Source organism: Chiloscyllium punctatum, chromosome 9 (genome assembly GCF_047496795.1).
Source record: "Chiloscyllium punctatum isolate Juve2018m chromosome 9, sChiPun1.3, whole genome shotgun sequence".
Taxonomy (NCBI): Eukaryota; Metazoa; Chordata; class Chondrichthyes; order Orectolobiformes; family Hemiscylliidae; genus Chiloscyllium; species Chiloscyllium punctatum.
Window position 1 is genome coordinate 34,505,442 of NC_092747.1, and position 144,179 is coordinate 34,649,620.

Sequence of the window (144,179 nt, forward strand, 5' to 3'; positions counted from 1 at the left end):
TTCAATGATAATTTAATAAAATAACTTCTTTTGTAGAACTCACCCTTTCCAATGTGCACATTGTCAACTTCCATCCCTAAATGTAATCTCATAGCCCAAGCTTCTGTCTTATTCTTGGTCAGGTCACGACTCAGCCTGCGCTTATTTGGCAGTTCCTTCATGGAATCACGCCACCACATTATGGAACATCATGCCACTGCTGTTCATCATTGGCTTTCGCTCCTATTAAAGTCAACATCAGCTCCTGATTTACATGTATATACAGAGGAAGTTCTTTGCATTCAGCCGTTGGTATTGACCTATATGCTGAAAACACATGTAACGCAACTCCACAATCATCTATGCCATTGTTTCTCTGCAAGAGATACATATGCTTTAGTTTTAACTTTCAACTAAGAATGACTTACAAATAAATATTTGCATACCATTGGGTTATTGTCCTGAAAGTCATAAAAGTTTCATTAAATCACAAGAGTTTACAATTCAAAGAGATGGTGCTTGCCAGCTGCTGAAAGAAGATTCAGATCCTACAATGGACAGCATTGAACAACCAACTTCAGCACCTGACATGGTACTATTGTCAGAAACCTGAGGAAAGATTCTCGGAAAGATTGTAATGTCAAATTAAAAGCCCCATTACAATCAGAATCAAGTTTGAAAGAGATTTCTTCTTATCTGTGCAGTCTGAAACACTTGCATTTATCTGGTTCATTACTGTCTGTGTAAAACACTTAGTGAATCATAGAACTTATCCAAGAACCACCTGAAATCAGCAGATCTTTCTGCTATCCCACACTTGCATTCTTCTTGCTGTCCACCATTTCTTGCAACTTCAGATTAGTGTTATCACGTGATGGACTTATGTAATAAATTGTCATATGCTCTATGGGTACAGTGCAAGGTTTTGCTTCTTGTCTGTGAATTTTGCTGTCTAAGGGACTAATGTGGATCTTAAGTTGCTATCCAACAGAATGTGCTGATGAGCAGTCCATTGTGGAATAAAGCATTATCAACAATGCCTCATCATTGACTCACACACTGTCCCAGGAAAATCCAAGGCCATCTGCCCTGTTTACTTTAAGATAGCAGTTGCAACTGCCTGCTGGTTGCAGATTTCTACCTGGTACAGTTCAAGTTTTAAGTCTAAACATGGGTACAGTTCTGTTTCATTCTTTGAGTTCTCATTTGCTCTGCCATTGAAAACTGCAGCCATGGCTGCCCACTATCTGATTTTATTTTGTCTGCCTTTTGTTTTTAGCTCCTGGAGCTCCTGTTGCCTTCTTGTAACCAAAGCTGTGTGCTTCTGAAGTGGCCAATATTTTGTACCCAGCTATAAAACTCACACATGTGCATGGCAGGCTTCCTTCTGAAATTTTCTGGGTTTTTTTCTGGAAGATCTGTCAAGAATACGGATGGCACGGTGGCTCAGTGGTTAGCACTGCTGCCTCACAGCGCAAGGGACCCGGGTTCGAGTCCAGCCTTGGGTGACAGTCTGTGTGAGTTTGTACATTCTCCTCGCGTCTGCGTGGGTTTTCTCCGGGTGCTCCAGTTTCCACCCACAGTCCAAAGATGTGCAAATCAGGTGAATTGGCCATGCTAAATTTCCCATAGTGTTAGGTGCATTAGTCAGAGGGCAAGTGGGTCTGGGTGGGTTACTCTTTGGAGGGTTGGTGTGGACTTGTTGGGCTGAAGGGTCTGTTTCCACCACTGTAAGGAATCGAATCGAATACACGCACAATCTCTGACACAGCGGTTTATAGCATGGATATCTCTTGCTCAAGGTGTTTTATTTTCTCAGTCAGGTTCTTTATCTATTGCTATGCATATTTGTATGAGTCAGTCACTCTAATCCCATCTACTTATAACTTGATGGGCAGTGACCCCTGTATAGATGTCTGAGTAAAATTAATGAACCATATCAGGATTTATGGTTCATGGAGCCGTTCATGGAGCCTGGACAGGAGTCACAAAAATGGTAATGGAGGAGTTGGAATTCGGTACATGACTTGATGTTGGCCTCCACTATCAACAGTATGGACCATAACCATTGTCTCAGAGAGGGGACACCATCTGTCCCTAGGAGGCTGGAGGAGTCAAACTGAACTCTGGTTGGCTCACTGGGAATTTTATGTTGGTGCTGCAGCGAACTGCCAAGCCCTCTGTTCAATCCTCATTGCTTGTAATGCTGTCTCCATTCTCTCTAGATACTGTTCCATCAGGTCAACACTCATCTATATGGGAAAAGGAGGAGGTGAGAAGTTGGACTTGCTCTCATTTTCAGTATCCTTCCTTCTGTCGGTGTACTAACCCAGCTGATTACAATGGAAACAGATATACCCTTTCTTTTCACAGGATTTTTAAGGGGACCAGACTTTTGATGGGTGATGGGCCTTTGACAGCTGTTACCTCAGCCTTTGAGGATGTTTGGATAAATTCGTTAAGAATCTGACACCTAGGTTATGTCACCATAAAGGTCATCGCAATTCATTGTTTTATTTCTGTAAACATCCCCTGTGCTGCAGACTGATGGCTGGAACCCTTTCAGAAAGAGGCTCTTGAAACTTGGCAAGTCACACGACTCACTGTTATTTGGGTCCTCGGGACATAGAAACGGGAGTCAGCCATTCAACTTCTTGAATCTGTTCCATCTGCCGTTCAATGAGATCATGGCTGATCTGAGGCTTAACTCCTTATACATGCCTTTGTCTCATATCCCTTAATACTTCTGCTTAGTAAAAATGATTTAAAATTCACAATTGATCTAGCAGCAGCAGCTGCCATTTGTGGGAGAGAGTTCCAAACCTCTGCTACCCTTTGTGTGTACAAATGCTTCCTAACATCTCTCCTAAACAGTCTGTCCCTAATTTCTAGACTATGCCCCTCCTCACTCTGTTCTAACTGAGTCTTTTGGTCCCAGCCATGAAGCGTCTCTGCAAATGCACCAGGGCTTTCAAAGGGAAACTGTTTGCTCCTAGCTGTTATCAGGTGAAAATCAATGCTACCTTTTCCCAGTTCTTTACTTAGATCACCTACCGGTTCCTTAAGCAAACCTTTGGCTTCACTTGGTTTGGATCTCTTTTCAAGTTTAGGGTCTGGGTTTTTGATATCAACCTATTCAGTTTTGATATAAAGAGAATGAGATCAGAACTCATTTCATTGTAATGTCCAGGTCTTCCCTTAGGCTCCTAATCTTGCCAAAAGAAAGATATCTGCTTGTAATGGTAACCTTAATTGAAACTCGTTCTTTACTCCCCTATGCCTTTTTTTGCCCTGGCTCATTTGTCAACACGTACTGGTTTGGTTTTGCTTCACTGCACAGGAGACATAGGTCAAAGGAGTGCTTGCTTTCACTATGCTATCCCAAAAGAGCCCAAACTCACCAGGGAAATTGCTTGCACAACAAATGTCCCAGCATGTATCAAGGTTACATATGCCAACAGCTATCACTGTTCAGTGTTATCCAATTTGCGTGTGGAATTGTCTGATTTTGATCATACAACAGGTGTGGTCAGCTTCGGGGGTGGGGGGGGGGGGGGGGGGGCGGGGATCACTGTTTTGTTGCCAAATTAAATCTTTCAAAGCTGACTTTGCACCTTTTAAGTCTCACCTCAAACTACCATTCACTGCTCACAAATCAGTGTTTTGTTCCAGTATGTTTGCCATGTTTCTTTTTATAGCATACCTTATCACAAGCCCTATCTCCCTTGTTAATATACTGTCACTTTCCCTTTGTTACTTGTTAAGTTCTTCTTTGCACTCCTTGGAATTCTTATTCAGCTGTAAGATGTACATGTGGATGCCTTGAAATTAAGATCATCTCATTATATCTTTTATGCCTTTCACAAGCAGCATGGTGAGATTCTAGTTAGGCAGTGATGAGATGCCAATTGACATGAATTAGCACTTGTTAGATACTTTGTAAACACCACAACCTGTCCCAATAATATTCTGCCTTCCATCCTGCCAAATTTGCCAAATGAGCTATAAGTCAGCAAAAGTCAACAGGAAGCCAGAGCATGTATCCAATGGATTCAGCTTGCTGCTTGCTCTGAATGACCTCCATGTTGGATATTGGACACCAGTACTCAGGGCATACACCACAAGCATCAGTCACAAACACCTAATATTTATTTACAGTGACATCTGGCATATTCCAACCCATTTCAAAAAACATGGTACCTCCCTGATACACTGCCAGGTCTTTGTTGAGGCATGGATGTGCACTGCAGGGCATAGCAGTACCTAGCATTGTGAAGGCACTTTGTGTGGACCCAGGCAACTTAGCTCACAGAATGAACCAGGCTGCATCTCAGGGCTGCTTCTTTGCTCTTTTAGCATTCAATCATTCTTGGTCGACCTTCTTGTTTGCATAATCCATGCCTCACTTTGCCTTTCCATACTGCTCCACGCCCATTTGTGCATTAGCAGTTAAGCTGGAGCCAAAGGCTGTCATCATGCCATTCTTAAGAGCTTAGTAGTGTCATGCTTATCAGTACTGGACTATCTTGGGGAATATGGGCATCTAGCTATAAGGCACACCAAGATGCTAATGTAACACTTCCAGGTTAACATGTCATTTGACCACTGGAAATGGTAAAAACTATTGAGCACTGGACCTCAGTCAAATCAGGGGGTGTATCACTCTCTGTCAGGAGATGCTGGCACTATCAATCATAAGGAGAGCCTATACATAGTCCTTTGGCTCTATCATGGTCTGACATCCATTTGGGATGCTCACAGTTCAGCGATCTGTTCCAATATAGTTTGAGAGATGTACTGTGGCCAGTCTTGCAGGGTCAGTGCAAGCATTAAGGAAAATGGCATAGTGTTAGCCGAAGAGTTGAAAATATAGCAGTCAGGGGTATGGTCAGTCAGGCCGAAGGGTTGATCATTGAAGTTGGTCTCAGGCCATGGAAGATTATAGTTCTGAGCATCTGTCCATCAATGTTTCTGAAAAGTTGAGGGGAGTGGAGAGGAGTTTGGGACTGTTGGAGGAATCAATGATTGAAGGGATGCAAGAGTCAAGGATGGAGGGGGTTTTGCAAATGCATTTATAATTTAGAGATGAGGATGGTAATGGGTCCAATAGGATGATTTAGGAACAGCATCAGAGGGCATGATAGAATATGCAAGGGGCGGTTAGTGACTGCGACCGTCATTATGGAGAAACATTGAGAAGCAGAGTTGGCATCAACAAGGTGTATTTCTGGGATTCAAAGGGCATGAAAGACAGTTCTCAATGAAGTTCTATATGGGGGTGTCCACATTGCAGGGATGGGTTGAAATCTATTGTTGGGGGTTGTGCAAAGTCATAGGGAACCTGGAGATTCAGAGGGGGTATCTGACAACTAGGCAGGGCCCAGTGATGATGGTTTTCACTCTGAATTGTGCTCCTTGCCACCACTTTCCCTTCTTTAGAGGAGAAATCCTATTAGAGAAAGGTTGGAACAGCACTCAATGTGGACAGAGTAAGTGTCTGTTTGATGTCTGAAACATGCTGTATTTGCAGCATCCAGCTCCATTGGATTTGCATTAGTTCTATCACCTGTTCCATAAGGATTAGCTTTGAGGGTGTTTAGGGATCAAATACTGAACAAAAGTGATTAGGTACAAGCAGTTGGGGTAGAATGATGTAATGAATCACTCGATCCAGGTTCAAAGTGTTTGTTGTTTTATACTAACGGTGAGAGAGCCTCTGGGCAGGCTTCTCCATCAAACAATGAAAAACTTGCAATTTAAGTTATCAATTAGTACATCTCATTTAGCTATCATCTAACTACTCATCCAATTACCTGGAATTCTTAACATCATGTGAACATGTGATCATGTTCTCAATTACACCCTGTATATTGAAGGAATTAATAATGGAAGTTTCAGTATTGACGCCTGTTGGAGCCTTGATAGTGATGTTTGTATCCTCTTTAGGCTCAGCTGAGATCCCAGAATAACCAGTTCCTTTGTTTAAGTAGAGCAACAGCGATAATCTAGGAAATTATAGTCTGGTGAACCTTACATCAGAGTTAAGGAAATTAATGGAGAAGATTCTTAGGGACAGGATTTACTTGCATTTGGAAAAGAATGGACTTGTTAGGTATGGTCAGCATAGCTTTAATACAGGGGAGGTCTTGACTCACTAACTTGATTGAGGAAGTGACAAAGATGATTGACGAGGGAAAGGGGAGTGGATGTTGTCTACATGGATTTACTAAAACTTTTGGCAAGATCCTCATGGTAGGCTGGTGCAGAAGATTAAGTTGCTTGGGATCCATGGTAAGTTAACAAATTGGATACAAAATTGGCTTGGTCATAGGAGAGAGACAGTCGTTGTGGCGGGGTGTTTTTCTGACTGGAATTCAGTCATCAGTGGTGTTCTGCAAGGATTAGTGCTGCGACTGCTGTTGTTTGTAACATATATAAATGACTTAGGTGGTCTGACTAACAAGTTTGCAGACAACACAAGAATTGGTGAAGCTATGGCCAATGAAGAAAGATATTGAAGTATACAGCAGAACATAGATCAGTTAGAAAGTTGGGACAAAGAACTGCCAGGGGGAGTTTCAGTTCAGACAAGTATGAGGTGATGCATTATGGGAGGTCAGATGCAAATTGAAAGTACAGAATTAATGGCAGAAACCTTCGGGATATTGATATACAGGAGGATCTTGGGGTCCACGTCCATAGCTCCCTGAAGGGGCAACACAAATGAATAAGATGGTAAAGAGGATGCACGGCATGCTTGCCTTCACTGGTTGGGGCATTGAGTATAAAAGTTGGCAAGTCATGTGCAACTGCATAAGACTTTAGTTAGACCACATTAGGAGTCATGGTGTGCAGTTCTGATCAGCACACTACAGGAAGAATGTGGAGAGAGTACAAAAGAGGTTTATCAGGACGTTGCCTGATTTGAGTATATTAACTATCATACCCTCCTCTGCCTCGCCGAACTAGTCCTCATCCTTAATAACTTTAACTCCTCCATTTCCAGGGGGAGGCCACAGGCACTTGGATAGGCCCCAGCTACACCTGCCTCTTTGTCGGCTATGTTGAAAAGTTCCTCTTCAGTACCTCCACAGGCACTATACCCCAAATCTTCCACCATTGCATCGATGACTGCATCAGGGCAGTGTCCTGCACTCAGGCTGAAATGGAACAGTTCATCGACTTTGCCCACAACTTCCACCCTGTCCTCAAATTCACCTGGTCCATTTCAGACATCTCCCTCCCCTTTCTCGACCTCTCCACTTCCATCTCCGGTGACCGTCTCCAGACAGCTGTTCACTGTAAACCCACAGACTCTCACAACTATCTCCCACCCAGTATCCTGCAAGAACTCCATCCCATTTTCCAAATTCCTCAGCCTCCGCTCCATCTGCTCGGACAAGGAGACATTCTACTCTCAAGCAACCCAAATGTCCACCTATTTTGAATAACGTGCTTTTCCTCCCTCTGTCATCCACGTAGCCCACCACCACATTACATCCCCTCCCCGTTCCACTGTACTAACCTACTCCTCCCAAATGCAATAAAAACAGGGTCCCCTTGTCCTCAGCTACCACCCCACTAATCTCTGCATCCAACACATCATCCTTAAACACTTCCGCCAACTCCAATTAGACCCCACCACCAAGAACATCTTCCCCTCCCCACCCCTCGTGCCTTCCCTTTGCCAATCCTAGTTTGTGCCACTCTCTGGACCAAAGCCCCAGAACCCCCAGGTACCTTCCCCTGCAACTGGAAAAGATGCAAATCCTGTTGGCACACCAGCCTCCCTCACCTCCCTCCAGGGCCCCAAGCAGTCCTTCCAGGTGAGACAGAGGTTCACCTGCCTCTCCTCCAACCTAGTTTACTGTATCTGGTGCTCCTTATGTGGTCGTCTCTACATCAGGGAAACCAAACGTAAACTTAGGGAATGGCTCACCAAGCATCTCAGCCAGGCCTGCAGAGACCACCCTGACCTCCCAATCACCTCCCATTTTAATTCCCCTTCCCACTCCCTTTCTGACATGATCATCCATGGTCTCCTCCATTGCTACAATGAACCAAACCGCAAAATGAAGTAAGAACACATCATCTTCCGGCTGGGCAGCCTACAGCCCAAGGACTCAACCTTGAGTTCTCCAGTTTCAAATAACCTCTCTTCCCATTACCTGACTCCTTTCCCAGCCCCTCCCCCTTCCTTCCATTCCTCTCATCAACCCTTCCTCCCAGCCACCAACCGGATTCATTCCTCCCATTGACCAACCAGGTCATACCCTCTACCTGTGTGCACCTATCCTCACCTCACCACCTTGCCCCCCCCCATCTCCTTTATCTGCAGCTCCCATAACACCCACCCCCTGTCCTGAAGAGGGATTGCACCCGAAATGTTGACTTCTCCAACTCCTGATGCTACCTGACTTGCTGTGGTCTTCCAGCCTCCTGCTTGTCTATAATGAGGGGCTGGACAAACTTAGATTGTTTTTGTTAGAGTATTGGAGACAGGTAGGGGCAGATAAAATTATGAGAGGCATGGATATGATGAATAGTTGGAGTCTTTTCTTGAGGGTAAAAACGTCAAATACTAGGGGATGTAGCTTCAAGGTGAGAGGAGAAACGTTTAAAGGGGATGTGCAAGAAAGGCTTTTAACACAGAGGATGGTAGGTGCCTGAATATGCTATTAGGGAAGGTAGTAGAAGCAGATATGTTAGTAAAGTTTAAGAGGCATTTAGACAAATTGCTGTCTGTCCTCATAGGTAGGGGATAGAGGAATTCTAGAATCCCTACAGTGTGGAAACAGGCCATTTAGCTTCACAAATCCACAATGACCCTCCATAGATAACTCAATCAGACTCATTCCCCTACCATGTTACTTTACATTTAACTAATGCAGCTTAACCTACACATCCTTGGACACTATGGGCAATTTAGCATGGCCAATTCACCTAACCTGCACGTCTTTGGATTATGGGAGGAAACCAGAGCACCTGGAGGAAACCCACGTAGACATAGGGAGAATGTGCAAACTCCACACAGACAGTTCCCCAAGGCTGGAATCAAACCTGGGTCCCTGGTGCTGTAATGCAGCAGTGCTAACCACTGAGACACCGTGTCACCCATATGGATTTGGATCATGAGCAGGTCGATGGGATAAGTTTAGAATGGTGGCAACATGGGTGGCACAGATGTGCAGAGCCTGTTCCTGTGCTTTATTTTTATGTTCTATATGTTGTATGTACAATGTTATTTAATATCTCCTTTTGTGTCTATGTAAGTTATTGTATCCCCTAAATCTAGTGAGGCCTGTGGCATCTGCAGCTTGTCGTACATATCACATATATCAAACATATCTTTTGACTGTGTGGAGTAACACTCCAGTATTTGAATGGCTGAGATATTCATCAGCACAGGTATACTTTCATGCTTGACATTATTGTACAATACCTCTGCCTCAATCAGCAGATGATTCCAGTAATCTGTTCCTCTATTAGTCTGGGCATGCCAATTCTTTTGGAGTTCTGAGAAAGAGAGAGGAGAGGATGTGGTGTGATTGAGGCAGAGGAAAACACATGTATAGTGATAATAATGGCTCTCTCATATCCTCATAATACCCACAATCTGTTACTTTCCCCCTTGCATATTCTGGAGTTCACTTGTCCAGAGGGAGAGGCACAAAGGACTCTAAGAGCATCCATTTTGTCTTTCTCAATTAGCATTTAGTAGGCATGTCTTTAGAGCACTATATATACACTACATCTTTGCCCAGATACACTATATCTTTGCCCAGATATATTACGAGCCATGCATTAGAATGTGTTCCATCACTACTCCAGCCTTTGTTCCTTGGTATGCACATTATACTGTGCCCCATAATCCATAAAGTTTCTTACATCGCTTCTGTCAATCGGTTGTACTTCCTCATTCTTTTTTTCCAGCAGTTGTCCTAAACTCCCAGATAGTAAAGCCACGCTCCACAGCCAGTTTAGCCGTTCAATCTCATTTATTTTCCTGGTGGATATCAGTAATTCAAGCAGAAAAAGAGACTTAGTGGTCACCAACCACAAATCTATGTTGGTTGTTGTTCATTCCCCCAGACTGTTGAATGGGTCATTTCCCATATGGGCAAGATACATCCTGAGTAATCCAGGGATTATAGTGCATTCCCTTATCATTTCTTTATCCTCTGTGTTATTTCATTTTCCCTCTGTATCTGAGCTTCATTACTAATTCCCATGGCCTGCTAGGAAGCCATCTGAAAATGTTCCATATTCCTTTAATGCTAATATTATTCCCAAGGCTTTGAACAGTCTTTTTTCCAATTTATTCTTCCATTCTTGGCATAACACTGTGTACCAGGTGGTGTTTATTGCATTTCTATCTTAGGGTCTGTCAGTTGTTGTTTTTATGTAACTAAATTCAGACCAATGTTTCCATTGCCTTTGCCTTTCATATCTATACATGCATGTGTCATGATTATGTTATATGAAGCGTGTGTGCTGTTCTGAATTAATTTGAAGGGGCACTCCAGATCTGGGAATTACTTTGTAAGCTAATATCCTCACTACCATGAAGGCACTGCAGTCCCTTAATGGGAAGGCTTTGATCCACCAGGTAAATTGGCCTATGATTACTAAATGAAATTTCATTCTCCTGCCGTTGGGAAGAGGCCCAGTGAAATCTATCTGAAGGTACTCCCAAGGTACTTTGGGGTGTGTTTAGTGTGCCATCCAGATCTTTACTGGATTGCCTGGGTTGTGCTGTGTACATATACTCCAACGTTGTCGATGTTTGGCCACATCTCTCCCAATGCCAGGCCATTAAGAAGGTGGCCCAGCATGCCATTGTGACTGGTATAGTCGAGCTTGTGATAAGTTTTCAGGAAGAGTTCTGGATACATTCAGGTGTAACAACTAAAAATCCTTTCTTACATATTTCCTTTTCATCTCATTTTACTCCATTCTGTCCCCTACTTAGTATTTCCTCCATACTTGTTTCTGCCTGCAATTTTAGAATATTCATCTCTTCTGGTCCAATGGCTGGCATGTGCATAGCCCTTGGGATTGCTGTCTCTACCCTCTCTGGCTGCTATGTCTTCTTGCCTATTCCTACATTGTGTTCTCCATTTTTCTCTGTGCCTTTATCTATATAACTACTGCTTCTGTAGAGTATTGAGTTACCTCTACTAATTCTCGGATTATGTTCTCATGTTTTATGTGACTACCCCTTGAGGTGATGTACCCTCTCTAGTTCCATGGCTTCACATAGTCATGTACTACACTGTAGTGACGGGTGTCTGCGTAGTTGCTAATTCTATTTCCCTGTACTAGTTTTAAAGTTACTGCCAGTAGTATCAATTCAGCTACTTGGGCTGAAAGAGTTTCCTTGCAGCCCCATTTTGCTGTTGTCTCCCACTGATGGTCTACAACAGCCCAGTTAATCCAAAACTGTCCATTAACGAATTGACGATCTACATGTATAGTCAGATCTGTATCATTTAGGGGTTCATTTGCAATTCCCTCTGTAGGGTCCTAATCCATCTCTGTCTGACAGTGATGAGGTTCCCCCTCTGTTAGTACTTTCTTTTGCAAGACTGTACTCATCTCGGACTATCCTAACTGATTTCTGAAAGGAAAAAAACTGAAAGAATGCTAGAAATCAGAAACAGAAACCAAAAACTGAAATTGCTGGAAAAGAACTCAGCAGGTCTGGGAGCATCCATGGAAAGAAATCAGACCTACCTTTTGAGTCCAGTGACTCTTCTTCAGAACTCACCCAGAACCCAGTTTGCAAGATGGGTCATTGTTCCCGAAATGTAAACTCTGATTTCTCTCCACAAATGCTACCAGACCTGCTGAGTTTTTGAGCAATTTCTGCTTTTGGTTTTTCTGACTGATTTATTCTTTGGTTGTAGTAATGCCTCGAGCATCATTCTTGTAGATTCAGATGCAGTTTCTGGTATTGAATAGTTCCACTAGGGTGTGTCTGGTGTGTAACACATTTAGTCCTGACACATGCTCGGTAAAAACAATGACTGCAGATGCTGGAAACCAGATTCTGGATTAGTGGTGCTGGAAAAGCACAACAGTTCAGGCAGCATCCGAGGAGCAGTAAAATCGATGTTTTGGGCAAAAGCCCTTCATCAGGAATAAAGGCAGAAAGCCTGAAGGGTGGAGAGATAAGCTAGAGGAGGGTGGGGGTGGGGAGAAAGTGGCATAGAGTACAATAGGTGAGTGGGGTAGGGGATGAAGGTGATAGGTCAAGGAGGAGGGTGGAGTGGATAGGTGGAAAAGAAGATAGGCAGGTAGGACAAGTCATGGGGACAGTGCTGAGCTGGAAATTTGGAACTAGGATGAGGTGGGGTAAGGGGAAATGAGGAAACTGTTGAAGTCCACATTGATGCCCTGGGGTTGAAGTGTCCTGAGGCGGAAGATGAGGCGTTCTTCCTCCAGGCGTCTGGTGGTGAGGGAGCGGCATTCTCGGATGATGTCACTTCCTATTGATTTCTACTAATGCTCCCATTTATGGGCGGCACGGTGGCAGAGTGGTTAGCACTGTTGCCTCACAGTGCCAGAGACCCGGGTTCAATTCCCGCCTCAGGCGACTATCTGTGTGGAGTTTGCACGTTCTCCCCGTGTCTGCGTGGGTTTCCTCCGGGTGCTCCGGTTTCCTCCCACACTCCAAAGATGTGCAGGTCAGGTGAATTGGCCATGCTAAATTGCCCATAGTGTTAGGTAAGGGGTGGATGTAGGGGTATGGGTGGGTTGCGCTTCGGTGGGGCGGTGTGGACTTGTTGGGCCGAAGGGCCTGTTTCCACACTGTAAGTAATCTAATCTAATCTATTCCCTATACGGTACCCTCACAGTTACTACACACCCAAATGTGTGGGAATTATTAAGCTGTCTATCTCTAATACTTACATTTAGCTCTTATATGCTTGTTTTCCAGCCCTCAACACCTTCATCCAAATTTGATGTTTCATGAGTGGCAGATCCAAGGCCATAACTGACACTAACACTCCTATGTCTATTCATGCTTTGCACCTCTATCAATGCTGCTACCCATAGACAGGCATCAGGGAACCTCCAGGAGTTGCTGCTACCTACTGGGGGCTTTGGCTTTTGGATAACTGCTCAATAATACTCATCAGTTATTGATTCATCATTTTGCTGGGCTCCATCATAATCTTGTCTCTACCATCTCCCCTTCGGTGGCCTTGTCCTTTTCTTCTGCCCCCTTTAATTCTTACATCTCTTTCTGAAGTTACATTTGGGGCTTTACTTCCAGCACACAGTATCTTGGTCTGTCGCAATTGTAACATCACACTTTTCTATCGTTAATTGCCAAAATATAGTCCTCAATCTCAATCTCTATGGCTGTTATCTTTGTGCTTTGTATATTCTCCACCCTAGTTGCCCAATTTTCTAAGTCATTATAACTATTAACATGACCAGTCCTGTTTCAAGGATTGCCTGATGAGCAATGCTGAGGCCACCTTTGTACATTTGGAGAAAAGTCGGCTCATTTTGAAATGTATTTGGTATCCCACAATGGGCTTTGAAGTTTTGAAATTTCAAGTTTCCGTATTCAATGGTGCTCTTACCTTTTTGTTGAGAGATACTCACTTCTAAGTTCCAATTTACGGTGATTGCTCCCATAGTGTTAGTATTGCCTGCCTTAAATGCCTGATACGTTTGAACTTGTGCTTGAGTACTTGGTGCTAGATCAGCAAGCCAGGCACCATTTTGGTGAGGTTGTAACAGGCACATCCAGTATTTCTCTGGCATTTTAGTACAGACTGGACCTGCAATATCCCTGTTATGTAGATTGTGGAAAGTGCACAATGCCTTCAACTTTTACCAGAATATCTCATTATTATCTCATTATCTCCCTGACTCTCATACTTGCAAGATGTGTGTCCAGCTGCAGCTCTTGTTTGACTGCATGACAACTCTGGAGCTGCAGATGGACTCACTGCGGAGCATCCGCGATGCTGAGGAGGTCATGGATAGCATGTTTAGTGAACTGATCACACCGCAGGTTAGAATTGCTGAGGGAGACAGTGAATGGGTGACCAAAAGACACAGAAAGATTAGGAAGGTAGTGCAGGTTTCCCTTGCAGTCATCTCCCTCCAAAACAGGTATATCGTTTTGGATACTACTGGGGAGATGGCTCAACGGGGGAGGGCTGCAATTGTCAAGATCATGGCACCATGGCAAGCACTGTTGCTCAGAAGGGCAGGAAGAAGACTCATAGAGCCACAGTCATACGGGAATCTATTGTGGGGGGAGTAGATAGGTGGTTCTGTGGCCAAAAATGGGACTCCCGGATGGTATGTTGCCTCCCAGGTGCTCGGGTCAGGGGTGTCACCGATCGGCTGCAGAGCATTCTAAAAGGGGAGGGCAAACAGCCAGTTGTCTTAGTGCATACAGGCACCAACGATTTAAGTAGAAAAGGGGATGAGGTCCTGAAAGAAGAATTTAGGGAGCTAGCAGAGAAGTTAAAGAGGAGGACCTCAAAGGTAGTGATCTCGGGATTACTACCAGTGTCACATGCTAGCCAGTGTAGAAATGAAAAAATAGGCAGGATAAACACATGGCTTCAGAGATGGTGTAGGAGGGAGGGGTTCAGATTTGTTGGACATTGGGACTGGTTCTGGGGAAGGTGTACTAATACAAAATGGACGGTCTACGTCTGAACCAGACCAAAACCAATCACCTTGGGGGAGTTTTTGCTACTGCTGTTGGGGAGGTTTTAAACTAATGTGCCAAGGGACTGGGAACCAGAAGAGAAAACAAGTAGGCAGTGAGGTGGAGAATGGAGACTGTAAGAATTATAAAGATAGCATTAATAAATGGAAGAGTAGGCAGAGAGCGGATAAGCGCAAAAGAACTGGTGGCCTGAAATGCATCTACTTTAATGCAAGGACTCCAGTGTGTAAGGCAGATGGATTGGATTGGTGCCTGGGAATACGATGTTATTGCAATCACAGAGACTTGGTTGAAGGAAGGGCATGACGATTGGCAACTAAATGTTCCAGGATATAGATGTTTCAGACAGGACAGGGAGGGAAGTAAAAGAGGGGGTGGAGTTGCATTGCTGGTCAGGGATGATACCACAGCTGTGCTAAAGCAGGACACCATGGAGGTCGTGGGTAGTGAGGCATTATGAGTGGAGCTGAGAAATCAGAAGGGTGCAGTTCCAATGCTGGGGCTGTATTACAGTGAGCGTGAGGTAGAAGAGCAAATAAGTAAACAGATTATGAAAAGATGTAGAGGGACTAGGGTAGTGGTGACGGGAGATTTTAATTTTCCCAACATTGACTGTGATACACTTAATGTCAGAGGTCTGGATGGGGTAGAATTTGTAAGAAGCTTCCAGGAGAGTTTTCTAGAGCAGTATGTAAATAGTCCGACTAGGGAAGGGGCCATATTGGACCTTGTACTGGGGAATGAGCCAGGACAGGTGGTAGAAGTTGCGGTGGGGGATTTCTTTGGGAACAGTGACCACAATTCTATAAGTTTTAGAATACTTGCAGATAAAGATGTGAGTGGTCCTAAGGGAAGAGTACTAAACTGGGCCAAGGCCAATTATATCAAAATTAGGTAGGAGCTTGGAAATGTGGATTGGACACAGCTGTTTGAAGGGAAGACCACATTTGATATGTGGGAGGCTTTCAAAGATGGGTTAAAGATAGTGCAGGATAGGCATGTCCCATTAAAGGCAAAGGATAGGAAGGGCAAGATTCATGAACCGTGGATGACAGGAGAAATTGTACCAGATAAGAGTGGTGCTGGAAAAGAACAGCAGGTCAGGCAGCATCCGAGGAGCAGAAAAATCAATGTTTCGGGCAAAAGCCTTTCTTCAGGAAGTCAATTTTCCTGTTCCATGGATGCTGCCTGACTTGCTGTGCTTTTCCAACACCCTCTAATCTAGACTCTGGTGTCCAGTATCTGCAGTCCTTATTTTTACCTAAGAGAAATTATACAACTAGCCAAGAGGAAAAGGGAAGCGTACAGAAGGTCTAGGCAGCTAAGAACAGAACAGGCCCTGGAGAAATATCGGAAGAGTAGGACATGTCTTAAATGATGAATCAAGTGGGCTAAAAGGGGTCATGAAATAGCTTTAGCAAGCAGAATTAAGGACAATCCCAAAACATTTTATTCTTATATAAGAAGCAGGCGGTTAACGAGAGAAAGGATTGGTCCACTAGAGGATAATGAAGGAAGGCTTTGTGTCGAACCTGAGAGAATGGGTGAGATTCTGAATGATTACTTTGCATCAGTGTTCACTGAGGAGAGGAACATGAATCTTGAGAATAGAGATAGAAGTTTGATGAGTCTGGATCATGTTGGCATAAGTAGGGAAAATGTGTTGGATAGGCAAGAGGTTATTAAGGTGGACAAATCCCCAGGACCAGATAAGATCTATCCCAGGTTGCTGAGGGAGGTGAGAGAGGAAATAGCTGGGGCCCTAACAGATATCTTTGTGGCATCCTTAAATACAGGTGAGGTGCCGGACGACTGGAAGGTTGCTCATGTTGTTCCCCCTGTACAAGAAGGGTAGTAGGGATATTCCAGGTAACTACAGACCAGTGAGCCTGACGTCAGTGGTGGGAAAGTTGCTGGAGAGGGTACTGAGGGATAGGATCTATTTATATTTAGAAAAGATTGGGCATATCAGTGATAGGCAACATGGTTTTGTGTGGGGGAGATCGTGTCTTACCAATTTAATAGAGTTCTTCGAAGAAGTGGCCAAGTTGATAGATGAAGGACGGGCTGTTGATGTCATATACATGGACTTTCATAAGGCGTTTAATAACGTTCTCTATGGTAGACTAACGGAGAAAGTGAAGTCGCGTGATGTGCAGGGTGTTCTAACTAGGTGGATAAGGAACTGGTTGAGCAACAGGAGACAGAGAGTGGTAGTTGAAGGGAGTTTCTCGAAATGGAGGAAGGTGACCAGTGGTGTTCCACAGGAGTTAGTGTTGGGGTCACTGTTGTTTGTAATATACATAAATGATCTGGAAGAGGGCACTGTTGGTATGATCAGCAAATTTGCAGATGACATGAAGATTTGTGGAGTAGCAGAAAGCATAAGAGACTGTCAAAATATACGGGAGAATATAGATAGACTGGAGAGTTGGATGGAAAAGTGGCAGATGGATTTCAATCCAGACAAATGTGAGGTGATTCATTTGGGCAAGTCTAATTCTCGAGCAAATTATACAATGGATGGAAGAACCTTGGGAAAAGTTGATGGGCAGAGAGATCTGGGAGTGCGGGTCCATTGCACCCTGAAGGTTTCTGCACAGGTGGATAGAGTGGTCAAGAAGGCACATAGTATGCTTGCCTTCATTGGACGGGGTGTTGAGTATAAGAGCTGGCAAGTTATGTTAAAATTGTACAGGATGTTCGTTCGGCCACATTTGGAATACTGTGTACAATTCTGGCTGCCACACTACCAAAAGGATATGGACGCTTTGGAGAGGGTGCAGAGAAGGTTTACAAGGATGTTGCCTGGTGTGGAAGGTGCTAGCTATGAAGAGAGGTTGAACAGGTTAGGTTTATTTTCATTAGAAAAAAGGAGATTGAGGGGGACCTGATTGAGGTTTACAAAATCATGAAGGGTATAGACAGGGTGGATGCAGACAAGCTTTTTCCCAGGGTGAAGGATTCAATAATGAGAGGTCACGCCTTCAAGGTGAGAGGTGGAAAGTTTAAGGGGGATACATGCGGCAAGTACTTCACACAGAGGGTGGAGGGCATCTGGAATGCGTTACCAGCAGAGGTGGTAGAGGTGGGCACAGTAGATTCACTTAAGATGCGTCTGGACAGATGCATGAGTAGGTGGGGAGCAGAGGGATACAGATGCTTAGGAATTGGCCGACAGGTTTAGACAGTACATTTGGATCGGCTCAGGCTTGGATGGCCAAAGAGCCTGTTCCTAGGCTGTAATTTTTCCTTGTTCTTTGTTCTTCTTATTATATCCAGGCTTTAAAGTGGGTAGCTTGCCTAGTAACTTTTACATATCCCTAGGTGACATTATTACATAACTCATACACATCTGGGTGGGTTGGGCTAAAATAGCTGGAATTGTGGGTATTGACGGTATGTCTGGTATGGTCCCTTGCAGGCAATCCCACCAATCCAGGTGTTCCCCGTACCTCAGGGTTTGGGGAAATGTATTCCATTTTAACAGGAATGACAGGCATAAATGGTGGAGCCCCATCTCCTGGGCCACTATGATTCTTTCTCCAGTGTGCTCCAATCAATTCTGTGTCTGCCATTCCCTTGTGGAGACGGGGCTACTGGTATTGATTCAAGGGCCAGTGTAATTGGCATAGCCAGCATTACTTTGGCCATCCTTTGTCACTCTATTAAGTGATTTATGCATTTTATGAATTCTACATATTCCCAAAGCTCTAACGCTAAGGCCTATTATCTTCCTTGTCCTTCTTTTCTTTATCCTTCCATTCTTTGTGTGGTGGCTGGATTATTGGGGTTCCAATTAGTTTTAATTATTCAATCAATTAGCTTCTTATGTTTTCCTGTTTGGAATCATGTAATGGATACCTCTGGTCCCCATTGTAAATATTTCCCTTGACCGTTTGTGTGTTATCTTAATCTAGTTACATTGGATATACTACTATGAAGTTTATAGTTTATAGTTTAACTTCAAACAGCAGACTACAGAAGCTGCTTTTTCAGCCATTTTATATTGCTTCAGCCATGGGCAGCCCTAACACATTTGGTTGCAAACTGAACCTGGGCATATAAGCAAAGTTAAAGTCATCAAAAATAATGGCATAAAAGGCTGGTTCTCTCAGAAGACGCATCAACTTTTGAGCAACTTCCAAGGGTCATGTGTGAGCCACATAAGTTTGTGTCCTCCTCTGTCATGTCAGTGTCATAGTTGCGTGTGCTGAATGCAACACCAAGTTCAGCGATTGAAGTCGATATAGTATTGCACTCAAGTGGACCATTTTCATTACCTTTGGTGGTGAAGACCCAACGGCAAGGTACTACTTAAGCTGAGGTGGAATAGAACATAGAACATAGAACAATACAGCACAGAACAGGCCCTTCGGCCCACGATGTTGTGCCGAACTTCTATCCTAGATTAAGCACCCATCCATGTACCTATCCAAATGCCGCTTAAAGGTCGCCAATGAATCTGACTCTACCACTCCCTCGGGCAGCGCATTCCATGCCCCCACCACTCTCTGGGTAAAGAACCCACCCCTGACATCTCCCCTATACCTTCCACCCTTCACCTTAAATTTATGTCCCCTTGTAACACTCTGTTGTACCCGGGGAAAAAGTTTCTGACTGTCTACTCTATCTATTCCTCTGATCATCTTATAAACCTCTATCAAGTCACCCCTCATCCTTCGCCGTTCCAACGAGAAAAGGCCGAGAACTCTCAACCTATCCTCGTACGACCTACTCTCCATTCCAGGCAACATCCTGGTAAATCTTCTCTGCACCCTCTCCAAAGCTTCCACATCTTTCCTAAAGTGAGGCGACCAGAACTGCACACAGTACTCCAAATGTGGCCTAACCAAAGTCCTGTACAGCTGCAACATCACCTCACGACTCTTGAATTCAATCCCTCTGTTGCTGTCCAATGCAGGCATGTACCATTATCCATTACAAGCATATCTCAATGTATCCAGCACATCTCATCTGAGGGTTTGCCACCAATAACTGTTCTGACACTTAAAAAAACTCTTTCATTCCTCTCTGTCCAAATTAATCAAGAAATAGAATTAATGCTTCAAGTCCAGTTTGACTCTTCTTCAGAACTGGAGACTTGGGTACTACACAGCAAATACCGAAAAAATCAGCTTTAAAGACTGCAATTTCTAACAGAGTTCCCTTATGAAATCATGCCAGCACATATGCTTTAGTTTTACCTATCAATTAAGAATGACTTACAAATACATAGTATATTTCAAACCAGCAAGAGATTATTCTGAAGGTCACAAAAATTTAATTAATGCCACAAGAATTTACAATTTAAAGTGACAATGGCTGTCAAGGGCTGACAGCTGTGGCGTATCCTGTTCATCACTGTCTTCAACTACTGTCAAAATCAACATCAAATCCTGATTTGCATGTATGTACAAAGGACATTCATTGAATTCTGCTGTTGGGATTGAATGCAATGGTCAAACACCTGCAACACAACTTGACAATCACATATGCCATTTTTTCCCTGTAAGAGATACATATGCTTTAGTTTTACCTATCAATTAAGAATGACTTAAAGAATAAAACTTTATTTCAAAATGAGCCAGATCTTGTTCTGAAGGTCACAAAAGTTTCACTAATGCCACAAGAATTTACGATTTAAAAGACTGTTGAGTGCTGAGAGATGTGCCACCATTCTTCTCAGCTCAGATCCTATACTGGAGAGCAATAGACAAATCACTTCAACACATGACATGGTATTATTAGCATGTCAATAAACTTGAAGAAAGACTGTAGGAGTGCATATAGATATTAAAATCCCCATTACAATCACAATCAATTCTGAAAGAGATTTCTTCTTATCTGACCAGCCTAGACCACTTGGTTTATATGATTCATTCCTGCGATAAAGCACTTAATGGATATAGAACATTAATCTTCCACTTACGGCCAAGAGCCACCGCAAATCAACAGATCTTTCTGCTCCTCCACTCTTGCATTCTTTTTGCCACCTACTATTTTATGCTTTCCAATTAATGTTATTGTATGATCAACCTCTGTAATAACCTGACAAATGTTCCATGGGTGCAGTGCAGAGTTCTGCTTTCCTGATGCATTAATTGCAGCCTAAGGGATTAATTTGAATCTTAGGACGCTGTCAGTAGAGCATGCTGCTGGGCTGTTCATGCTGGAATGAAATGGCTCCTGTAATTTTTCAAGGCTCTAGCCTCAGTTATATTTTCCAAGTCAAGTGCAGTTCTTCAAGCAAATATTCTGATGCACCTCACTTGATCTGACAAAGGAAACAGAGAGTGAGCTGAGGAAAGTTTGAATGTAGCAGGTGGGCGAATACATGTAACAATTGTGGAGGGTGGGATTCCATGTTTTCATTGGACCAGATTATATCTGTGGGATCTGGGAGAGCATGTTGATACCCCCAAGAATTAATACTATCACCTATGGAACTGCTCAAAGCTAGTGCAATGCATACTTCAAACAGCTGCAATTTAGAATCAGTTTGAGTTCTATTTAGAAACAGGAAATCAGTTTCCATATTAGCTGGGACCTATTTCCCAGAAAAAGTCTTGAAATTAAAAGTTGGTAGTAGTACAAGTGACAATGAAGCTATTGGATTGTCATGAAAACCCACATGATTTCAGTAATATTTGGCAAAGATGTCAGCTCAGTCTGACACCAATATGATTAAGTCCTGTGTTGTGGGCAGTTACATCATCTCAAAGAGATGAGGATAAATGCAAATAGCAACCTATTGAATCATAGAGTCATAGAGACATACAGCATAGAAGCAGATCCTTCGATCCACCAGTACATGCTGACCATATTCCCAAACTAAACTAGTCCTACCTACCGGCACTTGGCCAATACCCCTCCAAACATTTCCTATTCATGAACTTATGCAAATATCTTTTAAACATTGCAACTGCACCTGCATCCATCACTTTCTCTGGCAGTTCATGCCACACACAAACTACTCTCTGTGGAAAAAAAAATGTGTTTGTATTACCAAAATGCAATACCTCATATTTATCCAAATTGTTATTCCGGTTTATATGCAGAGGCAAGAGGTGTGGTAAAGTGTTATTATCTACATAAGATACCACAAGAGAGAACGAACAGCTATAATATCAGGTGATGGATCATGCAACTTTTATCACCATATCTTATCTAGAACTCTCACCCTGAATGCACTGCCTGGTAGGTGGTGGAAACAGTTTCAGTTGTGAATTGGATTTAGAGCTGAAAAATGTAGATATGCATTGCAAAGAACAAATACGTGGGATTATTTGGATAGCTCTTTCAAGCAGCTGGCGAACTGGATTGAATTGTTTCCTGTTCACTGTAAGATTGTTTGCTTATGAAACAACATAGCTTTTTGATTCATCATGCGGAATATCACAAGAGAAATGGTTTATATATATACTGTTATGACAAGACTTGCAGCAAGGGCGGGTGGGGGGGGGGTGAAGGGTGGGGTGGTAGTTCTTGGGGTTTGAGGGTTTGCTGGAGACAGTGTGCAATGATTTATTACTAATCTCAATCCTCCACTAGGTCATTAACAGAGATTATATTTATCCAGGTTGGCGACCTGACCAATCATGTAACTCTCAGACTGTGTCACATTCAGTGTTAAGAACAAGTCTGTCAGGTTTTGTTAGTCAAGAACAAATAACTGGTTTATTGCCAAAACAATTTACTCAATCAAACCTTTAAATATTATTGACAAAAGAAGTTTAGATGTTGCAAAGATGGATATGACTTATATTCTAACAATCCAAATGTGACGAGGCCCATATGGGTAACAGACAAGTATTAATTGAGCATCCCACAGAGCATATCAAATAACAAAAGTTATCGATGCCATGAAATTCTCAGCACTCCCTGTCTCCCCCTCCTGACAAAGATAGTAGTGACATTATGGGTCATCATGTTTCATTAAACACTACAGGATTATGATTTTCACTTTTGACAACCTGACCTTGAAACTCCTTCAAAAACCCACTCCACTGTGAACTGCCTTAATGACTGCTCACATTCTTATAGTCCACATTTCCTTTGTGCCTAACTCTTCTGGATTCTTGAAAACTACCCTCTAGCACTTAGTCAGAAGTACAACTCCAGCTTGTCAGTGCTGCCCCGGATTTGTTTCTGAACTCCAACCTTTCTTAGTTGCACAAAACACACGTGCTGTTTATCGATTTTCAATACGACTGCCCATTCTCTGCTGCAGCAAGTTATTAATTGCACAATGCTGCTGCTGAACCCAAAAGCTTTCAGGACATTTCTGGTGCCCTGACCTCAACACTAAACTACCTACTATTTTCTAGAACTTTCCCCTGGTTCTAACAGCATCAAGATCATCCAACTGCTTGATGATTCACAGGACCCTTAATTGCATGGGAACCGTGTAGTCCAGTTGCCTTTTCAGCAGTGCAGCTTAACAGGTCTTTTGTGCATGGAGTTTATTTTTCTCTCTCTCACTCACCAAGGACTTCCCTGAACCCCAATAAATTAATATAAAATGTAATGAGTGGTAAGGATGCACAGAGGTGGACCTCTTTTGAAATGGCACAAACTGCATTAATATTGTATTAATGGCATTGGTCACACTGATGGCATCAATAGAGCAGCAAGGTTATTACCAGCCTATCAACACTTGCTGAATTGAATGATGGTAGTTCAGTTTGAGTGTATTTGCATTCATATTATCATGCAATGATTTATTTTCTAATTCAATCACTCAAGTTTTGGTCAGCATTTTTAAAAAAATTAACCTATTTCCTTGTTTTTCTTCCCGCATTACCATCAACATGTTCCACGCCATACAGCCCAAATCATCACTGCTGATTCTGACAAACTATTCTTTATTCCTTGCCCTGTAAGAAACATATTTCAGATAAAATTGTAATGGTTTTGAATATGATATGAAAAAGATCAACAAAATGTAATTTTCTAAAGAAGCCCAAATATAGATATTTGTTGTTAATAAGAAACTTATTTAGGCTTTATAGGTGGGAAGCTTGATTATTTTTGGAAAGTAGTTCACTTCATATTGTGGGCTTGGCTCACCATTTCTCAATTTTATTGAATTCATTCCAAAGTTACTAGTGCCATTATCATTTAGTAATTAATACTGACTGTCCTGAAAAAGTATTGCTCTTTAATCACTGTAGTTCATTTAATGAAGATATCCCCACATTGCATTTAGGCTGGAATTTCAATAGATAATGAAATAATGGCATAATATGTCCAAGTCAGAAAGGTGCATGATCTACAGCTTTGAGGGTTATGATAGTCATTTACACATACCCCCCTAGAACCTCTAACTGATAGAAGTTATGGGTTTGGGAGGTATTGCCTCCATAATTGTCTACTTCACCTACCTCTCATCATTTGGAAGATGGTGTCAATTAGGTTCTGTGTGGCTTTTACCACATGACATAGCTGACCTCTGTCATGAACAATGTCAGCTTCCTCATCGCCAACATCCTCCTTCCTTACAAGATGCCCCCTTTCCCCCAGTTCCTCAGCATCCAGCACATCACCTCATTGTCTGCTCTAATTGTGCAGTGCACAGCCTGCGAGGATGATAGGGCACACTCTGTCTGTCCAGGTTATACCGAAGGACTGGTCCAAGTAATGGAATTTCATCTTCAGCAGCCCTAACTCTGCTTCATCCCAGCTCTGGTTGAGGCATGGGGCAATATTAATTTCAGCGTTCAAACTTAATGTTGACCTCCTCTTTGTGAACCTTTTCCATGGCTATAACATTGTATGTTCTATTACCCTTCCGCACTTTGTATGTTATGATCTGTTTGTGCTGCATGCAAAACAAAACGTTCCACTATACCCAGGAATATGTGACAATAACAAATCAATCAAATCATTGTATCTGTGCTCTGCAACAGTCAGAGGACTATGCAATGGTATCATGAGCCATTGTCACAGTGGTTAGCCCTTGTCAGCTAGTAACCAGCCTTGTAAGGCACTTGGACCCTCACAAGCACGAGGTGCACAAGTGTGCTCCAGGATATATGGGTCATGGCAGCTGCCAGAGTGGCAGGCACAGACCTCCAGGAAGTGGAATGGCGAACCCAGATCACATGCATATTCGTTGACTGGAATCTATTCCGACTGATGAATTCCACAGCATTGTGCTGTGTCAGTGACTCCCTGTACCCGGGGTAAACAGCTATGTTTCTGAATCCATTCCTCGACATTAGGAAATAAAATTAACAGGTGTGGTTTTGCACAAATGGCATTGGTTACAGTCCTGATGCATTTTGGCACATGAAGAAATCACATGCAGGTTACCCATTGCTCTCTGGAAGGAGCCAGTAGCATAAATGTTCAGTCAGCTTCACAGTTATCAGGACAGGATAGCCTCCCATTCCTGCACCCCACAGATCTCATGCTATCATTGAGTAAAATACTGTTACCGTTTCCTGGGACATACAGAACGTGTATCAATGTAGCATCTCACCTTGGCCCAGAAAATGGAATTGGAGCTGAAAAAAGCTGAGCATCCTGTTCACCTCACCTCACACATCCTGAGGGGTCCAATGGTAGCATACTCACCTTGATATAAATGGTCCTCATCCTCCGCTATTTGCATGGACTGTATGGAGAAGTGTCGAAAAGTATGGCACTGGAAAAACACAGCAGCTCAGGCAGCGTCCCAGGAGCAGGAAAATCAACGTTTTGGGCATAAACCCTTCATCAGGAATGAAGGGCTTATGTCCGAAACATCGGCTCTCCTTCTCCTCGATGCTGCCTGACCTGCTGTGCTTTTCCAGTGTCACACTTTTTGACTCTGACTCTACACCATCTGCAGTGCTCACTTTCTCCTGGTGTACGGAGAAATGTGCTTATCTTCAGGGTATGCCACCAATGATTTTTGAGATTGAAGAAACTCCTTCTCTCTTTCTGCTACCACATTAGGTAATTTCCTAATGGGTCCTGATGCTGTTGGCATGTTGGTCTTGGTGGCTGCCTACCTTAGAAGGTGAAGGTGGATGCAGGAGGAAGGGTTGGACTGATATCCTCCAAAAGCAAGAACAACCTTCTTAATCTCACACTTTTACTCCACTACTGTCAATGTTTGTCAATGTTACTGTAATAATAATAGAGTTTTCATCTTCTCTTCAGATAAAGAATACTATCATGATGCTTACATTGATCCATAGCGAATTTTCAAAGGAATAATGTCTGAAGTGTATCAGACAAAACTAACTCAAGTATACCTTCTCATCAAACAGTCATTAGGAAGTTCACTGCCCTTGATCAGGGAAGGGTAAAATGCCTTAGGTTGGGTGACTCATCAAACTGTTAGACGTAAGCAATTTGGATTCTGTTAACATGCACACAACCTTGGAATCTGCATAACCTAATGAATAAATGAGTTAAACCGTTCCTACAAAATCTTCAACTAAGATGCCAAAATGAGAGAGAAATTAACTAATATTTCTTCACTGTTAGCATAAAGAATTTATTTGTAATTAATTCTTAAACATTAGAGTTTGTACAACAATTATGCAAATATAGTTAAATTACAGTTAATAATGGAGGTTGCAATTGTAGTTCACTTAGCCACATTAACTCATCCCTAACTGGCTCGGTGATTACAAATTGATATTAAACTTAATGTTTTAAACTGGTACAAATTGGTGAGGCAATTTTATAATTTATAATTAAAATAGCACAACTGACAAGTTACTAACATTAAAGAACAAGTCTTTTGGGCAAATGAAAATCTAATGGGTTTAGGTTGTTACTGATGTTGGCAACTTTAATGGACTTCAGGTCACAGTTTCCTCTGAGATGTCAGAGTGCAATTGGTTGCCTCAGTTTCCTCTCTGTGAATGGTAGTGTTCATCACTGGGAGGATGGAAGAATTAATTTCTGGCTGTAGTTGTTACCAACTCCTTCCTTCCTCCTTTCTCTGAAGATATTTGGATCAACTGATTGAAAGGTAATTAACAACAATAGAAACATGCATTATATTGCACATTTAACTAAAAGAAAAGTGCTGAGGTACTTCAAAGATGCAAAATCAGAAAGTCAGGTTTTACTGAGCCAAAAATGAATGGGCCTTATGAATGATTTCAAAGGAGATGAGGAAGTGGAGAAATATATGAAAGAAATCACAGAACTTGACCGAGAGTCATAGAGTCATACAGCATGGGAATAGCCCCTTCTGCCCATCCTGCCCATGCTGACCAGGTTTTCTAAAATTCCCATTTTCCTGCGTTTGGCCCATGTCCCTTCAAATCTTTCCTACCAATATACCTTTCCAAATGTCTTTTAAATTTTGTAATTGTATCCACCTCTATCACTTCCTCTGTTGGGGAAAGAGAGTGGTTGATATATAAAAGTAGAGAGTTAGAGGAAGTCTGTGTTTTCAGAGGGTTTTAGGACTGGCAGAGCATAGACAGTGGCAGAGAGTTAGGGAGAAATGATTTTAAATTTGAGATTTGAGGATTGGATACAATTATATCAGCAAGCAGAGGATGGACCATTAACGCTTCATGCAAGATAAAATGTAAGTTGCAAAGTTGTACATGAGCTGAAATTTATAGAGGGTGAGAAAAAGAGAAATTGACCAATACAGCACTGGAATAGTGGAATCTGTTGGTGGAAATGACTTAGCCATCAGTTGATGATTGGATATCTGAAGACTGGTGTGAAAATTGGTGGGATAATGGAGGTAGACCGAGGAGATCTTTGATTGGGGGAATAGGGAGTATGTAGCCAAGCTTAGGTTCAAATAGGATTCCCAGTCTCAAACAGCTTATTTGAACTTTTGGCAGTATTTGGGGAGTAGGATGAAATCAATGGTACAATTTACAGTTTTTGTGATAGGGTAAAGTTAATAGCTTTGAGTTTCTAGTGTTCAGCTGGTCAAAATGGTGAAACATCAGGAGGTTAGCAATAGAGTAGCAGGATGACAATACAGAAGCAATTAACATGGTGCAGAGATAAAGCTGAATGCCATCATGTACATTAGGAGTTAGATCACACATCTTTGAAGGACATGTCAAGAGGCTGCATGCGAGTTGGCAAAGGCAGAGTAAGGGATAGATCCATGGAAGACTCCAAAGTAACAGGTATGTAGTGTGTGGACAGCAGCTATTACTGGATATTTTGTGGTAACAATTGGATAGGTAAAAATGGACTTAAATAAAGACAATTCTAATGATTTGAGTGTGTAGTGCTGGAAAAGCACAGCAGGTCAGGCAGCATCCAAGGAGAAGAAGAATCGACATTTCGGGCATAAGCTCTTCAGCAGGAATGATGCTTGTGGGTTGGGGCTGAGAGATAAATGGGAGGAGAATGGGGTTTGGGGGAAGGTAGCTGAGAAAGCGATAGGTGCATTGAAGGTGAGGGAGAAGGTGATAGGTGAGGGGGGGAGTGATGGACAGGTCTGGAGGGGAGTGCTGAGGTGGAGGCTTGGGACTGGGATAATGTGAGGGAGGGGAAATGGGGAAGTTGTTGAAATCCACATTTATCCCTTGTAGTTGCAGGGTCCCAAGGCAAATTATGAGGCATTCCTCCTCCAGGCATCGGGTAGTAATAGTTTGGCGGTGGTGGAGGCCTAGGATCTGTATGTCCTTGATGGAGTGGGAGGGGGAGTTGAAGTGTTCAGCCACAGGGTGGTGAGGTTGGTGGGTGTGGATGTCCCAGAAATGTTCCCTGAAATGATCCGCAAGAAGGCGTCCTGTCTCCCCGATGTAGAGGAGACCACACCGGGTACAATGGATGCAGTAGATGATATTCTAATGAACTTGAAAATGGAAGAAAGGCACCAGAGGAGGATGGAGTTGTTGAATATTTTAACCTCAGTTATGAGATTGAATAGGTTGAGGAGAGTGCAATATAGCCACAGGGATTAGTTGCCCTTTGTGACTTTGATTGCATTCATGTTTAATCCATGATGCTGACAGATTTGCAACTGCGGCATTTTTGATTTTTATTTTCTTTAAAGCTTATTTAAAGGTTTAAAGTGATCTTTCTTGAAAGAATGTTGATATATTGAATGCAAGCTATATTTAAAACAAAAGGATTTATAAACGTTTTCTCAGCCAGCACAGGACAATACTAAAATTCACATCTTTGTGGACTCCAGAGTATAAAGAGATGTTCACCTTCTCTAGACAACAAAGTGCCAGCAGAGACAAGCATTAAGTTGTCATTTACTGTTTAAGTAAATGTCTACATGTTAACAAATACTCACCATTGTGTTACTTTGAGTTTTCTGCCTGCTTAGAATATCACAAATAGAAACCAGATGGATCACATGGCATTGACCAAGATAAAGGAAGGAAGTGAAAATGGCACATAATGGCTTGCAGACCATGCAAATGCCCTTCTCACCAACATCATTGGACTTATGCTAAAGTTGGGAAAGCTGTCCCACAGACTGGTCTGACACTATTATTCTCACAAAAACATACCCTATACACAATGTACCAGGCACAACTATCACTATTCCTCGGTGTGTCTTGTTCCATAAGTGGTGGAACAATTATATACAGTTGGGACAGAGCTCTAGAGTCCTTAATATTGACTTCATACCTTTTAAAGTCTTATAGTAAATTGTCAAATATGGGCAAGGAAACTCCTCATTACCACCAACTGCTGATGAATTGGTTCCCCTCCATGTTGAACAACACTTTGAAGATGCACAGAGGGTGGAAAGAGCACAGATTGTACTCTGGATAGGGATATCAACATTCATCACCAAGAGTAACTCAATACTGATCAAAATGTCCAAGCCCTAAGGGACACAGTTGCTAGACTAGGTGTGTATCAGTTGGTGAATAACTAATCAAGAATGAAAAATGTGCTTAACCTCATTCTTGCAACTCTATCTAGAGCAGATTCATCTGCTATGACAGTATCAGGAGGTTACAAACCTACACAGTCCTTGTAGAGAAAAAGCCCTGCCTTCAATTTGAGGATTCCCTTTAATGTGTCACTACTACTGTGCTGAATGGAATAGATTTTGAACACATTTCCTAACTCAAGACTAAATGTCCACCAGGTACAGTTGGCCATCAGTAATAGCAAAATGGTATTCAAGTTTAATCTGTAACATAAAGTCTTGTGATCAACCCTGGTTCAATAAAGAATGCAGGATGGCAAGCCAGAGGCATCAAGCATATCTAAAAATGAGGTGTCAACCCAGTGAAGCTACAGTACAAGACTACTTGCATTTGTGAAGGCTCCACGTATATCCCAATCCTCAATGATAGGGAAGCCCAGTACATCAGTGCAAAATATAAGGTTGAAGCACTTATAGCAATCTTTAGCTCGAAGTGCCAGTGGATGATCCATCTCAGTCTCCTCCTGAGGTCTTGAGCATCACAAATGCCATCTTCAATTCATTATGTTGACTCTACATAATATCAAGAAATGGTTAAGGGCACTGCATACTGCAAACACTGTGGACACTGACATCATTCCAACAGCAGTATTGAAGACTTGTGCTTCAGAACTCTGCATGCCTCTAGCCAAGCTGTTCTAGTATAGCAACAGCACTGGCGTCCATCTGCAATATGGAAAATTGCTTAGATATGCCCTATCCAAGAAAAGCAGGACAAATCCAACCTGACCAATTAACCATCCCTTAGTTACTCTTTAACTATCAGCATAGTGACAGATAGTGTGATATTGACAGTGCAATCAAGCGGAAGTTAATCAACAATAACTTGCTCTCTGATGCTCAGTTTGGGTTCCACCAGGGCCACACAGCTCTTGAACTCATTGCATTCTCCATTGAATGATGGACATAAAGCTGAATTCCAGAGGTGCTAGACTGCCCCTGATATCAAAGCAACATTTGACTGACTGTGGCTTCAAGGAGCAGTCAAAAAACTGAAATTAATGTAAATCAGGAGGAAAACTGTGCGCTGGTTGGAATCAAAAGTAGTTAGTTGTGGTTATTGGAAGTCAACATTTCAGTAAAATGCTTTTACATGTTCAGTGGTTATAAAAATAACTATATGAATGCAATTCTTCTTTTAATGTTCACATTCCACAATACCTATTGGCTTAAAGTTGGTATATGGGATCCATGCTCCATTGAAGAATTATTGAAAGACTTATTAAAGCATAGAGAATGTAGAAAAGTCTAATATAGTATTTGTAGTGACTCCTACACCATTTGATATTAGGAATTCAATTTTCAAAGTATCACATCTTGCCATTTACAGATTGATAGTCAATTTACTGCCCATATGGTATGTGATGCTGTAAAGTGACACATTCTTTTAATGTTTTGGAACACGCATTTTAATTTGTATTTGATAATTAAAATAATTTGCTGAGGATTCAAGATTTTTGTCCATTTTTTCATTGTGAGAACCCTCTGTATCCTTATTATTTACTGGTGTAATGCTTTCCTTGGGCTAGACTGCTCTGGCAGACAACAGGTTGCCACAAATACATCAGATCCATTTAGAGTCATAGAGTCATAGAGATATACAGCATGGAAACAGACCCTTCAGTCCAACCCGTCCATGCCGACCAGATATCCCAACCCAATCTAGTCCCACCTGCCAGCACCCGGCCCATATCCAAACGTTTCCTATCCATAAACCCATCCAAATGCCTCTTAAATGTTGCAATTGTACCAGCCTCCATCACTTTCTCTGGCAGCTCATTCCATACACGTACCACCCTCTGCGTGAAAAAGTTGCCCCTTAGGTCTCTTTTATATCTTTCCCTCCCCCACCCTAAACCTATGCCCTCTAGTTCTGGACTCAAAAACCCCAGGGTAAAGACTTTGTCTATTTACCCTATCCATGCCCCTCATAATTTTATAAACCTCTATAAGGTCACCCCTCAGCCTCCGATGCTCCAGGGAAAACAGCCCCAGCCTGTTCAGCCTCTCCCTATAGCTCAAATACTCCAACCCTGGCAACATCCTTGTAAATCTTTTCTGAACCCTTCAAGTTTCATAACATCTTTCCGATAGGAAGGAGACCAGAATTACATGCAATATTCCAACAGTGGCCTAACTAATGTCCTGTACAGCCGCAACATGACCTCCCAACTCCTGTACTCAATACTCTGACCAATAAAGGAAAGCATGCTAAACACCAATTTCACTATCCTATCTACCTGCGATTCCACTTTCAAGGAGCAATGAACCTGCACTCAAAGTCTCTTTGTTCAGCAACACTCCCTAGGATCTTACCATTAAGTGTACAAGCCCTGCTAAAATTTGCTTTCCCAAAATGCAGCACCTCGCATTTATCTGAATTAAACTCCATCTGCCACTTCTCAGCCCATTGGCACATCTGGTCAAGATCCTGTTGTAATCTGAGGTAACCTTCTTCGCTGTCCACTACACCTCCAATTTTGGTGTCATCTGCAAACTTATTAACTGTACCTCTTATGCTCACATCCAAATCATTTATGTTAATGACAAAAAGTAGAGGATGCAGCACCGATCCTTGTGGCACTCCACAGGCCTCCAGTCTGAAAAACATTCCTCCACCATCACCCTTTGTCTTCTACCTTTGAGCCAGTTCTGTATCCAAATGGCTAGTTCTCCCTATATTCTATGTGATCTAACCTTGTTAGCCAGTCTCCCATGGGAAACCTTGTTGAACGCCTTACTGAAATCCATATAGATCACATCTACTGCTCTGCCCTCATCATTCCCTTTGTTACTTCCTCAAAAAACTCAATCAAGTTTGTGAGACATGATTCCCCATGCACAAAGCCATGTTGACTATCCCTAATCAGGTCTTGCCTTTCCAAATACATGAACATCCTGTCCCTCAGGATTCCCTCCAACAACTTGCCCACTACTGACATCAGGCCAACTGGTCTATTGTTCCCTGGCTTGTCTTTACCACCCTTCCTAAAGAGTGACACCACATTAGCCAACCTCCAGTCTTCCGGCACCTCACCTGTGACTATCGATGATACAAATATCTCAGCAAGCGGCCCAGCAATCACTTCTCTAGGTTCCCACAGAGTTCATGGTACACATGATCAGGTCCTGGGGATTTATCCACCTTTATGTGTTTCAAGACATCCAGCACTTCCTCCTCTGTAATTTGGACATTTTGCAAGGTGTCACCATCTATTTCCCTTCAGACTATATCTTCCATATCCTTTTCCACAGTAGTGCTGTATTTCAGGAGTGCTGGATTGAATCACGGAATGATGTAGTGCCAGAAGGGGCCATTAGGCCCATTGTACAGGTGCTAGAACTGCAAAAGAGCTAACATATTAGTTCATATCCAATTCTTCTTCCATAAACATACATGTTTTCTCCTTTTAAATAATTATCCAATTCCCTGAAATTTAATATTGAATCTTCTTCCACTACCCTTTTTGGTAATGCATTCAAGATCTAGCTGTTGTCTAATTTTGTTTCCTCTTGTCATCTCTTTCTTTTGCCAATTACTTTAAGTCAGTGTCATTTCGTTACTCATCTCTTTGTAACTGAAAATAGCTTCCTTCCATTTTTTTCATCAAATCCTTCACAATTTAGAATTCTTCTATAAATATCCCATTTCCTTCTTTGCTCTGAAGGAACTAAAAGACTGCATTTATACAGCACCTTTCACAACATCAGAATGTCCCAAAGCTAATGAAGTACATTTTAATCTGTCTTTATTGTAATGTAGGAAATGTAGCAGTCAATTTGCATACAAGTGCTCGTAGACTTCTTCTGTAATCCGCATTATCTTTTGATAATGATGAAAAATCTGTTTTTGTGATGTTAATTGAGGGATTAAGATTGACCAGGACAACAGGATTTACTCCCCTGCTCTTTCAAATAGTGTTATGGGGTCTCTCCTATCCACCTGAGAGGGTGGACAGGGCTTCGATTTAGTATCTCATCCAAAAGCTAGAATCTCAAACAATACAACACTCCATCAATAGCTGGAGTAACACCCTACTTTCTGTGCTCAAGTTGCCAATAGCTAGTTGACTCAGAGGTGAGAGTGCTCCCAGTTGAGTCACAGCAATGTTAAGGTAAATAACCCCTTTGCATGACTAACAAAACCTATCTCCCAGTGAATGTACTCTGCATTTTCAAAAAGGCTTAAACTCTTTCCACTATGTGCTGCTCTTAATTGGCTACATATTCCAGGTGGGGACTAGCTAATGTTTTGGAAAAGGTTTTGATAAGTTCCTTCCTTTTGTATTATGTGCCTCTATTTATAAAGCCAAGGATCCTGTATGCCTTTGTAACAGACATTTCAACTTGTCTTGACATGTTTACATGTCTTCTTCTTCTAATCTAGTCTCTTGGGATAGAGATTATTTCTATTCCATTTGGTGGGTTCTGAGATGGCTGAAGTAGAGAGTCTACAGGCTGCAGACTCTGCCCTTGCAGGAGAGGTGATGCTTGAAGATTCCGGGGTATGTGTATTTGGAAGTTATGTGTCACTCTGATGTCTTGACTTTACCTTCTGATGTTCCTGATGAAGGGTTTAGTGCATTCCTGAAAGAAGTTCCCTATTTTGCTTGGTTAGAAATCAGGGACTCTCATTAGTTGATGGGGATGTTTAATCCAATCAGGAATGTTTTGAGGACTTCCTTCAAGTGTTTCCATGAGCCTTTTGGTATTTTTTGGTTGCAACTGAGTTCCAAGTAGAGCAATTACTTCAACCACCTTGTGTCAGGTATATGAACAACTTGCAGAGCTGATCTTGAATTGAACTATTTGCACCAGAATTCGAAGATCTGTGAAGGCACAAAATCTTGTGGTATTTTCCAGTGGTTTGAGTCATCTGTTGTAGTTTCTTCAAATCTCTGAGATACATTAGGAGCAAATTTCTTAATCAAACCCCCCACATTCAAGTCCAAGCCATTGATATTTACTAAAAAAAAGGAACTTGTAAGCCCTACACAACCCTACCAGAAGCAGCCTTCTACTCACAAAAGCACTCATCAGCAAACACATTTTCCTTTCTCCTGCACAGTTAATTTCAGATCCAACTTTCTGTTTTGCCTTGAAATCCATGAGTTTTTACTTTTGTGACTTGCCTGCCATATAGGACCAAATAAAAAGCTTTTCTAAACTCCATGTAGACTTCTTTGAATGTTTAACCTCATCAGCTGTCCTTATTACATCCTCAAAAATTATTATCATGTTAATTAGACATCTTTAACAAATCCATGCTAACGATTTTTGATTAATCCATATGTATCAAAATGAAAATTAATCCATCTCTTTTGAAATGAAAATTTTTATCCTTCTCAGAACTTTTTCCAATAGCTTTTCTGATACCAAGTTGGTTGGCCTGTAATTACTTAATCTATTATTTTCCTCCTTTTTAAGAAATGGTACATTTGCTCTCCTCTACTTCTCTGACACTACATCTCTAACCAGAAAGGGTTGGAAAATCTTGGCCACAGCCTCTGCCACTTTTCTCTCTCTAAAATGTCTGAGACGCATGTGATTCAAGGCCAAGAATTTGTCCACTTTACACCATGTTAAACCCCTTAATACTTCTCCTCTCATGATGTTGATCTCACCTAATATTCCACTCTCTTCTGCCCTGATTGCAATATTTATATTGTTTTTTAAACAGTTCGTATCTGAAAGTATTAACAGGATATAAAGTATTATCAGGATATAAAGGATTGTTCCTGGGAGGAACTAACCACTGTATGGTAGCTCACTTTTCAAATTAAGTATCACATAACACCAGATTATAGTACAATAGGTTTATTTCGAAGTACAAACCTTTCAGAGCAGTGCTTCTTTGTCATGTGTGCCGTGCTCCAAAAGCTTGTACTTCCAAATAAACCTATCGGACTATAACTTGCTTTTGTGTGATCTTTAACTTTGTCCACCCCAGTCCAACAATGGCACCTCCACATCATGGCTACAATTTTAATTAGCAATCCAGACTGTTGACCTGTCTTGATAACTCTGTGTTTGTTCCACTCTTTATTTCAGGGAGTGTACTGAACTGTCACTATCTTTTCCCTGTAATCCTTTCACTTACTGTCAAGCAGCTGGTCCAATTTATTTAACCAAATCCCACATCAGTTTAGAAAAATTTCACTAACTAATATTTTTCTTTCTTTGTCCATTTCCACAGTTACCCTAAAGTTAACTGAATTTGTGATGTGACAACATTGTAACATTTTAAAGGTTATTTTGTCCTTTTTTTTCAGAGGCGTTGAGCTGATAAGTTAAGACCACTTGAGTAAACAGCTTGGGAGACCTCAGTTTCTTTTAACGGCCTGCATGGGAGTGACCGGATCTCACAGATTGGGATCTGATTTGGGATCAGATCATTCATGCTGTCATTGTTTGGTGGAACAAATTGGAGGGGCCATAGATTTTCCTCCTGCTTCTTTCCTCCTGTGTTTTTTTAAGGGGAGGAAAGAACAGTTCCATGTAGGATTTGAGCAGAGAGCCAGAAATATTACTGGGTGAAAGTGAGGACTCAGCTGTTGGACATCAGAGCCGAGAGTGTGGTGCTGGAAAACTATAGCCAGTCAGGCAGTGTCCGAGGAGCAGGAAAATTGATCACGATCACGAAGAGCTTATGCTCAAGATGTTGATTCTCCTGCTCCTCACATGCTGCCTGACCAGCTGTGCTTTTCCAGCATCACATTCTCAATAGAAATATAACTGGCAACCTTTGCTGCAGGTGTGAGTTTAACCACAAACTGTTGTGCCAGGTCACATATCTGACAACAGCATGTACTTGCATCTTTAATTTTAGTTGATTTGCAGGTGTACAGCTGCAGATTTGTTAACCTGAGAAATTCTCTGAAATAGAATGCTGATAATTTACTTGACCTATAAATAGTCCTGTACCTCTGACAGTGACTAAGTGCTGTAAGGGGCTGTCTCAGGTTTGTACTTCTAAGTGAGTAATGTAATTTGGATTTAGATTCTCATGTTACTTGTTCACAGAAAATGGAAAGAATCCTTGATGAATAGAACCTCATGTCGGGATAACTTATCATGTTTGATATGAAGAAAAATTGCTAACACCAATACTGGAAGAAGTTGTCCTTAAATAGAGTGCTACATTGCAATTCACAAGACTTAGGAAGAAATTACAGCACAGAAATCAGTCATTCAGCCCAACTGGTCTGAATAGTACAGTGTAGGAACCTCAGCAGAAATTCACATCTTTTGTTTTTGAAAACCTCACACTGAGAGCAACATTTTTCCAAATATTTTCTGTGCAAAAAATGGAGAGAAACATTCTTAAATGTGACTCATTTGTTTTATGAGTGTTTTGGATCAATTTTTTAATCTTTGAAATCAGCATCTCACACAATTAATTAATTTATTAATTATAACATTATAAGATTTGTAGGTATCATGTTTACAAATTAGAGCTGAATATACAGGTTCAGGTTTGATCGGCTCTGTGGATAGTTCACAATCCCATTGTTTTTAAATTAAAAAGTCAGTCAGTTAAGTAATAAGATTAATGAATGCCGCACCTGCTGCCTGCCTGTGGACTTGAAACATATTGAATTCTCAAATAAGCTATAATTACTAAGATATTTGCAGGGCCTAATATTAATTCCATAATCATTCCTAATTGCTTGGTAAACACTTGAAATGATAGTGCTGATTTTTAAAAATTTCCATGTTATCAACCTTATTTGCATTTGCACTGTTTCTTGCTGGACGGCATTTAATTTTTTTTACTGTTGTGGCCAAACTCAGTATTCAATGCTTTCAGTGACAATAAAAGCATTAATTGATGTGTATGTACTGTCTCTGACATTTTCGGAAGAAGTCGACTTGGCATATTAATAACTTTTGTTTGCTAATTGTGTCAAAAACATGGATACTGAACATTTATTACAGTTAGCGATGTGATTTGACTTGTCATGTTTACATTGTATCTCAATGCATTGATTTGGAATTGCAGTACATAATTACTGTAAAAAACAATTTTCATTTTCACATTCACTCTAACTGCACTATTGCACTGACTTCCCACCAATACTGATGGTATATCACTGTCACTATTGCATGCATGATCTTCCCTTAGGACACCACTATTTTTCCTCTACATGCATCAGTGCTAACAGCTGTGCCAGCCTATCTTTTTTCATTCAATCTCTGCCTTTGTCTCATTTCAAGAGTTAGTGACCAATAGGGTTGAAAGAGCCAAGACAGATGGTATGATGCCTGACTTTTGACCCTGCACCACTTACAAGATGATGTTTCTTGCCATAATTGGAGATGACTGTAACCATTCATTTGGTGATTTGACTTGATTTATTATTGTCACATGTACCAAGGTACAGTGAAAAATATTGTTTTCCAGACAAATCACACTTTATGTATATCAAGGTAATAGAATAGAATGCAGAATATAGTGTTATAGCTACAGTGAAGGTGCAGAGAAAGATCAACTCTCATATATGAGAGGTCCATTCAAAAGTCTGATAACAGCAGGGAAGAAGCTGTTGGTATCTGTTTTCAAACCTTTGTACCTTCTAGCTGGTGTGTGAGGGACTGTATAGGGTAGCCCACAAACCCACCAACACACTAAAACAGCAGCTAATGAACTTTAAAGACCCTGTACAGACAATGAGCAAAACTAACGTCACTTACAAGGACATAACAAACACTACATTGGACAAACAGGCAGAAAACTAGCCACCACAATACATGAACATCAACTAGCCACAAAAAGACATGACCCTCTCTCACATTTGGAGGAGGAAGGACACTTCTTCGACTGGGACAACACATCCATCCTAGGACAAGTCAAACAAAGACACGCACGAGAATTTCTAGAAGCATGGCATTCCAACCGGAACACTATCAACAAACACATCGAGTCAGACCCCATCTACTACCCCCTAAGAAAAGAAACAGGAAGTGACTTCACCACAGGAAATGACATCACCCACCCAAAGAAACCCAAACATATAAATAGAAAGGAGGGGTTTCAGCATTGCTTTGCCTGAGGCCCACTGAAGATGTTACCTAATAGGTAACAAAATGTCTGGAAATGAACCTTCCAGCTCAGCAAGCAAACCTACATCCAAAACCTCAACCTGAGCTACAAACCTTCTCAAAACTCGCTATTCATTCAGCGTGAATGTTCAACATTTGAACAGTGTTCTTCAAACACTGGACCACAGAGGTCCCTCAACAAAGAGTGGTATGCTTCCACATGGACAATTCACATCCTTGCCCTGATTCAATTATCACTTGTTCAAGACTTTTGATGCATATGCAGTCACAGATTTAACGTGTGGCAACAATGAATAGGACCTCTTCACTGACCTCCAAACCCTGCAGCACCTAAGATAGGCAGTGTTATATATAGGATAATAGTGCAAATGCTTTATGTCCAGTTTGTGAAATGAGCATCATTTGTGGGGTTTTTTTGCTGGATATTGGACCTTGGAAAGTGATTGCTGTATTGTTTACTAAAGTGAGACGTTGCCTGTGTCTTACAATAATTAGTAGGATCGATCTGTAATGTTGCAATAAATGGTCAAAAATGTTTGTGGCCAGGATTTTCAATTGGCACAGTAGCTGAAGATACATACAAGAATTTATGATCACAGATGTCTTTTATTTGTGTTGAATGGGCATCCATCCAATGTTATTGCAAGGTCTCACAACAAATTCTGACACTCTTCCCTCAGAGAAAGAAATGATTACTCTGTCCACTTGAGGTGTGGCAGTCAATGTTTTCCATTTCCATTTGTGTTTTGGGTGAAGATGGAAGGCAACAGTGGTCATATTTGACAGAGCAAATCACAGGTTTAGGTTCACAGCCAAGGTGATCCTCCCCACTCCCAAATCGCCATTCCCTTCTTCCTTCCCCTCACTGTCAACCCCACTAGTTTTGATCTTGCTCATGTTCCCACCCAACCGGTTTATTTAATTCGTCATGTTCTCACTTTACCTCATACCCAGGCATGCAGCATAGTCATATTAGAATGCTGCCATTGCATTTGCCTTCCTAACTGCCAGCTGAACCTGCATGTTAACTATAACAGAATCAAAGGTATATTAAGCTCTTGCATAGCATTTGCCTTCCTAACTGCCAGCTGAACCTGCATGTTAACTATAACAGAATCAAAGGTATATTAAGCTCTTGCATAGCAGTCACCACCTTCTCAGGACACCCTCCATGGAACTCAAATGTACATAAATGTCTGTTGGATCTTTAGAGTGTGCTAAAGTGCTTTGCATCTCCTAAATACTCATAGGCATGATTCTCCATGACTGAACAGCAAGCCCCACTCTACTCCAAACTGCATTACCCCTTTCCCTCTCATGCATTGCTCCTGCTTATATGTTGAATTGCTCCTTTCATAGTTACTATTCTCTCAATATCCCAGCATACTGCCTCCAATCCCCACAATTGAGTTCCCCAGTTTCCCTACCACACCAGTATCCCCGGTAACCTCCCTTGACTTTCAGACAGATCCCAGGACAAACAATGGCCTATTTTACTGACCAGATGGGTGGAGTGGGAAGGTTGGGAAGGAGTTAAGAAGTTAGTGACTGCTGTACAAGATAGACAATTGGGGAACTAGCTGTTAGCTCTGACTTTCATATTAAGGATTATCTCCATTTCATTTTCTATCCAGCACTTGGGGGAATAGGAAAATGCAGATCAATTAAGTCATAGTTGCATGCTAATGAATTCAAATAGGCCTCTCCTATTCAGTAATAAAAAGTGTCTTGCCATTCCAAACTTAGTGCAGAATTGGACTGCTTTTGTTGACGTCAAGAATCTAAGTTCTGCCAATCTTGCCAGATTTTCCCAACTGACTTGCATTGTCAATATCATTCAAGGGTTGGGAAGATTCCAGCCCTTGTAATAGTCTTGAAGTGACCATCTATCAGTAAATATTGGCTCTTGTTTTACAATTGAGACTTAACTTAGATGATTGCTTTGGATTTATCATTCCCATTTTGCTTTTCAATTTGTTAGTCTTGGCTGAAATAACTCTGCTGCATCAGGGTTGCATTCAACAGTTATGGACTCAAGCCCTACTCCTTATAATCTAGGCTGGCACTTCAGCAGAGAGACTGCTTCAGCACTGAAGTTGCCACCTCTTGACTATAATGTTAATTTGAGACTCTTTTTACCTCTCACATGCAGCAGCGCCAGTGATATCATTTGAAGAAAAACAGTGTTCTTTTGACTCCCCTTCAATACAAATGTCTATAATTCAGAAGTCATAGCAGCTGTGAAGCACTTTAGAACACCCTTAAGATCCAACAGGTGTTTATGTACATTTGATTCCCATGGAGTGCGTCCTGAGAAGGTGGGGACTGCTGTACAAGATATTTGTGGACATTTGATTCTCTTACAGTTAACAAGCAGTTGGCAGTTAGGAAAGCTTCTGTTTCAAGAAGGCTAGAATAAAGAGCGGGGATGTACTGCTGAAGCTGTATAAGGATCCGTTCAGACCACATTTGGAATATTGTGAGACTCTTGGCCCCATATCTAAGGAAGGATGTGCTGGTGTAAAAAAATAAAAGCAAATTACTGCGGATGCTGGAATCTAAAACCAAAAGAGATCATGCTGGAAAATCTCAGCAGGTCTGGCAGCATCTGAGAAAAGAGTTGACATTTCAAGTCTAACTGACCCCTTGTCAAAGCTGGTGTGTTGAAGGCAGTCCAGAGAAGGTTTACAAGATGATTTTGGGGATGAAGGGCTTGTCATATGAGGAGCAGTTGAGGATTCATGAGTTGTAGTTGATGGAGTTTAAATGGTTGAAAGGAGGATCTCATTGAAACTTACAGAGTACTGAGAGGCCTCAGTAGAGTGGACATGGAGAAAATGTTTACACTAGTAGGAGAGACCAGAACCTGGGGGCACAAGCTCAGAGTGAAGGCACCACCCTTTAGAACTGACCTGAGGAGGAATTTCTTAAGACAGGGGGTGGTTAATCTGTGGAATTCATGGTTGCAGAAAGCTGTGGAGGCCAAATCATTGAATGTAGTAAGACAGAGTCATACAATCATAGAGATGTTCAGCTCGGAAACAGACCCATCAGTTCAACTTGTCCATGCTGACCGGGTATCCCAACCTAAACTAGTCCTATTTACTGGCACCCAGCCCATATCCTTTCAAACCCTTCTTACTCATATACCCATCCAGATGCCTTTTAAATGTTGCAATTATACCAGCCTCCACCACTTCCTCTGGCACCTCGTTCCATATAGGTACCACCCTCTGTGTGAAACAGTTGTCCCTTAGGTCTCTTTTATATCAGATTGATAAATTCTTTATTAGTAAAGGTTATAGAGAGAAGGAAGGAGAATGGGATTGAGAAACATATCAATCACTATCAAATGGACAGGTTGGCCTAATTCTGTTCTATTTCTCATAGTCTTATTGATATTTGTTCCTTTTTTTGCATACATCCTTTCTAGTAAGTGAACTGTTTCATTTATTGTCTTTCAAGGTGCAAGCATAATTTTCAGTATATTAATATTTCAAAGGGAATCCTGAAACTTTGTAGATATTTTCTAATCAACCAATTTGGAGATAATATCACACATCTCTGGAGCAGGTTGACCATGAACCTGACCTGATGGCTCAGAGATAGAGACACTACCACTGCATCACAAAAACTTTATACATTATTTTTCCTCAGACTCATTAAGTCTGCTCAACATTGTGTAAATAAAACATTGGTTGGTATTCTATAAAAATCATTGTCAATGCACCTCTTCACTCATTTGTTGAAAGGTGAGTTAATACAAACTTTCTAAGTTTCTCACCTTTTCTCTTTATGAGGTGCATTATTTTCGGACTCAGTACTTACTCAAAATGGGATGATTTATATATTTCATTCCCCAAAAATGGTTTAGGAAGAATTCTTAAAATGTAAGAACTTTCAATCACAAACCCAACCTGCCTCAAACTTCTCCATTTTTGGTTTTAGTGGAGATGGAATGGAAGGTAAGGGATCAGTCTGTTCTTTGAAGCCAACTCACTTATCGAACTATTTTACTGAAGCTGTGTTGAGATTTTTGTTAACTGGCTGAGTCTCCCAGGCTTTCTAGCATTATTAAGTAAAAGTGGCTGTCGCATGGAATAAAGTTGGAGTTGCCGGCCTTGTTCAAAATTAATCCCATATAAGGTCCTGAAGGAATTTGACCAGGTCTATATGGAAAGGACATTTCGTCTTGTGAGAGAATCTAGAACAAATGGTTATGGTTTCAAAATGGAGGGGCTGAGGAAACATTTTTCTTTTAAAGAGTTGTGAGTCTTTGGAATTCCTTTCCTCAAAAGGTAGTGGATGTAGAAAATATTTAAATATTTTAAAGGAGGAGATAGATGTATTCTTGATTACTAGGACATGAAAGGTGAAAACTACCTTTCTGAACTTCAGCAGTCAATTTGGTGTAGGTATACCACAACACTATTATGGAGAAATTTCCTGGATTTTGACCCAGTGACAGGAAGAAACAGTGATATATTTCCAGGATAGTCAATGCCTGAGAGAGGAACTTTCAGGTGGCGATGGTCCCATGTATCTGCTGTCCTTGTCCTTCTCGATGGTAGTGGTTGTGGACTTGAAAGGTACCGTCTATAGAGATTTGGTGAATTTCTGCTCTGCATGTTGTTGTCAACCCAAGTCTGGATATTGCGCAGGTCTGCTGCATTTGGACGCAGACTGCTTCAGATTCAGAGGAGTTGTGACTGCTGCTCCTGAGTTTCAGTGGTAGAGAGAGTGAGTGCTTGTGGATGTGGTGCCAATCTAATGGCTGCTTTGTCCTGGATGTTGCCAAGTTTATTGAGTATTATTGGAGCTGCATTCATCTAGACAAGTGAAGACTATTCCAGCACACCCTTGACTTGAGCCTTGTAGATGGTGGGCACCTTCTTGAGAAAGCAGGAGGTGAGTTACCACTCCAGGATTTTGAGCCTCTGAACTGCTCTTGTAGCCAACATATTTATATTTTAAAATAGCCAGTTTTGTATGCAGTCAATAAATGTTGATGGATGGGATTCAGAGATGGTAATGCTATTAAATATGAGGAAGCAATGATTAGATTCTGTCTTGATGGAGAGGTTAAAGGTCTGACAATTGTATGGCATAAATGTTACCTGACATGAAAGTTCCCTCTAAGCTGTGTGGCTTTATAAGTTCCACACACCTGATCAGTGTGTAGACTCGTTGGCTTCTATTTCCAGATACTGTTGCCACATAGAGACCTTGAGGCAATGGAAATAAAAAGAGAGGTAGCGTTCCTTGTCAGTTATCGACCCACGTCTGGATATTGCACAGATCCTGCTGTATTTGGAAATGTACTGCTTCAGTATTGGAAGGGCTATGAGTGTTGTGGAACACAATGTAATCATCAGTGAACATCCTCACTTCTAACCTTATGGTGGATGGAAGGTCATTGATGAAGCAACTGAAGATAGTTGGGCATAGGGAACTACCATGAGGAAACCCGGCAGATATATCTTGGATCTAAGAAGAGTAATCTCCAACAGCACAATCATCACTAGAAATCCTTGATGCCACACTCTATCAAATGCTGCCTTAGTGTCAAGACAGTTACTCTTACTTTAAATGTGGAACTCAGCTCTTTTGTCCGTGTTTGAACCAAGGCTTTAATGACGTCAGGATTTGAGTTGTCCTGGTAGAACCCCAATCAAGTGTGAATAAGTAGGTGTTGCTATGTAAGTGCGACTAGGTAACACTATTGATGACCCTTCCTATTATTTACTGATATTTGAAAGTAGACCAATGGCAATTGATGGATTGGAACTGTCCAGCATTTTGTGCATTCAGGATAACTGGGCAAATTTCCACATTGCTGTTAGATGATAGTGTTGTAGCTATATTGGAACACCATCGCTAGGGGTGTAACTAGTTCTGGAGATAAACTATTGCTGGAAAAGTGTCAGGACCCATTGCCCTTGCAGCATTCTGTGCCTTCAGTCATATCTTAATACCATGTGGAATGAATCAATTGGTTGAAAACTCACATCTGTGATGAAGGGGACCACTGGAGGAGGCTGAAGTGAAACATCCACTTGGCACTTCTGACTGAAGATTATTTTAATGTTTGCACTGACATGATCAGTCCCTCATTATTGAAGATTAGGATGCTGTGACGTCTCTTCATTTATTGAGTTGTTTAGTTGTGCAGCACCATTCATAACTGGATGTAGCAGAACTCCAGAGCTGAGATCGGTCTATTACTATAAACTGATGCTGTTTGGCAAGCAAGTGGTCCTGTTTGGTAGCTTCACCAGGCTGGCACTTTTAGCATTGTGTGTGTGCTGCTCCTGGCATGCCCTCCTGTACACCTCATTGAACCAGGCTTCATGGTAATGGTGGAGTGGAGGGGCATGTAAGGCCATGAGAATGCTGATTGTCTTTGAATACAGTTCAGCTACGCTTATGGTGGCCCACATTGTCTCATGGATGCCTAGTTTTGAAGTGCTAGATGTGTTCAAAATCAATCCCATTTCACACGCTGCTGGTGTCACCTAACATGCTGTAGAGTATCCTCAATGTGAAGATAGGATTTCATCTCAAAAAGACTCATATTGATTATTTCATGGACAAATGCATCTGTGGCAGGCAGGCCAATAGGGATGCGGTGAAGTATGTTTTTCCCTCTTGTTGGTTCCCTCACCACCTACTAGACTCAGTCTAGCAACAATGTCCTTAAGAATCAAAAAACTCTGTCAGAAATGGCTACTGTTGGTGATATACATTGATATTCCTATTCATGGTACATTCTGTGCCCTTTCCTTTGGCAGGACAGATTGAGCACAGTTGTATGCAGTCAAAGAGTTGCCCTGGGATGCTATAACATTGATTACAGACCCCATGAAGTCTCACGCTCAAACATTCCACCCTCAGTGCTTCCTCCAAATGACATTCAACATGGTGGAGTACTGATCATTAACTGAAAAGGAGAGGAAGTTAAGGGTGCAGTACTTCATACTAGTACTGTGGTACAGTCTTGCAGGCTTTTAAAATGATACCTGGACTTCGCGTGACTGGAAAAGAATTAAATTGATGCATTTAAGAAACTGATAATTCTTGCAACCAATTTAGGAACTTTGCCTGCATGAATATCTCACATACTGGCTCTAGCCTAATGGTGGCCTAATTTGAGACATTGTTTTCTGGTCACGACAAAGAAGGAGGCATAGGTGGGTATAGACAGCTGGGATTGAGTGAATCCCTAGAGGAGTATAAGGGCAGTATAGGAGTATTCTCAAGAGGGAAATCAAGAGGACAAAAAGAGGTCATGAGGTAGTTTTGGCAAATAGGGTCAAGGAGGATCCAAACAGATTCTACCATGGCATTCAGGACAAAAGGGGAACAAGGGAGGGAATAGAGCCCCTTAAAGATTAACAAGGCCGTCTATGTATGGAACTGCAGGAGATGAGTGAGATGCTAAATGATTATTACAAGTCAGAATTTACTGTGGAGAAGGATATGGAACTTGGAAAATAAACAGTGATATCTTGAAGTGTCCATATTACAGAGGAGGTTTTGCTGGCTGTCTTAAAACGCATAAACGTGGATAAATCCTCAGGAACTGATCAGGTGTATCCCAGAACTTTGTGGGAAGCTGGGAAATGATTGCTGGGGCCCTTGCGGAGATATTTGTATCATTGATAGTCATGGGTGGTGTCATAAGATTGGAGAATAGCTATTGTGGTGCCATTATTTAAGATAGGTGGTAAGGAAAAGCCAGAAAACTATAGACCAGTGAGCCTAACATCATTGGCGGATAATTACTGAGGGACAGGATCTACAGGTATTTGGAAAGGCAAGGACTGATTAGGGATAGTGTGGGAAATATTGTCTCACTAACTTGATTGAGGTTTTGAAAAAGTGACAAAGACGATTGATGAAGGCAGAGCAGTGGATATCGCCTGTATAGACTTCAGCAAGGTGTTCGACAAGGATCCACATGGTAGCCTAGTTAGCCAGGTTAGATCACATGGAATCCAGAGAGAAGTAGCTATTTGGATACAAAATTGGCTTTAAGATAGGAGGCAGAGGGTGGGGGTGGATGGTTGTTTTTTGGACTGGAGCCCAATGATAAGTGGTGTGCCATTAGGTTGTTGCTGGATCCACAATTTATTTTCATTTACATCAATGATTTGGATGTGATTATTGGAGGAATTATTAGTAAATTTGCAAATGACAGCAAAATAGGCAGTGTAGTGGACGGTGAAGGAGGCTATCTCAGAGTACAATGTGACCTTGATCAGATGGAGAGATAGGCGAATGGGTCGTGGAATGGCCCTTGGAATTTAATTTAGACTAATGTGAGGTGTTGCATTTTGGTAGGACAAATCAGAGCAGGACTAATACACCTATCTGTAGAGTCCTGGGGAGTGTTGCCAAACAAAGAAACCTTGGAGGGCAGATGCATAGTTCCTAGAAGGTGGAGTCACAGTTAAACAGGGTAGTTAAGAAGGCTTTTCGTACACTGGACTTTATTGGGCAGTGCATTGAGTACAGGAGTTGGGATGTCATGTTGTGGCTGTACAGGATGTTGGTTAGGCCACTTTTGGAATACTGCATGCAATTCTGGTCTCCCTGCTATAAAAATGATGTTGTTAAACTTGAAAGGGTGCAGGAAAGATTACAAGGATGCTGCCGGGTTTGGATGGTTTGAGCTATTGGGAGAGGCTGAATAGGTGTGGGTGATTTTCCCTGGAAATTGGAGGCCGAGGAGTGACCTTATAGAGTTTTATGAAATCATGAGGGGCATGGATATGGTGAAAAGCCAAGGTTTTTTTCCCAGGGTTGAGGAAAGTAAAACTAGAGAGTATCGGTTTCGGGTGAGAGGGGATAAGTATAAAAGGGACCTAAGGGCAACTTTTGGTGATGCATGTATGGAATGAGCTGCCAGAAGAATTGGTGGTGGCTGGTACAATTACACAATTTAAAAGGCATCTGGATGGGGACATGACTAGGAAAGGTTTAAAGGGAAATGGGTTAAATGCTGACAAATGGGACTAGATTAATTTTGGATATCTGGCATGGACGAGTTGGGTTGAAGAGTCTGTTCCCATACTGTAAAACTCTATGACTCTATCAAACATGCTGTGGAGATCTTTGATCTGGTTAGCTTTGAGTTGTGTGCTCATACTCATGAGACTTTTAGGCTTCTGTCTTTTGTGCTGGAAATGCTTTATGCTGAGTCCTTTTTTCATCAGTTATTGCATTGCAAATATTGAATGTGGTTTGCTGTTGTGCCCTGACTGTATCTTGTCCATTGGTGGTAAGAGAAGGAGAATCTGGAACAGCACAATATTTTGCCTTGTGACCCTGTTCCTGCCTTCACAATACACCAGTAATTTTTTTGTGACTCATTTGGCAATAAACTTTGGTTTCACAACAAAAACAAAATCAGCAGGAGATTTCCTTAACTTGTTTACCTATGTTTGCCCATCTACCTCTCTTCTGGATCTGCTAGTGGGACAGACCTTACTCAGCAATGATAATAGTGGTTACCAGTGGGTATAACTGTGTCAGGGTATTACTTGACTAGTAAGAGTTTAGCTCTCCCAATTTTAGAATTACCTCCCAGGGTCAACAAAGGTTTGTTACAGGTAACTATGTGGTCTATCCAGTTTCATTCCTTTTTAGGTTTTTTTAGCAGTTTGGTACAACTTAGCGTTTTGGAGAAAGTGAGGACTACAGATGTGGAAATCAGAGTCGAGAATGTGGTGCTGGAAAAGCACAACAGGTCAGGCAGCATCTGAGGAGCAGAAGAATCAAAGTTTCACGCAAAAGCCCTTCATCAGGAATGTGATCAACTTAGTGATTTGTTAGTCCTTTCCAGAGGACAAATAAGAGTCAATGATATTATGATAGATCTGGAATTACATGGAGGCCAGATCAGATAAGAATGCAAGATTTCCTCTCTAAAGGATATTAGTAAACCAGATGGATTTTTACAACACTTGGCAGTTGTTTCAAGGGCACAATTAGACTTTTAATTCCAGAGTTTCTAATTCAAGTTCTACCGTCTGTCACGGTGGGATAGATGCAACACCTTGCCTTTCATTGTGTCTGCTTGCATTGAAGGGATGTCACTGAGGTACTATTGTAAGGCAGTGTACATGATTACATTTTATTCTCTTTTTCCAGCATACATTCCCACCTCACTTTGTATTATCTGCAAACCCAGATACATGGCTGTTTGCAAACCGCAATGCAATAAAGTGGAAAAATAGATTAATTGGTTATACACAGCAACACCAATCGCTATCACTGGATAGTTAACAGGGGGAATTTTTCCTTCCTGAGCCACCCCAATTAGGCTTGTTGTAGTATCATTTGATTACCTTGCTGGGATAATCTAACTCAAAAGAGGCCAGAGAGGAGTTCTCATGTACCTGCCTGATTGTATTTCTAATGTTGATCGAGTTAAACCCCCACCAACATATACTTTAGATACAATTTATACATGAATGCACTTTGCAAAATAGCAACACACATTTCCTGACTGGAATAAAAAATGTCCATTTCACAAGAGAAATGATTTCAAAATATTAAATTATCTCTGTACAGTTCACCAGTGCCTTTGTCCCTCTCTCTCATCCAATCTAATTCCATCCGGTTATGTTTTAGAAATTGCATAATCAACAAGAAGGGATCTTATTTCATATTAATTAAATATCATTCAATTAAAATAAGTATTAAGTATTTATAATGTTCAATTTTCCAATTGCTGACAGTATCTAATTGGACAAAGTCATGTGCAGACTATACCATTAAATTTGGAAGAACATAGCTAAACCATTATTTTGATATTTTAGACAATATAAAGATTTTAAAATAAATAAAGTAATTATTGCAATTATTATGGAAAATCAGTTGGAGTATGACATTCTTTGACACACTTTATTAAAGTAATGAATGTAAAGAGAAGTGGAAGAACCCATGTTCATATAAATAGTTGAGCACTCTCCATTTTTGTATATGGTCATAATGGCTGGTTACTTTAAACCTGTCGATAGCTACAAGGATGAAATTACTTGTTCCATCTGTCTGCAGATATTCACATACCCGATAACTCTTACTTGTAACCATAGCTTCTGCCTCAGATGCATTCAAGATCACCTGAAGCACAAGTCACCAGAAGACAATTATATGTGTCCTGAATGTCAAATTGAATTTGCTGAAAAGCCACGGCTGCTTAAAAATAGCAAACTTGCTGAAGATGTTGAAAAATTGTCAAAATGCCAGGAAAGGAGAACTGTCTGTGATTATTGCTTTGAAGAAGATGTACCGGCTGCAATGAGCTGTATCCAGTGTGAGACTTTCTTCTGCGTAACACATCTTCGCCCACACAGTGAGAAACCATCACTCAAAGATCATGTCTTGGTTGACCCCACAGAAGCAAGACAGTTGCGAAAGTGTGAAGAGCACAAAGAAGCTCTCAAGCTCTATTGCAAACAGGATCATGCAAGTATTTGCAGTCTTTGCAGTATTATAGGGAAGCACAAAAAGCACTTGATATTGACCACAGAAGAAGCAAAATGTGAAATCCAGGTGAGAGTGAAATAAGCTAACTTGATACTTACAGGTAATAGGTTTGAACAGCTACATGGTCTGACATTAGATTAGGAGAAAGTGAGGACTGCAATTTACTGGAGAGTCAGAGTCAAAAATAATGGTGCTTGAAAAGCACAGCAGGTCAGGCAGCATCTGAGGAGCAGGAGAGTTGATGTTTCAGGCATAAGCCCTTCATCAGGAATTAGATTGTTCAGGCTGTTTGTGAGATGTTTTTTTTCCCCAGTTTTTGTCTGAGAAACAAAATGGGGTGACATAAGGTGGGATCATCTAATCATTTTCAGACAGTCGGTTTGAAGCTGAGACTGGGAGTGAAATGTAGGATCACCAGATCAGTTTGCTATTACCACATCCGGGTATCTTGTCAGAGGCAGGGTATCTATGGAAGCAGTGGTCTCTCACCAGCAATCATGAAAGCAAGTGAGGGAGGGATGGCTTTACTGGGGCTTGCTCCATGGAGCAACTCCATGGAGACTGCCTGTGGTCAGTTCCTGCAGAGGGGTTTCCTTTCAACCCTGGCGGCGGGGGTGGGGGATTGTGGTGAACATATATTTTAATCAACCCATTATGACAAACCTCTGGATTTGGTGAAGCTTAAACACAGACCTTTTGACCCAGAGTTAATGACACCACCACTGTGCCACAAGACTCTTAAGTTTTATATTTTATGTAAACGTCTGAGATGTCTTCATTTTGGGATGTTATCTTTTGGATGTTGGGATGATCCCATTTTTGCTTGAGCACAGCTAGGTTTTCCATAGCTGTAGACCCTCTGACTGTGTTGTGTTCAAGAAGATTGTGTGGGTGAATGGCGCTCACAGACTACTTCAAACAGAACTTGCAGTTGTCCTGAATGTAAGAATATTTTCAAAGGTATTAAGATTTTTCTCAGAGTTTGACATTTTGATGTTAATAGTGAATGGCATTGCTGATTGAAACAAAGGTGATATCTTCAGCAAATCTGTCTTTCACCAACTTCAGGAAATAGGAGGATGGAGGTAAAATATAAATAACAAATGGGTGGAGAAAAAGGAATAAAAATTTAATCTGTTAACTAGAGTCAAGATCAATAAATAATTTAACAGATATGTATGGTTTGGAAAAGCTTATATTTTTCAGCCTTAAAATGCAAACAGGGGTCAGGACCAAATTTCCCCTGTGACACCAAGTTGGTAGTGAAAATATAATCATAAGATTGAATGATCACAAGATTGCTCTCCATAGCTCCTGAGACAAGTTTTTTTTTGAATGCAATAGTGAGGAAAAAGAAACATTTATGTCATCTTGAGATTTCTAGGGATTTTGAGAAATGGAAGTGACTTATTTCATATCTAGTAGATTCAAGCAAACATTTTCCATGGAAATACGATGGGATTGGCATTAGCAACCCTTACATATTACTTTTCTCTCATGACTGAAGGAAATCCATTTTCTGGAGCATTGGAAGAAGTCACCAATGAGACTTGGATTGCCTTCAGATTGGAGGGTCTGATGGGGGAAAGCTGTAAATAAAGAGAAATGAGAATGATAAATACGATCTCCTTCTCTGAAGGTAATCTGGAGGTTTCTAATGATGAATCATGCTCACATCCTAACCCATCAAATTCACATTCTGTCGGCTTTGGATAGAAGCAATTTAACTTGAGTATCTGGCTCACACGTACCAAGGAAGGGGAAGGAATTTCTGATTAGTTGTTTGAAAATTTGACTTGCATTCAAAATGACAATAAATCACAGGATTTAAGACGTTCCAATTTTCTGAACATAAAGATCATGATGTTGCATATACTTGGTACATAAGTTGAATGTATTCCACTCCTTCAGTTTGTGCCCTACCTTGTAACTGAATGCAAGGGATTAAAGAGGCAATGCTGTTTGTGTTGTGGAGTTGCAAGGGAATTTGAGAAGTGCCCATTATTTATACTCAGTGCATAAACTGAATCTCATTTTTGGAGGGATACTTTGAGGCTTCAAAGCTTGGCTTATAGGAACATAGGAATTAAGAGCAGGACTGGGCCATTCAAACCCTCAAGCCTGCCCTGCCATTCAACTAGACCATGACTGATCTTCTACCTCAAAGCTACTTTCCTGCACTAATGTCATATCCCTTGATGCGTATAAAATCTAGAAAGTTACTAATTTCTGTCATGAGCATACTTGATAACTGAGCCTCCAAGGCATGTGAGGTAGAGATTTTCAAACGATTTGCTACCCTTTGATTGAATAAATTTCCTGGAATCTCCAAAATGGTCTACCCTTTATTCTGACACTGTGTCTCTGGTTGTAGACATCCCTGGTCTACCCGGTCAAGACCTATATGAATTATATATGTTTCAATACAATCACTTCTCATTCTTATAAACTCCAGGCAATACAGCCTCGGTCTCCTCATTGGACAGTCTGCCATTCAAAGAACCAAAGAGATGAATTCTTGTTGTTGCTGCTGTCCTTCTGTGGTAAATCCTTTTCTAGGCAAGGGGATCAAAATTGTACACAGTGCTCCAGGTGTGGCCTCACTGGAATTCTGTACAATTGAAATGAAGCATCATTACTACTCTAATCCTTTAGCAATGAAGATGAAATGTCATTTGCCTTCTTAATTGCTTACAGTATCTCAGTGTTCTACATCACTACCTATAGTAATTTTTCTTTGAGTCAGGAAGATCAGCCTCCGAAACCTAATAATCATAGTCCCAAAATTTTGAAATCAAATAGCTTTGAAGTAATTTCTTTTTGTTCATTCATTCATGGATGTCACCATCATTCGTGTGTATTGATCATCCCCAATTGCCTTTAACTGGCTTACAAAACCATTTTCGAGGGCATTTAAGAGTCAACCACATTATGGTGGGCTGTAATCACATTTGGCCAGTCCAGGGCAGGGTGTCAGAATTTCTTTGCCAAAATGTATAAATGAACCATGTGAGTCTTACAACATTCTAATAGTTACATAGTCAATATAACTTATAATAGCCTTTTATTCCAGATTTTCTAAATTAACTGAATGGAGATTTCCTGTAGAACAGTTGGTTAAAGAATTAAAATATTCAAAGAGATAATAATTTTAGGATTTAAAGGCCTGCACATGCATTTTTTGAACTGCTTGGAAATCACCAAGATAACCTAAAGAGTACTTTTTAAGTGAAACTAATTAGCTAGGAAACTTTCAGACTGGGAAAACTACAGCAGCATCTCTGTCTCAGTGAGAGGGTGGTAACCATAGTTTCTGCATCTAGAATATACTGCTTGGCACACAACCTACAACTTCATGGAATTGGATCACCTATCTTGGATTTCAGTCACTTTGATCTGCACATCCCTGATATCAATGTTCATTGCAGCATGGGCACAGCATTTGCTAATATGAGACAAGAGGACCATTGTTAACAACACCAGTAGCAGTACCAGTAGCAGCAGGAACAGTACCAACAGTTATTGCTTTTTCCTCAGCCACATGTCACTCCATGAATTTAACACAATGATGGTGGCCACGACGGCAGTTTGGAAGTCAGTGACAATTCTACCACTGCATATCAGGAATTCCTGATTCAGTTCTAGATCCATCAAATAACTGCACAGTGTTGAGACTCTATCCCTTAAAGGAGAACCTCCTATCTCCAAGAGTTGCTGAACATTCAAAGGGTTGGCAGCACAGCACAGCATCAAGTTTGACCACTGAAACTGTAGCAGTCACAAGCAGCAATCATGGAAGAGGTCCCAAAACCTAAGAAAGTCAGTTGAGTTAGCAAGGAGCTATTAAACAGGCTCTTTCAAGAGGGTGCAGTTGTTGTTGAGGGCAAGACTCAATTGGAGTGGTGCTTGCTACCTAGAGAATCATGGACAATAAAATGCCCAATCAGGGGGGTCCCACAAGTCCATGATCCCATGGCTTTACTGTCATCATGCCAGTGGCAGCAGGATGAGGCTCTTAATTGACCACTTAAAGGCCACAATTTACTTCTGGCTGCTAAGCCATTGTTGTGTGTAAATCACCATAAGTTATCTTTAACTTGCTACCTATGCAGAAATCTTACAGATACACAAATACCGAAATAATAATTTAAACTTTATCGCATGCAGCAATCAAAATAAGACCCCGCAAGTAAGCAAGTTAAACTTCACAACTCAACTTGGGTATTAACCAATGAATTTAGGTCCAATTCCAACCAACAGTGACTGTCTCTGAATGTGTCCAGGGTTCGATCCTTAGGCAGTGACGTCCTTTGAAATTTTGCTGTTGAATTGTTCTGGTGTTGGATTTTTACATGATTTCTCTCTTTCAAGTTTGTGGTGTGACATTATTGATAATCCTTTAGATTCTTACATCCCCACTTTTGGAGGTCTTGAGTCTATTTGCCTTCTTATCAGAGGTAGCTCCCCTGTTCCTTGCTACATTTAAAGCTAGTTGTTTGTTTGAAATAGCCTGTCCTGCAATTAACCCCTTTACTTCAGGACATTTCTTCTGCAATCAGTCATCATTGCTCATTTGGCATGAAGCAGCAGGTTATCGAGCTAGTGGTAGGCCGCATAAATGTTAGGAAAACTCAGATTAAAATATGAAAACATTCTTATTGGGCAGAATTGGTACTTTAGATCTGTCTTCACTGGGGAAGACACGAGCAATCTCCCAGATGTAATAGTAGCTGAAGGACCTGAACTGAAGGGAATTTATATTAGGCAGGAAATGGTGTTGGAGAGACTGTTAGGTCTGAAAGCTGATAAGTCTCTGGGACCTGATGGTCTGCATCCCATGATACTGAAGTAGGTGGCTCTAGAAATTGTAGATGCTTTGGTGATCATTTTCTAATGTTCTATAGATTCAGGATCAGTTCCTGCAGATTGGAGGGTAGCTAATGTTGTCTCACTTTTTAAGGAGGGAGAGAGAAAACAGAGAATTATAGACCAGTTAATCTGACCTCAGTGGTGGGAAAAATGCTGGAGTCAATTATAAAGGATGAAATTACAGCACATCTGGATAGCAATAACAGGATAGATCAAAGTCAGCATGGATTTATGAAGGGGAAATCATGCTCGACTAATCTTCTGGAATATTTTGAGGATGTAACTCTGAAGATAGACAAGGGAGATCCAGTGGATGTAGTATACCTGGACTTTCAGAAAGCTTTTGATAAAGTCCCACATAGGAGGTAGTGAGCAAATTAGGGCACATGGTATTAGGGGCAAAACACTGATATGGATCGAAAATTGGTTGGCTGACAGGAAACAAAGAGTTGTGATAAACGGCTCCTTTTCGGAATGGCAGGTGGTGACTAGTGGTGTGCCGCAGGGCTCAGTGCTGGGACCGCAGCTTTTTACAATGTACATTAATGATATAGATGAAGGTATTAAAAGTAATATTAGCAAATTTGCTGATGACACAAAGCTGAATGGCAGGGTGAAATGTGAGGAGGATGTTTAGGAGATTACAGGGTGACCTGGACAGGCTAGATGAGTGGATGGATGCATGTCAGATGCAGTTTAATGTGGATAAATGTGTGGTTATCCACTTTGGTGGCAAGAACAGGAAGGCAGATTACTACCTAAATGGAGTCAAGTTAGGTAAAGGGGAATTACAATGAGATCTAGGTGTTCTTGTACACCAGTCAATGAAAGCAAGCATGCAGGTACAGCAGGCAGTGAAGAAAGCTAATAGCATGCTGGCCTTCATAACAAGAGGAATTGAGTATAGAAGCAAAGAAGTCCTTCTGCAGCTCTACAGGGCCCTGGTGAGACCACACCTGGAGTATTGTGTGCGAGGTCAATTCCCGGAATGGCGGGACTATCTTACGCTGAAAGATTGGAGCGACTGGGCTTGTATACGCTTGAGTTTAGAAGGCTGAGAGGGAATCTGATTGAGACATATAAGATTATTAAAAGATTGGACACTCTGGAGGCAGGAAGCATGTTTTTGCTGATGGATGAGTCCCAAACCAGAGGACACAGTTTAAAAATAAGGGGTAGGCCACTTAGAATAGAGTTGAGGAGAAACTTCTTCACCCAGAGAGTGGTGGGTGGATGGAATGCACTGCCCCAGAAGGCTGTGGAGGCCAGGTCTCTGGATACTTTCAAGAAAGAGTTGGATAGAGCTCTTAAGGATAGTGGAATCAAGGGTCATGGATAAGGCAGGAACAGGATACTGATTGAGGATGATCAGCCATGATCATAATGAATTATCGTGCTGGCTCGAAGGGCAGAATGGCCTACTCCGGCACCTATTGTCTATTGTCTATTGATTACAAAGGGATGTGTTGAAAGTTTACCAGACGTGCCTTAAATGCCAGGAAGTGGGGAAACACCAATCATAAACTATCTAACTTCATTAATTTCCAATATCAACTTTTGATGAACAATTTTGCAGGATCTTAATAGATTATGTAGGAGCCCTCCCTAAATATCCAATTATAGATATTTCAATAAGATTTCCTGAGGCATCCCTTTAGGAAATGATGGGAAAAAAATGGAAATAACAAAATTAATCCAATATTTTACAAAATATGGATTGCTCAAAGAAATACTTTCAAACAGACCCAGGTTCAAACTTTATGTCAAAAGTATTTAAAAAATGAATCATTTGAGAATAAAACAATTTACAATTTAAGCTTATCATCCACAATCTCAAGGAGCACTGGAAAGATGGCATTAAAGATTAAAGACCATGATTAGAGTATATTATCAAAAATATCCTAATGATTAAACTAAAGGAATGTCCTTGATACTGTTTGCTGTTCAGGATTTCCTGGTGAGGATTGAACCCCTTTAATCTCATATGAGTCTGAGGTGAGAGGACTTTCCTCAGAGAAATTTTGTAACCTAAAGCCAGAGACAACATTTCAAATCTATGTTTCACGTTTCAGAGAAAAATTAGCAGAAGTTATGTGAATTGGTGAAAAAGAACTTTGAAAGTGCAAAACAGACTACAGCAGATAAAAAAGGCAAAATTTGCCAGCATTTACAAAGGCAGTGGGACTCAAAAAGTTAGCATTATCAACTATTGCTGTAGAACGGTTAAAAGAATGGTTCATTGGATCATATAAGATCAAAAATAAAATAATATGATTAACCTGGTGAGTACTGAAGACTGAAGGAAAAAAATCTCAGTGGCTATGTCATGATAATGTGTTAAAATGGTAGTATTGCAGAGAGGATAGTCACAATAGAAGTGCAGTTATTGTGATGAAAGCAATGTGGAGTGAAATAAAAATAACAGAACAATTTGAGAATGAATCAGAAATTTAAAATTCAAACATTGACTCTTCAGTCACCAAATTGGATAGTAGGGAGGTACTTAAAAAGTTAAATTAATTTTTATGCTATCTCAGAGAAAGCTACTGAAGTGACTTAAGGTAGGCCAGGAGTAATATATTTGCTGATACATATTGCTAATGTAGGGGATCAGTTACATCCTTTCAGAATCAACCCAGAGAAGTTAATTTGCGAGGGAAGAAGGTAAATTACTGATGGACAATGACGTAATTGAACTGAGTCCAAGAAACTGGAACTCATATATTGTAGTGGCACAAAAAAAAACAGATGGAACACAAATATTACGTATTAGTTATTACAAAGTCAAGTGTGGTAACAAAGATGGAGTTATGTCTAATTCGATGATTAAAGGGTTGTTTTATGAAGATTAGACAGGCATAGCTGGTTGCAAGAATTAACTTCTTAAAAAGAAATTGGCAAGCTTCGTTGACTGATAGAGCCAAAGAAATATGAGCCTTTGTAAACACCAGCTGGGTGTTATCAATGTAAAGTCACACCACTTGAAATGAAAAATGCACCAGTGACCTTTCAATGATTAACCAACAAGGTTATGCAACTGTATTATATGTGTTGAGTTTGCTTAGCTAAACTTTGAAAGAACATTCAGAACACTTGAACAAATTTTAACTGGTTACAAAAGTGGATTTAGTCATAATCTTATTTACAAAAAATTTATCAAAATAACTTATTGGACCACAGTGTGGGATGAAGTCAAGTAGTGTCCAAGAAGCAAAAAAAAGTGTTCTCTTGGATCTTTCTTGTTATTCATATTGACCTTCAGCACTTTAATGTCTCGTTTGACAAGCATGTTAAAGAAAATCATGAAATTTAAATGGACAAAAAAAGTGACAGACTGCCTTTGACAATTTGAAAGCTACGTTTCCTACTGCATGGGTCAATCAGCTCCAAAACAAGATAAGCCATTTGAACTAGCAATTGATCCCAACGACATCGATGTGGGTGCTCTTTTATTACAGGAAAACAAGATTCGGATCAAATGACCAGTCATCCTTTTTCATGCAAATTAAATGTGCATCAACATAAATATTTAACAGTAGAGAAAGAGACACTGAGCCTGATATTGGCTCTGCCATGACGAAACCTCTGAAGTCTACAAATCCAATATCTTGCTGAGAATTATTAATACAGATCACAATTCTGTAACCTCCCCGGAATGTTTAAATATGGCAAACTTTGTTTTAACTGGTGCTTTAATTAACTAACACTCTTGATGAACCAACATAAGTTGTTTACCTATAATTCTGTGTTTAACCATAGTCCATGTATTTATTCAGTAAGCGAAAGTATATCAGGGATGTGCATTATGTTTCTATTACTTACTGTGTTTTTTTACATTGATTTAAGGAGGTACAATGGTGTTTTTGGAAAGTATTTGAGGGATGTTGAGGTCTCAAAGCTTCGTTTGATGAGGGTTCACAACACTTATGCGTACCTCTTGTTTATTCAGAATATTTGACCAACCAGTACACTCCTGGTCCCATAGGTGCCGGTCAATCAAGAGTTTGATGAATAGTTTGCTGAGACTGTGTCATTGGAGTTTAATATTTCAGTTGGATAAATTGAAGATACTTCACACCACACGCGAAAGACAATTGGATACCTTGTCAAATGTAAATTTGGAAGAAAATTGTTGTGATCAAATGGACTTGAGTTTCATTTACACAACTTGCCTAACAACAATCTATTGACCACAAATCTTGAAAGCTCTAACTTATCCAGCATCCATGAGCTTTTGACAGAATGAGTTTCTGTTTTCCACTATCTTTTATATGCAATTGTTCTTCCTAACTGAGCTGGCATCAAATTTTAAATTTGTTGTCTGTACTTTGGTCACTTCAATCAGTTTCTAGGTAAACTTCTTTTTATGTGGGTACTGTACTTATGAAACAAACAAAATGGTCAGAGGCAACTTGCAATTCACGTAATTCTACTCGCAAAATACATTAAACATGCTGAATATTATCTATAATCCTGTTCTTTCAAAATTGCCAATTCTTACACTCTACTATGCAGAATGTTCTCTGGCTCTCAGCCAATCAATCTTCCAGATCAAGGTCACAGCATCCAATGGGATCCCTCATTCCATTAATAAATGACGCTAGGGCTTCCCTCGGCATCCATCTCCTGATCTGTCAAGAGCATGTCCCACTCTTCATCCATGGTCATGGCAGAAATCTGGGCTCTGATGAGTCTGCCTGTCATACTCCAATACAGAAATCAATCTTGCTTTCCAGGGCAGGTCCCAGGCTTGTCTTTGCCTGCCTTTGACTTGTGCAGATGCTTTGTTCTTGATTTGTCCTGAAAGTTCCACTGAGCCTGGCAGCTCAAAAATTGCCCATTCTGGTTTCGGGCCTAGCCGTTCAGGCCCTGGGCTATTTTGCCACAATTTCACCAACATGACTTTACTATGTTGATAAAAAGTTTGTTATTATCCAATAAAGTGTCTGAAACAGTAATTGCCCTTTGTGGTTGACTGGCATCCTGTCACCAAGTCACCCTTTATTTACATGTGCATAATAATTGACATTGTTTTAGCTTCCTCAGAGCCACCTCTCAGTGTGAACAGAGCCTCTGACATTTCTGTTTAGATCTGGCAGCCTTGGCTCCCTGATTGGACCAGGTTAACAGCCACAACCATGGACCTCATACTCTGAAGTTCACCTGCTGACCTTATTACAATCACTAAATCCCTCTCCCTCTACATCTGGGAATATAGGTCTGTTCTTTTTCTTGTAGCATCTCCATGGGCATTTTTACACTGAGTCTGGTCCTTACAGCCCAGCCTTGGATATAGGCGACGTGTACTGGATGGGAGTCTGTCTCTTGCACCTTGAGTTTCTCGGAGGAAATTCATCCTCCCCTTCAAGTGGTAAAGGTATTGAGGCTGCGACATCTGCCATGTCCATCTCAGAATCCAAGGTTTCTTCAATGTTTGACAGAGGAGAAGAACCCAGAGGTTCTGACAGCCTTTATGGCTGCTCTGAGGGCCAGGCATATTTTGTTCCTGCCCCATTTGCGTGTTTGTAGCTTGCATGTGATCCACATGCTTGTTCAGGACTGCCTTACTGACCTGAGCTTTATATGTCACAGGACCTTGTGTTGACCATGCCTCTTAGGTATGCAAGGCCATAGTTAATACCAAACTTCATATCCTGAAGTAAATTGTCACTCTTGCATAAAGGAGTCTTGTGGCCAGCCTTCTTAATGCTGTTTCATCTCTCCCCCACCCCCCAGGTCCAGGAAGATTAAATGTGGAGTCTTCTCCCCATGAGCAACTCTGCTGGAACTATCCCTGTAGTTGTATGAGGCACAGTCCAATAATCAAATTGGAACTGAACAGTTTCGTATTGAGTGAAGCTGTAGGCTACTTCGTTCAGTCTGCCTTCAAAGTTTGGACTGCTTTTTCTGCCAGACCACTGGATGATGGATGGTATGGAGCTCTCCTTATGTGCCAAATGCCATTCGATTTTAGAAAATATTCAAGGTCCCTGCTCGTAAATAATAGCCAATTGTCTGTGATGAACACTTCTAGGAGCCCATGTATTGCAAAAGATGTTTTTAGCTTCTCAATCATCATCCCCATGTTTGACTAATTAACTCTATGCATGACCAATCGGTTTTAATGGGCGTCTACAATGACTCAGAATGTTGAGTCCTCAGAAGGACCAGCATAGTCGACATATATCAGCAAGTCCAGGGTTTACCCGATGATTCTCATGAGTGTTGGGAGGGGCCACTGGCAGTAATTTTTGTCCTTTTTGCCACTGTGGGGTCTGCCCACCAAAGTACCTATGTCTGCTTCCAAACCTGGCCACCAGACATAACTTCTCACCAGTATCTTCATCTTGCTGGATGACCCAGTTGGAGATCAGCCTGTGTCTGGCGGCAACCTTTGCTTGGGACAAACACTCTTGCCCCTTATAATAAAATGTTGTCCTCTACTGTGACCATTTAACCCAATGTTTATTTTGATTGGTTTTGATTTGAACGCTACTGAGCAATTGAACTGTTCCAAGTCAGATGTAGATGGGCTTTCCAGGGTGTGCACTCTCCTGGATACCGGCCTAAGATTTTCCTTCCTCAATTCAGGCCCAGTTTGACTCTTGCTGATTCAAGTCTGCATACAGACAGCAACTACAATGGCCTGCTGCCCAGATCCGGAAGACAATGTTAACCATTTGTCTAAGGCTTGGTTTTTTTTAGGGGTTTCGCTGTGGGCTCACCCAGAGTCTCTCTGTTCAGGATGTGTCCTATGTGAGGTTATGCAATTGCCTTTACTTAAGTGGTGTTCCACAAGCTCAGCTAGCTTGGTGAGGATCTCCACTTCTATTGACATAGCCTGTAATTCATGGGCTCCACTTAGAGTCATAGAGTCATGGAGATGTACAGCATGGAAACAGACCCTTCAGTCCAACTCATCCATGCTGACCAGATAACCTAACCTAATCTAGTCCCATTTGTGAGCACTTGGATCATATCCCTCTAAACCCTTCCTGTTCATATACTCATCCAGATGCTTTTTAAATGCTGCAATTGCACCAGCTTCCACCACTTCCTCTGTTAGCTTATTCCATACACACACACCCCCTCTACGTGAAAACATTGCCATTAAGTTCTCTTTTTAATCTTTTCTCTCTCACCCTAAACCTATGCCGTCTATTTCTGGACTCCCCCACCCCAGGGAAAAGACCTTGTCTATTTGTCCTTTCCATGCCCCTCATGATTTTATAAACCTCTATAAGGTTACCCCTCAGCCACCGACACTCCAGGGAAAACAGCCCCAGCCTATTCAGCTTCCCCCTATAGCTCAAATCCTCCAACTCTGGCAACTTGCTACATTTTCTAATGACAAAGCCAGTTGTAATACCTGTTTGAAGTCCAGTTGGGCTTCAGCTAGTCGGCACTTTTGTATGGTTACATCATTAAACCCACATTCCAAATATTAAGGGTTAAACCAAAGTCTCATATCTCTGCCAGTCATCTTAATGTCATCAAAAATCTTGACCCGGATTCCTCAATTCTCAAACTGCTGAGTAAAACTGATAACATCTCAGAACTAAGGAGGTTCGGGGTCGTAATATTCCTGAACTGAATCCGTCAACTCTTGAAAGGTTTTAGTATCTGGTTTAGTTTTAGTAACTTAAGGAAACATCAAGCTCCTAATAACCAGAAAAGTTGCTAGTCCACAAGCTGTCAGGAGAATAACTTATTGCTTTATGTCTATCATATTTCCATTTGCCCAGAAAAAATAATTCAGCTGTCAGGAGAATAACTCTTTGCTTTTCATCTGTCCCAGTGTCATTTGCCTGGAAAAAAATGTGCATTCTTTCCACATAGTGGGCCCAGTCTCCGATGGTAGGATTGGACTTCTCAAATAACAGCACGATGCCAGAAATACTTACTTCAACTCAAAGATGACTGTTGCGAGCAAGTTTCTTCAGAAGCATATCTTTTTCACTTGTCACCACTGAAGTAACTCCACAGAGGCCAGTCACCATTTATCATCACCAAGTCACCATTTATTTGCACGTGCATAGTAGTTGACACTGGTCTGGCTTCCTCAGATCAGAGTGGTGCTGGAAAAGCACAGCAGATCAGGTAGCCTGACCTGCTGTGCTTTTCCAGCACCACTCTGATCTAAACTCTGGTTTCCAGCAATTGCAGTGCTCACTTTTGCCTGGCTTCCTCAGAGCCAGCTCTCAGAATGAACAGGATGTCTGACACTCTCGTTTATATCTGTCAGCTAGGTTAAAAGTCCCAGTCAGGGAGCTCATATTCTATGAGGTCCACCTGGCTGACCTCGTTACAATCACTACAGTGGTTTTATATACTTAAACAAATTAGTACATAAAAGTAGCTAGTGCACAGAATGTATTTATCACTGTTCGATGTTTCACCAAATCTATTCATAATTTTTAATGTTTTTTAATTTTCACATAGCAAACGATCAGAGATCTGTTGCGACTAAATAATTACTGATTGGCACAGATCAGCCTGACAGGTCCAGCAGTAAAACTAATAATTAACCTTTACTATTATATGTTTCATTTCAAAACAACTTCTGAATAATTACCAGCATCATGCTTTGCTGCAGAAATCCCTGAGGGCAGTTAGTCATTGTAACCTGCTGTAAGTTGCCCACATTAATTGTCAGGGTGACTGTTGAAAACAATCTTTTGAATCAATGGAATTAATTTTGATTTTGGGTGATCATGTAAACTTTGCCAAATCAATTGAGTTGCCCTTTTTTATTTCTGATTTTTCAAGTTTTAATTTCAGAAAATGGTCATGTATACTTTGGGCTAGTTTTGAATGTGGAAATGGTAAGCCAGGTGTCAAAGTTGGTTTAGTAGACTGGACTAAACCTCTGCCTATTTCACATACCAGCTCACAAAGTCAACATCATGGAATTGCCATTGATAAGAAATTTTAATGAACCAGCCAATGAATTACTATGACTACAAGAACAGGTCAGCAACTGGTGATTCAGTGGAGGGTGACTCACCACATAATTGAGACACAATCATAGAATCTCTGCAGTGCAGATAAACATTTACCATGGATAATCCATCTAGCCTGCATGTCCTTGGACACTACAGGTAATTTAGCATGGCCAATCAACATGACATGCACATCTGGTCTACGCAAGGAAATCAGAGCACCTGCAGAAAACCCATGCAGACACAGGGAGAACGTGCAAACTCCACACAGACTGTCACCCGAGGGGGGAAATCAAACCTGATCCCTAACACTGCAAGGCAGCAGTGCTGACCACTGTGCCACCATGTCACCCAAAGCCTGTCCGCAGTCTGCAAGATAGAGGTCAGGAGTGCAATAGGCTACTCTACATCTCTGGGTTCGTGTGAATCCAAGAACACTCAAGTTTGACACCATCTAGAACAAAGCAGCCTACTTGAGCAACATGCTGTTTGTCATCTTAAATATTCACTCCCTCCATACGTAATGGTTGCAGTATATACAGTATACAAGATACACAGTAGCGACTTAACAAGCTTCCTTCAACTGCCCTTTCTAAATCTGTGACCTCCAACCCCTGAAAGGCAGCAGATGCATGGGAACACCACCACCTGCAAGTTCCCACCTAGCCACACATTATCCTGACTTGGACAATATTGCTGTTCCTTCCTTGCCGTTGCGCAAAAATGCTGGAATTCTCTTCTTTACATCATTGTTGTGGCACATACACAAGGTGGACTGCAGCAGTTCAAGAAGGCAGCTCATTGTCATCTTCTCAAGGGCAATAGGAATGGGCAATGAATGCTAGAACAGCCAGGAACATTGACATCCTCTTAAAGAGTATGTCTAAAACCACAGTCAAGCCAATGTTTAAGATTTAGCAATGTAGGGCAGATGTCTGTGGCCAAGGCATCTGGTTAAAATTTGATTTTTAAAAAATAAATAACTAAATAGAAATTTTGAGACTATAGTAAATAACCTGACCAGCTTCCTTCAGGTAGAAACCTGGATTTTAATGACAAACTGAGTTTTTGATCGACTCTTCACTTTAGATATAACCACAGACTCGGCGTAATCTCTGAGTAGTTTGTGAACTAAGAATTTGCCTAGACTTGGATATAATTTTCTTCCGATTTTCAAGTGTCTCAATATGAAAATAATCAGGAGCATAGCTTAATGCTTTAATCAAGATGCGAGGTTAGTTCATTACAGACCTGTTGCTGAAAGCTACATATGAAAAAAGTGATAAAGCTTTTAGCTAAATACAGATTCAAAGGTTTAAAGTAAGATTAACGTTATGTATGCATATAACCATTAGTTTACTCATTTTTATCAGGCCTAGATTGTTTGAAAATTCCCATTCCAAAGAGATGAGTTGCAACTTAAGTCAGACCTTCTCTAGGCAGGGAAATTGAAGTGTTAGTAGGGAACACTTTGGCCTAGTGATCATACTTCTTTTGGTTTTAAAATAGTTATGGAAAAGGGTAAGACTTCCATAAAGTTAATGTCCTTAACTGGAATAAGGCAAATTTTAATGGTATGAGACAAGAATTTTTAAAAGTTGATTGGAGTAGACGGTTCACAGGTAAAGGGTCGACTGGCAAGTGGAAGGCTTTCAAAAGTGTGATAACAAGAGTTCAGAGGCATTATCTTGCTGTTAGAATAGGGTACAAAGGAGGAATAAAGGTATTGAGGTTCTAATCCAGAATAAAAAAGATTCATATGCTAGATATAGACAACAATGATCAAATTAAACTCTTGAAGATTATAAAGTGTGGAGAGGCATTCATAAAAGGGAAATCAGGAGGGTAAAGTGGGGATATGAGATGGCAGATAAGGTTAAGGATAATCCAAAGAGATTTTAAAATACATTAAGAGCAAAGGAGTAACTAGAGAGAGAATAGAACCTTGAAATATCAATGAAGTCATCTATGTGTTGAACTTTACGAGATAGGAGAGATAGTAATGAATATTTTGCATCAGTTTTTACTGTGGAGAAAGAAATGGAAGCTAGGGAATGCAGGGAAATAAATATTGGTGTTTGAAAAACAGTTTACATTACAGAAGAAGAAGTGCAGGAGGTCTTGAAAATATAAATGTAGATAAATCCCTGGGACCTGATCAAGTGCATCCCAGAATGTTGTGAGAAGTTGGGGAGAAAATTGCAGGGCCCCTAGCAGAAATATATATCATCTATAACCATGGGTGAGCTGCTGGATTGTAGGATGGCTAATGCTGTATCTTTATTTAAGAAAAACTTTAAGGAGAAGCCTGGGAACTATAAATCTGTAAACCTGACATCAGTAGTGGATACGTTGTTGGATATAATTCTGAAAGATAGGATTTGCATGCATTTGGAGAGGCAAGGACTGATATGGCTTTGTGCGAAGGAAATTATATTTGACAAACTTGATTGAGGTTTTTGAGGAAGTAAACATGAAATTTGTTCAAGCCTTTGATAAGATTCTGTATGGTAGACTGATTAGCAAAGTTTGGGGAGAAAGTGAGGACTGCAGATGCTGGAGATCAGAGCTGAAAATGTGTTGCTGGAAAAGCGCAGCAGGTCAGGCAGCATCCAAGGAACAGGAGAATCGACGTTTCGGGCATCAGCCCTTCTTCAGCCCTGAAGAAGGGCTGATGCCTGAAACATTGATTCTCCTGTTCCTTGGATGCTGCCTGACCTGCTGCGCTTTTCCAGCAACACATTTTCAGCTCTGATTAGTAAAGTTAGATCATTTGGGATTCAGGGAGAGCTTGTCAATTGGATACAAAATTGACTTAATGGTAGGAGACAGAGGTTGGTGGCGGAGGGTTGTTTTATGGATTGGAGGCCTATGACCAGTGGTTTTCCACAAGAATTTGTACTATGTCAACTTTTGTTTGTCATTTATACAAATGATTTGGATGAGAATATAGGAGGTGTGGTTAGTAAGCTTGTGGATGACACCTACATTGGGGTAGAGTGGACAGTAAGAAGGTTAAAAGATTACAAAGAGATCTTGATTAATTGGGTCGAGGAGTGGCAGATGAAGTTTAATTTGATTATTTGATTATTTAACACAAACAAGATCAGGACTTATACAATTAATGTTAGGGCCCTTGGTGAAATTATAGAACAGACAGAACCTAGAGATTCAGGTACACAATTCTTTGAAACTTGCATCACATGGTGACAGGATGGTTCAGAAGGCATTTTGCATGATTGCCTACAGTGATCAGACCTTTGAGTATGGGAGTTGGGATGTCATGTTGTGGTTGTACAGGCTGTTGGTGAGGCCTCTTCTAGAGTACTGTGTGCAGTTTTGGTTGCCTCACATATGAAGGATATTATTAAGCTTGAGAAGGTTCAGAAGATATTTACCAGGGTGTTGCTGGGAATAGTGGGTACTAGTTATAAAAATATACTGGATTGGCTGGGATGCATTTTTACTGGAAAGTAGGAGATTGAAGTGTGTTCTTAAATAGGTTTATAACATTACTTATGTGACTTCTGGGATCCATTTTGTAAGACTTCTTGTGTCTATTTTAAAAATAGAGCAGCCGATTTTCCAAAATATATAATTTTATAACTATATGTTATAATGATTTTTATAGTTATTGATTGTGGTAATAAAATATCAAGACCCACAATGCTGCAGATCTAATCAGCTTTGGACTTAATTTAGTTCACTGCCATGACTACAGCTTTGATCAAATTGTAAAATTCAAAATTAACAGGGACAGATCTGAATAATGCTAATAAATCTCTGTTTGCTTTCTTAGTGCTTTGCAAAACAACTAGGTTAGCTGTCAAAATGTAATAACATTGGTGATTAGGCAGATATTTCAAAATAATACCATAGAAAATTAATTTGGCATCTTCCTGACTATCTTGCCCACATTGTCCTAAGCTTTGATCCATTTTGTTTTACCGTTGATTCAGAGGTTGAAATAAAATGTTTTAAAATTACTTAAAGAGATCCATCTTCCTTCTGATGTCAAATTTTTTGGAGTTATTGGTTTTCATTTCTTCTCTTCCTCTATTCCCTTAACAGTTGTATTATTTCTGCAGTCGATTTGGTGTGCAAAACCTGCTCAAAAACCTTGCTAGCACCATTTTGAGAGTCAGTTGTATGCAGTAAAAATGAAGCAAAAACAGAAATTGCTGGATAAGCTCAGCAGGTCCACAGCATGTGTGGAGAGAAATCAGAGTTAATGTTTCGGTTGAGTGACCGTGAATCCTGAGGAAAGGTCACTCGACCTGAAATGTTAACTCAGATTTCTCTCCACAGATGCTGTCAGACCCCCTGAGCTGTTTTTGTTTCTCATTTACAGCATTTGCAGTTCTTTTGGTTTTTATATGCTGTAAGCATTATGGTTTAGGAAGTTGCTATTTGCTTTTTTTAAAAATGTGTTGACAAGAGAGTCATTAAGCCTTGACATTAATTGATCTCTCCTTAAGTTGGCTTCCCTCCTCCATGTTCTTATTTTTGAAGACTCTTTACTACAATCAAGACTTCGAAAAAAAGCACTGAAAACATTTCTTTATCAGCATTGTTGACTAGCACGACTGTTCTCCGAGGCAGTAATGAGAACTTGGATAACTTGCAACAGAATATGGTTGCTATAACAGCTAAAAGAGCATTTTCTTGGTTTGAACAACCACATAAATGTTCTTTTGAAAATCTTTGCTGTGACTGGGCACTTCATAAAAGCATTATCATGAAGCAATTTGCCCTATGATGAGACACAAAATAATACTTCATGGGACTTGTATAAATAACAGGTTACTGCTGAGTGCACTAATTAATTCCATTTTCTTTCTTATCAGCTGTCTTTCACAGAAAAATTGAAGGACCTTAATGTGAAGCGGACCAAAACAGAAGAAGCTGTCAAACGGCTTCGAGAACTGAATTCCCATGTATTAGTAAGTCTTATCTTAAAAATTAATTATATGGTTAAAGAAAAGAACTCTTTTGTGTAAAAAGTACAGTTAAATATATAAATGAGATGACAGCATAAAAATTTACATTAATGGATTCGATATAGGTAAAGTTGCATCCCATTTGAACAATTTCATATAATAATTCAGGCTAATTTTTAGCTGAAGATGTGACTTAGTCATTATTGGCTTTTAAAGAACATAAGGACTAAGAGCAGGAGAAGATCATGTGGCTTATTGAGCCTACTCCGGCATCATAGCTGATCTTTGGCTTCAACCTCACTTTCATGGTTGCTCCCCATTTCCCTTAAAGTTTCCAAAGACTACATGTCTATCTATCTTAATCTTAATTAAATGCATTCAATAATGTTTAATCCACAAACCTCTGATTTCGAGAATTCCAAAGATTCATAACCATTAGAGTGAAGACATTTCTGTTCACTTCAGTCCTAAGCGATTGGTGCCTAATCCTGAAACTATCTACTTACTCTAGAAGTCCAAGTCAGGATTCTATCTACACTATCAAGCCCCTTCATCATCCTGAACATTTCGATGACATCACCTTTCATTCCCCTAGACTCTATAGAGAATATAGACCTAATTTACTCAATCTCTAATCATAACAACAAATCTCTCATCCCCGAGGCCAATCTCGTAAACTTTGGCTTTTGAAGAAGGTATGGGGACAAGAATTGCACATAATATTCTGGGTGTAGTTTCAACAAATGCCTTACCATTGTAATAAGGCTTCTTTATACTTGTACTTGAATCCCCTTGCAATGCTATGCCTGCATGCTGACTGTTTTCATTGTGTGAATGCACAAGGAACATCTTCTGAACTTCAACACATATAGATTTCACACCTTTTAAAAATATTTCACTTTTTGTGACCTGTCTTTCACTTCCCCCTTCCCTTATATGCCAGCAGCCACTTGTGCATTCACTTAGCCCAACTATAACTTTTTGCAGCTTTTTTGCATTCACCTCAAAGCTGACATTCTCACCTAAATCTGTATTGCGAGGAAACTGAGGTAGAATACTCTTTGTCTTTTTAACTAATTCATTAATACACTATGGATCATAACTAACTCAGTCTCCAGTACTGACAATTGTGGCAGCCATTTCTCACATTTGGCCAACTTGTGAAATGTCCTCTTACATCTACTCTGTTTCCTGAATTTTAACCAACCCTCTATCCTTTCTAACTTACGGCACACAACTTCATCAATGCTTTTGTTTATTAAACATTTATGTGACCCCTTTTGTGTCAGACCCAAGGAAACACAGAGGATCAAATCGGGTGTACATATATTTAGATCCTTGAACACAGCAGGGCAGATAGATAAGGTGGCTAAGAAGATATATGGGATACCTGCCTTTATTAGTCAAGGCATTGGATACAAAAGCAAGGAGTTATGATGGAGCAGTTCAGTCACAGTTGGAGTATTGAGTGCAGTTTGGTTGCCACATTGTTGGAAGGATGTGATTGTTCTAGAGAGGGTGCAGAAAAGATTAACCAGGATGGTTGCCTCAACTAGAGTGATTCAGCTTGGAAGACAGACCAGCCAGGCTGGTGTTGTTTTCCTTATAGCAAAGTAAGCATCCAATTGAAAGATACACAGTTCTGAGGGATGTAACCAAGTTGATTAGGAAGAAACATCTCCGTTTAGTAGAGGGGTCAGTACCGAGGGGGCATAGTTTTAAGGTAAGGAGCAGGAGGTTTAGAGGGGATTTTAAGAAAGCAAACCTTTTACTCAGAGGATTATGATTATATGGAACTCTTTGCCTAAAAGGGAGGTGGAGTCAGGACCCCTCTAGATATTGAAGAATATTTAAGTGAATACTTAAAACACCTTAGCATACAAGGCTATGGGCCAAGTGCTGGAAAATGAATTTAGAATAGTTACATGAATTTAGAATAGTTTGGTGACCGGTGAAGACACAATGGGCTGAATGGTTTCTTTCAATGTTGTAAGAACTCTAAAATGTATCAAATATCTTTTGGAAATCTAAGCATACTACATTTGCTAGTTGCCTTGTAAATACTCTACTGTTTACATCATCAGAAAACACCAATAAATTTGTCAAACAGGATTTCTGTCTTGTAAAAACATGTTGACTTGTTCTAATCATTATGCCCTTCTAAGAGCATTATTAAGATGTACATAATAATAAATGCCAGCAGTTTGTCAATGATTGATATCAGGTTAACTGGCATGTTGTTCCCTGATTTCTGTCTTCTTCCTTTTTTGCATACTTCTAATCTGCGGGACTATTGTAGAATCTGGAGAATTTTGGTAAACCACAGCCAGATCCTTCTCTGTCACTGAAGCTTTCTCTTTTAGAAACCTAGGTTAGGAACAGACAAGCACAGGAGCAAAAGTAGGCTATTCAGCGTGTCAAAGCTATTCTATCATACAATGCAATCATGGCTGATCATTCATTCCAGTGTCTTTTGCCCTTGATCTCCCACTATCCCCTTAAATAAGTGATCATCAGAAATTTGTCAATATCCACGATATACATACTCAATGACAGCAGTTCCATAGTCCTTTGGGATTCCAACTTGCCCAAGAAAAATCAATTCTCCTCCTCATGTTAATAAGTGGCTTCCTTGTATTTTAAACCTTTGGTTCTGAACATCCCAACTGGGGGAGAAAAACGCGGCCTGTATCAGTGCTGTCTATCCTTTTAAGTATTTTCTAAGTATAATGAGATACATCTCAAATTTTGAAACTGTGGGACAATGGTCTCCAATCTTTTGAAGCACAAGATCACTTTTTGAATTTAAGTTTAACAAAGACTTACCACAATGAAAATAAACGGTTTATTTTTCATGCTATATAAATCTAAAACCAAGCATAAATTATTTTGCTGACTATTCACCAAGCATCAGCATGACACCTGTGATGGCTTGAGGTCTGGTCTGCAGATTGACCCTGCGAGTTATCTAAAGGTCCATCAAATGAGTACCTATGAGGCAAGCGCAATACTTGGATAAGGAGACCTTCATCTGGAAATCAATGGGAATCAGGGAGGTAACTCTCCACTGGTTTGAGGCATATCTGGCCCATAGGAAGATGGTTGTGGTTGTTGGAGATCAGTCATCTCAATTTCAGGACATCTCTGCAGGAGTTCCTCAGGATAGTGTCCTAGGCCCGACCATCATCAATTGCTTCAAGACCTACCCTGCATCATAGGTCAGAAGTGGAGATGTTTGCCGATGATTGCATAATGTTCAGCACTGTTTGTGACTCCTCAGGTACTGAAGCAGTCCATGTTCAAATTCAGCAAGACTTGGACAATGTCCAAGCTTGTGCTGAAAAGTTGCAAGGAGCATTCGTGCTTCACAAATACCAGGGCAATGACTTTCTCCAATAAAAGATTATCTAACTTTTGAAATTTAATTGCGTTACCACCATATAGTCCTCCACTGTCAAACTCTTGGGGGGGGGGGGGGGGGGTTACCATTGACCAGAAACTAAACTAGACTAATTATGTAAATATAGAAGCGACAAGAACAAGTCAGATGTTAGGAATACTTCATAGATAATCATAGAATACCTACAGTGTGGAAACAGGCCATTTGGTCCAACAGGTCCATGCCAACCCTCCAAACAGTATCCCACTCAGAGCCATTCCCCTGCCCAATACTCTACATTTGCACCTGACTGACACAGGCCTGAACACTATGGGGAACTTAGCATGGCCAATTCACCTAACCTGCTCATCTTTGGACTGTGGGAGGAAACCGGAGCACCCGGAGGAAACCTATGTAGAAACAGGAAGAACGTGCAAACTCCACACAGAAGGTCGCCCAAAGTTGGAATTAAAACCATGTCCCTGGCACTGTGAGACAGCAGTGCTAACCACTGAGCCACTGTGCCACCCATACTTCAATGGTTCACTCACCTCCTCACCCTCCAAACTATGCCAACCATCTGCAAGGCATAAGGCAGGGCTGTGATGGAGTACTCTCCATTTTCCTGGAATGGTGTAGTTCCAGCAACACTCAAGAAGTTTGACACCACCCAATACAAAGTGGATCAAGAGACAGCTCACCATCATCTTCTCAAGGGACCCAGGATTGATTAATAAAAGCTGGCACAGCCAATGACGTCCACATCCCATGAATTAAAAAAGGTGTCTCACAGAGGTATGAGGAGTCAAGGTAGGCTTTCCCCTTGTAAAGTGAAGGATAGCAGGAGTGAACATTTTTTGTTTACTGTCATTTGATCTGATTTTCATGGATTTCCACCATCCTCCCTCAGCTGATGAATCAGTACCCCTCCATGCTGAATAAGCACTTAAAGGAAGCACTGAGGGTGGCAAGGGCACAAAATGTACTCTGGGTGGGGGATTTCAATGTCCACCACCAACAGTGGCTTGGTAGAAACACTACTGGTCAGGACCCAAAAGACCTGCCAGCTGAACTGGGTCTACAGCAGGTGGTGAGGGAATCAATAAGAGGGAAAAACATACTTGACCTCATCCTTACCAATCTGCCAGCTGCAGATGCATCTGTCCTTAGCAGTATTGGTAAGAGTGATCACTGCACAGTCCTTGTGGAGATGAAGTCCTGCCTTCACATTGAGAATACCCTATGTTGTGTTTTGTGGCACTATCACCATGCTAAGTGGGACAGACCTTGAACAGCAACTCAAGACATGAGGCACTATGAGCCATCAACAGCTGCAGAAATGTACTCCAGCACTATCTACAAACTCATGGCCCAGCATGTTCCCACTCAAGTATTACCATCAGGTAAGGAGAGTAACCCTCGTTCACTGGAGAGTGCAGGAGGGCGTGCCAGAAACAGCCGCAGCCATATCTGAAAACATGGAGTCAACCACAGTCCTGCCACATCCAGTTGTGAATGGTGGTGGACAATTAAACTCTATGGAGGAGGAATCTCCACAAAAATCCCCATCCTCAATGATGGAAGAGCCCAATACTCAAATGCAAAAGACGAGGCTGAAGCATTCACAGCAATCTTCAACCAGAAGTGCCAAGTGGATCAACATCCTCCAGTGGTCCCCAAGGTTACAGATACCTATCTTCAGTCATGTGATATCAAGAAGTGGTAGAAACCACTTCTGTAAAGGCTATGGGCCCTGACAACATTCCAGCAATAGTACTGAAGACTTGTGCTCCAGAACTTTCTGATCCCCTAGCCAAACTGTTCCAGTACAGTTATGACACTGGTATCTACCCAACAATGTGGAAAATTGCCCAGGTATATCCTGTACACAAAAAGCAGGCCAAATCCAACTGCTCCATCAGTCTACTCTCATCAGTAAAATGATGGAAGGTGTTATCAATAGTGCTATCAAGCAGCATCTGTTCACCAATAACCTGCTCAGTGATGCCCAGTTTGGGTTCCACCAGGACCAATCAGTTCCTGACCTCATGACATCTTGGTTCAAGCATGGATAAAAGAGCTGAATTCCAGAGGTGAGGTGACAGTGACAGTTCTTGATATCAGGGCTGAATTTGACTGAGTATGGCATCAAGAAGCCTGAGCAAAACTGGAATCAATGGTATCAGGAGGCAAACTCTCCACTGCTTAGAGTCATATTTAGCATATGGGAAGATGGTGGTGGTTGTTGGAGGTCAGTCATCTTACCTCCAGGACGTCTCTGCAGGATTTCCTCAGTGCAGTATCTTCAGCCCAATCATTATCAATTGCTTCATCAATGATGTTCACTGTATTATAAGGTCAAAAGTGGGGATGTTCACCAATGATTGCACAATGTTCAACATTATTTGTGACTCTTCAGATACTGAAGGAGTCCATCTTCAAATTCAACAAGGTCTGGACAATATCCAGGTTTGGGCTGACAAGTGGCAAGTAACATTCATGCCACACTAATACAGGCAATGACTATCTCCAATAAAAGACCATCTGACCACCACCTTTTGACATTCAATAGTGTTACCATCACTGAACTCCCACAATCAACATCTTGACGGTTGCCATTGACCAGAAGCTCAACTGGATTCACCACATAAACACAGTGGCTACAAGAGCAGGTTAGAGTCTAAGAATACTGCGGCGAGTAACTCACAACCTGACTCCCTAAAGGCTGTCTACCATCTACAAGACACAAGTCAAGAATGTGATGGAATACTGCCCACTTGCCTGGATGGGTGCAGCTCCAATACCACTCAAGAATTGTGACAACATCCAGGACAAAGAAGCCCTCCTGAATGGTACCACATCCACAAGCATTACTCCCTCCACCACTGAGGCTCAGTAGCAGTATGTATTATCTACAAGATGCACTGCAGAAACTCACCAAAGATCCTTGGACAGCACCTTCCAAATCCTTGACCACTTCCATCTAGACAAGGTCAGCAGATACATGGGAACACCACCACCTATGTAAGTCCCCATCCAAACAACTCATCATTCTGAATTCACTGTTTGCTGGGTCAATGTCCTGGAATTTCATCCCTAAGGAAATTGTGTACCGCAGTGGTGCCAGGTGACTGACCACCACCTTTTCAAGAGCAACTAGGGACGGGCAATAAAATTCCGGGCCAGTCGGCAATACCCATGTCCTACAAATGAATTAAAAAATGCTCAATATCATTTTGCATTGTAATTATCTCAATTTAACTCCACTATTTTATAAACTAAATACCTGTTGAATTTGATAGCTGAATTGTACTCCAACAATGCCTACTTCAATGAATGGGTCTGAGGCAAGCATGATGATTCCTGAAATCACCTCTTGAAGTCCTCTGCTAACTTTCTCAGATGTAATCAGATGCTATCTGGGTGGAGTGATTTTTCTTTGTTTTTCACGTTTTTTTTCAAGCATTTTCTCCAGACACACAAAATGTTGCAGCATTTTCGTGTTTTAATTAGGAGCGCCACAGACACAGTTTCAATTTGAATGTATTCGCAGCACTGATCATATGTGCTAAGTGCTTTCCCTGAAGTTCACAGTTCAGCTTTGATGTCTGTAAGGAACCTGAAATCATATAGCCACAGCCATAGTCTGACAGCTCACCGCACACTTCATTCCTTAGTTTAAGAAAAGTGATGACATCAGGCATCAGATTTCAAAACCTTTGCAAGAGCATTTCTCGCCTTAACCATCTCACATCAGCATAGAGAATTAGTTCACTATGGGTAGCATCAAGTTCTTTGGGTAAGAATTTAAATATGTGATGCTGAAGGGCTCTTGCTTGAATTGAATTTACAATCTGATCAACAACCTCTATTTCCAAAGTCCATAAATTGACTCACTAATACCTGCTGATGAATTATGCAGAGGTAGTGACAAAAGAGGGGAAATCAGAAGAATAGTTTCTGTAATATGTAACAAAGCGCAAATGACGTGTGCACCACAAACTAGCTTCTTGATTGAAATGTTTTTTTTACTCAAACATATATGAATTTTGAATTCATTGTAAATGATTTTGTTCTCTCTTTACTGGGCAAAAGGGTGAGAAGGTCCTCTTTAGAGGTTAGGTCCTTAAAAAAATGTGAACAAAAGCAATCAGCTGGGCTGTGTCGGTCAATGGATTTGTCAAACTGCAACAAACGGCATTCGCAGTTCTTTGAGTCCTGCTGTAGTTGCTGCAAGTTACGTTTGGACAAAGGTTCAAAATACTTCAGTGCAGAGGAATGTCCTGATTCATGGATCACAGAAAACTAGTATGCAAGTACAGTATATAATAAAGAGCCTAAACGGAATTCGGGATTTATTTTTAAAGTAATGGAGTATAAAAGCAGGGAGGTATTGTTATAATTGTACATGTGGTGAGAGCACATCTGGAGGGAAACAGCACATAAAAAGACCATTCAGCCCCTTGAGTTTACACTATGAGATTTTGATAAGACAGTCAGGAAAATTGACTTAAACATGGGATTCTCTCAGTATAGTCAATGTGATCATGTCAGGCTGCCGTTTAACTGACCTGTAAGACAGGTCTCCCAAGGGTTACTGATGTCCCCAGAGGTTTGTGTGAAAGAACTCTGCAGAACCAATGGGTGTTCTTTTGTTCTGTGGCTGCTAAGTGTCACAAAGTAAGTCCACTTTTTTTCTAAAAGCTGTTCCTTGGCTTAAGGAGACTCTGTCTTTGATTTTTTTCAGAGGGGTAATAAACCAGGCCGGGCTCTGATCAGTCCAATTTGGTACAGAGATGAATAGGATTTTGAGAGGCCTTTTGTTTCTGATGAGACTTCAGGCCAAAGTGATCATGTTTTAGAAGTGACCTGCATAAAGAAAGGGGAGTGGTCAGCTCTCTAGCTGGTTGAGCTGAGCAGTTTTAGTTCAGTTCTGAACTGGTGAGAAGTTCAAAGGGGAGCTGTGTGGAAACTCTGTCTCTCTCCCTCTCTTTGCCCTTCAACTTCAACCTGTAAGCATGTGTTCCACGTATACTCGTTTTTAAAGAGAGTTTGCTGATTGCGACTATTGTGTATATTCGGAACAGTATAATTAAGTCAAGTTGGATAGGTTGAGTTCTGTAGGGGTTCTTTATTCTGTTTTTTGTGTTTCATTCCGTAATTTGGGAATAAAATTTTGTCTGTTTTAAAATCTAGTAGTCAACCTAGCTAACTAACTTAATGTGGGTAATTTTTACTGGATACTTACCGAAACAAATTGCAAAGTTATGGTCTGAGCTGCCTGACTTAAAAGTGTTTTGAGTTTTGGCTCAAACATAAGTCAATGTAAACTTCCATTTTCTCATTGCTTTTGGTTGTTGTTCGATATAACTGCATCACTTTCTGGGCCATTTCCAAGGACAATGAAGAATCAGTCCATTTGCTATGGATTTATAGTAGCATGTAGGCTAAAAGTGGCTAATGTCCTATCATTAATGAAGTACTATTGAGCATTAGTGAAGCAGACTGTTTATTGCAGCAATCTAATAGTTTTGTGGTTACCGTTATTGATAGCATGATAACGTTGGATTAATTATCTTTTGCAATTCCCTGTTTCTTTATTTTGGTTTCCTAGAAGTATACATACTTAGATTTGAGTATTCCCCAGAAAGGAATCTAAAATGTCTTCATATATTAATTCCTATAGGCAGCATATTCTGGATATCTGGAAAAGGCTGTGCAGCATTATAAAGGGATTAAAGCACTTATTGAAGATGATGAGCGACAGACCTTGCAGTTTATTGAAGCTGAACGACAGTCTGCCACACTTTACATTGAAGCTCAATCGAAAGACTGGATCGAAGAACTTGATGACATAACAAGAACTATTGAGCAGATAAATACCATTTTAAATCAGAGTGACCCTTACAGATTTCTAAAGGTAACTTATTTTCAATAATTTTCATGGTAAGTTGTTCACTATTATTCTTATCACATTAACATTGAAAATGGTTAATGCACTCTTTGAACAAATGTGATGAGGAGAAAGTGTAAAAATGATGTAAGAGCAATGGAGAATGTTCAGAATATACTTACCAGAGTGATAGCAGAATTGCAAGGTTCTGCCATTAGGAAATAGCCTGTGATCTCTTTTCTCTTGAAAAATGAAGGCTGAAGGATGACCTAACAGAAATTTTTAAAAGTTTGAATTGTTTTGATAGATTAAGCAGTGAGAATTGCTTTTACTTGTTCACAAAAGCAATTTAGACAGTCACCAAGAAATCAAATAACAATAACTTGATTGGATTAGATTCCCCACAGTGTGGAAGAAGGCCCTTCGGCCCAACCAGTCCACACCAACCCTCTGAAGAGTAACCCACCCAGAGCCATTTCCCTCTAACTAATACACCTAAAACTACGGGCAATTTATCATGGCCAATTCACCTGACCTGCACATCTTTGGACTGTGGGAGGAAACCGTAGCACCCAGAAGAAACCCATGCAGAAACAGGGAGAATGTGTGAATTCCACACAGACAGTCACCCAAGGCTGGAATCGAAACTGGGACCCTGGTGCTGTGAGGCAGCAGTGCTAACCACTGATCCGAGATAAAGCTTACTTCACCTGCTATTCCCATGCAGTCTCCCATCCAAGTACTAACCAGGTCTGAGTCTGCTTAGCTTCCGAGATCCGAGACTAGTTTTCAGACTAGTATGGCCGCAGGCAATTATTCAGCATAATAAAAGGCTCACAAGGCTCTTCCCATGAACAGTATGGAACAAAGTCAGACACCGAGTCACAAAAAGTTACATTGGGCCAAATTACCAAAAGCTTGGTCAGAGGAATCTTTCAGATGTGAAATGAGGGAAGAGAGATAGGGAGTCAGAGAGGTAAAAGAAGGAAATTCCAGAGCTGTAAGGGCAACCTACAATGGCAGAGAGATTTCGTGAAAATTGGAACAACAGGAAATTTGTAAGGCTGAAGGTGATTACAGATATTTTTTAAAATTCTTTCATGGAATATTGGAGTCACTGGAAAAGCCAGCATTTGTTACCCGGCCGTAAGTGGGATGAGAAGACAGTTTCTGAATCGCTTCAGCCATCTGGTGAAGGTACACACACTGTGATGTTGAGGAGGGAGTTCCAAATGATAGTATATCAAGATGGTGTGTGGTTTGGAGGGCAACTTCTAGGTGATGGTGTTCCAATGCATCTGCTGAATTGTCTTTCAAGGTATATATTCAGGGGTCGCAGGTTTAAAAGGTGTTGCTGAAGGAGCCTTGGTATGCTGTTCCAGTGCATTTTGTACATGGTATACTCTACTGCCACTGTGCATCAGTGTTGAAGGATGTGAATGTTTTGATTGGCAAATAGGGTGTTTATCAAGTGAGATACTTTGTCCTGAATTATGTCAAGCTTCATGTGTATTGTTGGAGCCACCCTCAACCAGACAAGTAGAAAGCATACTCTCATTCTCCTGATTCGTGCCTTGCAGACAGTGAAACAATTTTTGGTGAGTGAGGAGGTGAGTTCCATGCCTCAACATTTTCAGTTTAAGTTTTTTCTTGTGGCCATAATATTTACATAGCTGGTCCAGTTAAAGTTCTGGTCAATGATAACCCCCAGGTAGTTTATTGTGGTATATTCAGCACTGGTAATGTCATTGAAAGACCAAAGACAGATGGTTAGATACATTTTTGTTTGTAGTGGTTATTACCTGGCATTTGTGTAATACAAAAGGAAGGAACAAAACCACAAAAGTATTTTAAAGCAAGTGTGAGTTTTAAAAGCAAGGTGTTGCTAACTAGGAGCCTATATAGTCAGTGAGCATAGGATTAGAGAGTGAACATGACTTAGTGCAGGAAACATACTGAATATTCTCAAATTTACCAAGTGTGGAAGCTGGCAAGACAGGAATTTGAGGAATCTTAAATCCATAGCAAGTGGTGGAGAATGTGGAATTTGTTACCGTACAGAATAGATCAGGTAAATGATATTCATGATTTAGAGATGCTGGTGTTGGACTGGGGTGGACAAAGTTAAAAATCACACAACACCAGGTTATAGTCCAACAGGCTTATTTGGAAGCACTAGGTTTTGGAGCGCGGCTCCTTCATCAGGTGGTTGTGGAGAATAAGATTGTAAGACACAGAATTTATAGCAAAAGTTTAGTGTGAGGTAACTGAAATTATATATTGAAAAAGATTGTTTTTTAAGTCTCATCTTTTAGAATACGCATGTTGGTTTCAGTTCTTTCATACATAAATTTCAGAACTTTCTTAAAGTTGCATTCTCAAGTGAACATCTCAAGCGAGAAACTATAATGACCTCCTCAGGAGACAACCACAAGCTGCCACCGATAGAGTACCCTTTGTTGTCCAATATTTTCCAGGAGCTGAAAACCTACGCCACGTTTTTCACTGCCTGCAACACATTATCAATGAAGATGACCACCTCGCCAAGACCTTCCCCACACCTCCATTTCCCACCTTTAAACAACCACTAAACCTCAAACAGATCATTGCTCACAGCAAATTGCCCAGCTTTCAGGACAACACCATACAACCTTGTCTCAGTAGATGCTGCAAGTTGTGTCGGAGTGTCGACACGGATACCACAATTACACCTAGGGACAACTTCCACCATGTATGGGCAGGTTCTCGTGTGACTTGGCCAATGTTGTCTACCTCATAGACTGCAGGCAAGGATGCCCTGAGGCATGGTACATTGGTGAGACCAAGCAGAGGCTACAGCAATGGATGAATGGACACCACACAACAATCACTCGGCAGGAATATTCCCTCCCAGCCGGAGAACACTTCAGCAGTACGGGACATTCGACCTTGGACCTTCGGGTGACCGTCCTCCAAGACAGAGTTCGGGACAGGCAACAACATAAAGTGGCCGAGCATAGGCTGATAGCCAAGTTCGGTAGCCATGGGGATGGCCTCAACCAGGACCTTGGGTTCATGTCACATTACAGGTGATCACACTGCACCCCACACACACACACACACACACACACACACACACACACACACACACACACACTCACACACACTCACACACACACCCTCTCACAGACTTATATCCCTTTTCACTCACACTCACTCACATACACATACACACACTCTCTCACAGACACTCATACCCCACCCCGTGCACACAGACCCACATGCGCGCACATGCACACATAAGTTTGTGGGGTGAACTTGTACTTGCAGAATTACATTTTATTTTGCTCAAAAACTGCATGAGTCCATGTAAGATTCTGTAAATCCCTTTTTTAGATTAGAGTCAGTCTGAACATTGGGGCACAAACAGCCTCACACAGGGTACCACACACCTTCAGTGCATTATCTAAGATGGCATGGCGCTTATTGTTAAAGTTTACTTGAGAATGTAACTTTAAGAAAGTTCTGGAATTTACATATGAAAGAACTGAAACCAACATACCCATTCTAAAAGACGGGTGACTTAACAATCCAGATCTTTTTCAATATATAATTTCAGTTACATCACACTGTAACCTTTTGCAAAAAATCCTGTGTCCTATGATCTTATGCTCCACAACCACCTGAAGAAGGAGCTGCACTCCGAAAGCTAGTGCTTCCGAATAAACATGCTGGACTATAATCTGGTGTTGTGTGATTTTTAACTGTGAATGATATTGGCAGATTAAAGAGGAAAACTAGAGAAGCACATGATGCAGAAAGGAATAGAGTGTTAGGCTGATAAAGTTAAGAATAGAAGTACAGCATGGGGAAAAATGTTCCAACTGAAGAAGCAGTGGACCTGGAGGTGGGAAGTCAAATTAACTCAGTGGGGTTTTGGTGTCACAGAACCTGGCACCTTCCCGCCTCCAGGCCCATGTTGAGTTCTCCATGTGAAGGCTCACACTTGACCTTCACCTACATCCCCCACTGTCTCCAACTGAGGCCCTTAAGAGCTCATTCTGGATTGCCATTATCTTAGCATCAGGTGGGACAAATAAGGGGTGGAAAATCTGACTGGTGAATGCCCTATAAATTGGCAGGAGGTGAGTATGTATCTGCTGTAATTTATGCATGAGCGAGGGACAGGACTTGGGACATGGATTGGCTGTTAAGGGCCATATTCCATTCTTGCTCCTATCCTCTCCTGCCACCACTGCAGTCCTCATGCTCTGGATTGTCCTTCCAGCAGCTGCTATGCCGCTGATAAGTGCAAAAGCTCTCTGCTTGGCTAGCAGCTCTCGTTGATCAATGGGAGTTTTGTTCCTTGATTTCAGAGGAAAGCCTGTGATTGCCCCTTAAACTGTCTGATTGAAAGCAGACACAGTGGGATTTCCTCTGAAGAGGTGCCTCTCCACTTTTTGAACACGTGAGACATCCAAACAAAATTGAAGGTTTTGCCTATAGGCTGCAAGAGTTGAATGACTTGCTTCTGTCCAACATAATTGAAACTTTTTACATTATTTTTCATACAGGGAGCAAACTGCAATGAATATCGGTAAGTAAGAAGTTCAATAAATAATTTGCTTTCCCAGGAATACTTGTGAGTTCCTCAATTAAAATCTAATTTTGAAAACATTTGTAAATTATTAAATATAGTTGTAAAGGGTTGAATATTTAGCAGGCTTTTTCCCCTGCTATTTGCAAGAGTTTGGTAAATAGTATTACCGTATTTGCACGAATGAAATTGGGATTCTTCTAGGCTAACTTCAGGTGGCTCTGTTGACCATTTCATAGATGTCTGTGGCCAAAGTTCAGTCCTTCTCCTGCAACTAAGGGAGGCCTGTATGTTAGTTGTTGTTGAATTGCATAGATTCCAGACCAGTCAGTTACATGATACCTTGACATGTGATGTTCCAGTACAAAGATACCCACCTTGCTGGCAGTCATTCCCTCAGTATATTGGAGTCAGTGCATTCGGTCAACAATGTGTCGGTAATGTATGCTTACATATGTAAGCACAGAACTTAAATTACTGTAATATTGTAGTCTTGTAAGTATTTAGTGTTGTTAATAAACTTTAGATAGCTGACTAAAGAAAATGTAGGGGGTGATGGACTCTCAAGGGAATGTCACACGAACAACCAAGTTTCTGGTATCAAGACTGCAATGAGTGGTGTGTTGGGTTCCAAGAGATCAACTGTGTTAGGGGACTCTCTAGTCCGAGGCACAGACAGATGTTTCTGTGGCCAGCAACAAAAAATCAGAATGGTGTGTTGCCTCCCTGGTGCCAGGATCAAGGATGGCTCAGAGAGGGTGCAGAATGTTCTCAAGGGGGAGTCATTGAACACATTGGAACCAATAACAAAGGAAAGGAAAACGTAGAGATTCTGAAGGGAGATTACAGAGAGTTAGGCAGAAATTTAAAAGGGAGGTCCTCGAGAGTAGCAATATCTGGATTACTCCCAATGCTTTGAGCTAGTGAGGGCAGGAATAGGAGGATAGAGCAGATGAATGCATGGCTGAGGAGCTGGTGTATGGGAGAGGGATTCACATTTTTGGGTCATTGGAATCTCTTCTGGGGTAGACTTGTACAAGAAGGATGGATTGCACCTGCATTACAAGGGGACAAATGCACTGGCAGGGAAATTTGCTAGAACTGCTTGGGAGTATTTAAACTATTAAGGTGGGGGATAGGACCCAGGGAGATAGTGAGGAAAGAGATCAATTTGAGACTGGTACAGTTGAGAACAGAAGCGAGTCAAACAGTGAGGGCAGGCAGGGACAAAGCAGAGAACAAGGTAGAACTGGTAAATTTAAATGCATTTATTTCAATGCAAGGGGCCTAACAGGAAAGGCAGATGAACTGGTTAGGAACATGGGACTGTGATATCATAGCAATTACCGAAATGTGGCTCAGGGATGGACGGGATTGGCAGCTTAATAGTCCAAGATACAAATGCTACAGGAGGACAGAAAGGGAGGCAAGAGAGGAGGGGGAGTGGCATTTTTGATAAGGGATAGCATTACAGCTGTACTGAGGGAAGATATTCCTGGAAATACATCCAGGGAAGTTACTTGGGTTGAAATGAGAAGTAAGAAAGGGATGATCACCTTATTGGGATTGTATTATAGACCCCCTAATAGTCAGAGGGAAATTGAGAAACAGATTTATAAGGAGATCTCAGCTATCTGTAAGAATAATAAGGTGGTTATGGTAGGAGATTTTAACTTTCCAAACACAGACTGGGACTGCCATAGTGTTAAGGGTTTAGATGACGAGGAATTTGTTAAGTACATACAAGACAATTTTCTGATTTAGTATGTGGGTGTACCTACTAGAGAAGGTGCAAAACTTGACTTACTCTTGGGAAATAAGGCAGGGCAGATGACTGAGGTGTCAGTGGGGGAGCCCTTCGGGGCCAGTGACCATAATTCCATTAGATTTAAAATAGCGATGGAAAAGGATAGACCAGATCTAAAAGTTGAAGTTTAAATTGTAGCAAGGCTAATTTTGAAGGTATTAGGCAAGAACTTTCAAAAGCTGATTGGTGGTAGATGTTCCCAGGTAAAGGGACAGCTGGAAAATGGGAAGCCTTCAGAAATGAGATAACGAGAGTCCAGAGACAGTATATTCCTGTCAGGGTGAAAGGAAAGGCCGGTAGGTATAGAGAATGTAGGATAACTAAAGAAATTGAGGGCTTGGTTAAGAAAAAGAAGAAAGCATATGTCAGGTATAGACAAGATAGATCAAATGAATCCTCAGAAGGGTATAAAGGGAGTAGGAGTATACTTAAGAGGAAAATCAGGAAGGCAAAAAGGGGACATGACATAGCTTTGGCAGATAGGGCTAAAGAGAATCCAAAGGGTTTTTATAACTACATTAAGGACAAAACGGAAACTATGAAGAGAATAGGGCCCCTCAAAGATCAGCAAGGCGGCCTTTGTGTGGAACCGCAGGAGATGGGGGAGATATTAAATGAGTATTTTGCATCAGTATTTACTGAGGAAAAGGACATGGAAGGTATATAATGTAGGGAAATAGATGGTGATATCTTGAAAAATGTCCAGATTACAGAGGAGGAAATGCTAGTTGTCTTGAAATGAATAAAAGTGGATAAATCCCCAGGTGTACCCTAGAACTCTGTGGGAGGCTAGGGAAGTGATTGCTGGCCCCCTTGCTGAGATATTTGTATCATCGATAGTCACAGGTGAGGTGCCCGGAAGACTGGAGGTTGGCTAACGTGGTGCCACTGTTTAAGAAAGGTGGTTAGGACAAGCCAGGGAACCACAGTGAGCCTGACGTCAGTGGTGGACAAGTTGTTGGATGGAATCCTGAGGGACAGGATGTCGATGTATTTGGAAAGGCAAGGACTGATTAGGGATAGTCAACATGGCTTTATGAGTGGGATATCATGTCTCACAAACTTGATTGAGTTTTTTGAAGAAGTAACAAAAATGATTGATGAGGGCAGAGTGGTAGACGTGATCTATATGGACTTCAGTAAGTCATTCGACGAGATTCCCCATGGAAGACTGGTTAACAAGGTTAGATCTCATAGAATACAGGGAGAACTAGCCATTTGGATACAAAACTGGCTCAAATTCTAGAAGACAGAGAGTGGTGGTGGAGGGTTGTTTTTCAGACTGGAGGCCTGTGACCAGTGGAGTACCACATGGATCGGTGATGGATCCACTACTTTTCGTCATTATATAAATGATTTGGATGTGAGCATAAAAGGTATAGTTAGTACATTTGCAGATGATACCAGAATTGGAGGTGTAGTGGACAGCGAAGAAGGCTACCTCAGATTAGAATGGGATCTTGATCAGATGATCCATTGGGTGGAGAAGTGACAGATGGAGTTTAATTTAGATAAATGTGAGGTGCTGCATTTTGGGAAAGCAAATCTTAGCAGGACTTATACACTTAATAGTAAGGTCCTGGGGAGTGTTGCTGAACAAAGAGATCTTGGAGTGCAGGTTCATAGCTCCTTGAAAGTGGAGTCGCAGGTAGATAGGATGGTGAAGAAGGCGTTTGGTATGCTTACTTTATTGGTCAGACTATTGAGTACAGGAGTTGGGAGGTCATGTTGTGGTTGTACAGGACATTGGTTAGGCCATTTCTGGAATATTGCATGCAATTCTACTCTCCTTGCTATTGGAAAGATGTTGTGAAACTTGAAAGGGTTCAGAAAAGACTTACAAGGATGTTGCCAGGGTTGGAGGATGTGAGCTATAGGGAGAGGTTGAATAGACTAGGACATTTTTCCCTGGAGTGTCGGAGGCTTAGGGGTGACCTTATAGAGGTCTATAAAATCATGAGGGGCAGGGATAGGATAATTGGACAAAGTTTTTTTTCCCTGGGGTCAAGAAGTCCAGAACTGGAGGACATCGGTTTAGGATGAGAGGGGGGAAAATATACAAAGAGACCTAAAGGGCAACATTTTCATGCAGAGGGTGGTATGTGTCTGGAATGAGCTGCCAGAGAAAGTGGTGGAGGCTAGTCCAATTGCAACATTTAAAAGGCATCTGGACGGGTAGATGAATAGGAAGGGTTTGGAGGGATATGTGTACATCCCCCTTTATAGTTTGGTAGAACAATGTATCAAGGAAGAAATAACAGGAGATTGCCAAAAGAGTTTGCAATTATTATTGGGGATTTAAATCTACATGTAGACTGGAAAAGTCAGATGGGGAACAGTAGCAAAGAGGAGGAATTAATTTGAATGTTTTCAGGACAATTTCTTAGACCAGCATGTTGTGGGAACAACCAAAGAGCAGGTTATACGAGAACTGGTTTTGAATTCCAAGTAATCCAAGATAGAGGATGGGAAAAATTTCTGGCTGTAACAGTTGCTCCTTTTTTGAGGTATTTTAGGTGTTGGAGGTGATTTCCTCGAATTCCTGGAGCAGCAATTACTGTTTTATATGCTGTTGCATTGTTTTGGAACTTTGGAAAAAAATAAGTCAAAACAACAGCAGTTTTAAAAGGGAGAAGAACAGACAAAGGAAGCATATGGTGAGGACAGTGCAGGAGAGAGAGAGAGAAAGAAACTGACACCATAGTGTCCCTGCACAGTTACTGCCTTTGCTGTTTGAATTCATGTATCGCTGGAAATCGGAGTACATCTCGGAAAATTAACAAACAGTGAAATTCACAACTGATCTTGGAGGAACCTGTTTGGGCAAAGTTCACAGCACAGAATCAGATAAGTGAATTGTTTTAAGTGTGGCCTACAAAAAGTCTGCAGCAGTGAGTATATTGGGTTCTTTCTTGATTATATGTTTTTGGAGATATGTCTCTTGAAAAAACTTAAAATATAATCCATAACTATTAATTTAACCTGGGGCAGTGTTTTGTAGAGGAATAAGACAATGTTATTTTCTGGGTCTGTAGATTGTGAAGGAGCAAAAAATGGCCTTTAGTAGAGTGATATGTGCTTCTTGTCAGATGTGGGAGTTTAAAGAGAGTTTAAGGGTTACTGCAGATTATATCTGCAATAAATGCTGTTGGTTGCGAATCTTATCAGATCGAATGGATCAGTTGGAGAGACAATTAGGAGCAATGAGAAATTTGCAACAACAACAGTATGTGATGGATGACAGTTATAGGAAGGGGGAAAAGTCTCAGATACAGTTACAGAAATGGGTTAACTCCAGGAAAAGTAAGAGAGGTTGACAGCTAGTGTAGGAGTCTTCTGTGGCTATACCTATTTCAAACAAGTATGCTGTTTTGGAAAATGTAGGGGGGTGGTGGATTCTCAGAGGAATGTAGCACGAACAGCCAAGTTTCTGGTATTGAGACTGGCTCTAATGCAACGAGGGGTGCATCAGTTTCCAAGAGATCAATTGTGTTAGGGGACTCTCTAGTCTGAGGTACAGACAGGCGTTTCTGTGGCCAGTAGCGAAAAATCAGAATGGTGTGTTGTTTCCCTGGTGCGAGGATCAAGGATGTGTCAGAGAGGGTGCAGAATGTTCTCAAGGGGGAGAGGGGCCAGCAAGAGGTCATTGTCCACATTGGAACCAATGACATAGGAAGTGAAAAGGTTGAGATTCTGAAGGGAAATTACAGAGAGTTAGGAAGGAATTTTAAAAGGAGATCCTCCCGGTGCTATGAGCAAGTGAGGGTAGGAATAGGAGGTTACAGCAGATGAATACATGACTTAGGAGCTGGTGTTTGGGAGAAGGATTGAAACCAACATATGACTGTCTCATTAGGTCCTTCTTTTAAGACCTGAGTACAAAATCCATCAGGTTCCAGAGACTTGTCAAGTTGCTTTCTTGAGTTCCACCTCCCATACCATTCCTCATATGCAACTATTTCCCAGAATGCTACTTGTCTCCTCTCTAGTGAAGACCAATACAAAATATCTTTTCAGTTCACTGCCATCTGCCATGATCCTTATATTCTCCATTATTAATTCTCCAGGCTAATTGCTCACAGGACTAATACCTACTTTGTTAACTAGTTGCTTTTTAAAATATCTGAATATAGTATATCCATCAGATTTTATTCTTTTGGCTAATTTTCTCCAATACTCTATTTTTTCTTCTTAATTAATCTTTTAGTAATCTTTTGGACTCTCCTTAATTCTATTTGCTAAAGCTATCTCAAGTTTCCTTTTTGCCCTTCTGATTTCCTTCTTAAGTATACTCCTACTGCCTTTGTACTCTTCTAAGGATTCACTCGATCTATCCTGTCTATACCTGACATATGCTTCCTTCTTTTTCTGAATCAAACCCACAATTTCTTTAGTCATCCAGCGTTCCTTATACCTACCAGCCTTTCCTTTCACCCTAACAGGAATATACTTTCTCAGGTTCTCATTATCTTATTTCTGAAGGCTTCCCATTTTTCAGCCCTCCCTTTACCTGCAAAAATCTGCCCCCAATCAGCTCTTGCTGAAAGTTCTTGCACAATACCATCAAAACTGGCCTTTCTCCAATTTAGAACTTCATTTTAGATCTGGTCTATCCTTTTCCATCACTATTTTAAATCTAATAGAATTATGGTGCTGGCTCCAAAGCGCTCCCCCACTGACACCTCAGTTACCTGCCCTGCCTTATTCTCCAAGAGTAGGTCAAGATTTGCACCTTGTCTAATAGATACATCCACATACTGAATCAGAACATTTTCTTGTACACACTTCACAAATTCCTCTCCATCTAAACCCTTAACACTATGGCAGTCCCAGTCTATGTTTGGAAAGTTAAAATCCCCTACCATAATCACCCTATTATCCTTACAGACAGCTGAGTTCTCTTTACAAGTTTGTTTCTCAATTTCCCTCTGACTATTAGGCAGTCTATAATACAATCCCAATAAGGTGATCATCCCTTTCTTATTTCTCAGTTCCACCGAAATAACTTCCCTAGATATATTTCCAGGAATATCTTCCCTCAGCACAGCTGTAATGCTTTCCCTTATCAAAAACACCACTTCCCTCCTTCTTACCTCCCTTTCTATCCTTCCTGTAGTATTTACATCCTGGGACATTAAACTGCCAGTCCAATCCATCCCTGAGCCATGTTTCTGTAATTGCTATGATATCCCAGTCCCATGTTCCTAACCATGCCCTGAGTTCATCTGCCTTCCCTGTTAAGCCCCTTGCATTGAAATAAATGCATTTAAATTTACCAGTTCTATCTTGTTCTCTGCTTTGTCCCTGCCTGCCCTCACTGTTTGACTCGCTTCTGTTCTCAACTGTACCAGTCTCAGATTGATCTCTTTCCTCACTATCTCCCTGGGTCCCACCCTCCCACCCCCCCCCAACCCCCACCTTACTGGTTTAAATCACAGGGAGATATTTTGTGTTGGTCTGCAACTTGACAAGTCACTGGATCCTGATGGGGTTCGTACTCGGGTCTTAAAAGAAGGAGCTAGTGAGACAGTCATATATTGGTTTCAATTTAGCAAAACGCATGACATCCAGGGAAATTTCTTTTAGGTTGGAAAATAGCTAATAGTCATAGAGATATACAGCACAGAAACAGATCCTTTGGTCCAATTTGTCCACGCCTACCAGATATCCTAAATGAATCTAATTCCATTTGCTAGGATTTAGTCCATATCCCTCTGAATCCTTCCTATTTATATACATAATGCAGGTGCCTTTTTAATATTGTAATTATACTAGTCTCCACCACTTCCTCTGGTAGCTCATTCCATACATGGACCACACTCTGCATGAACAAGTTGTCTCTTAGGTTCCTTTCAAATCTTTCCCCTCTCACCTTAAACCTATGCCCTCTATTTCTGGAGTTCCCCACCTGGAAGAAAAGACCTTGCCCCTCATGATTTCATAAACTGCTATATGGTCACCTCTCAGCCTCCAATGCTCCAGGGAAAATAATCCCAGTCTGTGTAGCCTTGCCCTTCAGCTGCAAGCTTCCAGCCCTGGCAACATGCTTGTAAATTTTTTCTGAACCCTTTCGAGTTTCATAACATCCTTCCTATAGCAGAGAGACCAAAAGTAACCTAATCAATATCCTGTACAGCCACAACATGACCTCCCAACCCCTAAACTCGATGCATTGACCAATAAAGGTAAGCATCTTCTTCACTATCTTATTGACCTGCGACTCCATTTTCACGGAACTATGAACCTGCACTTGGAAAAGTTCATAGGTCTTTCCCTAAGAACTTACTATTAAGTTTGGAAGTCTTGCCTTGATTTGCCTTTCTAAAACGCAGCACCTCACAATTACCTAAATTAAACTCCATCTGTGACTCCTCGGCCCATTGGTCCATCTGTCCAAGATCCCATTGTACTCTGAGGTAACCTTCTTCGCTGTCCACTGCACCTTCAACTTTGGTGTCATCTGCAAACTTACTAACCATCCTATGTTCACATCCAAATCATTTGTATAAATGACAGAAAGCAAGTGGACCCAGCATTGATCCTTGTGGCACTCCACTGGTCACAGACTTCCAGTCTAAAAAACAACCCTACACCATCATCCTCTGTCTTCTACCTTCAAGCCAGTTCATAATCCAAGTGGCTAGTTCTCCCTGCATTCCATGGACCTAACCTTACTAACCAGTCTACCATGAGAAACCTAGTTAAATGCCTTAGTGTTGCAACTCCTTTTTTTCAAAACAGGAGGGTTGTAGGAAGCAGCACACCACAAGCTAGTTAGCTTAACATTTGCCATAGGGAAAATATTAGAAGCTATTATTTAAGATGTTATAGCAGAGCACTTGGATAAATTCAAGGTAATCAGGTTGAGCCAACTTGGTTTTGACAAAGGTTGTTTAACTAATTGATTGGAAATCTTTGAAGAAGTAACTTGTACTATTGATAAAAGGGAACCAGTGGATGTATAGTACTTAGATTTCCAGAACCCATTTGACAAAGTGCCAAATCAAAGTTTATTGTGGAAAATAATAGCTCATGGTGTACAGGGTAACATACTGGCATGGAGAGAAGGTTGGCTGGCTAAAAGAAAACAGACTGTAGGAATAAGTGAATCTTTTTCAGGCTGGCAGGATACCATGAGTGGGTATGCTATAGGGATTGGTGCTGGGGCTTCAACTCTTTGCAATTTATGTAAATTATTTGGAGGAAGGGATCAATGGTATTGTAGTTATATTTGCTGATCACACAAAGATAGTGAGTTTTGACGGGAACATAGGAGCATTCAAAAGGCTAGAGATAGATTAAGTGAATGGGGATAGATCTGTCAAATGGAATACAATATGGGAAAATGTGCAATTGTCCTATTTGGCAAAAAGAATAAAAACCCAGGCTTCAAGGTGACACATGCCACTAAATTTTCCTAAGCAATGAATGGGACTTATTTTGGGACAAACCAGTAGAATGTTGGAACAGTCCAAATCTGATACATTAAAATCATATAATTCTTATCTGGTGCTGGTGTCCTGTTAACTCCAAGTGCCAACATCATTTGGACAGGTAAATAGATAGAATAGAATAGAATAGAATAGAATCGCTACAGTGAGGAAACAGACCATTTGGCCCAACACATCCACAATGTTACATCAAAATGGTGAGAGGTTGCAGAGCCCTAAAATGCAGAGAGATCTGGGTATCCTAAAGCATGAATCATAGAAGATTAGTATAATGTACAGCAAGTAATCAGGAAAGTTAATAGAATATTATGGTTTATTATGGGGGGAAGTTTATGCAAAGGTAAGGAAGTTATGCTTCAGTTATACAGGTATTTGTGAAATTGCATCTGGAGTTTTGTGTACAGTACTGGTCATCATACCCCTGGAATTATGTTAATGCGTTGGAAGTAGTTCTGAGAAGGTTTATTAAACTAATTCCTGAAAAAGCCAGATTGCCTTATGAGAAAAGACGAGATAGGCTTGGCCTGTATTCTCTGCAACAAACACAGAAATTACAGGAGGAACTCAGCTGGTGTGGCAGCATCTGTGGAGAGAAAGCACAGACAATGTTCCAGGTCCAGTGACTCTTCCTCTGAAGAGTGAGACTGCAGAAATAATAATGGAAAGTAGGAAATGGCAGATGAACTGACCAGTTATTTTGCATCAATTTTCATGATACAGTTTAATGTAACATTCCAGAGGCAGCAATAAATCATCAAATGGAGGAAATCAGGAAAATTACGATTATGGAAAAAGTAGTGCTGAGTACGTAGGTGGAGCTACAGGCTGGCAAGGGTCTGGGTCCTGATGTATTTCATCTGAGGATCTTAAAATAATTGGCTGATGAATTGGTTGATGCATTAGGTGTACCCTAGAACTTTGTGGGAAGCTAGAGAAGTAACGATTGCTGGGCTCTTACTGTATCATCGATAGTCACAGGTGAGGTGCCGGAGGACTGGAGGTTGGCTAACGTGGTGCCACTGTTTAAGAAAGGTGGTAAGGACAAGCCAGGGAACTATAGACCAGTGAGCCTGATGTCGGTGGTGGGCAAGTTGTTGGAGGAAATCCTGAGGGACAGGATGTACATGTATTTGGAAAGGCAAGGACTGATTAGGGATAATCAACATGGCTTTGTGCATGGGAAATCATGTCTCACAAACTTGATTGAGTTTTTTGAAGAAGTAATAAAGAAGATTGATGAGGGCAGAGTGGTAGACATGATGTATATGGACTTCTGTAAGGTGTTCAACAAGGTTCCCATGGGAGACTGATTAGCAAGGTTAGATCGCAAGGAATACAGGGAGAACCAGCTATTTGGATACAGAACTGGCTCAAAGGTAGAAGACAGAGGGTGGTGGTGGAGGGTTGTTTTTCAGACTGGAGGCCTGTGACCAGTGGAGTGCCACAAGGATCGGTGCTGGGTCCTCTACGTTTTGTCATTTACATAAATGATTTGGATGCGAGCATAAGAGGTACAGTTAGCAAGTTTGCAGATGACACCAAAATTGGAGGTGTAGTGGACAGTGAAGAGGGTTACCTCAGATTACAACAGGATCTTGATCAGATGGGCCAATGGGCTGAGAAGTGCCAGATGGAGTTTAATTCAGATAAATGCGAGGTGCTGCGTTTCGGGAAAGTAAGTCTAAGCAGGACTTATACACTTAATGGTAAGGTCCTGAGGAGTGTTTCTGAACAAAGAGACCTTGGAGTGCAGGTTCATAGCTCCTTGAAAGTGGAATTGCAGTTAGATAGGATAGTGAAGAAGGCATTTGGTATGCTTTCTTGTGTTGGTCAGATATTGAGTACAGGAGTTGGGAGTTCATGTTGCGGCTGTACAGGGCATTGGTTAGATCACTGTTGGAACATTGCGTGCGATTCTGGTCTCCTTCTTATCGGAAATATGTTGTGAAGCTTGAAAGGGTTCAGAAAAGATTTACAAGGATGTTGCCAGGGTTGGAGTATTTGATCTATAGGGTGAGGCTGAACAGGCTGGGCCTGTTTTTCCCGGAGCGTCGGAGGCTGAGGGGTGACCTTATAGAGGTTTACAAAATTATGAGGGGCACGGATAGGGTAAATAGACAAAGTCTTTTCCCTGGGGTCGGGGAGTCCTGAACTAGAGGGCACAGGTTTAGGGTGAGAGGGGAAAGATGTAAAAGAGACCTAAGGGGCAACTTTTTCATGCAGAGGGTGTTACGTGTATGGAATGAGCTGCCAGAGGAAGTGGTAGAGGCTGATACAATTGCAACATTTAAAAGGCATTTGGATGGGTATATGAATAGGAAGGGTTTGGAAGGATATGGTGTGGCAGCTGGGACCAGACTGGTTTGGGATATTGGGTCGGCATGGATGGGTTGGACAGAAGGGTCTGTTTCCATGCTGTATATCTCTATGACTCTAGTGTTAATTTTTCAGAACTCCTTTAATTCGGTGGTGGTCCCATTAGATTGGACAATAGGAAATGTAACTTTTTATTCAAAAAGGGAGGGAAATAGAAAGCAGGAAATTACAGGCTGGTTAACTTAACCAGGCTTCAAGGTTACACATGCCACTAAATTTTCCTAAGCAAGGAATTGCACTTATTTTGGGTCAAACCAGTAGAATGTTGGAACAGGCCAAATCTAATAAGTTAAAATCATATCATTCTCATCTGGTGCTGGTGTCCTGTTAACTCCAAGTACCAACATCATTTGGACAGGTTAATAGATAGAATAGACTCCATACAGTGAGAAAACAGGCCATTTGGCTCAATGCATCCATACCAATCCTCTGAAGAGCATCCAAAACAGACCTATCCCCCTACCCTATCCCTGTAAACCTGCATTTCCCATATCTAAAACACCTAACCTACATATCCCTGAAAACTATTGGTTGTTTAACATGGTCAATCCACCTAACTTGCACATCTTTGGAAACCAGAGCACTCAGTGGAGACACTAGGAGAATGTACAAACTCCACACTGACAGTCACCCAAGGCTAGAATCAAACCTGGGACCTTGGCGCTGTGAGGCAGCAGTGCCAACCACTGAGCTACTGTGCTGCCCTAAGAAAGAAATCACACATCATAGAATCAGGCCCTCAGCCCAACCTATCCATCCTAACCAGATTTCCTAAATTTAGCTCGTCCCATTGGCTGTGTTTGGCTCATATCTCTTGAAACCTTTCCTTTAGGGTGTCACAGTGGCTCAGTGTTGCCTCACAGTGCCAGGGACCCAGGTTTGATTCCACCCTCGAGCGACTGCCCACATCGAGTTTGCACATTCTCCCCACATCTGCATGGGTTTCCCCTGGGTGCTCTGGTTTCCTTTCACATTCCAAAGATGTGCAGGTCAGGTGAATTGGCAATGCTAAATTGTCCATAGTGTTCAGGGAAGTGAGGGTTTGGTGCATTTGTCATGGGAAATGCAGGGTTATAGGTGAAGGGGATGGGTCTGGGAAGGATACTCTTCAGAGGGCCAGTGTGGACTTGTTGAGCCAAATGGCCCGTTTCCACACAGTAGGTGTTCTTTGGTTCTATAATAGTGTCAATTTAATTGAGCAGCATTGTCAAGGATTTGGTTTGTCACCAAAGACAAGTTTAAACAGCACAGATTATAGCAGGCTGGTGAATAAGGAAGAATAGGTAAGCAAGATGACCAATTTCAAATGATGGAAAATGCTTTGGGAGTGTCAAGTTAACCACGTACTGGTAGCATAGTTAGCATTGGTCAGTACAGAGCACTTGTGAATATTATTTTCATTACACTGCAACTACTGGCTTCAGACAGTATCGTTTGGTTCATGTCTGGATGTAACTTCAATTCATCTATCTGGAAGAGATGTCTTTATAATGCATGGTTAAACATGAGTGCCAAGCTCTGTCTCAGCAATTATATTTCTAAATATTTAGGTAGTGTGGGTAGGAGCATCTGTATTGTCTAATTCATCATTAATACTGGAACTCCCTTGGGTAATTTTTAAACCCTGCTTGACATCATGCTGGATGTACACACCATGTGGAATTAAACCGAAGTGGAGTGAGACCACCCCCTGCAGGAAGTCTCACCTCACTTCACAGTTGAATCAGATCAGCCGTGACTAGATTTACAATGTCACCCATAGCATGACCCAGGTAGAAACTGTTATTCACAACAGCAACAAAAAAGTTGCAGTTGAGCCAAATTAGATGTTGGGCTGTATCTGTCAGAAATTTAATATTAGTCAGGTCACGCTTGACTGACACAAACACAGTTATCGGTTCAGGTAACCTTTCATCAGAATGCAAGAACTATACTAACTTTGCACAGGTGAATGATAGGTTAGTTGCCAAGTATGGCGGGATGTTTGAGCCATCCTGCCTTAAAAGGATAAAACTGCAACAGAAAGTACTCAGCAGCATGTTCAGAATATTTACATGTCTTGGATGTAGGTTTGCTCGCTGAACTGAAAGGTTCATTTCCAGCCGTTTCATTACCTTACTAGGTAACATCTTCAGTGGACTTTATGCAAAGCAATGCTGAAACTTTCTGCTTTCTATTTATATGTTTGGGTTTCTTTGGGTTGGTGATGTCATTTCCTTTGGTGATGTTATTTCCTGTGGTGAAGTCACTTCCTGTTCCTTTTCTAAGGGGGTGGTAGATGGGGTCTAACTCAATGTGTTTGTTGATAGAGTTCTGGTTGGAATGCCATGCTTCTAGGAATTCAATAATACCCTTACTGGCATAAAATTCACTAAAGAGGAGGAAAACAACAACAAACTGCCATTCCTAGATGTCACAATAGAGTGAACAGCCAATGGGGAACTTCAAACCAGCATCTACAGAAAAACAACACATACAGACCAAATATTGAACTACAAAAGCAATCATCCCAACACCCACAAGAGAAGCTGTATCAGAGCATTATTTCAACACGCCAACACACACTGCAGCACAAAGGAACTACGCAGAGGAAAATCACCTATACCGTGTTCAAAAAGAATGGGTACCCAATATACACAGTCCGCTGATTTCTCAGCAACAAACACAAACAAGTAGACAAAACACATCCAGAAACCTTATCCACTCTCCCCTACATCAAAGACATGTCAGAAATGACTTCCAGAGTACTGAGATCCCTTGGCATCATGGTAGACCACAAACCCAGCAATACACTAAAACAGCAGCTAATGAACTTGAAAGACCCTATACAGACAATGAGCAAAACTAATGTCATTTACAAAATACCATGCAAGGACTGCAACAAACAATACATTGGACAAACAGGCAGAAAACTAGCCACCAGGATACATGAACACCAACTAACCACAAATACATGACCCTCTCTCACTAGTATCCTCACGTATGGATGAGGAAGGACACCACTTCGACTGGGACAATACATCCATCCTAGGACAAGCCAAGCAAAGACATGCATGAGAATTATGGAAGCATGGCATTCCAACCAGAACTCTATCAACAATGTTAAAAATCACACAACACCAGGTTATAGTCCAACCGGTTTAATTGGAAGCACACCACCTTTCAGAGCATCGCTCCGAAAGGTAGTGTGCTTCCAAGTAAGCCTGTTGGACTATAACCTGGTGTTGTGTGATTTTTAACTTTGTACACCGCAGTCCAACACCAGCATCTCCAAATCATGTCTATCAACAAACACATCGAGTTAGACCCCATCCACCACCCCCTGAGAAAAGAAACAGGAAGTGACTTCACCACAGGAAATAACATCACCTAAGGAAATGACATCACCAACCCAAAGAAACCCAAACAAATGAATAGAAAACAGGAAGTTTCAGCATTGCTTTGCATAAAGTCCACTGAAGATGTTACCTAGTAAGGTAACGAAACGTCTGGAAATTAACCTTTCAGCTCAGTGAGCAAACCTACATCCAAAACCTCAACCTGAGCTACAAATTTTCTCAAAACTTACTGTTACATGTCTTGGAGGGTGGAATTTCTTCTAGATACCATTTCAGAATCTTCTTCTGTAACTGGTTGAGACAAATTCTTCTCTTTGAACTCTATTTATGGCTCTCTCTGCAGAACAATAATGTTTGTCATTAGCAGGTTGTAATAATCTGTGGTATCCTGTTCAGGCACTGCAAGAAAGACCCTTAGGTGAGGAATGTGAACACTGATTTCTTCATCACAATCATCTGTCCACTAATTGCTTGAAATCCATCAATGTCTCACTGTATCCCTCTTTAGGTAGACTCCCAGTCTTGTAACAAAGTTCCAATGGTATCCTCAATTTTATAGTGAGTAATCCATGTGGAAACTAATGAAATCCCTAGTCTTGTTCCGTCAGCTACATGAAGACAATGTGCATATTTTAATGATTTATCAAGTATGCCCTGCTACTGAATGGAATGCTTAAGTAACTTAATCTCACAGCAGCAGTCGACCGCTGATCTTGTCCTTGATGTCATTTTAATTTATGGTTACAGAAGGTTTGATAGCACTGTTATCTCAGAAAGTTCTGTTTCTACAATTAGATCTCCTTAGAAGTAAGGAACTGTGATTACCTTATCCTATATAGTTGGTGCCGGTGCCTTGCTGTTGATCCCAAACAAAGTATATCACTGATCCCACTTGAGACAGAGTGAGAGAACAAGAGGGAAAGATGGTGGTGGAATACCAATGGGAGCAATGTAAATTTTGTACAAATGCAGTTTCCTACTGAATACATCACATGAATTGTTGAAATGAATCTTTAAGAACTACAGATAGCTTCAGTAAGGAAAACAAACAAAAATAAAAACAGATATAAATTAGTGTATCAAATTACCCTGACTTTGTATAAGTCCCAAGTAGAGACCCTGACATTATCAAGAAGAGCATAGAGCCATAGAGATGTACAGCATGGAAACAGACCCTTCGGTCCAACTGACCAGATATTCTAACCCAATCTAGTCCCACCTGCCAGCACCCGGCCCATATCCCTCCAAACCCTTCCTCTTCATATACCCATCCAAATGCCTCTTAAATGTTCCAATTGTACCAGCCTCCACCACTTCCTCTGGCAGCTCATTCCATGCACGTACCACCCTCTGTGTGAAAAAGTTGCCCCTTAGGTCTCTTTTATATCTTTCCCCTCTCACCTAAACCTATGCCCTCTAGTTCTGGACTCCCGGCCCCAGGGAAAATACTTTGTCTATTTATCCTATCCATGCCCCTCATAATTTTGTAAACCTCTATAAGGTCACCCCTCAGCCTCTGATGCTCCAGGGAAAACAGGCCCAGCCTGTTCAGCCTCTCCCTGTAGCTCAGATCCTCCAACCCTGGCAACATCCTTGTAAATCTTTTCTGAACCCTTTCAAGTTTCACAACATCTTTCCGATAGGAAGGAGACCAGAATTGCACGCAATATTCCAACAGTGGCCTGACCAATGCCCTGTACAGATGCAACATGACCTCCCAACTCCTGTACTCAATACTCTGACCAATAAAGGAAAGCATACCAAACACCTTCTTCACTATCCTATCTTCCTGCGACTCCACTTTCAAGGAGCTATGAACCTGCATTCCAAGGTCTCTTTGTTCAGCAACACTCCCTAGGATCTTACCATTGAGTGTATAAGTTCTGCTAAGATTTGCTTTCCTGAAATGCAGCACCTCGCATTTATCTGAATTAAACTCCATCTGCCACTTCTCAGCCCATTGGCCCATCTGGTCAAGATCCTGTTGTAATCTAAGGTAACCTTCTTCGCTGTCACAATCCAGAAATGATTTATGTGGTTAATGAGCAGCTGCAGTACTATTCCGGTCCTGAAGCTTTGCCTCCACTTTTATTCCTTAAGAATCTTAGCACGCAACTGGTGCACAGGCCTTCAGGGTCATAGTTTTGTTCCTGCTGTAATATACTTTGATGCACACAATAGGCCCTTTGAAGATCTCAGTACCTCATGAAATAGATCAAGATATATTTAAATGTATCTTTTGTTAGTTTAAAATGTTTTTGTTTCTATGGTGAATGTTGTAATATTCAGATTATCCAATCATGATATTAATTTATTTAATACTCTAGCATCAACTCCTTACTGAACAAGAAGGAACTGGTTATCCATGATACTGTGGTTGATGATGGCAAGCTTTCTTCTTTGATTAAGTCGATCAGCAAGCTTTTCAACAGTTTGTCCAAGAATGATACCTCAGTCAGGAAGGCACTACTGGCATGTGAGTTTGAGAAATTTATTTTGTAATACTGCTATATGCCTAATTACATGACAATTTAAAAGGCAAAATAATTTAAGGAAGAAATAAAATGTCCACTGAAGATGACATGTTTATTCATTCTATACCTAAGTTTTGTATGTTATGTTAGTTTTCTATCTGTACATTGACCATATCTAACACTATCTTACCATCACCTCTCAAAGCTTTCAGATTCCTTTTTGACATCTAGTATTGAATGAATAGGGATTCCCTTTGATTAAATATTGGGCAGATTGAAGCTATTGTTTTGTTTCTGCTTCAAACGCCATTCCATAGTTCTTGGCTTCTTCCCTCTCCCTGGTAGTCATCTAAAATTAAGCTAGCCTGTTCATTATCTTGTTGTCAAGATGATCTTTAGACCTCACATTCAAGTCACTATTGTTATTTAACCTCTGTAACATCATTCAGCTTCACTCCGCCTCAACTGGAAACCTCTTTGATGGTTTCATTACTTCTAAACTTGATGCTTCCAAAATATCCCTGATTGATTTCCCAAATTCTGCCCTCTATGAACTTAATATATTTGTTCATGGGATGTGGGCATTGCTGGCAAGGACAGTATTGTCACCTCTCCCTAATTATCCTTAAACTTATTAGACCTCTTCAGAATAAATCATGTTACTGTAGATCTGTTGTAATATCTAGGTAAGGATGAAAGGTTTCCTTCTGTGAAGGGCATTAGTGTGTCAGGTGTGTGTTTACAACAATTGATAATAGTTTCATGGTCACTGTTACTGTGACTAGATTTTCATTCCAGATTTATAAATTAATTCAGTTGTACTAATTGCCAATGGTGGGTTTGAAACTTGAAGTGATCCAAACTTCTGGTGCTTGTTCTTAAGTTGCATCAGATCCAATATACCTGTACTCCTTGATCTATGTTGGTTCCCTGTCAGGCCATATCTTGATTTTAAAATTTTAAGCCTTGTTTTCAAATTCTTCTAGGCCCCTCCCTATACTGTACTCCATCACACTGATGTTATCCTCCATTATATTGTGTGGCACTACCACTATACTAAATGGGACAGACTTTGGACCTAGTTACTCAGACTGGGCATATATGAGGCATAGTGATCCATCAGCAGCAGTAGCAGCAACAGAATTGTACTCAAACACAAGTACAATCACATAGCCTGATTCTGCCATTAAAATCAATTGTGCAGAAATATGGCTCCATTGCAGGCTGGAAGAACAGCATCTCATTTTCTACTCAGGGACCCTACAGCCTTCAAGACCCAATATCCAATTTACTAATTTTAGGGCCTAAGCATTTTCTTCCATGTCCTTTACCCAACTCCTCACTGGCTACTTTCATCACAACCAACCCATTTTCACCTGCGAATGGTTCCTATTATCAACTTTTCTTATTCTCTGACTCATCATTATTCATCTCTTTGCCAAATTGCTGTTCTTCCTCTTTCGGATCCATTTTCACCTTTTGCATACTCCTCCGACCATCCCTTCACCCACCTATACCCCCTATCTTCAGCATACGTATCACCTTTTCTTGCTACCATTAGTTCAGAAGAAGCGTCACTGGACCCAAAATGTTGACTCTGCTTTGTCCCCATGGATGCTGCCAGACCTGCTGAGTTTCTCCAGTAAATTCTGTTTTTGTTTCCCATTTCCAGCAACTGCAGTCCTTTGTTCCTTTTTAGCGCAGGAGAGCATGTCAGAAGGTGTACCAGGCATACCTAAAATTGAGGTGGCAGCCTGGTGAAATTACAACACATGTCTCGATGCATGCTAAACAGTGATAGCAACATACATTGGAGAGATCTAGGCAATCCCACAAACAGTGGATCAGATCAAAGCACTGCAGTCCTGCCACATCCAGACATGAATGAGGTTGGACAATTAAACAACTCACTGGTGGAGTTGTTTAATATCCCCATCCTCAATGATGGTAGAGTCCAGCACACATTGCAAAAGAGAAGGCTTTTGTAACAGTCTTCTGCGAGAAGTGCTGAGTGGGTGATCTGTCTTCCTCTGGAGATCCAAAGTACTGCCAATTTGATTCATTCTATGTGATATTAAGAAAAAACTGAAGGCACTGGATTCTGCAAAGGTCATGTGCCCTGACAGCATTTCAGCAATTGTACTAGAGATTTATGCTCCAGAACTTGGGCCGCCCTCACCAAGCTGCTCCGAAACAACTACAGCATTGGTATCTGTCTCACAATGTGGAAAATTGGCCAGGTCTTTCTTGTATACAAGAAGTGGGACAAACCTGATTTGGCCAATTACTGTCCCATCAATTTACTATTGATTATCAGCAAAGTGATGGAAGAAACTGCCAATAGTGCTATCAAGCAGCACTTGCAAAGAAATAATCTGCTCAATGACACTCAGTTTAGGTCCCACAAGGACCGTCTGCTGACCTAATTGCTGTCTTGGTTCAAGACAGTTGAATTCCAGAGATGTGGTGGGCATGATAGCCTTTGCCAGCATGGACCATTCGCCCATGTGTAGCATCTAAGAGCCCTCACAAGACTGGAGTCAATGAGATTCAGGGAGAACATTCTCCATTTATTGGAACCATTACTAGCAAAAGGGAAATGGTTATGGTTATTGGAAGTTTAGCTCCTGCATATCACTGCAGGAGTTTCTCAGGAAAGTGTCTTAGGCCCAATCATCTTCAGCTACTTCATCATTGTCCTTCACTCTGTCATAAGATCAGAAGTGTGGATGATTGCACAATTCTTGCATAATTTGCAACAACTCAGAGACTAAAATAGTCTGTGTCTATATGCGGAATGACCTGGACAACATCCAGCCTAAGTGGCAATTATCATTTAAACCACACAAGTGCCAGGAAATGATCAGCTCCAAGAAGAGAGAATCTAATCATTTCTCCTTGACAGTAATTGGCATTGCCATCATTGAATTCCCGCTACTATCATACTGGGGATTGCCATTTACCAAAAACTGAACGGTTCATGCATGAAAGTACTGTGGCTACAGGAACAGATCAGAAGTTAAGAATTCTGCAGCGAGTAACTGCTCTCCTATCTCTCTAAAGCCTGATGACAATCAACAAAGCACAAGTCAGGAATGTGATGGAATATTTCCCACTTGCCTGTTGAGTGTAGTTCCAACAACAAGAATGTTGATACCATCCAAGGCATAGCAACTCATCTAATTGGTCACTTATCCACCATCTTCAGCACTTTTTCCCTTCACCACTGATGCACAAGGGCAGCAGTGTATTACATTTACAAAATTAAATGTAGTAACTCACCAAGGCTCCTCTGAGAACACCTTCCAAGCTCTTGATCTTTGCCACCTAGAAAGACAAGGGCAGAACATGCATGGGATGATGCGACCTTCCAGTTCCTCTCCAAGCCATACACCAGGTGATTTGGATTACAGAGGAGCTTCTATTATCTGAACGACACGGACGGGGAGTATTATGTTTGGGTAATTGAATGTTCAGATAATCGAATGTTGGATAACACAGTTTAGCCATGCATTGGGACCTTGCAATTTTGTTTGGATAATCCAAAATTTGATAATCAACTTTTGGATATTCGTGGTTCCTCTGTATGTTGTAATTCCTTTGCTATTGATGGATCAAAATCTTGAAATTACCTTCATAACAGCATGGGGTGACCCTGCATCCCAAGGATTACAGTTTATCATTACATCCTCCAGGAACATTAGGGAAGGATAATATATACTGGCATAGTTAGTGACATTGATCACTCATGAACAAAAGTCAAAAACCTCTCTGTCTCTCTATTTCACTTCTGTTATATATGGCACTTCTTAATTTCTTTAACCAAGCTTTTGGTCAACTGCCCTACTATCCCTTTATGTGTCTCAGTATCGTGAAACTTTTATTTAACCTATTTTTCTAGTTAACCTGTTAAGAGATGTTATTCACACCTCTACAGAAGGTGCATCTTGGAACCTGGGCCTCTCAATTCAGAGGTAGGAAAGCTATTACTGCACCACAAGAGGGTCAACAAATGTTTTATAATATTCTCGTGAAGCACCTTTGGATACTTTATTATGTTAGAGGCACCATATAAGTGATGCTGAAGTTTTAACAGATGGTTTAAGGTTTATGGCGGTGATGCTCTGAAAATAACTTATAGGAAAGGCATTTCATTTAAAGGAAATTACTTTTTAATTCTAGCTTTGTGTGTTCCTTTCACATTAATCTCCTTTGTTCAATAGTTAGATTTCACCGAAAAGAAAAAGCAACAGTAATAAATTACAACACACATCCTGTTAGATCGCATCATTGATGAATAATAGTTGCTTAGTAATATAATGCCATGGGACATTCTGAATTGTTTAAGTAACAAATAGATACACTTCAGTTTGAAGTATGGTTGCTTTAATAATAATGCATCTATTTCTCAAAAATGAAGTCATATTTTTTGCCTTTTTTCAATCCCTTATAGTTTCTACCAGACTCCTGCTTATAGAACAGTACTTTTCACTTGCTTATAGAATATAGTAATGTCTTAATGAGAGATCTCTATAATTGCCTCCTACTTCCTTTTCAGAGGCCTCTAATTTCAATTTAGCACATCTGCGTGAGATTAGAATAGCAAGCTCTTCAAGGAAAGTATGGGCACAGACTGTGCTTCTTTAGCCTACTCCATGGTGTCTGACTATCCAGCAGTTATCAAATCCTGAATCAAAAAGACCATCTCCTGCCTCACCACTGACAACAGCAAAGCAGTCATATTAGAATCCCCTCTAAAACTCAGTATCTTGTTCCTCAATGGCCTGGACTGAATTTCACCTTCCAAATATGTGTGGGTTGGAGGCAATGTGAGAAGTTAAAATGCAGAAAATCTGAAACAGGTACTTAACCGGCTTCAAATCCATGCAGGCCCAATTTTAATAGGGGTAGAATGTAGTGCAGCGACAAATCTTGGGGAAGTAGGTGGACTAATTACATAATGCAATGATGATGTCATTCTTTTTTAACTTTAGGCAGCCTCTACACTACATCTTGTCGACCATAAACAAAAGGACTATTATTTCTACTAGGTTCCACAAGCTTCTCAGTAAATCCCTTGGTTCCAGTGATTTTTCTGCTCCCTTACATATTTCCAGCTGCTCCCAATCCTGATGATCATATGCTCATCTACCCAATTATCATTAAATGTCTGTGTAGGGACACAACAGGCCATCATGGGAACCTCATTCCCACTACGTCAAATATACTTTTATGATCCAGACACTATCATCCCCAACCAGAGACCGACCAGAACATAGGAAACGCCAACCCTGTGCAATGATGACCCCCAAGATCCCCCTTCTGATTCTCCATTACAACAACTTGCTCTCTTATGTTTCATTCCAGTGAAGCAGTCTTCCCAGATCATAGATCTCCAAAGGCTATCAGCAACACATTTTAAAATTCCAACTCTTAAACCTGCCTCTCTCCTCTCCTTCCATAACCTCACAGAATCTAATTTTTGATGAGGTCTTCATATGCCACACTAATTCCTCTTCCATAACTGTTCAATGTTTTGTTATTTTCGTCTCTGGAGTATTTTGAGATGTTTTACTTCATCCATGCCCCTTATTAAGTGTTTGCATGAGAACACATAAAAAGAACATGCTGAAGGAAAGGTCACTGGACCTAAAACGTTAACTCTGATTTCTCTCCATAGATGCTGCCAGACCTGATGAGTTTTTCCAGCAATTTCTGGTTTGTTTGTTGTTGATGCTGAATGAAATATTCTGTCTCATCACATCATCTCACATCATTCTGTTACTGATTCACAAAAATAAAATGCTACAATTAGAACTTAAAACAATTTAGTGTTAAAAATGTTTATTTTAACACACGTATTTTCTTTTTTTTTGAACACCACAGATGCAACGACTGTTACTTTTGATCCCGTAACTGCGAATGAAAACCTTATCCTTTCAGAAGATCGAACAATTGTACGCTACACTGATGCAGTTGTAAAGGCTCCATATAGCCCCAAACGATTTGATGATACTTTGTATGTGCTTGGTTCTCAAGGATATACATTTGGCAATCATTACTGGGAGGTGGTGGTGAAGAGTAAGTCTGATTGGGAGATTGGGGTTGCTTATTCATCTATACCTAGGAAAGGGAAATGTTGGTTGGGTAGGAACAATGTATCATGGTCTCTAGAATGCAGCTCTGAACAGTATACTGCATGGCACAATAATATATCCCTAAAAGTTACTGTGAATGGAAAACTTGAACGGGTTGGCGTTTATTTGAATTATCCTGGGGGGGTGTTAGCATTTTATGATGCTGAGAAAATGACACTTTTAGTTCCCTTTTATCATAAGTTTACTGAAGCCCTTTACCCTATTTTAAATCCCTGCAACAGTAAAGGAGGGAATTTTGCACCTTTAACAGTTTTGCAACTGAAAGGTATTTAGCCTCCATTGTTTCAAATTTTTTTTTTAGTATAATTTCTGTGACAAGCTCTATCTTGCCAACCAGGACAACTGGAGGATTTGATGGGGGAGATAGTGGGAATGGTGATCGAGAGCATTCACTAACGGGTAAAACTGAAAGTTGTATTAAAGTAGCATTTGGTCCATCCTTTTCAATGTCCAAATAGCAAATGTTGATGTCCTGTGTAAGCACTGACTTCTGCCTTGCGTGATATGTTTGCTGCCATAGATGTAAAGACTGCTGACATCATGTCTGCAAATACACACCAGTGTTCAAAAGGGCCCTGAAAGATAACACAACAATCATTCATCAACCACATGACTAGGATTGCTAATGTGGCAGTAACATGAAGCATAACCTACTGGCCTCTTTCAGGAAACAATTATAGGTGGTACAGTAGCTCAGTGGTTAGCACTACTGCCTCACAGCACCAAGAACTTGGGTTCGATTCCAGCCTCAGCCTCTGTGTGGAGTTTGCACATTCTCCCAGTGGGTTTCCTGCGGGTAATCCGGTTTTCTCCCACAATCCAAAGATGTGCAGGTCAGGTGAATTGGCCATGGTGTCCAGGGATGGGAAATGTAGGGTTACAGGGATAAGATAGGGGGTAGGTCTGGGTGGAATGCTCTTTGGAAGGTCAGTGTGAACTCGGGCTGAATGGCCTGCTTCCACACTGTAGGGATTCTTAAAAACAATTGAGCTTTCCATTGCTGCCACTTAGCTGTCACCCAGCCAGCCCATCTCCTGCCAGTCTTGCCAAGATGGTGCAGCCTGACTGCAGGCCCAGAGCTGTTTGATGGTGCCGTCCAAGGGCAGCTGCAATATTTCCCCACTGAAATTCATCAGCTTTTCTTCATCTAGTGGTGTGACATTGGTTACATGAAGACAGAACTAAGAGAATTCAACCATAGATGACACAAAATGAAAGCAACAAGATATCTTGCATTGACAGGCATGATTCACTGTGGATGGTAACACAGGAGCTGAGAACTGTGAGAGTTGGCATGCACTGCCAGCAATGCTATATGCTTGTAGTCAATGGCTCCTTGCATCTCAAGGGATCCCGAAATTGCCGTAAAGCTATATGCTCCTTCTGCTTGCTGCTGAGTGGCAACAGAGAATGAAAAACGCTCAGCTATATTTGAATACTGGACATCAATGACCTTCTTGACATAATAATGGATGGTAAACTGTTAGGTGATGTAGAATCCTTCAGCTTCAACTTGGAAACATCCAGAAGCATCAACTTCATTGTCATGGTTACGTTTACAACCATTCCCAATATGGTTCTTACCCTGCTCTGATGTATAGGTGTACCTGCAGAAGGTAGTAGATTTCAATGATTTCAATGTCAGGAAAGAAAATTTGTCAAACTGTGCATATGATTTCCTGTTCAGACCCATCCTCTTCCTCCTTTCCCTTCTAATAAACTGCCTTTTTCTGTGCTACCTCTATCATTCTTTGAAATGTGCTTCATTCTAAGAGGAATTACGATTGCAATCCTCATGTCTGAGAGCAATAGATTTGTGCAGAAAGCTTGAGTAACACATGCTTTAGTACTTGCCAAACTATTTCCTATAGATGTGAACAACTTCAAATAATTCTGGAAAGCCACCAAGCACTCCTTTAGGGATGGCAACTGTCAGGAAAAACAAGCTGGAATTGAATCCAGGTTCTTGGCACTGGGAGGTAGCAGTGCTAACCACTGAGCTGCCGTGCTGCTCGGGATTGTAGCAATTAGAACACATTGTTTATGATAGTATCACAAAAAGCTTAACATATTTGTATGATATTCCTCTGTCAGCTATACAATGGTAGCCTGCTTCTAAAAGGGCAAATAGATTAGATTACTTACAGTGTGGAAACAGGCCCTTCGGCCCAACAAGTCCACACCGCCCCGCCGAAGCGTAACCCACCCATACCCCTACATCTACATCTACATCTACCCCTTACCTACACTACAGGCAATTTAGGATGGCCAATTCACCTGACCTGCACATCTTTGGACTGTGGGAGGAAACTGGAGCACCCGGAGGAAACCCACGCAGACACGGGGAGAACGTGCAAACTCCACACAGTCAGTTGCCTGAGGCGAGAATTGAACCCGGGTCTCTGGCGCTGTGAAGCAACAGTGCTAACCACTGTGCCACCGTGCCGCCCATATTTGAAAAGGGGCTAAGAGGGCAGTGAAACTAGTGCTTGATTTTTGCGCCAAAGTGTTGGTATGAAAACGATGGGCTACGTAAATATGATTTTACATATCCTGAAAAATAACACAGAGGAATATTATGGGAACTTGTTAAGTGTTGATGTGCTAATTTTTTGAATACACATTTCCAGGTCATTGAACCTTTCCCCATAGCTTGATCATCAATATGATAAACTATGATCCTTACCTATCCTAGCTCCATTCTAATTTTCACTTCTCCCAATCTTCCTATGAGGTATTGATTTTATGCTGAGATGTGGCATAATTACTGCCTCTTGCTCTCTGGTACTTCATCCAAGTATTCAGTGTGTAAGCTCTGGCATTAAGGGCAACAAGCAATTTCTCTCCTGGAAGCATCACAGATTGGATCTCCAGACTTTGCTGACATATTCCAGCATAAATCCTTGAAGTGTTTAAAACTGGCTTTTGATTCACTGGACGGTCCTTCTCTCCACATCAAAGGATGACCTAGCTATTGATCCAACAGCTGACTAATTATGATAAATCATCATTGAAGATGAACTTTGAAAAAAAAATTCAAATAATGTTAAACTTAACAAAAACAGGAATTGCTGGAGAAACTCAGCATGTCTGGCAGCATCTGTGGAGAGAAAGCAGAGCTAAAATCTCAAGTTCAGTGACACTTCTTCAGAATTATGAGTCCTGATTCATCATGAATAGAGCTATGCAATACTGTACAATCCTTAAGCTTCAAAAGGAGAACCTCATAAACAAATGTACAGAGACTCTGACGTCCTACTGACTTTGTGATTTCATTTAATGAATAGCTTGGGAAAGTTCCAGGTTTATATAAAAGCTAAATATTGCGGATGCTGGAAATCTGAAACAAAAAACAGAAAGTCTTGGAGAAACTCAGAAGGTTTGGCAGCATCTGTGGAGAAAGAAACAGAGTTAACGTTTTGAGTCCAGTCTGGATTTTCTCCAGCTTGAGTTAATTGATGAACTCTTGTTAGTTTGCACATTGATATCACAACTGAATGCACCTGGTTTATATAGGTCTTGTTAAAAATTTCTAGTCCTGATTGTAACCTAGCAACCCCTGCCTGAAGTCTGCTTGAAATAACACTGGGTGAGAATAAGATTGGATTTTGCTGTGATACCTATTGGGAATGCATTATCTGTTGCCATTTAATGTGAAGGTTCACATATGGATAATGACTAGTTACCAAAGGGAAGTAAGAAAGATATAGAATTATACAGCAGCAAGAAAGAAATGCCTTCAGGTGGGAGCGATGGGGTTGGGAAAAAAATAATGTTGAGAGGAAAGCAATTATATGTGCAACAGACGCCACCAATTAAAACATGCACAATATAATGACTTCATATTAGAACATCTGTTTTGAAATGCAGTGGACTCGGCCTGTTTGTCATGTTAACATCTGGTGTGTGTTCATAGTGGAATGGTTATTTAGCTGTTAATTCTGGTTACTTTTTGTAATTACTGTAGACTTGCTTTCATAAGGAGTTATTGAACAGATGTAGTGCATTATTGTGCAAGCACTAAGTCACTAATTAATTTGATATTAGGAGTAATACCTGATAAAACAGGATTTTTTATTTGTATATTTCTTATCATAAACTCAAGATCTTCCAAAACATTTCACACGAAGAGCTGCTATTGAAAGGCAGTCGTTGTAGACCAAAACAGCAATGATATAATGACAATTCATCAGTCTTAGTTTAAATATCTCTATCTAATGTAAATTTATAGCATTGAATTGGGAGTTACACTGGCACACCCACCACCTAGCTATGCTTGCATCCAACTGCTGTTATCTTCGATAACTCAAGAGGCGTGCTTCTAGACTTTCTATCTGCTTTAGGCAAGAAGCCACTTATATGAAATAGAATCCAATGGCATATACAAGTTACTGATTGCAATTTTGATGTTCAAATGCACAAGATGCGCATTGCTGATGCAATAATTGTTCATACCAACATTGAATGACCAAACTAATGGTCTTTAAAGAGATATTTGAACTAACTCCATGAAGGCCAGTATTGTGTCACTAAGTCACCCTTTAATTACACATACAGAGTACAAGACACTGACTCAGCGAGCTCAGAGCTGGCTGTTAGAGTAAATAGAACCCCAGGCACTCCTGTTTGCATCTGTCAGGTAGGACTCCCTGATCGGGCCAGGTTAACAGCCCCTATCAGTGAACTCATATCCTATGAGATGCAGCAGGCTGACATTGTTCCAACGATTTCAATCAAGAGCTGCTCAAGAAATAGCCTGAAGATTTCTTTAACTTTTGGTATTATGGTGGGGGGATGAGGAGGGGGTTCAAATTATTCCTGTAGCCTGCTGTTAATCCAATAAACCTATTTTCAGATCATGTTGGAGGCCTGAGAAGAGCAGTTAGACCATGGGAATACCATTACCCCAAACTCCACTCTGAAAAACTGATTTGGAGCACATTAGTGTTCCTTTCACTGTTGTTGGGTCACAAACTTGGAATTGTTTACCTAGCATTGTCAGTGTGAAACTTTTACATTAAATGATGGAGGGACAAATATTAGGCTGATTCATCCCAGTTTTTGTATATGAGTGCCCTTTATAATCTGAAATGACATCCAGATTACTTGCACACTTAAACGAGGTTTTGACTGAATTGCACTCGACGTCATGCTGGTGCAAAAAATTGAAATGTGCATTGCATACGGGAATTATGCAGTATAGGCAGATTATGACATTAATCTGTATGCAGTTCTGATACAATATCGGTGGAGCCATTCTGGAGATCATTGCTCCCAGCAAGCATCCTCTCTTATCACACATGGTTTAACACACTCAACAGAAGGAAGAACCCCACCAGTGCTATTTTAAATGATTGTCCGCTTCTTAGCAGATAAGTTGCAAGTTGATTTTTCCTTGTGGTTCATGCATGTACTTTTTAATGTTGTTTCACATTGCAGAATTCTTCAGAGTGGTAAGACAAATGCTAAAGGATGTTTTGTTGATTTCAAAGCTTCTGCAAGTATTAGTTACTTTGATAAATACAGACAGAGAATGCCGAGGGGACAAAAAAGCTTAGTTGGTCTGGCAACCTCTATGTGGAGAGAGACAGAGCTGAAGAAAATAATTTGGAGATGCCAGTGTTGGACTGGGGTGTACAATGTTAAAATCAACAAGGTAAAAACAATGACTGCAGATGCTGAAAACCAAATACTGGATTAGTGGTGCTGGAAGAGCACAGCAGTTCAGGCAGCATCCAAGGAGCAGCGAAATCGACGTTTCGGGCAAAAGCCCTTCATCAGGAATAAAGGCAGTGAGCCTGAAGCATGGAGAGATAAGCTAGAGGAGGGTGGGGGTGGGGAGAGAGTAGCATAGAGTACAATGGGTGAGTGGGGGAGGAGATGAAGGTGATAGGTCAAGGAGGAGAGGGTGGAGTGGATAGGTGGAAAAGAAGATAGGCAGGTCGGACAAGTCAAGGAGACAGTAACTGAGCTGGAAATTTGAAACTAGGATGAGGTGGGGGAAGGGGAAATGAGGAAGCTGTTGAAGTCCACATTGATGCCCTGGGGTTGAAGTGTTCTGAGGCGGAAGATGAGGCGTTCTTCCTCCAGGCGTCTGGTGGTGAGGGAGCGGCAGTGAAGGAGGCCCAGGACCTCCATGTCCTCGGCAGAGTGGGAGGGGGAGTTGAAATGTTGGCCCACGGGGCGGTTTGGTTGATTGGGGAGACTGGGCGCTTCCTAGCAGAGCGCTTTAGGGAACATCTCCGAGACACCTGCACCAATTTCAAAGTGAGTGGGGGAGGGGATGAAGGTGATAGGTCAAGGAAGAGAGGGTGGAGTGGATAGGTGGAAAAGAAGATAGGCAGGTAGGACAAGTCCGGACAAGTCATGGGGCACAACATGGTTGAACAGCTTCAGGGAAGAGGAAATGACCTGGGAGTTGCAGTGGGAGAGGAACTCCCTGAGATTCTTGTAGAGAGAGGAGGAAAACTTCTTCAAGGCAGGCATCCTTGCAAGAGGATTCGCAGTAGGGTTAAAATCAACTCGGTAAAAACAATGACTGCAGATGCTGGAAACCAGATTCTGGATTAGTGGTGCTGGAAGAGTCCTACCTGCCTATCTTCTTTTCCACCTATCCACTCCACCCTCTCCTCCTTGACCTATCACCTTCATCCCCTCCCCCACTCACCCATTGTACTCTATGCTACTTTCTCCCCACCCCCACCCTCCTCTAGCTTATCTCTCCACGCTTCAGGCTCACTGCCTTTATTCCTGATGAAGGGCTTTTGCCCGAAACGTCGATTTCAAAGCTACTTGGATGCTGCCTGAACTGCTGTGCTCTTCCAGCACCACTAATCCAGAATCTGGTTTCCAGCATCTGCAGTCATTGTTTTTACCGAGTTGATTTTACTGAATAACAAACAAACAGACCAAATAACAGACCAAATATCTCCAGCTCTGGCTGCAAGGATCTAGATGTGCAAAAGCTTATCACCACAGTTACCTTCATAACCATTTGCAATGCCATTCTTGAGCTTCTCTGAGGTTACAGTTGTAGCTGTAGCAGTTGAGATTTTAACGTGGATGTCCTAACTAAAGTGTTTTACTCTCCCAGGTTCAGGTATGAAAATGGCTCCTGAAAACACCTCAAATGGTCGTAGTCTTCAACTGTGAGATTTCCTCATTCTTCCCTTTCTCACAGCTTATCCTTCTCGGCATGGTCTCTGTTTATTTTTCAAATCATGTAGTCCTGTATTCCAAAGTGAATCACTACTCATGCACTTTTTCTTTCTATTTGTGAAATGCCAGTCTGTGTCTTGTGTCAATGTTTTTGCTTCCAGTCAGAACTGACCTTATTTTGCTATTAACATTTAATCTGGACCAATGCTTTGTTCCTTGATTACAAGCATTGCTGCTCCCTTTGTCTCCTGTTCCTTGACATATTTGTGATTTAATCCCTCCTACTCTCCAGCTTACCCCTGACATTTCCTTTTTGTTCCACCTGAATTGTATCCTTTCTTTTAACCATCAAACCTATCACATTTTTATTTTCCTCAAAGTTAAAAATCACACAACACCAGGTTATAGTCCAACAGGTTGAATTGGAAGCACACTAGCTTTCGGAGCGATGCTCCTTCATCAGGTGAGTGTGCACGTCGATTTCAAAGCTACTTGGATGCTGCATGAACTGCTGTGCTCTTCCAGCACCACTAATCCAGAGTTTGTTTGTTATTGTTTAGTTAAGAGAGGTTCTGTTCACTGAGCACTAATTACATTCCAATCCCTCTTGCTTGAGACAGACAAACAGAGTGAGTATGCAGCTTCACATGGACTGCTGGCTTCCCCATTGTGTAGGATGGTATTGACCACTTGCACAGAAAATAACAAATGCTGGAAATGACAATGGATCAGATAGCATTTGAGTCTAGATGACCCTTCATCAGAGCTTGTTCCTTGACGACATGCATGTTCTTTTGCAGGGGCAGGGCGTTAATTCTTGGCTATACCAGAACCAAAACGTTTTCCACTTTCTTAGTGTTCAGCCAGTGTGGGGCCACAGACAGCAAATCATGTAGCTCAATCCTCTAATCCCAACAGTATTTATGATGCTTCTATTCTGCGCCAGTTTGCTATCCTACTTGTGTATTTTGCTACATTGCACTATCAGAAGGAAGTGAATGCTTTGGAGATGGTAAAGAAAAGGTTTACCAGGATATTGCCTGGAATGGGGGATTTTAGCTATGAAGAAAGATTGGATGGACTGTGTTTGTTTTCACTGGAATGCAGGAGGATGAGGGGCAACCTGATAGATGTTTATAAGATTGTGAATGACGTGGATAGAATGGAAATTATGATGGTGGAGGGGTCAATTACTCTGCCCTGAAGAAGGGCTTATGCCCGAAACGTCGATTCTCCTGTTCCTTTGATGCTGCCTGACCTGCTGCGCTTTTCCAGCAACAGATTTTTAAGCGTCAATTACTATGGGTCAATTATGAGGGGACACAGGTTCAATGTGTGGGGGAAACATTTAAAAAAGATGTGCAAGGTAAGATTTTCACACAAAGAGTGGTGAGTACCTGGAACTCGCTGCCAGAGGAGGTGGTCGAAGCAGACACAACAGCAGCATTCAAGAAGCACCTGCACGAATACATGAATAGGAAGGGAATAGAGGGATATAGATCTTGTAAGTGATCACAGTTTTGATATGGAAGGGCAAACTGCTTTGGCACAGGCTTTGAGGACTGAAGGGCCTGTTCCTGTGCTATATTGCCTTTGTTCTTTGTGTTTTGTTCAAAGACTGACAGCATAGCTGATGATTCCATTGTGGCACACTTATACACATGCGCAGCACTAATACAATTAAACCCTTGGAGAGGGAAACTTGAATAGCTCTTGGCCTAGAATGCTTGGATATAGGGTAAGCCATCTCACACAAGTGGCAACAATCTTTTTTTTTCTATAGTTGCGACCTGACCTGTTGAGTATTTCTAATTATTTTTGTTCTTATTTCAGCTTTCAAGCAACTGTAGTATTTGCATTAGCTTTCTGAAAATTTTTTAACACACCAAGCATTGTCTTGCGCCTATCCATTAATATTCTTGTACAGGGTGCCAATCTTAGTACTCAACTGCAGAGTTCTCTGCTTCAGAACCCATGAGGGCCCCCCAGTGAGCTGGCATGACATTACTCTTGTGTCTTGCACTGGGAATAGCTCTCTTCTGCTAGGTGTCCCATCATGCAAAACTTCCACTTCAAAACTAATCTCTGAGTTGTATGCTGTTTCAATATTTGAGCTAATGGATGAGTGTGAAATCAAACAGTGCTGTGTCCTCATCTCCAATCTCTTCTTGGCGTTCCTTTACTACATGGCCAGTTGGACCTCTTCAGTGTTTAAAAGAAAATGGTATCTGGGTAAAGTTCTGTTGCAAAGATGGTGGGAGGGAACATAAGATGTACACATTATACCACTTGCAACTTTTAAGGCAGAAGAGATTGTGAGATGCGGCAATAGTGGAATGTGAGAAAGAGGATTACTTTAGATGATACCTTCACTGGTTATACACTTACCAATTGCCATCGCCTAGTCATGGACATCTCAGCATGGCTAACAGCTCTTTTCCATTGTGTTAGGAGATGCGGATGGGGCTGTCAGCCTCTGCTTAGTTCATGTGGTCCTGTGTCACGACGTCCTGCAAGAGATTTGGAATTATTTCATGGACTGTCATGTAACCTGTTTGAATGACGTGGCTGTTAAGGTTGGTGTGTCAGTATGAGGGTAATCTGAAACATATGAATGTTTGGTATGAAGTGAGGCCTGACATCAAGACCTACAAACCCTACCAAGTCAGTGCATAGAGATAGTAGTATACTAGTTTATTCAGATTACCTCTGCTGTGCAATCCACTGATGAATTCTTGATTCTGTCAGGATATTCCTGAAGAAGGGCTCATGCCCGAAATGTCAATTCTCCTGCTCCTCGGATGCTGCCTGACCTGCTGCGCTTTTCCAGCAACACATTTTCAGCTCTGTCAGGATGACTACAAGCGTCATTGCGAGCTGTGAGTAAGTAATGGCAGGTCGATCAGCCTGTGCCTCACATATACTCAAAGCGGTTGAGCTATTAGAGAACAAGAAAATATTGTCAACCTTCCAGATGAGAAGATTTGTGAATGTAGAAATAAAATTAACAGTAAGAAGTAGAGGAAAACAAAGTAATAATAATAATAGAAATAACAACAGATTGATGGGCACAAGTCTTTCTAGTTGCCAAGGATAAGTGAGCATCAAAAATACTCACAAAATTGAGTTTGTGTATGCTTCCTCCATGATATTGAGAGATCCTTCCAAAATTTCTCATGGCAGAGTACCACTAGGCACAATACCAGCACCAATATTAAGATTGTGGCCCACGCATATTTGGCTGTATATTATTTTAGAAAAACTCAATTAGTCTTGCATCGATGATGCGAAGTGAATTCATATTCACATTTGTGGTTGGAAATACCATAGTGGATTGATCTGCCTTATTAATAGCCCAGTTCTTGCCATCAATTGTCTCAATTGTTTGGATTGTTTCTGTAATTACCTCAAGCTTGAAGTCATATAGTTGTTACAATTTAATGTTTCTGTATGCCATGGGGAACACATCATCAACTCCAATAGTTGGGTTACCGGTACTATTTTGTTCTGTGCAAAACCAGACAGCTGCCGCTGTATCTTTTGTTTGATGTGCAGCAATCCTGAATGCTTGTGAAATACAAAGCTGGATCTTGTGATAGATTGTTGCATACTCTGGAAAAGGAAACTGATTAACAGCTCTCTGAGTCAACAGTAAAAAATATTTGGGAGCCTCAGGCCAACGGTTCTATTTCCTTTATCATTGGAAAATGAACAACTGACAAATATGAGTATGTGAAGACATCTGAGGGGAGGATTCAATCCCTTTTTTAAATTGGGTGCTTGTCTAGTTCCGTTATTGTCAGAAATACTTACAAGGCCAGGCAGCATCCATAGAGAGAAAGTTATGAGGTGCAACTTAATACTCCCCTGGGATAGGCTGAGAGGTGTAAAGGCAGAATATTGGGTCAGGAAAGCACAGGATGCAGAGCCTGTGACCTCCCAATCAAGACCAATAGGTATTTAAAGATATCATTCTGCCTCAGCTGGTATTCAACCAGCAATGAACAAGTGTGCAGGGGTGAAGCCTGCTAGGGAGTCACACCTTTTAAGCATCTTATAGGCAACAGAGAGAACTGTGTAGAGAAGAAGAGCAAAAAAGAGACAATACCTCACTTTCCCTCTCTCCCCTTGCTGGGGCCTCCCATACTGACCCTGATCATCCTGTTTCACTCATCTGCAATCTCTAGCTATGAACTGAACTTCTTCCTCTGTCTCTTTCTGTACTGCCAGTGACCACCAATCACGAGCAGTATACTTGTTCTCAGGTGAAAATTTGGAGAGGAAAAAAAACAGTAACCCTGGTGTCAGCCAGCAGAAAGACTATTTGGAACTTAATCTCCTAGACTCCTGGAAATCATCACGAACTGGGGTGTCACTGACTCTCCTAGCCAGTGTATAAACCTGTTGTCATCATTATTAAATTCTAGTTAGTATTTCAGGGTGATAATGACCCCAATCAGAACTTTCCAGATTTCTATTAAATGCAATGTTGTGCTTTTTCATTGCTTTAAGCATTTTTATTTATTGTTTTGCAATTATTAATTTTAACTTGTGAGGTTTAATTAACTCTAGTTTCAAGTTCATTCTATGCCCGAATCAGAAAAAAATCTAAAAGTAATGAATAAAGCCAGAATTTATCTGATATTGTTTCTTTTGTGTAATGATTGTTTACATGATGATGCTGTTGCCGTAAACAGGGATATTGCTGAAAGAAGACATATTTGTTGAAGCTTTTCATCTTCTAATCAGGACTGTTTGCAAGAGTATCTATTTAATGGAACACCAAAATGCTGTGTGAGAGGAGAGTGCTGATTGGTTGGCAAATGGACTCTGGTAAAGGTGCTGCCGTGGAGAAAATACTAGTTAATGACTATAATATTTGTGTAATATTGGCAATCTTATTTAAGGAAGGATGTAAATACATTGCAGTTCAGAAAGTGTTTACCAGATCAATACCTGGAATGGGAGGATTGTCAAATGAAGAAAGATTGTACAAGCTAGGCTTCTATCTGCTGAATGTTAGGAGAGTAAAAGGTGACTTGATTGCAATGTATAACGTCCTGTGAAGTCTTGACAGGGTAGATGTCGAGGGGATTTTTCCTGTAATGGGAGAATCTAAAAGTAGGATATCACTGCTTAAATATCATGGATCATCCATTTAAATAGAAAGGAGTTGATTTTTTTTCTCACAAAGTTGTTAATCTTTGGAACTTTCTTTTAGGAAGAGATGGATAGATTCTTGATAAGCAATGGGGTGAAAGTTATCAGTGGTAGGCAGGAATGTTATGGTTACAATCAGATCAACCTCGATTGTATTGAATAAAGAAACTGGTTCAAAGTTTAAAATGGCCTACTTGTATTCCTTAGTTGTATGTTTGTATAACTGACAATGAACTGCCAAACATTGTTTAAATTTTAAACCAGGCAGGTTGACTTTCACTGTTTCAAGACAATAAACTAACAAATGTTGAGATAAGAAGACATAGTGCATGTAAATGATCTTTCTGTCTATTCATTAGAAACATTTGCTCCCTTAAATTGATATTCTTGCAAATTGTTCTGATGAATATAGGATGAAAAGTGTTAACAAAATGTGTCTTTTTTAGCAGTACTCAAAAGACTGTTTAAGACAAGAATATTTAATTTGAACCACGTATTTAAAAAACACTTTTACCCTATAGTAAAAGTCCACTGAGGATTCACTTTGAAATAAATTTTGACCATTCCCTATAAACATTTTTGTCCACCTAAATCATCAACTGGCTTTGTCTGTGCATTGCATAAACAGGAAATGAAGACACTGTCTCCATTTTGCTTAATATACAGCTGTCTCCCCCACTCCTGCTGCGCACCAGTTAAAATGATTACACAATAATGCACACTGAACTTCACGAATGAATGAATGCTTCCAGCAGTGAAGTGATAATTACAGAAATCCATTACAGATTCAGGCTTTCATGTCTCACAATGATTTATTCACACATGGCAAAACTACATAGCTTGCAAAACAACATGAGAAATGAAATATGAACAAGTGTTTTAATTTATAATTGCATGTAACATTTGACTGTTTGTTAAGTAAATCCAAAATGCTTGTTAATGTGAAACAGGGTGCAAACATAAATTAGTTATTTTCAGCTTGATATGATTAAGTAAAGATCTTATATATTTTGTTAATGAAAAAAGCATTAAACATTGCCTGTGTGTGAAAGAAACTGTTTGAGAGAGACAGCATTTGTACAACATTGCAATTGCCATTTTCCAGAAGCTTTGGAGTTGGAAAAGTCTTTAATACAACAGGACTGAATGAAATCCAAAGCAAATTTAAGAAATGCATCCATTAATCTAATTGCTCAAATAATTCTTAATCAATATTATAGCTCTGGTCGGCATTTAAGCTTCAAACCTACTCCTGCTGCCCAAAGACTTGAGAATCAGTCAAGCTGCTAATGAATTTTGAATCCATTCAATTCTTCATCATTGACATGTGCTTAGATTTCAGACTGATTATGATTGGGGCAATACAGAAGAAATTGTTTTCATTTAAACTAATTTTAATCAGTATGTTTTAATGAGTGCCACAAAGCCAAGGAGCGACTCACTCAAGGAAAACATTCTAATGTGTTGTAATACACAGTCATGGGAAGCTGATCTGTGTAATGGGAAAAATGATCAAATAATCTGTTCTGATGGTGAGGTTTGTAGAATAAATATTGGTCAGGGAATATCTTGAAAAGAATGAAATGCTGGGAGACTGAGACAAAGTAGAGTAGGCAAAGTCTAGTAAGGAGGTAAAAACAATGACTGCAGATTCTGGAAACCAGATTCTGGATTAGTGGTGCTGAAAGAGCGCAGCAGTTCAGGCAGCTGCTCCTTGGATGCTGCCTGAACTGCTGTGCTCTTTCAGCACCACTAATCCAAAGTCTAGTAAGGAGAATGGATACTGGCATGGAGCAGTTGGGCCAAATGGTCTATTGCTGAACTTCAAATGCATGTATTTCTCAGTGCAGTGAGGTTGTGATCTCACACTGATCAGATGTTAAGTCTGGCAATTTCCTCAGGAATGGGACTAAGGAATTCTTTTTGGTCTTTTAAGCTACTTTGTGTGCTTTATTTAGTTGATGCTGTCTTGATAATTGATTCCCTTTTTTCCTATTCTTTTCTGCTTTCATTACAAACTGCCACCAGTTTCAATTTTCATCTTAATGTTAATAGAAGCCTTGTACATGTAATGTTTCTATCAGGAGATACAAGAATCCCAGTGTTCAGACATTTACCCACATTAGTTGCAACATAGACAGTGCAGCCTTTCTTCATCCCATTGGAATTACAGCTGTCTATTAAATCACACTTTGCAGTTATAATTACAAAATTCTGAAAAATGTGGGAGTAACATCAAAACAGATAAGCCATGGGAAGCAAAAATCTCACATGTCTCGTCTCAAGTGTATTATTATCTCTCAAATGCTTCTTCCTTCAACCAGTTACCTGACACACTATGCGCAGAAAGGTTTTCAATCTTCTACAAGAAAAGTCTTCTTTATTTAACAAGGGCAACCAAGTATTGAAAATACATATAATAGATAGCCTCAATCCTTTCACAAATTGTCACTGCAACATAAAAGAAACAGCATTATATAATAGTATATTTAATCGGTATCCTCATTGAGTTTGTTCTCAGGGCTGAAGTACAAAATTCAAGATCAAATTAAACCAAATTCTCCATACAGTCCAATTTAGTTGATTTGTTTGAATTGTGAACAGAATTGTTTTTGTTTTGAATTTTGACAGTAGGAGATGTTTTTCATCTGATGCTTTTCCTGCAAAGAGATAAAGAAAGGTACGTGCTAAAAGTATAACTGATTCATGAATGTGTGTATGAATAAGAGAATTAAAGGCCTTTCATTCCAATAATTCAGTGCATAATTTACTGATCATTTTCCATTGTCCTTCTGCAATACATACCATTTGAAGTGCATACCTGAATGCATTAGCTGCCATTTAGAACTGAGACTAGCAAAATATTGTCGTGACAGTCATAATTTTTCATCTATTTGACATGTGCTGGATCAAGAATCTAATCATTTTGAAGTCTTGAAGGGGCAGAGAGACAGATGGGAAGTGAGTGTTGGGTGATAGGGACTCAGGGGAAAATGGGGAGAATGAATAATGCGGGTGCCAATGTAAAAAGTCATGTGAAGAAATGCAGAGATTGTAAGTAAATTATTTTGCTCTTCATTTATATGCATGATATTTGGCAAGTGGCAATGACTGCTGTTTAGCTTGCATAATGCATAGAGATGAATCTTTTCCTATTTACATAAATAGTAATGTGATGATTTAGCTACATTTTCATTTTATGTAAAACAAAGGTAAAAATTACTTACCATTCTCTTTTTCTCTCCACCCGAGCATCCTTTAAAAATAAGATATTTTTAACTCCTTCCTGACTCCAATTTGACCCATTCTTCAGTTTCCATATGTCCCCATGCTTTGCCTTAAATTCTCAATTGTTTCTTTTCCTCAGGTTCCACAATCAACTGGTGGAGCACATTCAATGGGCCTAATTCTGCTCCTATATCTCATGGTCTTCTGGTCTAAGGTTCCTGCTCCAAAAATATGTCTAGCACCCTATTAGGCCCCATGCTTCACCCAAATTCCCCTTTATCCCTTTCCATCAGAACTCCCATTTCATAGTCTCCAATGCTCTGAACCCAGCTATGAACCCCTAATTCCCTAGTCTCTCTCTATTTTTCAAGCACATCTCGCAATACCCCATTCCTTATTCTCCCTCTGCTCATCTAAGTTGCCTTTCTTGACCTTTACTTTTCCACCAATCTTGAGACCCATCCCCTGTCTTTTTCTTCTCAGATTTTCAGTCCATACTCATTTTTTCCCACTCTGTCTTCCATTTCTGACAGCATTCAACAAAATATGTGTTTCCCTCCGCTTACCTTTCAGGTTATGGTCTGACCGCTCTAATGCTGATTCCAATACTATGCTGCACCCAGGGGTTGGCTTCACTGAGTTGAAACCTTCTGTGAGAAGCAGCTGGTAATGTCCACTCCTGTAGCAGAAAGCGAGACAGGCAAATATTTCCTGGAAAGCAGCAACAGCAGCAGGAAACTTCCCAACAGCAATCAAAGTGCACACATAGGTAAAACTAGCATTTGTGATAAATTCTACCTTTATACATCAAAAATCTCCCATTCTTCTGCCTCTCCAAACCATTTCACCATTACTAATGCCAAACTTCTCATATATGGCTAAAGATTGAATGTGTCAACTGAATGTGAAAAGCAAATCATTTGTATAACTTAATTTGACAGGATATGTCAGGACTTTTATATTGCATCTTAAAGGTATTATTAAGCAAAGGGTTGTGAAATTTATTGATTTTCCTCATCTAAGCATTGCAGTATATGTAAATTTGATTTCTACTGTAATACGTGTGAAAATTGTTCCTTCAACCAATCGTTAAATTTCAGAAAGAGTGTTAGTCTGCCCCATCTGTGGTGTACAGATTATGATTCTTCATCAACTTGCTGAGGTGTCTGATATTTACAAGTCTGTTGGTGTTTGATTTGTCTATATAAACATCATTACAATCAGAACACCTCTTCCAACCAATCAAGACTGATTGATTGTGTTCATGAGATATATTATGCAACAGAATATATGGTTTTCAAATCTACCTCCCCATGTGTATGATAACCCTGTCACCAGGCATGTTATTCAAACAAAATTCTAAGATGAAATTAAATGTATGCAGTCTTTGAAGGCAAGCTTGGCGTTCCTTTGCTTATTTGCAAAGACAGGGCGAAATAGTTGAAAAATTATACTTGTCTTATTACCTTAATTAAAGAGTACAATCTGATTTTTCTGCCATGAGCATAAAGACTTGAAGAATGCTTCTTTTTGAAAATAAAATGTCACTTTAGTGATTCAAATTTATTCTGATTGATACGTATTTCAGATTTTTTGTGTTTATTTGTACATATTATCTTCAACCCAAATTCATTGTGCACCTCAGTATTGGCTTGTTACATCTAAAGCATGAATGAGCCTGTAAATGAAGTTGAATTTTTTTCATTTTTTAATGCATTCTTGTGATGTAGGCATCACTGACTGGGCCAGCATTTATTGCCAATCCCAACTGAGAAGCTGGTGGTGAACTGCCTTGTTGAACCACTGCAGTCAGTTTGCTTCAGTTAGACCCAAAATGTCATTAGGTTGGATTTTAACCCAGAAACACTGAAATAATGATGCTATGTTTCCAAGTCAGGATGAAAAATCAGAGGCAAATTGACGACTATATCCTCAGGAAGTTTGTCCAGTTGCAGCTCCTGTTAGACTGCATGGATATGTTGGAGTGGCAGTCAGATACAGTTAGGAGCATGTAGGAGTGAAAAGCATCATCAACTGGAGATTTATAGACAAGTTCACACCCAAGGTTCAGGGTGACTGCTAGAAGGAGCAATCAGACAGTGCAGAAGTGCCCTGTGGCTATCCCCCTTACTCACAAGTATACCGTTTGGAAACTGTTGGAGTGGAATTGTCTATCAGCGGACAGTGAGAGCGGTTGCCAGACTGGTGGCACCATAACTGGATCTATTGTACAGCAGGAAGGGTCAAAGTACAATAGATGAGTCATAATAGGGAACTATATGGTCAGGGGTACATTTAGACATTTCTGTGGCTGCAAAAGAGATTCTAGAATTGTGTGTTGCCTCCTTGGTGTCAGGATCAAGGATATCTCTGAGCAGGCACAGAATATTCTCAAAAGGGAGAGCGAGCAGCCAGAGGTCATTGCACACATTTGTATGAACAATACAGGCAGGAAGAGTGACGAGTTTCTGCAAAGGGTTGTCAGGGAGTTAGGTAAGAAGTTGAAAAGCAGGGCCTCTAGGATTGTAACTAAGGATAATCCCTGTGCCATGTGCCAGGGAACTAGAGATAGGAAGATAGTGCAGTTAAATACATGGCTAAACAACTGATGTAGAAGGGAGGGAGGGCCTCTGATATGTGGATGCCTATAGGCAGATGAGTCCTGTACAAGAAGGACAGATTGCACCTCAACTGGAGGGGCACCAATATCCTGGCATGGAGGTTTGGTAGTGTCACTCAGAAGGGCTTAAACTAGTGTGGTAGGGGGAAGCAAACAGAGCAGTAGGTCAGCACGTGAAATGGCCAAGAAGGAGTTAGAAACTAAGGTCAATAAGGCTGGGAAGAAGAACAGAAACGGAGAGGTTACTGAATGCGGCTGGACTGGCATCGGAAGTATATTTGTTTTAACGCGGGAAATATTGCAGGCAAGGTAGATAAACTTAAGAGCTCGAATTAGTACATATAATTATGATGTTGTAGCTATTACAGAGACTTGGTGGTGACAGGGACAAGACTGGCAGCTTAACATTTTGGATTAGAGAGGAACAGATATGTTGATAAATTATGGAAAAATGTAAATGACGTTGTAGTGGGTGATTTTAACTTCACATATATTCCCATGTAAGGGTGTATTTTCTGACTTGTGATCTATGACCAGCAGTATTCCACAGGGATCAGTACTGGGACCCCTGTTGTTTTAAAATGTACATAAATGATTTAGAGCAGAATGTAGGTCATCTGATTAGTACATTTGTGGACAGCACAAAGGTTAGCAGAGCTGTGGATAATGAGGAAGATTGCCAGAGGACTCAGCATGACATAAATAGGCAGGAGAAATGGCAAGATGGAATTTAATCCAGACAAATGCGAGATGATGCATTTTGGAAAGTCTTATGTAGGAGGGAAGTGTACAGTAAACTCAGAACCCTTAGAAGAAGCATTAACATACAGAGGGATATAGGTGTACAGGTCCACAGTTCTCTGAAAGTGGCAACAAGTGGATAAGGTGGCCAAGAAGGCATATTTGCATGCTTATCTTTATCGGTCAGGGCATGGAGTACAAAGATTGTAAGTCAATGTTGCAGCTGTCATGCCACATTTAGAATATTACACGTAGTTCTGGTTGCCACACGACAAAGAGACTTTGGGGAAGGTACAGAAAAGGTTCACCAGGATGTTGCCTCGTTTAGAAGGTATTATATATGAAGAGAGATTAGAAAAAAGTGGGCATGTACTGTCGATGCTGTAAATCAGAAACAAAAACAGAAATTGCTGGAAAAGCTCGGTAGGCCTAACAGCATCTATAGAGAGAAATCAGAGTTAATGTTTCAGGTCAAGGATGGGCCACTGGACCCAAAATGTTAACTCTGATTTCTATCCACAGGTGCTGCCACCCTGCTGAGTTTTTCCAGCAATTACTGTTTTTGTTGGAAAGACTGGATTTGTTTTCACTTGAACATCAGAGGCTGAGGAGCAATCTGATAGAGGCTTACAAGTTATGAGAGACATTGATAGAATGGATAGTTTGGAGTCTTTTTCCAAGGGTATAGATATCAATTACTAAGGGACATAGGTTTAAGGTAAAATCAGGAAAGTTTAAAGGAGATGTCAGAGATAAATCTTTTCCACAGAGAATGATAAGTGCCTGGAATACGCTGCCAGCTGAAGTGGTAGAAGCAGATTCAATAGCAATGTTTGTTGTTTAATGTCCAGTGAGTTGTTTAATATCCACCACTATCTTTCACAACTGGATGTGGCAAAACTGCAGAGCTTGGATCTGAACTATTGGATGTGGAATCACTTGGCTCTGTCTCTCGCTTACTGCTTATGTTATTCACTGGTTTGATGGCAATGGCAAAGTGGGGCTATGTTGAACCACGAGTGTGTGTGAGAATGATTTTCTGTTGTTGATGGTCAACAGTGGCTTATGGATGCCCAATCTTGAGTTGTTAGACTTGTTTGAAATATATCTCATTTAAAGTATTATCTGCTTTTTAGTATGTTTAAAAATAGTGGCACTGATGTGTTACACATCACTTATGGATACGGAGCTCCAGTGGCAATATGTTTTTTGACATGTATGTTGTGAATTGGAGCTATGGACAGTGACAGTTCAAGCTCCAACATTTTTTCATCACATGGCTGACTAGGAATCCTCTCCCACTCTTACCACCTGCTACTGATGTATATGCTTGTAAATTACAATCACTAAGGTCTACAGCACGGGCAAAGGCCCTTCGGCCCATCAAACCTGTGCCAATCAACAACAGCCACCTCTATTCTAATCCCAGTTTCCAGCACTTCACCACTGATAGCCAATCTATTTTGTCTGCATTATGAACAGACCTTCCTTGGCCATCAAGTCCTAAGGTGGTGAAGGTGGGATTTCACACCAGGCCTTCTGACACACTGGCAGAGACACTACCTATAGCGCGTCAATACCTCTCTCTAATGTGGCATCATCAACAAAAAAAAGCCTTTTTCAGCATATTTTGCAGAGAAAGGATATTTCCAGTGTACCGACTTTTGAAAATAAACTGTTCTCCAGTAAAACTAATAGCAAAATTGGAGACACGGATAATTAAATTATTATCGGGTCAATAGCAGTTGGCATACAGAGATACATTCTCTGGTACATTAGTGCAATATTTTATTATTTTTGAAGTGCTTCTTGTCAATTGTAGCAGTTAAATTGGCAGAGAAATTGTGACAATTGGCAGAGAAATTCACCATCAAACACAGAAGCAAAACAGGCTGTAGCAAGGCTAGTGATAATTTCTTACTTGACTGAAATCATGCTGCATATTTCTAACATGAAAGTGAGAGACAATTCATTAATTCCTTTAACGTTTGGAAAATCATTGCGTTTCTGCCATCACTTTTCATTCTACCATTCCTCACATGGGTGCGTTGTGTGTAAAGAATCCAAATAATCCTGATTTGTTGCTTCTTTAACCTGAGAGAAGTAACCTCGTACATTTTATAATCTTCTGCGAATGATCTAACTAAGATGATTTACAACACCGTGCCGATGTTGAAAGTACCAGAGTTTTGATTTTATATCAGCTGCCCTATGTTATGGCCGGTCCCAGGGTAAGGCTCCCCAGTTCGTTATCATCCCAGGGGAGAAATGAACTGCACCACCCCCACCCCCCACCCTTAAATTCTTTACTCAACACCTCCCTGTGTCAACTGCAGAAAGGCTAACTTAAAGTAAAGGCTTTCTGTTTTATAAGGAGCCAATTTATCAAAGCTTTCTCGAGTTATAGATGTGTGATTTAGGTTACTAAAATGTGATGAAAAATAAAATACAATGCATTCACAAAAATTTGAAATAATATGAGTTAAAAAATGACAGTTAAAATTATTTCTAAATCAGTCTGTGCAGATTAGATGTTGAAATGTTGCAGCTATTTGATTGAGTGATTCCAATGGTTTTGATTTTGGCAGTTGCACAATTGGTTTGGAAATTCTGAGTTCTACAAATTAGCTGATAAGAGTTGTCAAGTTTCCTGTTCAATTGTGGCTTTTTATGGTGATTTGCTTCCAGTAATTAGAAGCAGAGAAAGAGAAAGAGAGAGAAATAGAGAGAGGCCTTCCTGCCTTTTCCTTCTTCCTTTCAGGTCCAGGGCTGTCTAATAAATGTTCCTCGCTGTAACACTGAACTCGCAAGACAAATGAAATGCGATTGATCTAATTGCAAAATGAAAAAAGGAATTAACTATAAACTGGCAAACACCTTTGCATGCATTTATTCATTTTCCTAGCCTTGGTGAATGTTATATTTTCATTTCAAACTGGTCTCTTTGGGTTCTCGACAGGGTGCCTTCAATTACATTTGATTTCCTTAAAATGCAGGTTATTAACAGATGGTGCCTTTGGAGAAAAACTTCAGCAGAATGACCTAGTGTCTTTAACTTGTGGTCAGTGTAAACTATAATTTCTGTATATCAGTGCTGGATACAACATATATGTTTGACAGCTAGTAATAAACTGAGTGTTTCTTTCATTACTGTGGAGTAGTGTTTGTAATTTATGTTCACTTTTTGTTTGATAAGCACCTCATTGGTCTTTCTATCAAAGATTTAACACCTTAGTGAAGGACAGCCCCTTCCTTAATGCTAGTCAGACTGATGACTTCGGGAAATAAATAGCGACATCTTGAAAAATGTCTGTATTACAGAGAAGGAGGTGCTGGATGTCTTAAGATGCAAGAAAGTGGTAAATACCCAGGAGCTGATCAGGTATACCTGTGGAAAGCTAGGGAAGTGATTGCTGGGCCCGTTGCTGAGATATTTGTATCATTAATCGTCACAGGTTAGGTACTGCAAGACTGGAGGTTGGCTAACATGATGCCAGTATTTACGAAATGTGGTAAGGAATAGCTGGGAACTATAGACCAGTGAGCCTGACTTCAGTGGTGGGCAAGTATTTGGAGGGGATCCCGAGGGACAAGATTTACATGAATTTGGAAAGGTAAGGACTGGTTAGGGATAATCAACATGGGTTTGTGTGTGGGAAATCATATCTCACTAACTTGATTGAGTTTTTTGCAAAAGTATCAAACAGTTTCTCATGGATGGCAAGGTTAGATCACATGCAATACAGGGAGAACTAGCCATTTGGATACAGAACTGGCTCAAAAGTGGGAGACAGAGGGTGGTGGTGGAGGGTTGCTTTTCAGACTGGTGGCCTCTGACCAGTGGTGTACCATAAAGATCGGTGCTGGGTCCATAGCTTTTTGTCATTTATATAAATGATTTGGATGTAAGCATAGGAGGTATGGTTAGTACGTTTGCAGATGACATCAAAATTGATGGTATAGTGGACAGCCAAGAAAGTACAACGGGATCTTGATCAGGTGGGCCAATGGGCTCAGGAGTGGCAAATGTAGTTTAATTTAGATAAATGTGAGGTGCTGCATTTTGGAAAGGCAAGTCAGGGCAGGACTTATACACTTAATGGTAAGGTTCTGGGGAGTGTTATTGAACAAAGAGACCTTGGAGGTGCGGGTTATAGTTCCTTGAAAGTGGAGTCATAGGTAGACAGGATAGTGCAGAAGGTGTTTGATATGCTTGCCTTTATAGGTCAGTGAATTGAGTGTAGGAGTTGGAAGGTCATGTTGCAGTTGTACAGGACATTGATTAGGCCATTTTTGGAATACTGTGTGCAGGTCTGGTCTCCTTGCTATAGGAAAGATGTTGTGAAATTTGAAAAGATTTATAAGGATGTTACCAGGTGTTTGATGGTTTTAGTATAGGGAGAGGTTGAATAGGCTGGTGCTATTTAGTGTAGAGCTTTGGATGTTGAGGGGTGACCTTATAGAGGTTTATAAAATCCTGAGGGGCATAGGTAGGGTGAATAGACAAGGCCTTTTCCCCAGGGTGGCAGAGTTCAAAACTAAAGGGCATAGGTTTAAGGTGAGAAAGGAAAGATTTAAAAGGGACCTAAGGGGCAACTTTTTCATGCAGAGGAGCTTGTGTGTATGGAATGAGCTGCCAGAGGAAGTGGTGGAGGCTGGTACAACTACAACATTTAAAAGGCATCTGAATGGGTATATGGGCCAAATGCTGGTAAATGGGACTAGATTAATTTGGGCTATCAAGTCAGCATGGATGAGTTGGACCAAAGGGTCTGTTTCCATGCTGTACATCCCTATGACTCTATGACTACATTAAAGGCTTAGTTAAAGTTTGGATCTGCAAGCAGAGCCGCACCTATTGGAATGGCATTTGGCTTTTAAAAAGCTGTCTTGACACATTGGTGTGTGTGGAACTTCCCAGCAGCAACACTGAGAGAATGTTGTTTGCAGTATTGGACAGTACTTATCCTTGACCAACCACGTGTCCTAGATAGGAGAAAGTGAGGACTGCAGATGCTGGAGATCAGAGCTGAAAATGTGTTGCTGGAAAAGCGCACCAGATCAGGCAGCATCCAAGGAGCAGGAGAATTGACGTTTCGGGCATGAGCCCTGAAGAAGGGCTCATGCCCGAAACGTCGATTCTCCTGCTCCTTGGATGCTGCCTGACCTGCTGCGTTTTTCCAGCAACACATTTTCAGCATGTGTCCTGGATAGGTCACTTGAACCTTACCAAACTTATTCGTTGCTTGTGTGCACCTTGGAAAAGATTGAACCTTTTTAACTTTGCAAGCAACATTATTAAATTAAGGTTTTGTAAATGGCTTCTGTTTTAAGTGCTCCAAACTCACTGGTCAAAAATAAGTTACTTACTTCTTTCACATTCCAGTTTTGTCTGATCAGGCCATTTCCTGAGGATGTGAAATTGCAGAAGAATGTTTCCGACCTTAACTAGTATGCACTTGTTATGACCAACTAGGATAGCGCATCATGAAGCCGTTCCAAATGTTCAAGTTTTTTTTAAAGCATGTATAGTGAATTTCAGACCAGTGAATTTCAGGTTGATAGAAAGCATTCACCAGGTTTCAGTACTAACAAAGAATTATAATTTATTTCAAGTAATTGGATAATATCTACAGGTAAAAAATATAAATCATTGCTTATAACACTATTAAGTAAAACTTTAATCCCTTATAAGCGCTCCCCCCTCCCCGCACGCACACATACAGAATAAAATAAGGAAAATGGATTATTGACAGAATTTTTCCTCCCTCTTTTCCTCTTCTCCCTCTGTTTTTTCCTCCCTCCCTCTGTTTTGTAACTTGTTTCCAGCTCCAAGCTGCTTAGTCACCCAGCTACCAATCACACAGCTATTGGCAAGCAAAAGGTCTCTGTCATAGAAAGCTATCAAGTCCATTGACCAATCAGTTCTGATGAAGAATCACCAGACTTGAAAGGTCAACTTTGCTTTCTTCCTACAGATGCTGCCAGGCTTGCTGAACTTCACCCGCAATTTTTTCTTTGTGACATACCAATTAACTTCATCTTATGAAAGCTAAATCAGTACATAGCCTCACTTCCAGATCATCTATAATCTGAACTTTAAACACTGCTTGTTTTAAACAGTTGTCTACAATGCCTGCCCTCAGTGTCAGGCTGCATAGGATCAAGCTATTTTCCCAGGAGTGTCGGAGGCTGAGGAGACTTACAGAAGTTTATAAAATCATGAGGGGCATGGGTAAGGTGAATAGCCAAGGTCTTTTCCTCAGGATAGTGAGTCCAAAACTAGAGAACATAGGTTTAAGGTGAGAGGGGAAAGAATTAAAAGGAACCCAAGAAGCAACGTTTTCACACAGAGGGTGATACCAAAGGATGTGGTGCTGGCAAATGAGACTAGATTAGATTAGGATCTCTGGTTGGTATCGATGAGGTGTGATTCCATGCTGTACAGCTTTATAACTCTTGGTTACTTGTTTACAAAACCCCAGCTATTCTTTCAAATACTGTGTAAAACGGATCAGTCTCTTTTCCGTTGGCAGTTTTTAAAAACACAAAAACAAAAAAGGCGCAGTCTTACATATAAAAGCCTTTCTTGCTACCTCTCAGTCAATAATTCCTCCAGCAGCTGGAAATAAATTTCTTTTTTTTTGAGCAACTTTACTCTGCAGCAATCAGGATCAATATTGACGTTGTTATTTTAACTGCCATGCTAACCATTTCAAAATGATTTTTAAAATTACTCCCCTCTCTGTCTCGTCAATCTTGGGAATTAAATTAAAACCAGGTTGCCTCAGATCCCAAGTCTGAGCAAATGGTGTCTTCAAGGGACCCAGGAAGATTCTATACCTGCTGCCCCTTAGTTGAGTTGATTTAATTTAAATTTTCTTTCCTTCTTGCTTTGTTGGAATTCTCTCTTCTCTCCTTATCCTTTACATTATTTCCCTTTCCCCTTTCATTCTTTCCTTTTACTCTCTCTTTCCTTTCCTTTCCATATTTTTTGAAAGTTATTTTGGGCAACAGCATAATTCCAAATATCTTTCAACTGTCTCAGGACCAGACCTTTTAAATTGTCATAAGTAACTTGTCCCAATGCTCCTGGAAAAGCAAAAGCATCAACGACAGGCAATTCTGTGCTTCTTCTTTATTCGTTCTAAATACATTTAACGCTTGTTCATCACAACAAGGTTAACTTACAAAAATTTGGAGATGCCAGTGTTGGACTGGGGTGTATAAAGTTAAAAAGCACACAACATCAGGTTATAGTCCAACAGGTTTAACTGGAACCATCTAATGAAGGAGCAGCGCTCAGAAAGCTAGTGCTTCCAATTAAACCTGTTGGACTATAATGTGGTGCTGTGTGATTTTTAACTTACAATAAATTATTCCTTCTCTCATGAATACCTTTCCCCCATCCAATGTATTTATGTTTTAAAAGAAAAAATTTAACCAATTTTTCTTGAGTTAAAGAAAGACTATGTTTATTAGTTATTAAATTGTCACTAAAATTAAAACGCAGCACATACAAATGAGAGCTGAGAGGCGAATAAAAGATAACAGACTGATTTTGTTATCTCACACTATGTTCACCATCTGAGGTTGGTTCAAGCTTTTGCATTGTATCTTTTCCTTCAAAGTATCTCTTTGAAATTCAGTGATTCTCTTCAGCTAGGACATTCCATGCTTTCTCTCAAGTCTGTGTATAACTCACACAGGAACTTTACAAGGCAGTCACTTCATTGCATTCTCAACCATCTCTGGCTGGTAAAACCTTTTTTTAAGAAATCAAAATAACTTGGCTAACTTGAAAGTTCAGTATGTCTGTAATAATCCAGGGTCATGATCCAAACCTGAAAAGTGGCATTGCAGGCGGTACACAATCTTAGACCATTGTTGAGTTCAACTATCATCCTTTTCTTGGAAGTATTAGGAAGATTAGAGCAAGTTTTTTTTAAATCTTGGTCTTTGTAGTATACCTGAAGGAATGGATATTACCAGAGATAGGCCATAATAAGCAATATTCTCAAGTTCTGTATTAACCAAATAAGCCTTGACTAAGTTCAAATTTTTCAGGATTGGCAAAATTATGGTACCATGGAAATGAGGAGGAGTTAAAGATAAATTAAATGTTTATTAATTGATGAAATCCTAAAGTTTTAGCATCGAATTATAACTCACTATTCGCTTCATTCAGAGATTGTCTTCAAAAGAGTTCATGAATATCAATAGGCACCGATACTTTCTTGAACTCTTTAAAGCTTTAGCAGAATTAATCATGCTTCAAATCGATCTCTTCATTGCCAAACTGGATGGACCTATATATATCTGGATCTATCCAGTTAAAGTTAAATAATCTCCTGCAGTAGCTCTTGTTTCCATTCCTGTATGGATCTAAGCATGGTCTCCATGACCTATCTACCTGCTGCCCCTTAGTTACTTCATCCAAAGACACATCATTCTCACACACTATGCATTGACTTTAGAAATAAAGGAGGAGAACACATCCCTATTGACATTAACTGAGCGGTGGTTTGGGAGAATTGGGACCATCAAGTTCCTAGGACTGATGATAACCAACAACCTGGGTTTAAATGTATAAGGCATGATTAGAAAGTTTGTGGATGATACAAAGTTAGGAGGTATCATTGAAAGCAAGGAAGGTAATCAAAATTTACTGAGGGACCTTGATCAGATGGGAAAGTGGGCTGAGTATTGGCAAATGCAATTCAATACAGATAATTGTGAGGTGTAACACAGTGGAAAGTAAAGCTAAGGTAGGACTTACACAATAAATGGTAACGTCCTGAGGAATGTTGTGGAACAGAGGGACATAGTTCAATGAAAGCATCGTCATGAGTACACAGAGTGGTGAAGATGGCATTTAGCATGCTGGCTTTCATCAGTCGAGGTATTGGGTATAAGAGTTGGGACATTATGTTACAGCTGAATAAGTCGTTGGTGAGGCCGCACTTGGAGTATTGTGTACAGTTTTGGCTACTCTGTTATAGTAAAGACATAGTTAAACTGGAAAGAATGCAAAGAAGATTTATGAAAATGTTACCAGGACTAGCAGGCCTGAGTTATAGGGAGAGGATAGGACTTTATTCTTTGGAATGTAGCAGAATGAGGGGTGACCTTATTGAGGTGTATAAAATGATGAGGGGCATAGATAGGATGAATGTATAGTCTTTTTCCCAGGGATGCAGATTTGAAAACTAGAGGACATAAGTTTAAGATGAGAGGGGAAAGGTTTAGGAAGGACCTGAGGGGCAACTTCTTCACGCAGAGAATGGTGCATATGTGGAATAGGCTGACAGAGAAAATGGTTGAGGCAGGTACAAAAGCAACATTAAAAAAAACATTTAAATAAGTATTTGGATAGGAAGGGTTTAGAGGGATATGGACCAAATGCAGGCAATTGGAACTCGCTGAGTCGGCACCATGGTCAGCATGGACCAATTTGGGCAGAAGGGCCTGTTTCTATGCTGTATTACTCTATGACTCTATGACTCTAAACTGTCCAGGGTTTCCCATGTAGATGTGATGGTCAAGAAGCCACAACAATGCCTCTTTTTCCTCAGGCAGCTTAGGAAATTCAGCATTCCATTAAGGCCCCTCACCTACTTTTACAGTTCACCATAGGAAGCAAAGTATCCAGTTGCATATTGGCCAGGTATGGCAACTGCTATGCCCTGGACCATAAGAAACTACAGAAGATTGTGTGCACAGCTCCGACCATCACAGAAGCCAACCTTCCATCTGTGGACTCCATTTACATCTCTTGTTGCCACGCATAGACTGCAAACATCATTAAAGACCCATCCCAATGCAGTAATACTCTCTCTCGACCTCTTCCATCAGGCAGTAGATATAGAAGCTTAAACATACTCACCAGGAAGTTCAAGTACAGCTTCTTCCCTGCCATCATTCGACTAATTAATGGACTGTCTAACTTCAAATAAAGTTGATCTTGTTAATGTTGATTTTTCCTTGTCCATGTCCTATGCAGTGTAACTTGGATACCTCAGTCTGTCCAAGTTTTCTTCATTCTATGATCTGTATATCCTTGTTTACTATGAGCTGCCTGTACTGCTCACAAAGCTTTTCACATGTACATGTTGCAATAAATCAAATTAATCAGTCAAACACTATAATAACAAACTGCTCTATCTCACCCTTATATCTCTTTGTCCCTATCAGTCCATTTCTTCACACTGTTGGTCCAGTGTTTAATATTGGGTGCAGAGAGATATCTACCAGTTTGATAGTGTAAGTATCAATGCTTTGATCCCCATGACAAACTCTGTTCCCGAGCCGCTGATTCCATCCCTTTCTCTGGTCATTGTTTCAGATTGAACCAAGTCATCTCTAAATAAAACACTTCACCAAGATTAAACAAAAAAACAAAGAACTGTGAATGCTGGAAATATGAAACAAAAACAGAATTTGTTGGAGAAATTCAGAAGGTCTTGCAGCATTTGTGGAAAGAGAAACATTTAAGAGTTAACATTTTGGGTCCAGTGACTCTTCTTCACAACTTCACCAAGATTGTATACTTCCAACTATGTAACAGGAATCATCTATGCCCCACCTCTGCTGATTACTAATCTCATCCATGCTTTAGCCAATTTGTAGACTTAAATATTCCAAGGCTCTTCCTGGTCATGTTACTACTCCAAAAACCTTAGATCATCCAAAACTTTGAAATCTGCATCCTACTTTCCATCAAGACATGTTCAACCACCACTCCTAGGTTTTCTAATCACTATAGGATTCCAGTTTAGCAGCACATTGTTGTAAGAATTCTCAGCCTTATCATTGCCTTACCCTTTATTACCTCTGTAACCTTCTCCAGCCCTAAAACACTCACTATCTATTTTCCCCTTCAATTCTACTCTTAAACATCCCAGAATGTCTTTGAAGCATGGATACATAGAAGATCGGTGAAGGAGAAGGCCATTCGACCCCTCAAGCCTGCTCTATCATTCAATATGAACATAGCTGATCATCAAGCTCAATACCCAAATCTCTCCCTCCCCCAATCCCTTGATCCCTTTAACCACAAGAGCTACATCTATCTCCTTCTTGACACACAATGTTTTGGCCTCAACCACTTTCTGTGGTAATGAATTCCACAGGCTCACCACTCTCTGGGTGAAGAAATGTCTCCTCATCTCAGTCATGAAAGGTTTATTTCTTAACCTTAAACTATGACTCCTGCTTCTCGATTCCCCCCAACATTCGGAATATCTTTCCTGCATCCAACCTGTCTAGTTCTGTTAGAATTTTATAGGTTTCTATGAGATCTCCCTCATTCTCTAAACTCCAGTGAATACAATCCTAACCAACTCAATGTCTCCTTATATGTCAGATCTGCTATCTCAGGAATCAATTTGGTAAACCCTCGCTGTACTCCCTCTATAGCAAGAACACCCTTCCTCAGAGAAGGAGACCAAACCTGCACACAACATTCCAGGTGTGGCCTCACCAGTGCCCTGCATAATTGCAGCAAGACATCTTTGTCCCTGTATTTGAATCCTGCCCATGAAGACCAACATATTTTTTTTCTTCTTTACTGCCTGCTGCACCTGCACACTTACTTTCAGTGAATGGTACTTGAAGACACTCAGGTCTCTTGCCTCAGATTTCCAGTCATTCATAACAGTAATCCAACAATTTCTCTGTCACTGGGCTCTAAGTTCAGAAATTTCATCCTTAAAGTTTTGTGCGTCACTGTCTCTGTCTCCTCCTTTAAGACAATTATTTAAAACTTCTCCTTTGACTTACGTTTTGCTCAGCTGTCCTTTTTTTTATTTACTCATGGGATGTATGTTTCAATGGCTGGGCCAGCACTAATTATACATCCATATGTGCCCTTGGGAAAGCGATAGTGAACTATCTTATTGCACTTCTGCAATTCATGTTCTGTGGATTGACCAAAAATCTATTTACAGAGGGAATCCAGGATTTTGACCGATCAACATTGCAGGAATGACAACATATTTCCAAGTCAAAATGGTCAGTGCCTTTGATGGGAAATTGCAGATGGTTGTGTTCTTATATGTTGGCTGCCTTTCTCCTTCCAATTGGCAGTGGCTGAGGGTTTGGAGGGCGCTTTGGTGTGCGTCTTGCTGCTACTGAGCATCGGTGATCGAGGGAGTGACTGTTTATGGATATGATGCCAATAAAGCAGTCTGATTTATCGTGGATGGTGTCATGCTTCTGGAATGGTGTTGGAACTGTACTCATCCAGGCACATGGGTAAGTGGGGAGTACTTTATCACACTTAGTTATGCCTTGTAAACAGTAGACAGGATTTGAGGAGTCAGGAGGTGAGTTACATGCTGCAGGATTTCTAGCTGCTGATTTGCTCTTGTAACCAATGTATTTACATGGCTGGTAAGTTCAGTTTCTGGTCAATAGTTACACCCAAGATGTTCATAGTATGGAATTCAAAGATAGCAATGCCACTGAATGTCAAAATGCAATTGTTAGATTGTTGTCTTTTATTGGAGATGGTCTCTGGCTGGCATTTGTGTGGTTTTATAAATTTTGTGTGGTTTTATAAATTTTGGTGTCAAATTTTATTTGGTAATTCTCCTTTGAAATGCTTTGGGATGTTTCAATGTGTTGAGTACCATGTGATTGCAAATTGTTACTATTATTTGGTTCACTTGTCATTCTACACATTTAATAGCATATATTCAACATCTGCAAAATCTTCAAAAATGGTATCAATCAATTATTTATATCTTATCAACACACATGACACGCTGCAGTAATTTAGAGATTTTGGTGCCTCACATTACTTCAGTATAGGCTTGAAATAAATTTTTTAAAAACTAATAACTAAAATGTGACCAGTGTCTAAAACATAGAATTTTTGAGAAATAAAAATTTAATTGAGTAGAAATAATGGTACTTGCCTCACAGTTACTAACTCTTGAAATATTTATCAATGCCAGCTGGGGAACTATTTTTTTTGACAGTGTAAATCTCTTACAACTCATTTTCTGAGAAAGGTATTATACAGTGAATTTGTTTTGTATTCTTTATTTTACTGCAGTTTCAGTCTCTTTGCCAGAATGCCTGTGGCTGTGCTTCAACCTATCTATTAAAATTAGAAGTTACTGATGTGAATGAGCCATTTCACAGCAAGCTCAGCTGTCAATAAATCAGGAGTTCAACTGTTATGTGGAAATAGGTACCTGACATAAGTTTAAAACAAAATCTACTTTTATAAAAGTACCAAATAGCAGTGAGACATTAGGGAGTTTAAAAAAATAGAATTTAATCTGGAGAAAATAATCATTTTCCCCCTGTTTTAATGATTGCTCATAATAAAATATATTTAAACTGTATGCAGGTTGTATTAGGAGTTCTTCTCCCCCATCAGAGCTATCTAAAGCTATTGATTGGAAATGTAGCATCAGGCATTCCTCCTGCACTCAGAGTGCGTGTACACAGCTGCTAATGATTTTTTAAAATGGCTGACTGTTTTGGATCAGAAAGAACTGCAGCATCAAAACAGATGCTCTATTGATGTAAGCCCTTCTTCAGGAATGGCTTATGCCCAAAACGTCGATTCTCCTGCTCCTTGAATGCTGCCTGACCTGCTGTGCTTTTCCAGCAACACATTTTTCAGCTCTGATCTCCAGCATCTGCAGTCCTCACTTTCTCCTGCTCTATTGATGTGTCAGGTTGGCTGAGTTGGTAGCCTTCCAGCCTCTGACTCGAAACATTGTAGATTCAAGATCCACTCTATGATTTGAGCAGATAATATAGGCTGTGATTGTGGCACCATTCTGAACAACTGTTGTATTGTTGAAGATGCTACCCTTCAGATGAGATGTTAAAGATGTTGAATTTTAGAAATGCCATAATACCATTTGAAGAGGATCAGAATTTCCCTGGATATTCTGGCCAAAGCTTTTCAGTGAACAAAGCCACTGTAAAACAGTTAACTGGTCATTTGTTTTCATGGTTTTTGATGAGATTTCATTGTGTTTCAAATTTACCTAGAAAAAAAACAATCAAAGTAGCTCAATGTGAAGTGTTTGGAGACATGAGATGTGACAAGACACATTTTATGTCAGAATGGTAGAATAGTGGTAATTATACTCAAATACTAATCCAGAAGTTCCAACTAAAATGCTCCAAAGATATGAGTTAAAATAAAAAAGCTAGTTTCAGTAACGTAACCAGCAAACTATGAGATTATCAAAAAAAAATCTGTTAGATTGTTTAATGCATTTTAAAAATCTGTCATTCTTACCTGGTCTTGCCTACATGCGTGTAGTGGAGATAAGTTCAATTGAGGTATTCAAGTGGGCATTAGATTATTGTTTGGATAACAATAATGTGCAAACATACAGAGAAAAATAAGCAATTGGCACTAGCTAATGACTCATTTATTGAGCCAGTGCAGGTATGATGGGCTGAATGTCCTTTTGCTGTGCCATAAACACTTCTGTGATTCTACGATACATGAGTCCAGTCCCACAACTGTGGCTAACTCTCAACTGCCTGCTGAAATGGCCTTGCAAGCCACTCATTGTCAAATAGTTGTGGAAAAGTTGAATAAGATATGAAGTATAGAATACAAATGGTGGTATTTAAAATGATCCTTTATAAAATGCTAGTTTGGCATCAATTGGAATGTTGTGTTCAACTGGACGTCAGGAAGGATGTGAATTCATTGGAGAGAATGCATAAAATCTGTAAATGAATGGTTCCAGATATGAACAACTTCAATTATGTGGATTAATTGGAGAAGCTGTGACTGTTCTCCATAGAAAAGAGAAAGTCAGAGGATGTTTGTTGGAGATCATCAAAATCAGGAATAGACCAGACAGATTAGATGGTGAGCCAGGCAGCATCCAAGGAGCAGGACAATCGACGTTTTGGGCATAAGCCCTTCTTCAGGAATGAGGCTCATTCCTGAAGAAGGGCTTATGTCCGAAACATCGATTCTCCTGCTCCTCAGATACTGCCTGGCCTGCTGTGTTTTTCCAGCACCGCATTTTTCAACTCTGGTACTCCATCTGCAGTCCTCACTTTCTCCTAGATTAGATGGTGAGATAGTATTCCCATTGGGGAAAGGGTTGAATGCCAAAATGTACCAATTCAAGGTGACTGGCAAAAGAATCATAGTTGTGATGATGCTGTCACTTTAACAAGGTTATTTTGTCCTTGGTTTTTTTTAAAGAGAGGTTGTAAAGGCAGAGGTCCCGCAATGTCTGGAAATATCTAATTTAACAATGGCAGGAGAGTGGCCAGTTCTCTCCCATTCAGGTTTTTTCTAGTTTAGTTTAGTTGTATAAGAAAATCTGCTGGTAGCTGTAACAGAAGCTGCCACTGTACAAAAAGATTCCATACTTCAACAGATGATTCTTGATGGGCTTTGCTCTCTGAAATCTCTCTTGCCTGTAAGAACCTGTGTTTGAATTTACCTTTTGCCAAGGGGTGTGTTTATGGGATGATACAGGAATTGGAACAGCTCCTTAGTTAAGTTGTATCGAGTCAGTTAAATTTTCCGATAGTTAAGATATTCTAAATCCTATTTTCTTTTGTTCCTGTTTCAAAATTTTGTTTTGCTTAAAGCTGACTGGTTTGATCAGCTGCATCACACCTGGAATATCTACTTCACATCTGCCTTTCAAATAAGGAAAGGTTAGAGTCTAAGCTACCTTCTTACAATATTTTGAGGGGGTCTAGCCTGGTCCATAACAAAATCAACATGAAGAATTTTATTTTGTATTGTGAGTAGTTGGGATCTGCAAAGGACTGCTTAAGCATGTGATGGAGGAAGATTTAGTTGTAGTTTTCAGAAGGAAATTTGATAATAATCCAAACTGAAAATAGTGATAGGGCCATGTTGAAAAGTCAAGTGGTGGATTTGAGTACAATTACAACACTTAAAATACATTTGGATAAGTACATGAATAGGAAATGTTTGGAGGGACATGGACCAAGAGCAGGCAGGTGGGACTAGCTTAGTTTGGGATTATGTTTGGTGTGGACTAATTGGGCGGAAGGATTTGTCCCATGCTATATGACTCAATGACTCGATAAGTGATCTGGCTCCACATCTCTTACTGAAAGTTAACGCAACATGATAGCCAAATGTTTTGCCTCTGACCTGAGCAGACCACTACATTTTGGCATATTCTAGTTAGGAACTGTTTCTTTTTATTTAAAGTAGACAAAGTTTGAGTTCCCAGATATTCCAAAGAGAATAAAGCCACAAAATGATGCAGGTTTGAACAAAAAAAAGTTTTAATACACAGAGTTAGAACAGTATAATAGTCCACAATGTATGTACAACTTATGCTCTAATGTCCAGAATTAACATAAGGTAAGTATAGTTGGTAGACAAATGCTAGTGAAAACCCCATAGATTAGACTTTAAATAACAAATGTGGTTGTCAGATCCCATGATTTCTTTGTAACTTTAGGGACATTGTGGCTCATCAAATCTAATTAAAAATTCAAATGGATTCCACTTCTTTACTTCTGAATACCTGGCTTCAGAATTCTTTCAAACAGCCTCTCTGACTCAGACCAACAACTGCTCACATCCAGGTAGTTCAACTCATTGATTTAAGACACTGGATTCCTGGGACTATGGTCCGGGATTGGCTCACATCCAAATTCCAGCATGTTCACAGACAACCAGATTCACTAAATTGACATTGAATTTCTCTGTGTGCCAATTTTTTCCACAGAATCACAAACTTCTCAGCTATATCTCATGATTACTGCATGAGCTTCCTTCAGCTCATTCTCAGCAACACTGAACTAACAATGGTTTTCAGTGCCCTTGTTTGCCCTAGCTGCTGGGAGTCTGTGAACATCAACATTTATGCTGCTAATGTTATTTTTCATTTCAGTGCTCTGATCGCTTCTTGGCCTTTTGGCTCAGAATATGTGTAGTTCATGAGGACCAGAGGAAGAGATTCTGCTCAAGTGCTGCAGGTTTGACACAGCGGATGTGTGCTGGCAGGGGAGATACCACGGGGGTCGTGTTGCGAATTGTCGGAGCTGCTGGAGATTGTCTCAGGATCGTGATAGGACATTGGAGGTTCGTTTGGTTGTGCTGACCTGCTCTTGGTGGATCTTTATGCTGGCTTCGGCCTAATGCCAACTCAGGTACCAGCCAACCTCAGAGCTATGGCCTCAGCAGCCGCTCGCAGCCCAGGCCAGGGCATTCGCAACACAGTCAGGGTGACTGTGAAGAAGGTGGAGGAGCACACACGGTCGATCGGATGGTGTTTGTTAAGAAGATTTTGCTGGAGTGCTGCAGGTTCAAAGCAGCAGACGTGGATCACACAGGTATATGAGAGATGTTCTCTCCAAAATGGGCTTTGGGGAGGGAATCTGTAATTGGATCAGACTGCTCTACACCAACATTGTCAGTGCAGTCTCAATCAATGGGGGGATTCAGATAGCTTCCCAGTCAGATCTGGAGTCAGGCAGGGCTGCCCTCTCTCTCCTCCCTTGTTTGAGTGCTGCATAGAGCCATTTGCCAAGTCCATCAGGAAAGATGTGACCCTGAGAGGGGTGACTATTCCTGGCAGTGGGGGCCTGCAGGTTAAGGCTTCCCTGTTACATGGATGATGTCGCTGTTTTCTGCTCGGATCCACTGTCCGTGCACAGACTCATGTGCATATGTGACCAGTTCGAACGGGCCTCTGGAGCCAAGGTAAACCGAGGCCATGCTCTTTGGGAACTGGGCTGACCAATCCTCGATCCCCTTCACCATCAGGACCAACCACCTGAAGGTGCTGGGTATTTGGTTCAGGGGGGCTGGGGCTTGTGCCAAGTCTTGGGAGGAGCGTATCAGCAAAGTGAGGCAAAAACTGGGCAGATGGAAACTACGGTCACTCTCCATCGCGGGAAAAAACCTGGTCGTCAGGTGTGAGGCACTGTCATTGCTGTTATACGTGGCACAGGTCTGGCCTATTCCCAGAACCTGTGCCACTGCAGTCACCCGGGCCATCTTCCAATTTATATGGAGTTCAAAGATGGACCGGGTCCGAAGGGACTTGATGTATAAAGGTCTGGGCAACGGGGGAAAAAATACACCCAATGCCACCCTCACCCTGATGGGCACATTTGTGTGTGGCTGCATCAAGCTGTGCGTGGATCCCCGGTACGCAAACACCAAGTGTCACTACGTACCGAGGTTCTACCTGTCCGCGGTGTTGCAAAGGATGGACCTGGCTTCGCTGCCACGGAACGCTCCAAGTAGTTGGACCATTCCATATCACCTGTCCTTTGTGGAGAAGTTTATGAAGAAAAACACCTTTGACCACAAGTCCATCAGGAAGTGATCAGCACGTAGTGTCCTTGAGACCCTTCGGGAAAAGAAGAAGGAGGATCCTATCGAGCGGTTCCTTGAGCAGACTGTCAAAGTCATTTGGCAGAATGCCTCATCACCAGAACTTTCCAACAAGCACCAAGACATGGCTTGGCTGGTGGTGAGACGGGCTCTGCCTGTGAGATCCTTTATGCACACCCGGACTCTCTCCCGCACCGCACGCTGCCCTCGAAGCGGCTGAGGGGGGTGACGAGACTGTCACACACCTCCGTCTGGAATGTGCCTACGCAGAATAAGTCTGGAGAGGAATGCAGTGGTGTTTGTCGAGGTTCGTCCCGAGCAGCGCCGTGACGCGGGACTCAGTGCTCTACAGTCTGTTCCCCAGGATGCACACCGAGACAAACATCAACTGTCCCTGGAGGATCATCAACTCGGTGAAGGACGCTCTCTGGGCGGTCCAAAACCTGTTGATCTTCCAGCTGAAGGAGTTGACCCCGACTGAGTGTTGGAGACTGGCACATTCCAAGGTCCAGGACTACGTGTTGAGGGACGCGGTGAAGCTTGGGGCAGCTGCCGCCAAGGCGCGGTGGGGAAAGACCATCATGTAACATTTGCCTTCCT